At 39.0% G+C, this 131,196-nt stretch overlaps 6 protein-coding genes across 29 annotated transcripts; 4 read left to right on the forward strand and 2 right to left on the reverse strand.

The window, feature by feature from the left end:
* Positions 1–12,816: 12,816 nt before the first annotated feature.
* taf7 (TAF7 RNA polymerase II, TATA box binding protein (TBP)-associated factor) lies at positions 12,817–23,251 on the reverse strand. Its single transcript, XM_023266878.3, has 12 exons — positions 23,050–23,251; positions 21,162–21,238; positions 20,992–21,070; positions 20,299–20,432; positions 19,926–20,046; positions 19,725–19,783; positions 19,200–19,272; positions 18,409–18,522; positions 16,939–17,133; positions 14,242–14,354; positions 13,601–13,660; positions 12,817–13,215 (listed from the first exon to the last, which is right to left on the reverse strand). The coding sequence occupies exons 1-12, from the start codon at positions 23,066–23,068 to the stop codon at positions 13,171–13,173; spliced, it is 1,089 nt and encodes a 362-aa protein (XP_023122646.1). The 5' UTR covers positions 23,069–23,251; the 3' UTR covers positions 12,817–13,170.
* Positions 23,252–24,044: 793 nt separating this feature from the next.
* slc9a6a (solute carrier family 9 member A6a) lies at positions 24,045–38,425 on the forward strand. Its single transcript, XM_055016702.1, has 16 exons — positions 24,045–24,480; positions 26,476–26,675; positions 27,794–27,871; positions 28,119–28,195; positions 28,280–28,392; positions 29,027–29,132; positions 30,859–31,005; positions 31,510–31,610; positions 31,877–31,965; positions 32,539–32,652; positions 32,925–33,036; positions 33,256–33,409; positions 33,826–33,856; positions 33,946–34,031; positions 34,422–34,527; positions 34,790–38,425. Exons 1-16 carry the CDS (start codon positions 24,189–24,191, stop codon positions 35,060–35,062), a joined length of 2,079 nt encoding a protein of 692 aa, XP_054872677.1. The 5' UTR covers positions 24,045–24,188; the 3' UTR covers positions 35,063–38,425.
* A 2,394-nt stretch (positions 38,426–40,819) lies between these two features.
* On the forward strand, positions 40,820–59,648 carry fhl1a (four and a half LIM domains 1a). 2 transcript variants are annotated; one of them, XM_023266866.3, is made up of 6 exons: positions 40,820–40,978; positions 52,684–52,865; positions 54,457–54,634; positions 57,508–57,677; positions 57,847–58,033; positions 58,866–59,648. In XM_023266866.3, exons 2-6 carry the CDS (start codon positions 52,710–52,712, stop codon positions 59,018–59,020), a joined length of 846 nt encoding a protein of 281 aa, XP_023122634.2. In that variant the 5' UTR covers positions 40,820–40,978; positions 52,684–52,709; the 3' UTR covers positions 59,021–59,648. The 2 variants fall into 2 exon arrangements, with proteins under 2 accessions (XP_023122634.2, XP_023122633.2); XM_023266865.3 differs by lacking the exon at positions 40,820–40,978 and adding an exon at positions 49,411–49,567.
* A 44-nt stretch (positions 59,649–59,692) lies between these two features.
* On the reverse strand, positions 59,693–91,169 carry map7d3 (MAP7 domain containing 3). 18 transcript variants are annotated; one of them, XM_035946647.2, is made up of 20 exons: positions 91,046–91,169; positions 80,028–80,129; positions 79,610–79,690; positions 78,204–78,367; positions 77,815–77,926; positions 77,145–77,228; positions 75,561–75,668; positions 74,685–74,786; positions 74,181–74,279; positions 72,246–72,371; positions 70,155–70,294; positions 67,870–68,000; positions 67,525–67,745; positions 65,871–65,994; positions 64,931–65,216; positions 64,541–64,594; positions 64,374–64,440; positions 63,997–64,162; positions 62,739–63,031; positions 59,693–62,653 (listed from the first exon to the last, which is right to left on the reverse strand). In XM_035946647.2, exons 4-20 carry the CDS (start codon positions 78,345–78,347, stop codon positions 62,646–62,648), a joined length of 2,265 nt encoding a protein of 754 aa, XP_035802540.2. In that variant the 5' UTR covers positions 78,348–78,367; positions 79,610–79,690; positions 80,028–80,129; positions 91,046–91,169; the 3' UTR covers positions 59,693–62,645. The 18 variants fall into 18 exon arrangements, with proteins under 18 accessions (XP_035802540.2, XP_023122619.2, XP_023122617.2 ...); XM_023266851.3 differs by lacking the exon at positions 91,046–91,169 and adding an exon at positions 89,090–89,240 and having other exon boundaries at positions 70,155–70,270; XM_023266849.3 differs by lacking the exon at positions 91,046–91,169 and adding an exon at positions 89,090–89,240.
* Positions 91,170–97,734: 6,565 nt separating this feature from the next.
* Positions 97,735–112,933, forward strand: adgrg4a (adhesion G protein-coupled receptor G4a). Of its 5 annotated transcripts, none has more exons than XM_035946643.2 (29): positions 97,735–97,887; positions 97,990–98,097; positions 98,340–98,966; positions 99,304–99,401; positions 99,483–99,541; positions 100,098–100,152; positions 100,418–100,455; positions 101,655–101,803; positions 102,918–102,977; positions 103,094–103,171; positions 103,820–103,905; positions 103,990–104,060; positions 104,161–104,188; positions 104,381–104,403; positions 104,553–104,695; positions 104,795–104,924; positions 105,730–105,836; positions 105,930–106,146; positions 106,260–106,425; positions 106,790–106,942; positions 107,805–107,942; positions 108,031–108,076; positions 108,260–108,363; positions 108,998–109,119; positions 109,667–109,935; positions 110,545–110,650; positions 110,814–111,094; positions 111,357–111,458; positions 111,587–112,933. In XM_035946643.2, the coding sequence occupies exons 2-29, from the start codon at positions 98,022–98,024 to the stop codon at positions 111,691–111,693; spliced, it is 3,639 nt and encodes a 1,212-aa protein (XP_035802536.2). In that variant the 5' UTR covers positions 97,735–97,887; positions 97,990–98,021; the 3' UTR covers positions 111,694–112,933. The 5 variants fall into 5 exon arrangements, with proteins under 5 accessions (XP_035802536.2, XP_035802538.2, XP_035802537.2 ...); XM_035946645.2 differs by having other exon boundaries at positions 98,343–98,966; XM_035946644.2 differs by having other exon boundaries at positions 97,777–97,887; positions 97,993–98,097.
* A 220-nt stretch (positions 112,934–113,153) lies between these two features.
* Positions 113,154–116,370, forward strand: vgll1 (vestigial like family member 1). Of its 2 annotated transcripts, none has more exons than XM_023266882.3 (4): positions 113,154–113,361; positions 114,396–114,598; positions 114,695–115,111; positions 115,696–116,370. In XM_023266882.3, the coding sequence occupies exons 2-3, from the start codon at positions 114,409–114,411 to the stop codon at positions 115,105–115,107; spliced, it is 603 nt and encodes a 200-aa protein (XP_023122650.1). In that variant the 5' UTR covers positions 113,154–113,361; positions 114,396–114,408; the 3' UTR covers positions 115,108–115,111; positions 115,696–116,370. The 2 variants fall into 2 exon arrangements, with proteins under 2 accessions (XP_023122650.1, XP_023122651.1); XM_023266883.3 differs by having other exon boundaries at positions 113,155–113,361; positions 114,695–115,057.
* The last annotated feature ends 14,826 nt before the right edge of the window (positions 116,371–131,196 follow it).

Genomic DNA, 131,196 nt, shown 5'->3' on the forward strand with positions numbered 1-131,196 from the left:
TTTCTTTCCCAATGTTTAATTTTTCCATTAAATCTTTAAGGTTTTTCATTTTAAATGTTTTACCACCTTTTAATGTTTAATTTTTTTTTAAATGCTTCATTGTATTTTCTGTTTAATTCCTACTTAAAGTTTTATTGTCTTTAAGATTTAATTTTCTAAACATTTAATTTTTTAATTAAATATTTCGTCTTTTTAAAGGTTTAATCTAATTAAATGTTTTGTATTTTTTTAAATGTTTAATATTCTTGTTTAATTGTACTTTTAAATGTTTAATTATCTAAAATATTTCTTCTTTAATATTTAGTATTTTTGTTTTAAAAAAAATTGTTTAATTTCATAATTACATGTTTTGCATCATCTTTTTAATTATCTAATTAAATATTTTGTCTGTTTAATATAATTTAATTGTATTTAATGTTTAATTTTCTTTTTAAAAGTTTTATTGTATTAAATGTTTTGTTCCTTTGATTTAATTGCTTTTTGTTAATGTAGATTATTTCTTTAATCTTTTTTCTGTCAAGAGTTTAACCCCAACCTTAAAAATGAAACAAACCCTTAAATCACAAAAAAAATACTTTTGTTGTCACAATCATGAGTTAGTCAATTATTCAGTTTATCAATCCAACTTTATTTGTTTAGCACCTTTCATGCACATGACAAAACTAAACAAGCAAAGAAAAAAAACTATGCTAAAACTATGATTAAAACTCAGAAACATATTTAAAAAAAAGATTTAACATGGTAATAAAATGTGTTGTGTCCAGGGGATGGAGGGAGTTTATTGACGTCTTCTTGGGCTCACATGGGAAATCATTTAAAATATAAACTTGATATTCAGTCTAAGGAAACTGGAAACTGTAGAGCGACAGAAGAACCAACAATATCTCCTGTTTTCTCCTTTAAGGAGTTGACTCTTCTTGTGCTTTCAGACCAAAGAACGACAAACTCTTCACAACCTGCTCAAACTCTTGGTACAGGACCTCACCACACAGGTCAAGAAGGTTTCTGTCTCATTTCTACTCTGAAGCTCACCTTCTGCTCAAACTGCTGACAAATGTTTCTGCTGCTCTAAAGTCTGGTCTCCAGAACTTCCTAAAAACTCCCAAAGTCTCTTCTGCTGCAGGTTGCTTTGTAGAACTGTTACAGAAAACCTCACTAAACCACATGGAGGGGCCTCAAGATAGTCGTCCAAATGAAACTGTACAAAAACCAAACTAGCACAACCCAAACGCTAAAGTCTCCTGCAGCCTACCAGAGAACCTCTGAGAACAGAGAATCAGGACAGCAACTCTTACCTTCTGGACAACCAACGTTGGTTCTCAAACAAGAATACAGAATGTGTCTGACCAAAAACCTCTAAAGACTCACTACAGCCAAGACAAAGACACAACTCAGCTGCAGCAAATCCACTAATCACTACACACATTAGCACCATGTGCTAACTGTGGCTAAAGAACCACCTTTACCAAGACAACTATCCAGTACAAAGCCCTAAAACACACCAAGAAACACATTAAAGATGATTTTACTGCTGGAAGCTGCAAGCCAACGCCTAAAGAACAAACTAAAACAATGAAGCCAAACCCGGTTCAGTGGTGAAGAGCAGAGGAAATGTTTGACTGCAGCTAAATAAAGCAGGAAGACACTGAGCTGCTCAGGTGTTCCTGATAACACCAAGCAGCCACCTGGACAGCCAATAGGAACACAGCTTCCTGGAAGTCCAGAGGGCTGGGTTAGTGAAGGAAATTTAATTTACAGTTGAAGCAGAAAGTTAACAAAGAAAGTTGAAAACCACCTTCTGATACCTGAAATCTCTGAGTTTTCACATAAAGAACACCTGAACATGTCAAACTGGCTCCATAGTAGAACCATCATTGTAAAAACGTCACAGTATGGTGTGTTGCTCCAAAAACATTAGGACCCGGCTGTCTAGGGTCGCCGAGGAGCAACACAAAAACAGGACAAACGTTGGTTTCCAGGGGGTTAGGAGGATATTTATTTGAAAGAGTAAGTTTACAACAACACAACACGTGAGCAGAAAAATCACAAAGTCTGTCTTTAGTTCAGCTGAAAATATTAGTTTTTGTCTTTTTTATTGACCAAACTTTTCAGGAAGTAGATGAAGAATAATTAAAGTTCTCATGTAGAAGTCCAACTTATTTTGGATCCTTGTGGAGAGTTTAATCTTAGAGTTTGTAAAGCTGTTGAGTTTTTAGAGCCACATGGATTGTTTTGACATTTAATAACCAAGTCCTGAAATAAAATTACAGTTGTGGATTTCTGTCATTTAGTCTGGACTAAACAAATAACAGCAGCATAAATCTCAAACGTCATTATGAGGAGTCTGGATTGAGGTTTCTCACTTGATAATGATCAAAACATGAAATTTAGGTTGGTTTAAAGGAATATTCCACCTTAAATATTTGAATGTTGACCTAAAAGGTTGGTTTCAGGAAGTATTCCACCTACAAGGTCCTCAAACATCCACCTTAAAGGAACATTCCACCAAAAATCCTTGGACATGCACCTAAAATGTTGCTTTCACCGAGTATTCCATCCAAAATCCTCAAAGAGACCTGGGGGGCTGGTTAAAAGTAATATTCCACCTAAAACTTCAAATATAGACTCCAAAGGGTGGTTTAGAAAAAATCCTTCAATGTAGACCAAAAAAGTTAGTATGGAGGAATATTCCACCTGAAATGTAGACCTGAGAAGTTGGTTTGGAAGAATATACCATCCTAAACATCCTTAAATGTAGACTAAAAGACGGTATGGAAGAAAATTCCACCGAAAATCCTCCAATGTAGACCTAAAAGGTGAGTTTAATGGTATATTCCACCTAAAATTCACTGCTGTAGACCTTGGAGGTTGGTCTGATGGTATATTCCACCCAACATCCTTGAACATAAACTGAAAAAGTTCGTTCAAAGGAATATTCCACCTAAAATCCTTCAATGTAGACCAAAACAATCTTTGTGTAAAGGAGTATTCCACCTTAAATGTAGACCTAAAGGATGGTTTGGAGTAATATTCTACTCTAAAATCTTCCAATGTAGACCTAAAAGGTTGATCTGATGGTATATTCTACCCAACAGCCTGGAACATTTACCTAAAAGGTTGGTTTAATGGTATATTCACAGAAGAACCCTTGAACATTGGGCTTAATGGTATATTCCACCCAAAATACATGTACACATACCAATAAGTCAGTGTAAAGGAAATGTAGACCTTAAAGGATTGTTTTAAGGAATATTAAAATGATTATTTTCATTATTTAATAATCTGTTATCAGTCAGAACCCTGACAAACTTATTTTCATCAGTTTTTTAGTGGAAGTCACAAATAAAGGAGCTCTTGGTTTTTCCCGGCGTTACTGAGTCCAAAGCTGCTGTTTCAACACAGACACGTTCACATCCACAAACCTCTCAGCACTCAAACACCCACAGACAGGAGGCCAGCTGGGCTGAGGCTCGGCGGCGTCCTCAGACCCACGAGTCGGGGAGTCGCTGAACTTGTTGGTCCGGTTTGAAGGCCTCCGTGTGGTCCAGTAGAAGTCCACGTAGTCAGTGTTGGCTTTGAACCGCAGCGACTGGCCTCCATCAGGTGGACCGGCTCGTCCTCGTAGGGCTCCTCCTGTAGCCTTGAGGGAACCACAGGAAGATTCAGTAGCTGTTGGAGTTCTTCCTGTCAGGCTCGTCGTGGTAGAACAGCTCTGGAGTATCTTGTACTTGTCTTATCTGCAAAAATCTAACAGCCTAAACTGTTAACAGCGGTGTAAAGGAGCAAACACTCAGGCATAGATTAGGATTCAAACTAGATTTATTTTAGAAAACCAATCAGCTTAGAGGCATTTGTTCACACATGTGGCTGAATAGGAGGCCGTCCAATCAGGTTCGAGGTCTTCACTCTGTAGGTTGTTTGTTGGGTGAGACTCTTGGACCTCCATCAGCTGACGTGGATGTTTGATGGTCTTCTTCTCTAGTGCCAGATGATTCATCCATGAATTCAGCAGCTACAGACTGAAATGAAGCTCATGCTTCCGTTATTGAATTCCTGTTCCAGATCAAATGTTCAGAGCTCACCTTGAATGCAGCCGTCTGCTGTCTGATAGTTTTTCTCATTGTAGTCTTCAATAAAGTCTTTTTCCTCATGTCAGGATGTGGTGAGACTCTTTCTCAGTCTCTGCAGACGTCCCTCATTGTGCATCTCCAGAGAAGAAACAGAAAAACTGCTCACTGCTTCAGCATCACAAACGCTCTCCAGCATTGAGAGTGTTTTAGGAATTCATTCATTGTGTTGTGAACTTTGAAGGAGCAGAAACTTTACAGCTGCCAAAGATATGAGCTCCAATTCTGGATGTTTTAGGAAATGAAGTTCATCAAATGAACACTTGATTTTTGCTGATAACTCTCATTAAATTACTGAAGAAATCTAACATAAAAACCTGTAAACTCTCAGGCAGCTTTTGTTAAAGTTTGTCTATAATTCTATCATCATGTTCTGGAACCAGGACTCTGCAGAAGTTCCTTCAAACAGATACTTGTGTGTTTCTGTTTAAGGCCTCAGGTTTGAACGTACAGCAGAGGATTAGAAAGGAGTGATTTGAATATTTAAATCAGTCCAGTAAATGTTTGGCGTGAAAATGATTAAAATTTTGATTTAGATAGATTTGTGTCAAACAATATTGTCGAGTCTCACTTAAATATATCCAAATGAGTTCAGTGTATTTATATTTTATAGAATATTTGATTTCTTAATCTAAATACTGTAGGGTCTGACCCTAAACATTATAATAATGATGTCAATTTAAATAATATTTTAGTGCAGAGTCATAAACTTTAATCAGCTAAACTTACATAATAAATATCACTGTACAATCTTAACCTGAACATTCATATTATTGAGGTAAATTTACATAAATCATGATATTCTAGAGTCTTAACTGGAATATTTCTAACATTAATCTTTTTGTATTGTGCTGATAAACAACAATAACCTGACTTTCAGATAATATTTGTTGTCTGTGATTGTGAGACTAAATTCCTCCACATTCTGGAACTGGACTGCATTTCCCAAAATGGAAACATGGACAGAATTTAACACTCATGTATCCATGGCGACGCTAACGTTTCTGTTTCTTACCAAAGTTCACAACACAAGTAAAGATTTTAATGTAAAACTTCAGGGATGACTGCTGACCATAAGTATTCTAATCAATACTTCATGATCAATACCAGGACAGATGTTACAACTCCAGCTGTTACATTAATTCAATTCAATTCAATTCAATTATCTGCCTGCTGGCCGGGCGGGTTGAGAGGGACAGAAGAGGTAGAGAGGTAGAGGGATAGAGATAGAGGGTTACAGGTAGAGGGTTACAGTTGGTGGGAGAACAACCACACATCTGAAGTATCCAGCATCCAGCTCTGGGACCAGGGACGCTCGGAGAAAGGACACAGAAAGAAACAGAGTGAATGTAATGCAATAATGGTATATATAGTAAATACATAGGTAGTTAGAGAAGGGCTCAGTGCATCAAGAGAGGTTCCCCAGCAGTCTAGGCCTATAGCAGCATAACTAGGGGCAGACTAAAGGGACGTCAAGAGGGGAAGTCAGTTGTGCAAAAGAAAACACCAGCCCAGCCCGTCAGGGTCACCCAGTCAGCCCTAACTATAAGCTTTGTCAAAAAGAAAGGTTTTAAGCCTGGTCTTAAAAATAGAGAGGGTGTCCGCCTCCCGAACCCAAACTGGGAGCTGGTTCCACAGGAGAGGCGCCTGATAACTGAAGGCTCTGCCTCCCATTCTACTTTTAGAGATTCTAGGAACAACAAGTAAGCCTGCAGTCTGAGAGCGAAGAGTTCTGCTAGGATAACATGGTACTATCAGGTCTTTAAGATATGATGGAGATTGGTTGTTAAGAGCTTTATATGTCAGAAGAAGGATTTTGAATTCTATTCTAGATTTAACAGGGAGCCAATGAAGAGAAACCAATATAGGAGAAATATGATCTCTCTTGCTAACTCCCGTCAGTACTCTGGCTGCAGCGTTTTGGATCAGCTGTAGATGTTTCAGAGAGCTATTGGGACAACCTGATAATAAGGAATTACAGTAGTCAAGCCTAGAAGTAACAAATGCATGGACTAGTTTTTCTGCATCACTCTGAGACAGGATGTTCCTGATTTTCACAATATTTCTCAGGTGGAAAAAGGAAGTCCTACAGATTTGTTTTATGTGAGTTAAAGGACATGTCCTGGTCAAAGATAACACCGAGGTTCCTCACAGTAGTACTGGAGGCCAATGTAATGCCATCCAGAGTAACTATATGCTTTGAAAGCAATTCTCTAAGATGTTTGGGGCCATTAGACTGCAGTTATTCACAGAGAAATTAAAACATCACATTCCTCATAAAAACTAGATGGGACTTTTATTAAATAAAGTGTTGGTGAATAAACAGTGTAAAAAGTGCAAAGCAGCTCCATTAAATCAGGAGATGTGAGACTTCCACAGCATGGATCACCATCTGCTGTGTTGATTCATAGCTGAATGTCAGAATGAACTGAGCTAGAAAAGCTGCTTTGAGCTGCAACATTACGGTCTGACAATCCAACACCATCACAGTTTTCATCTGGTTGTTTTGCTTCAACATGCTGTGAAGTTCAGTTTTTACCTGAATCAATACAGAGATTCTATTTCCAACCAAGACTGGAATAAAAATTAGAACGTTATGAGGTTATTAATGCAACTAAATCCTTTCAGATGGAAGGATTTACTTCTAAGTTCTAATTCAAGTTTCAGTTGGAGCACATTGCATTCACAAAGAAAAACAGCGATACCTTCATAGCAACATTTAATAAACCTAAAGCTTCCCTGTTGGCACATTGGTGCCAACAGTGGTTATTTTTAGATACCTCAGACTGATACACTTTGCTGGTTTGCAGATAATTTCATGTACAATGACAATAAAGATCTTCTATTATAACATATTTTGCTAAAACAAGAACTGAAAACCTTCTCAACCATCTCTCAGGCTGCAAAATTCCAACTTCGACCAAGAATTATCTGATGTAGTTATTATTATAATCTTTACTGAACCAGCCCTGGAATTAATAAAAATCTGTATATGGATATGATTTTCTCTGATGGGACCACTAAAACTGCATACAATAAAGTAAATCTCTTCTGCACTGCACACATACTACACTTTTGTATAACTCTGGATGTCAGAGTAAAGCAGACAGATCCACCGATCAGCCACAACATTCTGACCACTGACAGCTGAAGAGAACAACATCCATCATCTTGTTCTAATGCAACGTTCTGCTGGGAAACCTTGACATTCATGTGGATGTTTGACATGTACCACCACCTAAACACTGCAGGACAAACAACCCCCTAGTCTCCATGGCAACAGCAGTCCTTGATGCCAGCTGTCACCCTCAGCAGGACAAATTAAAACTGCTCAGAAGTGGTCCGAGGAACACGACAGAGCTAAGCTGTTCACCTGGGTTCCACACTCCCCACATCCACATCTGATGGAGCATCTGTGGGATGGTCCAGGATCAGCCTGGTCTAGGTAGGACCCACCCTGCAACCCACAGGATCCACAGAATCCACAGGATCCCCAGAGGTTCTGATGAACCACTGGGTCAGAGGAGTTTTAGCAGCATAAAGGGACCAACACAGTATTAGTCAGGTGGTCAGAATGTTAGACTGTTATATTGTCATGCTGATTATATGATCAGTAAATGCTACCATCAATTATAACGTCCACATTGATCAGGAAAAAAAACAACTATCAGTTCATTCAGAAACTGTGGGGTTAAACCTAAAAACACAGACCTCAACAGCAGTTTGTTTCAAAGCAGAACACCAGCTGGTTTTCATTAAAGAAGCTTTCAGAGCAACAATTAAATGACAGTTTTGTTCTCATTAATTTCAGAGTCAGCCAAAATAATGTACACACATCAGGAAAAGAAAAAGTTTTATAAATATTTCATTTGTATAAGTACTTCTATACATATAGATTCCTCTTTCTAAGTTTGATCAAATCACGATAACTCTGTGTCCTGTTGTACGATGTTTTCCCAACAGATGGCGCTACCCTCATGAATGGAGCATCGACAAGTGACGTCTGCAACACAACAGAAATGTCTGGAAGCCAGTGGCCACCACTTTGAGCACCTCTTGTAATTGTAGAGGCCAAAGATAACTTTTATTAATCTTGTGATGTCTGAATAAATTTGGTACTGAAATATTTATGCAAGTTTTTCTTTTCCTGATGTCTGTAAACATTATTTTGGCTGACTCTGTATAATGGGTTTCTGACAGGTCACCAGGCAACATCTTTTTATAATAATGACAAACATACCTGCATTCTACAGGAGTGATTTTCCTCATGTGCAGGTAAAGATGTGTGAGGAGCTTAGAGATGACAGGAGCAGGAGTCATCCTCACTAATTCAGCTTCCACCTAGAAACAGAAAGACCACAAACAAACACACTGATATACTCTCAAACGTTCAACCTCAGCCTCAAAATATCTGTTTAGGAAGTGTTGTGTTTCTAAATTCTGCTGAAAGCATTGACAGACATTCTCTTACAAGGTTGTGTAAAAAGCAGTCTGTCCTCTGAGCTACTGAGAAATCTTCCTGAACAAAGTTTCTACGTGTAAATCAGCTCAACAAAAACTAAAGCCTCAGTCACAGATAACAGGTATCGCAAATTATAAACAACTTTCTTTGTTAACTTAGACTTTCTGCTGCAACCTCACATAAAAAGGGGAGTTTAACTCGTCAGGTGACTGAAAATGAACGGCTTGTGCAGTTCTAGATCCAAAAGTAGGATGTTTCAACTCATGTTTTACTACAAATACATGCAATAATAAATAAACACAATGGCTGGTTTTTAGTTTATTCACTATTAATGTCATTTTATATACTGGATTGAACTTCAGCAGTGGAAGAGAGAAGGAATTTAATGAAATTATGGAGATTCAGAGAGGTAATGTTGTGTTATGTTAAGCTGGTTTAATTCAAACCAGCTGAATGTTAAACTTCAGTGCAGCTGAACGGGTTTCAGTTAACCTTAAAGTAAAATAACTTTTTTAAAAGCTAAAATACACAGCAGAGAAATACAGGTTGAGAAGGTCATTTTAATAATGACGGACAGCTGCTGCAGCAACTAACACAGGTGTTCAGAGGTAAGTTAGCCACCTGTGTTAATTAGCCCGCTAGCTAACTTAGCCGCTTAGCTAGCTAACGCGTCCGGACCAACTGCTCAAACACGACAAAACACAACTCTTCACAAGTCGCTGACTTAACGTACAACAAAACAACGCTACTGGTTAGAAGTATTTATCTTCTTACCGTGTTTTACTCCAAAAACAAGATCAACAGCAGCCAAAGACGCTACCAGACGTGCCGACCATAGATATACATTGACTAGATACGCTAGCGCTGTCTTCTATATTATCTATGGTCTGACCAATCGCTACTTTCTGGCTCGCCGTCAGTCTGACCAATCACTGCTCTCTGGCTCTCAGTCAGTCTGACCAATCACTGCTCTCTGGCTCCGCCCTCTGAGAATCTTGTTGTCGTTTGGCTCCACGCTTGCTGACGACCACTTCCGGTCTCAGAGAATGAAAAAACGGACCTTTTTTCGTTTCTGTCTCTTACTGATTTTCCTTTCTTGGTATTCTAAATATAAAACGAAAATCAAAGCATTTAAAAAAAAAATCGTATATCCCTTTTTGATCATGAAAAGGAAAAACGCCTTGTATTTCAATTTTAATTTTTGTATTTTAAAACGAAAATCAAATAACCACTCGTTTTTTGTTTTTCAATACCCGTTTCAGAACGGAAAATCCAATTACCAGCTCCGTACACGGACCGTACACGGACCCGTTTCACATGACCTGCGGGCTGTGTTTATACAGAGCCCAAACGACATGACAAGAAAGACTGAGAGGGAAAAAAACATAATTGATTCATTATATAATGCAGCAGGGTTCAAAAAGGCTATACAGAAGAGCAAATTGTCAGTATGTTCTCAGAAGATACATTCAGCATGGCGAAATATCTTTCTAGAGCTGATGTATTGAGTAGTGTGAGAAACACCTCGATTGTGAAAGTTGTAAAGCATGTGGAGCCTCCATTTTTTCCAGTATTGGTAAAACCTGTGGCCGCTGTTCGAAAAATGTTAGAAATGTTGATTCCAGGGTTTTCTTTTCGGTTTCTGTAAAATAAATGTTGAAATTCAACTTTCATTTTTATGATTTATGGCATTATAAATTTGTTACACTGTACAAAAGATGGTAATGACCATCTCTATTTTGAGTCATGGTTGTGCTATTTCCATAGAGATGGAGGACTTAATATTTCAGTAAACAATGAACCAATGGTAAATAAAAATGTGACAGAAGCAAAAGATGCATACAAACTGCTTGAGGTTCAGAGGGTTAAGGCCATAAGAGACTGCTATCATGGAAAAAACATATAATTTTGTAACTTTAATACAGGGAGATGAGATGAAACTAGTGTCAGGAGAGGGACTTAAAACAACAGATTATCAAAAAAACTGCTGTTTTTTTTAATGAAAGACTCAAGTAGAGTTTATGAATTTGATGGAGAAAGTAATTACACAAATATTGTTGCCATCAAAGTACGACTGGACAACAAATGTCAATGAAATAGGCTGCCTGAAAAAAGGACTTTTACTTGAAACTTATAGTATGATTAATATGTAAAATCCTGGTGGTAACAGACTAAATACAAATGTGGTCAAAAATATTGATACTTCAGTAAGAAACCACATATATATTTTCTGTTGTTTAGCACAGGTACATTGCCATTTATTCCTGATGTATTCTTTTTAAATTAACAAATAAAAATGGCATTGAGCATTATTCTTATACTTTGCAGCACATCCTTTTCAGGCAATCACTGCAATCATACAACTTTGGTAAACTCTCTACATCTTAAATGAGAGTTAAATAGCAACATCCCCCTTCAGCCAACTGTTCTCATGTTAGATAGGTCCCTGATCCCAACTGACAGTTTCAGCTCTTTCCATAGATTTCAGCTGGATTAAGATCAAGACTTACAGCAGCCATTTCAGAATGGTCCAGTGTTTTCTCCTTCTCCCTCCTCGGGAGCACTTAGATGTATGTTTTGGCTCATTATTCCTTTGGAGGAGCCATGAAATGCCACTGAGACAGAGCTCTCTGACACTGAGCAGTATGCTTCACTCCCGAGTGCTTTGATAATCTTCTCATTTCATTGTGCCCCGTTCAGATTCGAGGCAGTTTGTACTAGACACAGAAAATAACACAGCTAAGTCTCATCCATGTTTCACAGCGGGGATCGTGTCTTTTCTGCGAGAGGCTCAATTTTTTTTTTTGCCTCTGTAAACCTAGAGCTGATGTGACTCACCAAAAAGCTCGAAATATTATTTCATTTGTCAGAAGGACATTCTCTGAGAAGGACTGTGACTTGTTAGCTTGGCAGATTTTCTTGTTTCTTTCAGAAGTGGGGTCATCATGGGTCTTCTTCCGTGGACCCACTTTCATTCAGAAAGCAAACAGACGCTGCTCTGCTTTCACACTGGAGGTCGACTTGTATGTATTTTCAAGTTTTACTTAGTTCTTTTTCCACCTTTTGAACTATCCTCCTGTTCAACCCGGGGTCAGTTTTCCTCTTGTGGCCACATCTAGGAAGGCTTTCTACAGATCTTAAACTTTCTAGTAATATCGGAAAGTATGGTCCCAGAAACATAAAACTGCCTGGAGATGGTCTTTTAACCTTTACCTTCAACAACTTTTTTGTTCATCTCTTCCGATTGACCGTATCAGTGTAGTGCACACAAAAAGCACAGCAAATACTTTTCTCCATTTTCTCCATATGTCAGGAAGACTGAAGACAACAGTCACAATTCACTTCCCAATTCTGTCCAGGCTATTTCAAATAATCGAAGTTGTAAAAATGAGAATTCATCTCTCTACTCAGCTTTTATGTTATATTCTATGGCAGACAAACTCATGCATGTATGCATGACAACTTTTCACATTAAACGTTCCATTAATATACTCCATTATCACTGAGAGATCCCTTTCTTGTCTAAGTGTAATGTTGCCATATCGACTTTTTTTTGCCTGAAGATGTCAATACAACTAGAAAGCACAATTTAGACTTGTGAGGGTGTAATTTGTCCTCCCATGGTTCTGATCAGTGGCTCCCAACCTTTTTCATCTGACGCACCCCCATAGACATGTCAGATGGACTCAAGAGCCCCTTCATCAACACCTCTCATGATCAAACAGGCTCAGTTTAACTCATTTTAAATTGGATTGTATTTAACTCTGAATTATATAAAAGTGGATATTTTAGTTCAACCAGTCCAACTGTCAATGTTTCGGTCAGCAGGGTCCGAGCTACTCAGTCAATAGTTTAATCTGTATATTGAGCGCTTATCTATTACCTCCAGCTTTCAGTTGTTTGAGCAACAATGTCAATTGGATTTCAACCATGTTTTCACTCTTGCACCATTACTTATTGATTGCAATCATTTATGCATTAGTTTGGGCTTCTTTTTCTACTGCTTTTCTATTTCTTATAGTGAACTGCTCAAACATGTTCTACTCAATTCTTTAATGAAACTGTAATTTCAGGTTTTTAAAGTTTAGCTAATCACTTCACACACTGGTTATTAAGAAAAAGCTCCCTAGGGTCCTTTTACGAGTGGTTGAGAATCACTGGTTTACATTCACTAAGTTTAGAGGACAGTACATTAAATACAGCAACAAAGACACAAACGCAATTAGATGAGTGTCAATCTCTTTGACAGTTCTGTAATTTCGTTTTCATACAAGTAACAAAATACTAAAACAAAAAAAAGTGAGCTACAGTAAAAGTTGGCTGAGATTTAGGTTTACCATGAAGAAGTAAAACAGACAGAAGCCAATCAGATAGTTCAATCACACAGTAACTAATAATACCTTCTGTCAACTTAATAAAAAATATGAACTGTAGTTACTGAAGGAAGGTGTGTGCACTGCTGTAGGTGAAATACATAAAAATGGCACAGAAGTTCTCTAATTAAGACTCCCTCCTCCCTGGATGAAGGCTGTTCTTCTGGTGATGAGTGGCTCAAGATGACCTGAGACTGCCCCCTGGTGGTCACTTCTCTATCAGTGAGTCCAGCTGCTCCTGCAGGGAGGCCAGCTGTTGGAGCAGAAAATAGAAGGCGTGATTGATGCCCAACAGCCCCAGGGTGTAATTGGAGGGTAAGTGGATGATGATTAACATGTCTATTCACATTAATTTGCTGCCTTCATTTGTCAATACAAACAACGACCCAAGACAGTGGGTGGCCACTATGCCATAACTGCAAAAGGGACTGCTGACAAATTAAATTTCACTTGATTCGATTTGAACTATTTGAGCTATTAGGCATGAAAACTGTTGGGTTTAAATAGAATAGAAGGCTCAAAGCCGTCTGCAACACTGCGTTTGACATTCATACAAAGTAAGTTCATGCAAAGTGCTGAAAGCTGCAGAAAGCTCACAGCGAGCAGTGATTCCTGACTTTTACGAAAAAGGCTCTTACCTGCTCCATCTCTCGCTCCTCCTGCTGAATAATCTCGTCCAGCAAGGCTTGGAAGCGGTTCTGTGAGAGGAAAGAGACAAACAAGATTTGTTCGAGTCGACATGCTGAGGCTCATTAAATTGTGATGGCTTTAAATGTGTGTCTGCCTGGGCTTCTCGTGTCACTATCTCCCCTCTGACAGAAAGGCCACTTGGAATGCCAGCCAGAGACAGCTGACCTTTTCCTTGCGACTGTGATAATAACGACTAGAGATGGGGCTTTGACGGTCCCAAAACACCGGGCAATGAGTGCTCTAAATGGCAACGTAAAAAGGGCCATGTCTGCTCATGTTTCACTTCTTGCACAATCTCCTCTAAAGAGTTCTGTGCAAAAGAATGAAAGTTCGTGCCATTTTTGGTCCACAGCAAAGCTTACACAGTAAATGGCTGGCGGGACAGATAGTAATATTTAAGGTTTATATATATATTGGCCTCCAACAGTGAGTGTAATCAGCTGTTTTTTCACATCAACGTTGAAAGAATTCATGCTGCAAGAAGGCTTTTGCCTCCAAGCTCATCTGCATCTTCTTGTTTATGTTTCTGTACATGCAGACCTAGTTTCTGAATGACAGTGTGAAAAGAGTGTGTGTGCTCATTGCTTACTTTGAGGGCCTGGTTTTCCACTTTCATGATGAGCTCCTCCTGCTGTTTCTTTCGGGCACGGGTTTCCTGAAGCTTTGCCTTAATGTTGCTGATCTGCACCTGATACTCCGTAACTGTGGGAAACAGCAGGAGGTTCATGTGTTACGGAAGGCATAAACACACCCCGCAAACATTTCTGTCAATTATGTTTCTGCTTTCTTGTGCAGTGAAGACTGAACAGAAAGAATGGGAGAGATGATAATGTGACATCATTTGAGAGCAGCGCTACTTGTAAAAAGTAGGGGTCGACCAATTATCTGCTCGGCCAGTTTGAGAATCCAATATTCAGCAGTGTAACTTTTATATTACCTCAATACCAATACAATAAATTGATTTTAAAAATCCCTATTTTGTCTCTGATGCAGTCACCTCTCTCTAACTGTAGTCACCTACAGTTATAGAGACCTACATCTTAAGCAATGTCCCACCCACAGCATAATCCAATTGGCTACACATTAAGAGTATTAGCATATCAACAGTGAAGGATAAATACTGAAAAGCTTTCTCTTATGTTAACAAATTTCAAGCATTACAAAGCCATTTCACTTTTTATGTTCAAGTTTATTTTATTAGGAATTTGGACACCATGGTTTTAATTTTTGCAGCAAATGTACACCACTTCCAAATATTGGTTCTCGGTCTCCCTGATTACTAATAATTGGTATCGGCCCTAAAATTAACCATCAGTTGACCCCTAGTATAAAGCTATGAGGACACATTAGGAACCATATCTTGCTAAACCACAACAATGCCTCAATTTAATTTTGATAAATTGCAGTTAATGGAAACAATCGGTCCGTTTACAAAGACGTGCCAGCATGACCAAGCTCTAAAAGACACAAATGAATCAGTCTGCTCTGGACTCCACACAGAGTTCTCATTAAATTCAGCCCAAGTGGTAGTATCTCACAACAACCTATGGGTCCACCACTATCAACTACCCATTCACTGCTCCCTCCTACTGGCTCTCAATTCTTTTATATAGCCGTTGTAATATGCAAAATCAAGCGGGGAGGAGTCCCTGCCGACTCATTTATTACAGCTTTGCACAGCTGCCAGAGACATGCACAGCCTGACTCCAACTTATTGCAAAAGGCTCTGCTGGGATGCTGCAGTGGAGCTGACCAGTCGTGTTGCTGACTGACAGCTCTATGTATGCAGATAAGGAGGCATTGTGCTGTCAGACTGGACAGCTGTCTGAGATGCACGCTGAGCCACAACACCTGTCAGACTGGTTAGTTGAGGAGCAGAGTCGAGAGCTGCCAATGTGTGCAGCTCTGTGGGCGAGAGCTCAGCATGTGTATTTATGGGAAAGCAGGGCTATTTGCTTGAGTGTGTGTGATGTCTGACCTAGAAAACTCAGCTCTGATTATAAGTCCAGACACCTGGCTGAGGTTATTTTGGCCCCTGCTTTGACAAGTATCTGAGGGCAGTTGGATTTAATTTGACATCAGACTGCAAGTTTTTGACCCCTAAGAATCAAAAATTAACCCATCTTGATATTTTTTGGTTTTTTTAGAGGATCCCTATTAGCAGAAAGTCGTAACGGTCAGCTTATCTTCCTGGAGTCTGACTGTTGGTATACAGTGTAAGTCGGCAATGAGAATCAGCATTCACTGTGAGGTGTAAATTGCAAGCACAGCATGAAAGATTGCATAATTCTTATGCGGCACTTAATTCATCCATATATTCATCCGTATACACACACACACACACACTTAAACACATGGCTTTAAGAAGAGCTGATGCTCAATTATGGCTGCATCCACACTAATGCGTTTCAAGGTAAAGTGCATAATGTCTGTTGTATTTACTTCTTGCGTCTATACTACTCCTGCGTTTTTGGATCCCTAAAACAGTCACTTTTGCAAATGCTGCTGACCGTTGATTAGTTTGAAAACTCCAGGGTCAGGTTCTAGCCTGGATGTGTAAAAACTGAGACTTAAAGAATCTACAACCCAGGCAACCATATTTTCTTTCCAAACTGTCAATAGATGTTGTTTTGTGATTCATTGCGCTTTTATCACCTGACCTTTCCTATAGATAAGTTAAGGTAATGTCTGGTCTTACTTTTTGCTACTGCTGTTGTTTCGCTGTAGTGTTTATTGCAATGAAGCATCCAACCTCCTGCTTCATGTTTATACAGACATCTGCATACCCAGTGTACGTGAATGGTCCTTAGACATGTGACTGTTGTATGCACAAAGCTTATTTCTGAAACTGTGCTAAAATGCTTGTCTGGATTGAGATCGTTTTCATTTTAAAACATTTTAAAAATAAAAACGCACTAATGCCGAAGTAGCCTTGAAGTAGGTGTATATAAACATGCACCTCCCATACAGGGACTTACATTTATAACTCCTATAATCATCTATTTAGGTGAGCATATTCCATTAAAATGTTTATCCTCTAAACTGCAAAAATCTGGTAAGAAATGTAAACTGTGTTTTTGACATCAAATCAGGCATAATGTCATTTGGCTTGCAAATGGCAAATTAGTTTCATTAGGATTAATGCGGTGATTACTTTTTCAAGTAATCAATTCACTGTTTATTTTCTGCATAATGAAAAACAATTGTCAAGAACGGCATTTAATTATTAATTAAAACCTGGAAATTTAGTTTCTGGATGTGTATAGAAAAGCTGATCTCCTCTCACCTATCTGGTTGTTTCGGTCACTTTCATGCTGTGTGGAATCAGACTCGTTGAGTTTGTCTTGGAGCTGTCGGACCAGATCATCCTCTGTATCCATGATATTCAGGTCCTCGTCCTCGTGCCGGTCTCCTTCGTCCTCCTCATCCTCACTGGAGCTGCTGATGTCGTTGAAGATCTCCCTCAGTTCATCACGCTGGGCTGGCCATGCAGAAAGCACATTAGTGTTATTAACATGGACGCAAAGATGGAAATGGTGAAGATTTAGAGCACTTGCTTGGGTTCATTCTAGGTCAGTGAGGATGCAGTCTACCGACAAACTGAATATTTTAGAGCTGTGGTCTGACAGGACTTAAACCAGGAAGGATTAAACAACCACGAAGCTGTTCTCGTATATGAAAAATAAATCTCTGCTCAACTCTCGACAGTACAGTAGAAGTTGGAAAAGCACAAAGGAACTCTGGATTGTTGCACCACAGGGCCTACTAAGCGTTTTTTGAAGTCCCTTATTCATGAACTAGTATATTTACATATAAAATAACCTGCTGGCTAATATTAGCTAACTGCAATCTGTGTATTTGTCAGTCAATAGGTGACGAGTAATTGTTACAGAATTTAATAAAAAAGACCACCACAGGACTTAAAACTAAAATTTTACACTGATTGTACTGGCATGTCTTACTTTTTCATGAAGAGACATCAGTTTACCATGTAGGTACACCCAAAATTTCTCTCCGTGGTGCCTTTCGACACAGACTATTATGTTGTAAGCGTAACCTTTTTTGTTAGCTCTCATACACATTTGTATTTTCTTAATATATTATGTAACATAAATTAAGGTGCAGATAAGTGTTTTCTACTTTTAAATTATTCTTTGTCATAAGAATGATCTCAGACATAAAGTTTGAATGAGGCAGCTCTTCTGTGGCTACATAATAAATGCAATGCATAATGTCGACTGTTTCATCACATCTCAGGGTTTTCCACAAATTGAGAATTAGTCGTGGTGGTGGGTGGCACAGCTTAACTAATGCACATGGAAAGATTCATGCAGCTTAGAGGGGGACCATGTCAGCCAGGTTGTTTCCTGAAGATAATGTCCCACAAACATCTCACAAGCTGATTATCAGCAGATGCTACAATGTACTGATCTTGCCTAAAAGTCTCACATGCATCATTTGAGGCAACAAGTTGGCTGAGCACAGATAAGCCTCTAGTCTCCACTCAGCTATTATAGTGCAGCAACAGGTGTGCAACCAAAAATTGGTCTGAAAAGAGTAAAAGGTGTTCTACTGTAAGTGATTTTACCTATATGGGCTGGAAACTAAAAGATGCACACAAACAGACATGCTAATTGTCAGGTGCACCAGCTTGACCAATGAGACTTTTTAGTCACATTTTGCAGATTTGTGGTTGCGCTCTATAGCACTGCACCCCATCTTATTTCCCATGATTTACTAAAAAAGTTGTATTTACCAGAGGAGCCATGGCCCATCTTGTGTCCCGAGGTGCCAGGTGAGGAGTCCAGGTTGGTCAGAGAACCGTGTTGATCTGCTTCCTTAGACTCATCCTCTGCTATAATTTCCCATCCTGAACAACATAGGTTAAGGCTGGCACACTCTCTGTAGATTCAATTCACCCTTCAAAGGCCCAAAACTCAAAGACTCGTGCTCCTATAAAAAACTTTTCTTTGAAGTAGACTTTGAAGGTAAAATCCAGATGATACTCCACGGGAGTCTTAGTATTCATTAGCGCGTCATGTATATGTCTGCTGCGGTATACAAGCATAAAAACTATAATTAGAATCCAGTTTCACTGTGACCAACTAAGCAATGATAATGAACAGTCCATCTCAATTAACACACAGCAAGCAGCCACTCAAAGAACGCCTGCTGTGCTCTTATTCTGTCAGGAAGGTCTAGAGTTTCATTAGAGCACTAATAGCTTCTTTGCACAGTGGATCTCTCTCACAAGGGCAATAGAAATAGTCAAGAGCGTTGAGTCAAGCGGGAGTCAGGACACCTAGTTGGGCTTTGGATCAACCTATTTTGATTGTGTGAATGTTGTTATATTTCTTTAAAAAGACAATAGTACAAACTACTGAATGCATCTTGAAAACTAAAGTAATGGCTACAGGTTAGATTTCACATTACAAAGTTAAATCTGCACTACATTGCCACTGTTATGCTTGGTTATGTACAATGACACTGGTTTTGTGGATTTTCAAAATGGATGTGCAGACTATTGGTAGGTCTCTAAAAGGATACGAACACTGACAGCATCAGCGTCTGTGCTCAGCAATCTCTTCACTTCCTTTTCCACATCAGGAGATTCAATGTACTGCAAGAGAGAGAGAGAGAGATCGGGTTACTTGTAGTGTTAGCAGTCTCTCTCTCACCCACACACACAAAGGTACCAGCTGGCTGCCTGCCAGGAAGCACATTAGCGATTAAAAACAGAAGGGGCCAAATCAATATGGCTCGGCTCGGCACCTTCAGGAAGATTTATTCAGAAGACAAAGTAGAAGTGTAGTGCTCAAGCTCACTCGCTTTCACTCTGATCAAAGCTATAGTGAAATTGCTTTTTTGCATGCCTTCAGGGCAAACCAAGATGGAAAAGCTTTATTTATATGTAAATCTTAGTTTTCACTTTTACCACAGTTCCTGTTTTATGAAATGTAAATGTCTTGTTGGAAGATAGCCGAGGAATAAGACAGATCATCAAACAGGGTGCTAAAGAGACGTCAGGAAAATGGGAGGGGAGCACTGGGGGGAGAATGAAAATGTCAAAACCTTCTTTTTCGCAGTCTTCCGAAATCTTCTCTTGCGTGTATTCTTCAGAGGGCAGGTGACTAAAGACCAAAACAGCAGGATTAGTAAGGTTAAAATGGGTCAATCAGGCTTGGAGGGCAAACTGTGCTCTCCGAATGATGGGTCAAGTTTTCGGCATAAACAGCACTTAAAGCTGTTGTGTGTAGACGTTTATTTACTTACTGCCATGATTCCAAACAAATTTCTTGTCCTTGTCTTTGTCCTTCTTTTTGCTCTTGGGGTCGGTGCCAGTTGGCTCCTCCAAAGGAGGATAAAGGTCTCCATCTAGTGTACATACCAGCATCTAATCCATGGATGCAAAAAATGGATTATAAATAACATATGCTTTACAGTCTCTACAATGTTGCACTGCTGCATCATAAGTAACAAAAGGACAGATAATTTTTTTATGAAAATGTTAAAAATGTAAAATATTCTCCTATTTTACAATTAGTATCCTAAAGTACCTTCTTATTGCGGCAGGGTTGCTCTAGCTGCCAAAATCAGCAATCAGAATTCTAGCCAATGAAGATCACTGATTACTGCAGTGGTTTACCTGGCAGACATCAGCAGTCTTGTAAAATGTCTTCTTGTCCACTGTTTTGAGAGATTCAATCATACAAGGCAGATCCACCAGCTTGCAGGCCAAAGGGACACGGTCCACTCTCACTATGCCATGACGACCGTCGGCTACAAATAAGAGCAACAAAGAGGGACAAAATAATGATTATTAAGGGATGAGATTCTAGTAACCACTGCCATTAGGACACAGAAGGAACATTTCAATTTGAAAAGGGGAATACCAATACCATTTTCAAATATGCATAAAATAAGGTGCAAAAGATTTGGTCGTAAATACAATGAGTCTTCAAATACGCAGTCATGTTGATAGTCGTATTTAGTAATATGTCGCAACAAAACAAAAAAAATAGAATAAAAAAATGCAATTTCCCACTAGCTAAATATTCACAGTTAAAAGAATGTCAGAGTTTATGAGTTGAAAAAGATAAGTAGTTATGTGTAGCTATTAATGCATCCTTAGTTGCAAAGTCTAACAACTAAAAATGTGCTTTTTACTTTAGAAATATATGCAGTCCCAATATTAGAAATTCTGGACTTCATGTTAAATACACAACCAGACAGAGTACTTTAGAACAATGTATGGGACATAATAAATTAGTGCTTGAACAGTGAGGTCACGCAGGTCACACTCGACACCAGTGCTGCGAATACTGATAGAGCAACTTACGGTGCAACTCGATGGTGAGTCTGTCTTTCATGTTCATACTGCTAGACTGCGCAATCCTTCTCACTGTTGAGGCGTACTCCTGTAAAAGAGAAAATAATTTAATCCACATCATTTTCAGCTAATGGTCAAATTGAATTTCACTGAAATAATCAAATGCAACAGAGTCTCACCGAAGGAAGCCTCAGGATAAACTGGCTCTCCAACTCATAAGGAGCATCCTCCTTACTCTTAGAGCCGACTTTCCCAACTAGAATTAAAACAAATTGCCATAAACAATCATATAAAATATTTTAGTTGTTTTCTCCACATTTATGAAATTACAATGTACACAGCCCACTAAGAACAGATTGTGACGTTTGACTTAGGCAGCTGTACAGCTCAGTCTATCTTGAGTCTGCCATCTATTAAAGACGATATGCTTTTTGGCCTATTCCTTAACGGAAGTGATATCTTATGTAATATCATATTTATACACTAAAACCACGGTACATTATATATATATATATATATATATATATATATATATATATACACACACACACACACACACACTATCAATTAAAAGTTTGTACACAAATACTCATTTAATGTTTTTTCTTTATTTTCATGACTATTTACATCGTAGATTCTCACTGAAGGCATCAAAACTATGAATGAATACATATAGAATTATGTAGTAAACAAAAACGTGTGAAATAAATTGAAACATGTTTTATATTTTAGATTCTTCAAAATAGCCACCCTTTGCTTTGATTGCTACTTTGCACACTCTTGGCATTCTCTCGATGAGCTTCATGAGGTAATCACCTGAAATGGTTTTCACTTCACTGGTGTGCCTTGTCAAGGTTAATTTGCGGAATTTCTTGCCTTCTTAATGGGGATGGGACCATCAGTTGTGTTATGTGAAAGTCAGGTTGGTACACAGTTGACAGCCCTATTTGACAACTGTTAGAATCCATATTATGGAAAGAACCAATCGGCTAAGTAAAGAAAAACGACAGTCCATCATTGCTTAAAGAACTGAAAGTCAGTCAGTCCGGAAAACTGCAAAAACTTTGAATGTATCCCCAACTGCAGTCGCAAAAATCATCAAATGCTACGACAAAACTGATTCACCTGAGGACCACCCCAGGATAGGAAGATGAAGAGTCACCTCTGCTGCTGAGGATAAGTTTATCTGAGTCACCAGCCTCAGAAATCTCGAGTGAACAGCACCTCAGATTAGAGCCATTTTACATGTGACTACCTTATGAAGCTCATCGAGAGAATGCCAAGAGTGGGCAAAGCGGTAATCAAAGCAAAAGGAGGTTTGTAGTTTGAAGAATCTAAAATATGAAACATGTCTTGACTTATTTCACACTTTGTTTACTACATAATTCCATATGTGTCCATTCATAGTTTTGATGCCTTTAGTGAGAATCTACAATGTAAATTGTAGTATTATTGTTATCATTATATCATATATCAATCGATTTTATAACTTTCAATGCTCATCGCAGTTTTATTTAGTGTTTTACACATTTTTACCTAGTTCTACAGTGTATTTACATTTTTTTGGTTTCTGTTCAGCTGTAGTACTGTAAATCTAGTTCTCTAGATACAGTCTCTTCTATATACAATATCTATTCCATTTTCTTGGTATGTATTAAGTCTGTTGCACTGCTGAAATACAAAACAGCGTAAAGTATTATGTGGTATAGAATAAAGTGCCCAGACTAAACATTTTTCCCAGTGAGTCACCCAATTTAAGACAGCAAAACATTATCAGACATCTCTCATTAGTATGAAATCTATTATTAATTCAAGAAATCACTAGCTAGCTCAGGCTCAGGTTGATATGCATTAGTATGACTGAATAAATGACCACTATGCATTGATGACAGATGTGTAAGAGTGTGAACAGTAGCAGCTAAGTAAGTGTGCTGTGAACTAGTGAAATATTATTTAGTAATATATAATAAAGGTAGCGGCAACAAGGTAAATAAACATCGCAAGGTGTGCTAACATAGCTATCGTTAGCATAGCATGCTATATTATTGGTGGAGGGTTTAAACGTACCTTTCAGTTTAGATGTCATGTCCGCTGTTGTAATTTCAACCCTGCATCTGCATAAATGTATTTAAGTGACAAAAATAACAGTCACGGGAGCAGAAGTAAACTAGACCTTTCTGATTAAAAACCGGCAACGCTCAGCTGGACAAAGCTCACACTGTAACGACCGAAACGAAAATGCGATGGCGACTGTGTGGACTCTTGATACGTTCAAGTTCTCCTCGTAAATTTTGCCTTCAGCACTCTTCAGCACCCTAGACAAAAACGATTGTTTGTCTGACAATTAAATTACAATCAACACATGTGTATTATGAACTAAAAAGAACACTAATATATGTGCGAAGCTTTTTTGAATTCTAGCTTGACTAATAAGGAATTAACGCTGGTTTATATGAAATTGACAGACTCGGAAGTAACAATTTCCCAGACATTTAAACGTCACAGTTGTTCAATCTGTTTGTCTGTACCGCGAGATTTACTACATTGACGAGTTTTAGGGGGAAAAAATTGAAAAATGACAGTAAAATCACCAAACATGTTTAACTTATAGTCATCTGCTTTTTAATATGCAGACTGTATCTTTTGTTAGTGAAACAAAGGTAAGAAGAGAAAACAAAACGATAACGAAGGGAAAAAAACAGGGGAAATTAAATGTACTAATAAATCAGTTAAATTATCAATTTAACTGCAACATTGTTTAAGAGCCACGTTTTCAATACAGCAGTTTAAAAAATAAAAACAGATGCGTGACTGTTCGTCTCCATTCGGGTTCAGAGCGATGAAAACCATCGATTTCAAAATAAGAGTCCACGGTTATAATTTAGCATCATCACTTATGTAAATACTGTGTAATAAACGATCAAATCTATATATTTATTCATTGAAACGTAATATCAATTACATACATCATGTTATACTAATATTTATGTGCTAGGTTCTATTTTAACTATCAACTCATTGCTGTGGTGCTTTTACGGCGAAAGCAAGGTTTTACACTTTCTGGAAAGATTACTTTTCAGTTCCGGGCCGGAGTTGGTTTCTCTGTCGTCTTTCTGCTGTCCACTCCCCTCAGTTTGAGAATATTGGCACAAAGTTTGTTTTTTATCTCCGGCGACGTCGCAGAGTTTGAGCGCCGAAAAGCCGAAATGGTGTTGAAAGTGACTGTCAACGGCTGGAGGGCGGCGAGGACTCTGTGGCTGCTACTGCTGGTGAGCCTGTCTGTGTGCATCAGTGTCTGCCGAGCAACTTCATCCCGGGAGGAGGACAGTGCCATGGAGAACATCGTTACAGAGAAGAAGGCTGAGGAGAGCCACCGGCAGGACAGCGCAGACCTGCTCATCTTCATCATGCTCCTCACCCTCACCATCCTCACCATCTGGCTGTTCAAACACCGGCGCTTCAGGTTCCTGCACGAAACCGGGCTGGCGATGATTTATGGTGAGATGCTCCGGCGTGACCGAGAGACGTCAGCAGATCCATTGCTACCATCCTGTGCCGCTGATTAGATTTTCAATGATCTGGCTTCACATTTCCAGCCCTGACGTAACTCACCGGGCTGTTTTTAATACACGTAGGCAGCCAGCAAGTCCAGGTTGGTGTTGTGAGGTAACAGGCTGAGGTAAACGCCTCCTCTGTGCCCTGGAAATACCACCTTGCAGCTAAATACTGTTGGCTGCAGGTGAGGAATAGAGCGACATGAAAATGCCAGCTCAACATTTCACTTCCCTGCACTCTGGTGTGGTAAAGGCCAAAGATTAATGTGGCTGAGAATGAAGAAATTTAGATCTGGCGGACACCAACACCACCTCTTTCTGCACCTAACAGGCAGAATATCTGTAGGTCTTGAAAAGTCTAAGTTTTTCACCTTGTTAATATGTCCATTTGGTATACGTTAAAAGACATGGAATGAGCGGTTAGTGCCATGACTGATCGTTCCCACCTTGAAGCTGCAGTGTACCAATTATCACGATAATTAACGGGACCGAATATCCGGAGCCCAGAAACTGCTATTCGGGCCAGCCCTACCTGCTGCGCGTCCATCGTTCAGCACTCATGAGTCAAGTAACATAAAGCATGTCGCAAACCCGCGTGAGAATCAAAGAACGTAAAGCAGCGTCATGTCGCAAAAACCACAAGACGGAGTTTCTTTGCGAAAAATCTCTTTTTTGTTCTTCTTTATTTTCACTTATATAAACTTAGAGTATGCATAGTGACAAGAAAACACTAATACAATCGTCGCAGGCTATTTAATGATATATTTGCTGTAATAATTGATCAAATTAGGTTAGAAACGATAGAAGAGAAATGGCACGATAGACACTTTTCTGTCGTTCTCACGATATGTATCGTCATATCGCCCAGCACTACACAAAAGGCTGTCAGGGTTTTTGTGTATGGCGTTTTAAACCACTAAAGCACTGTCACTACTAGTAACTACAGTACAGATAGATCTTCACCTCATAATGAGCAAATGTGAGATTTAGGAACAGTTTTATTGAGCTTGAATTGCTTTAATTTTTTTTTTTTTTTTTTTTTTTTATTGGTTTACCCATCCAGCACTTTTCTGTCACTTTTTCTGGATTTAGATCACTGGGTGTTTATTTGATGAATCCTGCAGAAACCCCCCCCCCCCCCCCAAAAAAAAAAGCATTTGCTAGTGCTGTTGTTGGCTCTTGTTTCCAACTTTTAGCTGGAATTAAATGGCAGCATTCCTGGAGAGTAGTCAGTATTCTTCCCAGTCTTCTAATAGATGACAAGGTGGCCACGCCTGAGTAAAATCATGTTGCATTTTCTATCTACAGTGACTAGTTTCAGTAATTGCACACCCAGACGTGTCCCCTCCAGGGTCAAGGTACTGAGTGTGCTGGCTTGGTGTAGACGACGACATACATAGTGTTAGCTTTTCCTGCCTGATAAGTCAGAATGTCTGTTTTAAAGATATAGTGGCATTTACTTACATGTAATCATTGTTTAATCCTCTGTAGGCAGGAGTCTATCCCAGCTGACTTAGGGTGAAGGCAGGGGACACCCTGGACAGCTCGCCAATCTATCACAGGGCTACACATAGAGACAAACAAGTACACTCACATTCACACCTACGGAAAATTTAGAATCACCAATTAACCTCAGCATGTTGTTGGACTGTGGGAGGAAGTCGGAGAACCCGGAGAAAACCTACACATGCACAGGGAGAACATGCAAACTCCAGGGATAAAGATCCCAGGTCCAGGCCGGTACACCAACCGGGCATCTTCTTGTGCAAGGCAACAGTGCTAACCCCCGAGCCACTGTGCAGCCCGAGTCTAAACATGTATTTGTAATTTTTCATAGCGAAAGCTGAGCTGATGATGTGAGGCTTTGCGATGATAGGATTTGTACTTTGTCTTATTGTCTCATTTTTTTTCTCCTTTCTGTTTTTGGCTTCTTTCCCAGGCCTGATTGTTGGTGTGATCTTGCGTTACGGCATTCACGTTCCTCGGGATATTAGCAACGTCACAATGAGCTGCCATGTTAACGCCAGCCCCGCCACCCTGCTGGTCAACGTCAGCGGCAAATTCTACGAGTACACTTTAAAAGGGGAGATCAGTGCCAATGAGGTGAATGACGTGCAGGATAATGAGATGCTGCGCAAGGTAAAGGCCATCGTTTTATTGTTTGAAATTTAATATCTGATCACAATGAGTAGTATTAATTTCTGTTGATGAATGAATTTCTACAGGCATTGTTGCTTCTGCTGTTCATGTTGCAACTTAAAGTACTGACATGAAACAATCAGTTGATTAAATGATTAGGCAATCAATATTAAATTCATCAGCAATCAGTTGTTTGAAATGTGAAATCATACCAACTGGTCAAATGTGAGAACCCTGCTGCTCGAGCAAAACAAGAAATTTATACTTAATGTGGCGTCTGAGAAATTATATTACACACTTTTCACTTCATGTGAGTTTATGAACAAGATCATTTGTTAGTTTGTGAAGAAAATCATTGTCATTAAATTCATAATAATAATAATAATAATAATAATAATAATAATAATAATAATAATAATAATAATAGTCTTTTCTGAATGAATTACATATATTATTTGATACTGTGTTTTTCATTTTCACATTAGAAAGCAACTATATTTGTAGAGGTGCAGAATCAAGGTATGCAATGTAAAGACTATTAAAGAACTTCTGCAAAATTGGTTCAAAATAATAAGAAAGGCCTATTACCTCTAGTAAAAAACAGGTCAGGAGGCCACTCTAAGACATAAGAGACTCTATAATGGTGCCTGTTGCACAGTGATTCTGTGTGGAGAATCCTTTGTTGCCTTTCAAATTCCCAGCTGAATAGCTTTTTTGAAATCCAAACCACAACACAAGGAGGAAGTAAACTAGCTGCAACATAGGTAGGCTGCATTTTGATTGTTCCCCACTGAACACGAAATGAATCTAACCTAATTTATCACAGATTCAAACCAAACACAGACAAATGTTTATCTTGTTTCACTTCTAAAAATGGTGTTAGCCTCAATGTGTTTGGTTCTGCCTGTGCATAGAAGCGGCCCCTTTTTTAACACGTTCTTCTTGTTGATAGTCCTGGAAGCTGCCTCATGATGTCCCAGATGTGTCACTCTTGACAAATTAATGTATCTATTAATGCAGCAGCTGAGTAATATCCATGAAAACAATTTAGTCTTTTTTTTTTTTTTTTTAAATATTTCTTCCCTAATTCCTTAACTCGTGTTTTTTTCTTGCTCCAGGTGACCTTTGACCCTGAAGTGTTCTTCAATATTCTCCTACCACCGATCATCTTTCATGCTGGCTACAGCTTGAAGAGGGTACAGTACTATTTCAGGCACTCTCTGTTGTTCCATTAAAAACTACACTCTCTATCATTATAAAGTGAAAACTTGTAACACGTTTGACCGATGATGAATTTAGGTTCTCTTTTAAATATAAAATGTTAATGTCCACGTCTCATCTATTGAGTCATCAGTAGTTGTACGTATTTAATAAAGATGAAGGATTTAGATTATAGTAAATGTGCAGATGATTGTTAATCTGTTCAAGTGTTTTGTGTTACAGAGACATTTTTTCCGTAACATGGGATCCATCCTGGCTTATGCCTTTCTGGGGACAGTTATTTCCTGTTTCATTATTGGGTAAGAAGTTTAATTTGACATAAAGCATCTCTACATTTCGGTCAGTGTCGTTTCTAACAAAACCTCCTGCTGTTTCTCCGTCAGGTTGCTGATGTACGGCTGTGTGATGCTGATGAAGCAGATGGGCCAGCTGGGTGGAGACTTCTTCTTCACCGACTGTCTGTTCTTTGGAGCCATCGTCTCTGCCACTGACCCTGGTATTTATGCCTAACCTCAGACTTGAGACTTTCCTTGCTTATGGGCTGCATTAATTCTAAACCAGTTTCACTTTTATCTCTTGACCTGCTCAAAAGTTGTACATGTTCGGCTTAACAAAACACAGAGACAGTGTATCATAAAACTAAAGTATGTTGTATACATCATACTCAGTATAACTGTCTATTGTGGTTGCACTATATTGAAAGGATGCTATTTTTTCCAAGTAAAACTGCAATGGAGAAGTGATCCATATCTGGTAAACGGTGAAAAAGTGTGGTAAAGTGGGGGGGTTGGATGACTATACAGAAAGTGCAAATACAATTACATAAATGCACACTAATTTGCTTAAAATTTCCTACAGTTTCGAATTCCAGCATTGGAATTTTATTAACATCTATCAGTATAAGGCTTCTGTTATTTTTACCTGGATATTGTAACAGATTTTGCAATAAAGTAAAATCTTTTCTTTTCTCTTAACTGCCAAAATAATGCTCTTGAATCCAGTGTAGTAAAGAATTGGAACACAGCTCTTGACCCCTACTTAGATCTCTATGTGGCATGTATGATTGTTTGATTGATTTCTAATATGAAGGAAGAAAAGGGGAACTGAGAGCGTTTCTCTTTGTTTCACAGTGACAGTCCTGGCTATCTTTAACGAGCTGCAGGTGGACGTGGATCTGTACGCGTTACTGTTTGGAGAGAGCGTGCTCAACGATGCCGTGGCCGTGGTTTTGTCCTCGTAAGTCATCTGTCTTCACGCAGTCAAAATCACACCATTGATCTGCATCTATCTTCAACGGTGCATGAAGCTGTAGAGTCACAGGTTTATATGAGAGACAGTGTGCGTTGTTTGTCGATTGAACCCTTAACTAACCTAATATCAGCTTCACATGAACGCCTTGCTGAGCTTGAAGTGGAAGCTAATGCTCAGTTTTCTTCTCCTCTCCATGAAACTGCTCTAACGTCCACAGAATTGTGCATTATAATAGCAGGCAGAGTGGAGGCTCCGGGCCCTGCAGAGAGACTCTGACCAGCCCATTGAACGGGTGCACTAAGTAGAGCATGGCATTGTGTGCTTTTGTGGTGCCTTGGGACAAACATGACAAATCACCGGCCATTTGTTTATAGACGTTGCGTTATTCAACCAGAGACGCAGAACATTGCATTATTTATTCATTTAATTCAGCTTTCTTTCTTTTTTTTTAGTTAACTGTCTTTGATATTGTGAGTCAGCTAAGAACACATTCCTATTAACTGTAAAGTCACTGTGTGAACCGAGGAGAAGGCACAGTGCCAGGAATGCTTATGAACAAAATGCCTGGTGATTTGTTCTGTGAGTGTGGGGGGCTTTGAATGGAGAAGGTGAACAAATCTGATTTCGGAGTCATACTTGGCTCAAATAGCATCTGAATTTCCTGTTTAGAAATAGTGGTTGCCAACTTTCATCACACTTAATCACAAAACCACCCTAGGAAAGCATTTTGAAGACAATTTTTAGGATTGCGCTCTCTTACTCACCCTGCTAAATTTTAAATAATCTTCTTATCACAGACTCCAGTTAATAACTAGAAACTAAATTAGTCTCCGAAGTTATTTGGTCCAAGTTTGCTGAGAGTAACGAGCTGTTGTTTTAAGTATGAATTTATGGGGATAGTTCAGTGTTGATACTCGACTACCAGGTGACACAAACTTGATGTTTAGTCACAGTTTTCAGATTTTTTTGTGAAAAAGTGAAACAGTTAACTAATTTGTTATACTGCTGCCTTTAGCTCACTGAAAACAACATTTTCATCACGGGTAATGTTTTCTGTCCATATTATAAGCAGGTTTGAACTTTTATTCAACTTCATTCAGTCTTTGTTGAACACAAAGTCCCTCTGCTAGTATGGAAAGCAGTTGTGGTTTGCTTTGTTTATCTATTATTCCACCCCTGTGCAGGATTCATGGGAACATAAAACAATAAATTTTGACCTCTGTGAAAATGTACCTGCATATACACATTTTAAAGAATACAGTACATGCATGTCCTTGTTTTCACACGGCAAGATGATTTCAGTAGACTTATAGTCAAGCCGCTTGGTTTCAGGTTGAGTATTAATACTGAACTATCCAAATAAAGTCTGACGCTCTTTTTGTTCCTTTATCACTTCCCATCAACAGTTTACATAAGGTACAGATTTTGCTGTGAAACTCTCTCTGTGCCTAACAGACCTACTGTAGTGGAAGAATATACAGTTATGGGCAGAAATGTTTGCCTGATATGACGACTTTTAACAGTACATGTTAGTCAGTTGCATCATATACAGATTAACACTATTTCCTTAATGCAGGTTTTAACTTTTATATATAATACACTGTGTAATTGCATAAAATTACTTTCAACATTATTTTTCTTGATGTGTAACATGATTTACACTCTCTTTACATATTGCACAAATACTTAAATGTTTGGATTTTGTTTTCAGATCTATTGTAGCGTACCAGCCACAAGGAGACAACAGCCACACCTTTGAGGTTATGGCGATGCTGAAATCTTTTGGGATTTTTCTTGGAGTTTTCAGTGGCTCCTTTGCTCTGGGAGTAGCCACCGGAGTCGTCACCGCTCTCATATCCTTTGTGCTATTTTATTCTATTTATTTATATATATATATATATATATATATATATATATATATATATATATATATATATATATATATATATATATATATATATATATATATATATATATATATATATATATATATACCACTGTTACTGTTTAATAACTTGGTTTGTGTAAAATGCCACAATTATCTTGACTAATTTAATTAAAAGTGAGTGACACAACCTTGTTTTTAAAACGGTGTAGGAAAAATAAAGATAAGAATTAGTAGATAAGGGAACGACAGCATTTCGACAGTTGCTTCATTAGAAGCTGTCAATCAGTGTAAGACTTCACACTGAAACAAATGGAATTATCTCCACTGAGTGGCATATTTTTTATTATATTCACTTACTTGAAAAAAAAATGATATACTGTGATTGAATCATTTGTTTAGGTTTAATGTGAATTTCTTTAACAGTATCTCAGTTTCTTATTAAATTCCTTGACTGTTCGCTCGTCTATACGTGACTAAGTTCACCAAACTGAGGGATTTCCAGCTGCTGGAGACAGCTCTGTTCTTCCTCATGTCATGGAGCACATTCCTGCTGGCTGAGGCTTGTGGCTTCACGGGTAACACACGTCTACACATTCAAAATAATACTGTTATGCTGTCATTTCATTTATTACTAAGCTATTGAAAAAGGTATGGTTTTATTTAAGTCGAAAATTTTGATTGGGTTTTCTAGCAATAGCACAGGTGAATGGTTCCGATGAGATGAAATAAAATGTTTCCATGAGCATCAGAAAAGCATCACTATATTGCTAATGCATCATGTCATACTGACTGGTGTTTACTGATCTTCTGTCTGTCCCCGTCCCTCTCATCTGTGCTACAGGTGTGGTGGCGGTGCTGTTCTGTGGAATCACTCAGGCTCACTACACCTTCAACAACTTGTCTCCTGAGTCCCAGGACAGAACCAAGCAGGTCAGACCTGGACTAGAACCGCACCACTGCTCATTCTGTTACCTTTGCAATATGTTTCAAATTTAGTCATGTCTGTGCCTTTATTTTAAACATAGAAATGAAGGTTTGAAACACATCCACAATTAAAAAAGGTTGCAAAACTAATAAATTGTCTGTCAGTTTGCTATAATACAGTTTATAAATGGGTTTGTTGGCAGAGCACAGGATGTTAGCATTTATTGTCAGCTTTGTTCTGTGCTGTTGTCATACAGTCACAATAAAAGGTCCCTGCAGTGCTCTCTTCATCACGGTGCTTCACAAGAAAACAATTACATCTGAAAGCAGGGGGGAAACTAAAAGTGATTAATAGAAAAACAAACGGGGCACAAGGGCATTATAAATGAAAACACAATTCTAAGCTTCTGTCAAATATGAAACAATGTAATTGCATTTATATGCGACTTAAAGTTTAGATTTTTAGCATTTTGTTGCGGTCAGTGCCACGCAAGCCATTTAGTCTAAACTGTGTTACTTCGTAAATGTAATTTTCTGCTCTCATCTAAAGCAGTTAATGTTGTTTCTCTTGTCTTGCAGCTGTTTGAGCTGCTAAATTTCCTGGCAGAGAACTTCATCTTCTCCTACATGGGTCTGACCCTGTTCACCTTCCAGAACCACGTCTTCAATCCGATGTTCATCATTGGAGCATTTGTATCTTTTGAACAGAAGCCTATCTGGTGCATAAAAGCCTGTTCACCCTCTGTTTTATCACAAAAGTGGCTATTTACACTTGCAGTCTGGTATCATTGTCGGAAAATGGAGCGACGCCACTAATTTCTACACTGAAAAAAGATCCCACAGTAGTAGAACTAATCACCAACATGCAAATGGTTTTTGATTCGTGGGGCAGTAAATGAGCTTAGCACAGTGTGAGGAGGCTTCGCTTTTTGTTTTGTTGTTCTCCTTAACCTCTTACCACACAGATTGCGGTGTTCCTGGGAAGAGCTGCTAATATCTACCCTCTCTCATTTCTTCTGAATCTGGGACGACGCAACAAGATCAGATCCAACTTCCAGCACATGATGATGTTTGCAGGTTAGTGCTGATCATCATCTACTATCTGTGCTGCTGACATAAAATGCTGGGTCAAGAGCAAAACAATTCAAGGAAATAACCCTTTTGTGGCCTGTGTTCATCTGGAGCATTTTATTTTGCAGCCCGGTGTGAATAGATTAAAAGCAACACAAGTCTATAAACCGAGATCACAGCATTTGTCTCATCTGGATTCAACATCCTCTGTGCTGTGCTTTTCAGGCCTGCGAGGCGCCATGACTTTTGCCCTCTCCATCAGGGACACTGCCACGTACGCCCGTCAGATGATGTTTTCCACCACTCTGCTCGTGGTGTTCTTCACAGTTTGGATTTGTGGAGGTGGCACCACACAGATGCTGTCCTGCCAGCGCATACGGTACCTCCCTCCTTCTCCTGTCAAATCCGCTCACGAGTCAAACTGAATTAGCAGTTAGCAGCAGTTTTGTTTTAATTCTGATGGGCTTTGACACATTAGAGGAGTTTAGGTAAGATCAGGTGGACAGTTTTTTGAATTTTTTTCAGATTCTTGTCTCTGACTGTCTAGACTTTATTATCCTCACATTTTCTTCCTTTGGTTATGTTGTCAGGTTTAAATTTTCTGAATTACTGAACATAACCTTTGGTCCTGCCTTAGTTTACGCTTAAGGCTTTTTTGTATGCAGCATTCCTGTTTTGTCATGTCACCTTGCACCACAGGATCTTGTAAAACACAATAAACATGTTTCACAGCTCCGTTCTGCTCTGACAGCTTGTAACTGCAGCTGATTTGCATACGTTTGATTCTTTCAACAGTGTGGGAGTGGACTCTGATCAAGACAACTCTGTAAGTGTGGCGTTAGAATAATGTAATTGATAGCAATGAGGATGAAAATATGCCTAAATGACATTCATAATCTGTCTGTCTGTTTCCAGATGAGTATCGCTGAAGGCTCAGAGAGAAGAAGCACCAAACAAGAAAGTGCCTGGCTTTTCAGGATTTGGTACAACTTCGACCACAAGTATCCTTTCCTGAGAAATGATTAGTTTTCATCAGTGTCCTAAACATCCATATTTTTTACTTTTTATATGCTTGCACTACTAGTCAAAACAAACATGTTCCAGTTCAATGGTGGCTACTTTAGTTCACATTTCCAGGCAGCAGAGGGAGCCCCGCTTAAAGACTTGACAGCAAATTATCTCTTCTGTTGACTCTGTACTATGAAGGTCATTCAGTTTTTTGCATTTTAAGTTATTTACCCAATTAAATCACTTTCATTTTGATCATTTTCCCCTGTCTGCTTAGTGTTCATTAAGGATTCATCACACTGTCCTGGGGCCTTTTTTGTTTGTTGCATCTAATAGCAGTTTATTTTCTGTGTAATATGACCTTGACTGGAGCCCCCCTTCAGCTACCTGAAGCCCATCCTGACTCACAGCGGCCCCCCTCTCACAGCCACGCTGCCTCCCTGCTGTGGCCCCCTCGCCCGGTTCCTCACCAGCCCTCAGGCCTATGAGGTCAGACACTGCTTCATACGGGAGCTATTTCCAACTGAACTGTGTTTGTCTCTTATCGAGTACAAACAGATGGAAAAAAATTGTTTTTTTGAATGATGAAGTGCAGAAGTTGGGTTTTATACTCAACATTTTACGTCATTGGCCAACTGTTCAACTGTATGGGGTAGAAAATGGATTTAATTAGTGGTTATGGAGTATTAAAGTCACATCCTTTGCTTTTTCTCTGCTTTGTGTGAAAATGACATCCTTCCTCCTCCCACAGAATGAGTGCCAGCTGAAGGATGACGACTCCGACCTCATCCTGACAGACGGCGACATCAACCTGACCTACGGCGACATTACAGTCAGTACAGACGCCAGCGGTGCCCACACGAGCAGCGGCCCGGCCTTCGCTGGCGCTGCCACCTCGGATGACTTGGACAGAGAGTTAGCGTATGGAGATCACGAGCTGGTGATGAGGGGTACGCGCCTGGTGCTGCCCATGGATGACTCAGAGCCGCCCTTCCCAGACCCCCGCCACGGCTTAAGGATGTGAAAATAGCCTCAGACCCCAACAGCCGTCCAACTGACCCGAGCCATTGAGCAAAAGACCAGTACCTGACTCTCCTTCTTTCACTCATCTGCATTCTTTTTCTCTTTTGTTCTTGCACTTGGCCTCATTCTACTTGGCTTTTTGTTCCTCGTGTGTTTTCTCATTGTTACATTTGATCACTTCCTCTATAGGCAAATCACTATCTCTACCTCATTCTCTTTCTGCTCATCTCCACTCCTTTCTGCCATTACTGTAATATAGTCGTATTTATTTTCAGGTTTTTTTTTTTTTTTTGGTATTCAACTGAAAGTCAATTTTTCTCAGTTTTTAGCTTAAATTTGTGTGTCGGTCACCTTACTGTAGCATTGCACAGAGGTCTAGCAGCATGTGTTAGTGTGTAAATGCAACCACTAGCTAATTTGTCGATGTACAGTATATACCAAGAGTACTATAACTTTGATATGCATGCTGAGGATGCTTGTTGTTTTCTTTGTATGGGAGGTTGAGGGCTTTTGTGTTTTGGGTCTGACCTTGAATGTTGCTGCCTTCTCTCTGTGCATCAGAGGCAAAGCTGACCCAGTGGACAACTTCACTGTATATTTGGTTACAATCAAGTGCCTGGGAATTGTAGTTTTAAGCATGACCAGCCCAGTACTGGATCAGCTCTGGGAAGCAGAGCCGATCCACAATGGACAGTCATTCAGTTTTCATTTGTAAAAAAGAAAAAAAAAATTATACTAAAAACAAAACAGACACCTCTGTCCATAAGGTAGCAATATACTCAGTGGGCTGTCAGTGTGTGCTATTCGCTTGTACATAGTGTGTAACAATGTGATGCCACTGATGCAGTGTAGCCTGGCAGTGAAAGTTGTGGATCTCTCCCAATGACCTTTGACTGTGACATAGAGAGAGAGACTTTACACCTTATTTTAGAAGCTGATGTCGCTCACAGCAGAACGAAGGGCTGTTGTTTTGAAAACGAGATCCAAGAGAGTTAAACTGAGAAAGCTTAGTGCCATTTCTGTCCTGCATTTTGACATTTTGTGAAAACTGAATGCAGAGGACCTTAAAGTGTTTTGTATTCTTTTTGCAACAGAGCTTAAGTACTTAAAGCTGAATCACATTTTTCATATCCATTTAGCTGACATTTTCTATTACAGTTGTTGCATTGATGAACATGAATCATATTTTTCTCATTAAATTAACCTGAAAAACACATATAGGTATGTGAATCTGGCACTAAAAGTACTTAGGATGATGTTATTGGTAAGCACACAAGTGATTTTGTAAGTAGAATTTAGGAAAATCAGAACTGATTGTTGCTGTATCTGGTTTTAGTAGTCCTGCAACCAGTGACTATTTTCATTATTCATTAATCTACAAGTAATTTCATGATTATTTGATTAGTCGTTTTGTCTATGAAATGTCAGAACAGTAGTGAACAAACCCATCACAATCTAGCAGACTTTAATCTGACATTTTTGGTGTCTTGTTGTATCTGATCAACAGCTTAAAACTGAAAAATATTCATTTTACAATCTGAGAAGCTGAAGAGTTTTATGCACTTTGTTAAAAAAAATGACATAAATGATTAATCTGTTCTCAGAATTCTTGCAGATTAACTTTTGACTAAGTGATTAAATGATGCAGCCTTAGATTTTATACAATGGGTACTATAAAACCATTTGTAAGACAAGCCCACCTGATGATTATTCTAATGAATCAATCCCCAATATGAACAGATATTTACACTGGTACTGTGGTAGTTTGTCATTATGAGAACTGTCAGAGTAGAACAACAATAGCTGTTTATATGCTGGATGTTGTTTTTCTTTGCTGTACACACAAGGGTTTGATGGTTGAACAGGAGTTTTGTAGCATTAAGGTGCATAAAGTCATGAAAATACAATTAAATACATACTATTAAAGAGTACTCCTGCCTGGATGTGTTAGCAGTGTACTCTGCAGAGGTTATTTTGGTACGTGTACCAGCGGAACGGATGGTTTTGTAGCAGCTGTTAATGTGGGTTTAACAGGAAGCGTTGATAGGATGTCACCGTGGCAACACTGTGTTGACGTAGACAGAAGCCAGAAAACATTTGGTGACTTAGCTGAACACAACGGTTTTGTGTTTTGGCCTCTTGGTGACCCAAAGAAAAATAAAACTGGGTGTGTGCAGAGTGGATAGGAGAGACTGATGATGATGGTTAAAGAATAGCATGAAGATTGGAGGAGAGAGAGATGGACAATGGAGGATAGCTAGGCCTGTGTTTGTATGAGTGTTTGTATGTTGGGGATGATGCAGAGGTGGAAGGAAGATGTCGCTTTTCCTTCCGCAGTTATCTTCTGCTGTGCAGGAGCTTCTAATTTAAATGCTTTTTTAGTCAGACATTCCTCTCGCCGCCACATGATCTTTAATATGATGTATTGTTTCCACAATTTTATATAGATTTTTGTTTATCGGGTGTTTTTTGTTTCTTTTTTGAGGAAGGGAAGTAATGAAGTAAAGAAAAAAGCTGAATAATTTGCACTCATCTTTTGAGAATGTTGTGATATTGTATTGTTTTGCTATGTGCTTGTTTTATCTAACAGTTGATTTTATATTATTTTGCTTATGTTTCGGAAGGTTGTGGGGAAATAAAAAGATTCCTGGCAGTTCAGTGAAATGTAAAGTTAAGTTGGTTCGTATTACTTCGTATTGAAATATTTCTCTTTGCGGTGGCAGTCGAGCTGGTTAAAAATCCTTTCATACCATTGCTCCATCTTATGACTTGACCATTCAGGTACTTTGTATGTATGTTTGCATCAAGTCACTGTATTTGAGGAGGTTGCCATGATGTCTACAGAGCATGAATTATTCACTCCACTGATGGTGGACCCCTTGGAGGAGAAAAAAAAAAGTTTATTATATACAAGCAGAAGTGTGTGTCACTGTTCTTTAACTGACACATTAAAAAATGTGAAATCTGCAAAAGATAAAATAGGTTTTGGTGTTTGCCCACTGCTCTGCCAGTACATGTTTCTGTCCCTGTTCTCTGAATGGTGACTTGTGATAAGCTTTGATCATTGGAGATGTTGTCTGAAGTAGCTGACCAAAGAGGCCTGCTGTGCTCTGTGCTTTCAGACCGTCCTCTCTATCTTTATACTGCAAACTCTCTGTCTGAATGTGTGTATGTGTGTGTGTTAATGCCTGCAAATGTACATGGATGTATGTGCTTGTGTGTGCGTGTATACGAGAGAGAGACATCGTGTCGTCTCTTTTCCTCTGTGTTGCAGGTACTGACTGTTTACATCTGTGTAAATATACTCTCACCTGTTCATGTGCGTGCAACAGACAATAAACAGAAGCCTGTGCTTTTGATTAAAGCCCTCGCTGTAATGGCCTCCTCATTTACCTCGTTTGCTTTTTTGTTGCATGTCTGTCTTGTAGCCGTTGAGCTCCAGAGATCATCCCAGCCACAAGACACATGAAGCAAGATTAGTGCCAGAGGTGATTTCATTTGAGGTGCATAAATCTGAGAAGGGATTTTCTTATAATGCTAAGAATAGGTTTCTAATCTTAATAGCTATGAAAGTATGGCAGGCAAGCTTTAAATGTTCAAATATTTTACAGTGTAGCTTCAGGCTGGGACTGCCTGACCCTGGACAGGAGTAGATTTAACAGTCAAAATAAAAAATGATGTAATTCATGTTCCCAAGCGAGGGGTTGGGGTTATTACAAGACAAGTAAACACGAAAGGAATTATGCAAAAATATACAGTGCTTCTGGCACACGAAAGTGTTTTTACCAGACTTTTCTCTTTGTTTTTTTATCTTTTGTGGAACATTCCCTTATGCCGCTAAATGGTTCATTTAATTTGTTAGTTTATTTAACAGGAACGAGGTTCATAGATCAACAGAAAAAGTTCTGTTAATGAGCCAGTGTTAGCCCTAAAGGCGAACTGTTGTCTAATCTCCCTGACCAGTTCATTAAACAGCAACCTAAATTTGGAATAAATGTATGAAAGTAAAGAATACAAAGTTATTTAAAATAAACACTCTTGCTAAACTTTTCACAACTTTTAGACACATGCAGGCTGTTACTGGGAGTTCGAGGGAGACACTGTTTCATTTTAGGGAGCCTAATGTAAATGTAAAATTTTAAAATGTCTATATTATTGTTTGTTTTCCTCTTTGACTCATTTTCTGTGAATAACAGTATGTATCAAAGTTTTCCTGTCCTAAATTAAATCTGAGGCAGACTAAATGGGCAAAATTTTCTATTCGGACATTAGATTTAAAGCTTTCAAGCCTGTGTGCCATGAAAATTATTGATTTTTGCTTATTCAGAAAACTGCTTTTAAAAAATCTGAATAAGAGATTCGATCAGTTGCTCATAATATAGTTGCAGTCATCTCATGTAACCCATGATGTACACTGATGCACTTTCATGTGCCAAAAGGAAGGTGGTGTGAATGTGAAATCTGCAGCTCTGCCCCACCGAGACTGATGGCATTTATTGCTCCCGGGCACGAATTGTGCCAAATATCAGGTAACATGTTCCTAATATGGGCACAACTCCCTCCAGTCAGCTCAAGAATGTCTGTATAGTGGAGTTGGAGTCTGGGGAGGAAATGGTAATTTTAAAGGGCCACTTAGCTCCAGCTGGGGTAGAGCTCTGTGTCTCCAACAACAAAACTGTCAAACAACTAAACTCATTCAACACAAGAACTGACATTTTTGACTTTTCATGACAGATTCCTCAGTAATTCGTTCTCCAAGTCATGTCTTATTGTCAAAACTCATGCTAAACTGTATAGTCTCTCACTGTAGTGGATTATTTTTCTCACAATTTTGTTCTGTGCACCCTCTGTAATGTTTTATTTGATGTATTTATTTCAGCTTTTAAAGTGGACGTGTTCAAGACTTCTGGTTTGCTTAGTGAAATGAGGCTGTAATAAAGTGATTACCTGCCTTTACATTGTCCAGAAGGACCTGCACAGAACAAACACGACTCTCATCAACACTGATCTAATGTCACAACAGTTATGATGTTTGTGAATTATACCAACAGAGCAGCTCTGTGTTTACAGCGATGCGATGGGCTTCAAAGTGGCTAAGAGAAGAACTTGTATGTGAAAATGGAGCTGTGCGAACAAGGCTGTACTTTTGCCTGATGTCTGAGTAACCCTCACAGTTTGAAACACAACAGAAGAACCTTAAAAACCTCCCTTCGTGTCTTCGTTCTGACTGTACAGACAAATGCATCATCGCACAAGGCTCGGAGCTAGATGTTTATCTCAGTGGACGGATGCACTTTGGTTGTAGTTCAAACAATGATGCAATTAAGTCTCCTAATTTACAATCTGGAACACCTTTTGAGAATTTAAACATCAATTTGTAATGAATTAGCCTTTAGGGTTGAGCTTGCAGCCTGCATGTATTTACTCCTGGTGAAGAATGAGTCATCTTGATGTAATTCCTCTATTCATTACCAAAGAAGGAGACGAGTGAGGCCAGTACAGACGCAGGACAAAAGTGTGTTATCTTATCTTATCATGCCAGTTTATCTGCAGAAATGCTGAAAGAATAAAAGTGAGTGGAGATCCCTGTACAGCAGACCTGCCTGTGGCACAAACTGCTAAGTGTTCAGTCTCAGTGCTTGCTGATGCAGAAAAGTTAGGACTTTATTCTCCTCATGATTCCCTTTGCCTCGAGTGCAGGGCCAGTGAGAACTTCTCTAAGAGAGCTTGTAAATTCCTGGTTGAGGTCATTGTTTATGAGAGCTTACAGAGGTTTGGCTTATGTCCTGCACTTTTTTTTCCTCCTCCTTGTCTTTTAAAAGCTGCGTCGCCTGCGCGCATTTTTACCTCTCAGCCAAACCAACCGGACGCGCTGCTGGTGCGGAGTGAAAGACGTTCATCTGTCCCCTCTGCAGAGGTGAGTCCAAGCCACAGCCGTGTTTAACCCGGATTATCTGCAGCTGCTCGGTTCATTTTAGAAGATATAAAACGACAGAAGAGATTTATCACCGGCGCGAAGTTCGGTCCGTTTAAGAGAAGTTACGTAGTGCGTAAATGCGCCTCGTTTCTTGTTTGTTTACGCATGGGCATTTCCGACGTAATATGGGTAAATTACACAGAGGGCATAGGGATGAAAATGTTCAAAACACGTACCTCATTTCTTTGGATTCACCAAACTAGTTTGGACACGTTGGCTTGAGCGCGCAACAGGTGATGCGCCGCGTGTGGCGCAAAATCCTACATCTCCAAATTTCAACTCCACATGTTTATGTTTTGGGGATTTTTGAAGCAATGTCTTATTTTTTCAAAGTAAGAGTTTGTCCGTGAGTGTTTTTATTTTCAGGGATCATTCATTTGTTCAGTCTAAAGTGAACCACCGATGTTTATCGACTGAATTTTGGGGAGCTTCGGGGGGAATCAATATAAAGGATTTTTTTTTATTTTTTTAATAAACATTTTTTTTTATCTGACATATCTGTCTTGTTGATATATTAAATATTGGAGATAGGCATCATTAAAATTCAGTATATCATGTAACCAGGTGCCTTATAATGTGAAGTTTTGTTGACCTTTCATCAGGGAGGTGTTTAATTAACTCATTGGTTACTTTAGAGGTGATATTTAAGAGGGTTGTGGTATTGACATGTGCTTTAGTTAATATTTTAACCTCTCCTCCCTCATACATAATGCCTGCACATAGCCCAGTCAATATAATGTCCTCCAGGTTGCTCTTTATCTTGTACATCACATGGTGTGTTCTGGTATTAATGTGCTGCAGAGATGCTTTTTGTCTGGATAATGAACAATAGAGCCCAAAGCTACCATGCATGGCTTTAAACTGTAAAAACATACATCTCCTCCCTCCTGGTTTGAACAGCTGCCAAACCAAATGCATGATGTCATTAGAGACCTGAAGATTGCGGCTCTTTCTCTGGCACACTGGACCTCCACTATGACTTCACCATCCTACAAAACCCATAAAAAATTTCGCCCAGTACTATATTAACCGGCTTTCAACTTCAAAAGACCGTTTTTTTTTCTTTAAGTAATTTATAAATCACTTTAAAGAGTATAATATGGGCCTCATGTATAAAACTTTTTACTTTAAAAATTGAATGTAACATCAGCATAAAAGCAGTGAACAAATCCAACAGCACAGTTACAGATTATGCATTCATAAAGCCTGGTATGTGGTGTATAATTTATATCACCCTTCAATGGGAGCTGTTGTATGTCAGCGCCTGTGAGGTCGCCTCTCTGTTAGATGGCCAGTGGGACATCTACTTTAAGATCTCCTTGCACTGTAAAGGAGAAGCTCTGCAATCTCGTTATACGTTGTATAATGACAATAAAGAATATTCTATTCTATTCTACTCTATTCTATCTGCCACACTGAGGCGACTGGGGGCTCTGGTGCAGAGGCATGCGTTTGTTGGAAAGACAGTTTCATCATTTCTTTTATCATTGCAAAAGGAGCACAGAGGATTAGAGAGAGAGATGGTGTGTCCCGGGTCTTGATGACCAAGCTGATGAAACACATGAAACAGCGCTCGCACCAGCCCAGTGCAAGACTCCTAAATAGGCAATGCTGCTTTTTTGTGTATCTGTGAGGGCTGAGCGCGCTGAGTGGAGGCAATATCCTCTCTGTGGATGCACTGCTCTTCACAAAAAAACCTAAGCTGAACTGCACATGATTACGTTATGAATAAAAGAGAAGGAAGAAAGAAATGAGCAAAGAGTGAGAGCCACCGTTAAAGGGAATGAGAGAGATGGAGATGTGTGGATGCTTAATGTGAGATATTTAATAAGAGAAGTCAGTGTGTTCATGGTTGTGTGCAGAGGAGGAAGAAGTAATCAGATACTTTAGTTCACCCAGAAAACACCAGTGAAAATGTGCTCTGTTGCACATAATAATCTTGCATTGTGTTACGCTGTCATGTAAAATGACTCCATTCAGAGTCGGATGGATTATTATCACAGAAACAATAAGCATTTTACTGCTGTAGCTGTTTGAGGTGGGGCTAATTTGAACTCCTTTATATAACTGGTCATGTTTTCTATATAAAACTATGTAGAAATACAGTTTAAAAAAAAAAAACAGTATTCTGTTCCATGTCCAAACTGCCCAACCTCAGTCTAACATGGAGCCAATAATGGCTATGAAGACATGAGTTATGCAACCCAGACTTGATCATTTAAGCACCATTTTTGGGGGATAAAGGCAGCAAAATAAAAAAAAAAAGATGCCTTCCTGCCTTTTCACTGTTTTTATGTACAAACAGGCCTCACTTTGACTCCCTGGCGCTTTTATGATGGTTGCTGCGTATCATTATTGAACTATTGAATCAAGCTCACAGCTGGATTTCTTTTTCTTTGTAAAGTCTGGCATCGCACGTCAGCAGAATGGACTGGCTTTTTCTGTGCTTAGAGGCTTGAGTCATGTGAATCCAATGAGAGCTACAGTGAAGGCTTTATCTCAACGTCCTTGTGTGTGAATATGTGTGTGTTAGTAACACTCCTATCCAAGCCATTTCCATCCAGCAGGAGTGTGACTGTGTTGATAGAGCTGCCCTCGTGGCCTTTTGTCCACACATATTTGACCTCGGCGTGTCTGGCTCTCACAGCCGCATCCGACCTTATGTCTGTGTTGTAGTTCACCTTCTGTGTGTGAACAAATGCCTTGTCGCTGTGTTTGTCTCTGTGTGCATGGTGAGTCACTGTTCCCCTGACAGAGATAGCGTGGCTCACTCTGTCACTGCTCTGTCTGCCCACTAACCCGATTTGGAGGCTGACAGAGACACATGGACGTCCGGGGCACAAGGTCATGTTGAGACAGAAGCTCTCAGACGCATAGACGAGGCGTTTGTTGCCGTTGGTAACAGCATAAAGAGGGAGGCTGTTTGTTCCAGTCACCCTGAGCGATTTGATCTCACTTATTCAGGAAGTACAGGCCAGATTTCCTGTTTCTCAGTGCAGCCAGACCTCAAATCTACCACTCAGAGTGGTGATAGGTGATGGGAAAACACCCAAGAGACCTACAAATTCCTGTTATGTTATGATAGGATGAGTTTCAAAAGTAGACACCTAATGTGATAGGGCGTGTTGCCCTTTGTTTCCATCGGGGGAAAGGACAACTTTAAAGTCTTTTTACATATTTATCTCAAAATGTAAACATGGCAAACCAGTTGCAATGCCAGCTATGGATTTTGTCCAGGATTGTGTTATTTGGAAAAAAGCATATTTATAGTTTTGTTTGTTGTTCTACATGATCAGGAGATATTTATGTCCTCTAAAAAAAAAGTGGGGCTTTGCAGATGGCAGGTGGGGAGGTGGGTGCTGCATTCCAGCTTCATTGTGTATCAGGACAGCAGTCGCAGGGGAGAGTTAACACGGTCCCTGCAGATGAGACTGTTTACATGCAGTACACAGCCTGAAAAATGTCAGAAAAATGAAAACAGGAAGACACAATAAACAAACATGTCCTGCCTCTGAAATCGGTAGCCCGACAAATGTGTGATAAATATGCTGTGAAATAAGGTTTGTTTTACACGTTGTGTCAAGAAATGAAATGAAAAGTTTCCATTACCGAGTTTTGTTTTTCATTTCATGATTCCAGCAGTGGACTTTCAGTGGTGTTTATATGAAAATGTGAAAGCCAAACTATGCTTTTTTTTCTTTCTTATTTTTTCTTAGAATGTTTAATGCAGCATGAGAAAATCTGAGTCTGGCAAAGGCAGCACAGTGACACATTTCCATATTCTGATATTTAGTATGTGTGATATTTACACTACCAGTCTAATATGTGTCACCTCACATTTCCCCAGTAAACACCTCACTATCAGTACCCTCACTATTTATCGTCGACCATATGGCTGTAGACCTATGTTGTATACTGTGCACACGATGTTTTTATTGTTTCAGACTCATGAGCCGGTAATTTTACCTCTTCAAAATCATTGATGATTTGAATGCAAATTATAGTATTAGCTTTGCTAGTTTAAATGGCTTAGAACTGTCAACAATGAGATTGCAAAATTATATGCTGTATGTTGCATTATGCACTGTTCACTTCTTTGTTGAAAGATTTTACTCATGTAATACTGGACCTATGTTATACTAGTAGGATGCATTTTTTCATAATTATCCTCATCTTCATTTTTTGGTTTTCCTCCACCATCATCATCATCATTATTCCATTTGTCAACTGCTGGACTATAAAACAATAAAACGGCAATCTTTATTTCACCCCACGCTAAGGCTACAAATGATGAGAAAACGCAACATGGTGAAGATAAAGACATTAAAACTAGGAGAGAAGAGATGAAGTTGAATGTTTAGTGTGTGGTCAGAGCTTAAAATATGTGCAACAAGAACAACTCAAGCATCCGTATGTGAATGAACGGAGGAAGAGGAGATTTGTGATGTAGCACGTACTGTGGAGAGTTTTGTAGGCTGGAAGTCGTGGCGCCTCCTGCACATTAATTAGTCTTCGTGGGTTTAGAGTAATTGGGTGACAGATTATAAAGGGGACAGACGTAATGTTGTGTTCTGTGGTAATGGACCAAATCAAATTTGTAATTACAACCAGATGCCCTTTAAACAACTAAGCACAAACAAACACACACACACACACACACACACACACACACACACACACACACACACACACACACACACACACACACACACACACACACACACACACACACACACACACACACACACACACACACACCATCTCACTCTTTGATTTGTTTTGTTTCTAATGTATGAGGAAGGTTATTTAATATTGTTAAGGAAGAAGTCTTTCCTTTTCAAATGGAACGTTTCATGGTTTCTAACAATCAGTAAAGATCTGTGGATTTGTCATGAGTTTCTTTTTCTAAGGGGGTTTCTGGAGGCCCAGAGTGTCCTCCCATTCACAGTGTGGCTCTATATTTCTGTTTTTGAACTGACTTTGAAAGCCTGAACACATCAGAGTGAAGTGCCAACTGTGGTTGTTTTTGATCATTAATTGGTAGTTGGCAGTAGTACAAATAGTAACATTTAACTGAATTTATAGCAGCTGTAATCATTATTTTTGTCATATTAATAGAGCGAATGACTGGACTCGCCATCTTTGCTGCTTGTTTCATTGTTTTGTTTTTTCTGCTCCGACTGCTCCTATAGCATCATTTTGGGCTGCAGCAGGCAGCTATTTTTGGCAAAGTAGTTTTAAAAAAAAAAACAGTTAGCTGGTTAACATAGTGGAGTATTTAGTGGCTTAAGAGCCTTGGTATGGCCAAGAACAAGGTCCTGTACTATGAAGAAAGATCAGCATACCCAGGATATCTTTTAAAGAACCTGACTTTACCAAGACTTACAAGTGGTCACACGAAGTTGGTCATCAACTCAGTAAGTCAACCTAATGTTTCTAAACCTACATTACATCATATTAAAGAGGTGATGTGGTCAGCAGATGTCCAATCACAAGCATGATGAGCTCACCACATGTTTCTCAGATGAAGAACAAACTATAATCCCGAACAAATATGAGCAAAAAGCCAAAGCCTGGGAGAAAAAATGCCAACAACCCTTACTGTGTAAACACATAAGTTAACGTGCCTATTACTATCACCAATAAAGTACAAGTAGATCTGACTGCAATTACAGTTGTGTATCCATTACATGTGCCTTTCTTTCAGCTTCAACCCTGCGGATGTTAAACAGTTGTGGGAGCAAGTAAGAAATCAATATGAAAACATAATTCAAACAGTGCATTGGCAGATCTTATTAAAGCAAAAGTTTTTAATGCCTAAATCAGGCTCCATTTCAGGATTTTATTGCAATATTAAGTTCTCTATAAGAATCAAATGGCTTTGAGATGGCCTACAGTCACAAGAAAAAAACTAAAGCAAGGAACAATGGATATCCTTTTATGAAAATGATTATCTCTAACATCTACACTTGCTAGGGAAAGAAAAGCATTAAGACATTCTCTAAAAACTCTTACATACTTTTGAAAACCAAAAGGGCCATAAAAGATCACTTCTTAAATGTGTATCTTAAATAAACAAAACAGTGTTAAATGTGGTATCCAGATTTTTTTTGTTTGCTTTTTTCTTACTATCGACTGTTAAAAATGGTTTGACAAGTGCAGCTTTATTCATCAACTTATAGAGACAAAGAGAGCAACACTTTATATGGTCAGTGAATGAAAGCAGCTTTATATGGCTTTCGATGTGAACAAAGACATAACAAGGAAGTGTTATTTTAACTTGGAAGGAGAGTTAGAGGGACTGGAGCATGAGTGGAGCTGAGATGGTCAAATTTGTGTGGGCCATGGACAGTCCTGTGATGTTACCCAATTTAAAACTTAATTCAACTTAAACAGGTGAGTTATATAATATTTCACCACCAGTACAGTTGATTTAAACTCTGAAATTAGCAATAGAGGCAAAAAGTCTCTTTTGTTCAAGGCTGCAGTCATGTTTATTTCTGATATAAAGTTCGACGTTTTAACATTGGAGTTGATCGGGATTGACTCAGTTTCTGAACCAGCCTCAAGTGGCCAATTACTGAACTGCATTCGTTAGCATTTATACATTGGTTTTATTTTTCTGCCCTGGAGGTTGCTGCTTGGATGTGCACATGTAAGAAATGAGCCTCATTGTAACCCAGAAGACCCACAGTTAAACCTGAGGTTTCCGCGTCCAAATGCTGCTTCGCTAACAGGCCTCAGAGCAAACAAGAGTTGACTTATCAAGCCAGTTGGCCAAATACCCGACTACAAATGAATGATAATGTTGCTCCACAACTCTAGACATGTACTGCTAACTATATCACTGTAAAAGATGATGATCTGTCAGTGTTGTGACTACAACTTGTTTCTGCTGCTTCTGAGTGGTTAGAAAAACTGGTAATGCACTTTTAGTTACAGATTTTGTATAATTTCTGGGCCTTTTAGAAATTCCCTTTTAAAGAAAAATTCTGGAAAATTGATTAGCCTTCAAGAACTTTGCCGCATATTTGCAACAAAGTCATATTTACAAATACAAATGAGGTTTGTGGCAAATAGCTCTGGTTAATTTTTGGTAATGTCATTGCAAATTTGCAGTAAATTAGCTTTACTGCAAATCTACCAGACAGTTTCCACAGAGTTAGCTTGAAGTCCCCAACATGTTTGCTATAAATCTAGTTTGCATATGAATGTATAATCTGACTGCAAATTTGCAACAACATTGCAGAGAATTAACTAAAACTGTCGTCCAGAAACCATTATTGTCAGAAATGATGTCAATGACAAACATTAACTGACATGTTTTCTACAAATGGTCAGTTTAATATCAGCAGGTCAGTAGAAGTTTGGCTGGCAAACCACCGGAGAACATGTTTGTTAATAGTGACTAACTTCCCAGTATTGCCAGAATGCTGCAAGAAGTTTGCAGTTAATGGCCAACATCAGGAAACCTGCAAATCTGCTTTGTTTTCAAAAGTGTTAAGTTAGTTCCTAATATGACTTGTAAACTGTTATTTTTAGGAGTATGCCCTATACAGTATTTAACTATATACAGCTGAACTTTGGAAGAAACATGTAAACACTTCCACTGGGCAAAGCAACATATTATTTTCACCTTATATTTTGATGGTAGCAACCTTAAATTGAACTATTTCTGTTGCTAATCTGAGCAGAGTTTTGCTGTTAGATGACGGAACAGAGTGTTTGTCTTTGATGAGAGGATTCATGATGTCTTTGTGCTTTTGTATCTGGAATGTGTTGTGTGTTTCCTGTGGATTTAAATGAAATACGCTCTCTTGAACTAAGAATCACCAAGATAACAGAGAAAATAATTCAATTCCGGCAGCATTTTTTTTCTCTCCTTCAAAAAGGTCTCTTTTGACTCACTAGTTTTTCAGCGTCTCGGAGAGTCTGACGTACAGTCGTTCATATACGGTAACTATGTAAACACACAGTCATGAGGATATATGAAGAGCACCTTATATAAGACGCCACCCCACACTGTCTCTCCTCAGCTCAGTCAATAATATCCATTGGGTCCTCTGGTGAGTCATCCCTGTGAGTTATCAGATTAGGTGATCCAACATGCCATCTGTATATGCTCTGAACAATCTTAACAGAACATTTAATGTCGTTGCAGGGGGAGTATCTGTGATCCCTCGTGGCCATCACTCAGAACATTCAGACTGTGTTTTCTTTTTTTTAACTACTGATGTTACTGCAGTGGAATCCAATCGGTATCACCTAATCTATCCTCCCTGCATCATGTTCTCTCTCATCTGCTCTGTTCTCTAATGCATACCCAAAAAAGGGCAGGAGGGGTGAAGGATTTGGATGTGGGGTCGGGGGTGTGCGTGGGTCACACAGGGGTATATACAGGCCCCCGTAATTTACAGAGGCGTATGGTCTCTGGGTTCTGTGGATGCTACCGACCCTGCGCCGTCTTTCTTTTATCCTTCCTCTTTTCTGCCTGATTGGAAGCAAACATGACTTTCTACAGACACTCAGGTAAAATTTAAAGCTGTTTACAGCACTGGATGGTAAATAACTCCTTGGATGTATTCATTTTTTTTTGGAATCAGGTGCAAAGTGTAAAAGCCTGCATATGATTTGGCCTACTTTCAAAATTTCAGCTTTGGGAGCTAAGAAAAAAAGGCCCGTTATCAGCGTAGCGGCAATGCGTTTTCATATAATCCAGTGGATTTTGAATGGTTTATTTAGCTTGAGGAGTAGGGATTTTTTTCCTATCCATAAAAGAACTGTTAATCCTTCAGTTTGTCTGTTTAAAAAAAATCACCAAATTTGAGAGTACATGTTTTTCACCAGCAGCTAAGGTCCACTTAAGTTTTCTGAGAATTTGTTGATGTGTAACTCATTCAAAGAACCTTCTGTGCAAAATTAAATGTGGCAGTCTTTCAACGTACAATATGAATATCCAAAATCATCCCTTGCTGGCAGAGTGGTATCTCAAATTATACTCCATCATTCTGTGTCGTAGTGAAGCTTCAATACAGATCATTTCTTTTTCATTTAGATGAAAACCACACTGTTATTCCTCACATTAGACTCTCTGTAATGAGGATTTAAAAGGATTTTTTTATTTTAGGGTTAAAAAGGTCATTAACAACCTAATCATATGCTCATGGGTTGTCTTAACTATTGTTAACCATTCCTGCAAAATTAATGGATGCGATGCTTTAATGTTGAAGTCTCAGCTCTTAAATTATTGCATCTTTTGACTAGGTAGAACTATTTCAGCATTGAATGAAGTCCACTGTAGTGTCTTGTATGCTCTGTTTCTACTGTATTAGGTACACCCAGCTGAAACAAATGCAGTTAAGATTAGTATATTCTATGGTATCATCATTTTGAAGGATGTAGTTTGGGGTGCTGGTGAACTGTATGGCATTTTACAGAGAGGTTATTTATCCTGCCCTCACTGGTATTAATGGGTAGACATAATAATAGAAACACCAGTTAGTATAATGCAATACAGTTCAACAGTTCCAGTTGTATGAAACTATATTAATTGGCAAATGAGAATACTATACTGACACATTTTCCAACTACTCAATGACATTTTATCAGATGACTTTCTGATGAACATTTTAACATAGAAGGCCTTAAAGTTTAAATTACCTTTTAAGTCATGCTAAGGATGATAACATCTGAAGTTTTTTTAAAACTGTGTACTACTTTAATTTAGTTTTTTGCTGAGGTCAAATGAATTAAATTGAACTAATGTTTTGTAATTGTGCCCTCATCTTGCTCATCTTGTAGTATCTGTGGTCTCATTTATAGAGCTCTCTTTCAATTGTAAATCCTTGCCGCGTGTTGACAGCTGTACGGACAGTCTGTTCCAGAGTGGGAGTGCACTTTTTGAAATTGTTGTCATAATGCATTTATTTCTCAGGATTATATGGAGAAGGCCTAATTTCAAGAGTGTCATTGTCCAAAACACAGACAGAGAACAGAGAGGTTTAATAATGTAGCTACTGATTTTCCTGACATGCTGTCAGGCTGACCTTAATTCCACTCTGTCCTGTCTTTGACTCATCTCTCAAACTGGTCTCGCTGTGACCTTTCTGTCTAAAGAAGGCTCCTCCCCAAAGGGACCACAGTGGTATGCTCCTCTTCCTCCACAGCTGAGTGTCGGTACATACCATGCCTGCTTGACAGGGGGCAGCTGTCACACTGCAACAAAGGATTAAAGGACTGGACATGTTTGAGATGGAGCCACAATAGCTGCCTAGTCCCGGTAGTCACCACTCTGCATCCCTACTTTTATCCCCTCTGGAAGGTCAATGCACTTCAAATTGAGAGTCCAAGTTTAAAATAGATCTGTGAGCCAACCAGGCTTAGTAATAAGTACCGTGTGTGATTTGACAACATTGACCCTTTGGATTGGGTAGGTTTTCCCTGTTCCACTGCATGTAGGGGAGAATAGGTGGAGTTGGGTGTGTCAGTGTTCAGCCTTCAGTCTGGTCTTTATCCACGAAGCACAGGTGCAGATAGCTCCCCGGCTCCAAGCCCTCTCCCATCCACCCATCCACCCATCCATGCACACACACAGCAGGGGCACATACCACGCTCCGGGAGGCTCATCTCATTCACATAGCTCTTTACCACATCCCACTTAAATAGCTCCCAGTCCCATTTCATAAATATGTTCCTTGTTCCTATGGTTACTGGGACATAAATGCCATTCCTCCCATTGTTTCTCCCGTTGCTCCTGATGTACCGGCTGCATTAAAATGATATCTCTTGCACCGAATAAATCAATTCTGCTAAAGTTCACACACTGTCCAGCTGTCCTTGCTGGAGACAGAGAAGCTTTAAAGTGATGAAGATAAAGCTTAATATGTCCACGCTCCACCCTACGCACAGTTATTCTGAGAAACTGCTCCCTGTGGACGTCGCCTGTGATGGGAAGGCAAGAACGTTGATGAATGATGAAGCGGGGCAACTCAGTTTACATTGTTTACAGGAACAGCTAATAAAATGACCTGGGCAAAATGCAGACAAAAGAGCAAGTGTGGGCCAGGCTCCGGGGAGGCTGATTCAAGGTGGGGGGTGAGAGGAATGAGTCGAACGGTCTAAAAATATGACCTAAGCTTTCCAGGGAGAGCTTGATAAAAAGTCTGCACACAGACATCTGGGGGCTGCTTTCTTGCCTCACTCACACTTCTCTCATCAGTTTGGTATGCTGCTGGTCGAGCTCTATCTCACAGTTTCTTAATGGGAAAACAGAAAAGCGGAACTCCCTCATTGTAGGCTTAATCCAATTTCTGCATGTTTTAAAGCTTAGAGATCAGACGTAAAGTACTGTCTCAAGCATCATTGCACTGCTCACCGAACTCCACTTCTGCTCTTTGTTCCTCATTTCTTTTGTTGTTTTTATCTGAGCTGCAACCATGTGGTGCTTCAAGTGCAATATAATTAAAATCCATTTGTAATCGCTGAATGGGACCTTCCAGCTTTGGCCTGCATTGTTCAGTGAGCCTTGGCTGCATTAGAAAAGGCAACACTGTCCCCATCTGGCGTTTAAAGGAAACATCCTGCTATAGAGGGAGATCAGAAGCTGTGCGTGCTCAATGACACTCTCTCCTCTTGTTGTTTCACAGGTCCCAGGAGTTATCTAACCTCCACCATGACCGACCGCTTCGACTGCTACTACTGCCGTGACAATCTGCACGGGAAGAAGTATGTGAAGAAGGATGACAAGCACGTGTGCACCAAGTGCTTCGATAAGCTCTGTGCCAATACCTGTGCAGAGTGCAGACGTCCCATTGGTGCTGACGCCAAGGTGACAGTTCAGTTACTTTTAAATTTAGCACTTTTAATCCGGACATAAATTAATATATTCTACATATTTAATATACTTAGGTAGTCCAAAAACCACCTTGCAAGGTAACATCCAATTTTTATTGCTTGTTTTTAAGTCTTTTCACTGATTCTTGTTACATCAATCCATTGAACCTCAAAGTGGGCATGAAAGATGTTTTCCTTTTCTTTTTGTATCAGTGACACAATTTATCAGAGCACGAAAAAAGAGAGAGAGATAGAGAGAAAACTGCAAAATTTTCAACTTTCTGATGGTCCATAAACATATCTTGTGTGATGTAAGGTTTCATCACAAAATTCACCAAATATAACCTTAAAATTTCGATGTTTCATCAAAAGCATATTATTTTACGTGTCATTTAAGATTTAAGCAAAAATAAGCCATTTCCTCAAACAACATTCTGCAAAAACTCAGCACAACTTTGAGCCATTAGTGATTCTGCTGTGACCAACACTCACATGACAACAATGTGAGCGTTGGACTTTCACACTGAATTGCAGGCAGTGTTTACACAGAGCAGATAGGAGGCAAGTATGTAAATATTAAAATAATTCTAGCATGTAGAGCGATCATTTCTTCCGGTATTGGTAACACCTGTGGCAACTTGGAAAATGCTTTTTATTCTGATTCCAAGTATTTTTAAAATTTTGTAAAACAAGTAATGACAGAAATTCAACTTTTGTCTTAGTTCTTTTTTTCAAGATTTATGGAATTACATTTTTTCATACTGCACAGAAGACATTTTTGAGTTCTCGCTACTTCTAGCCATAGTTGTGCTGTTTTCATAGCGGTGCTGGACTTTTTATTGCACTGAAAAATGAGCCCACAGTGAGCCTAAATGTGGGGGATAAAAAGCACTCAGAGTCTGTATGCAGTTTTGAGGGTTGAACAATACATGCATTGGCATTATTTTTCTGTTCATTTAATGAATTGAATTAGAAAATTAGGAGATTTATGATTTGCTCACAGGCCCCTTTCATCGCAAACATGTTTACTGAACATCATGGACCATGAATGGAATTCAGCTATAGTTAGGTTGAATATTTACAGCTATGCTTTCCTTTCTTACTTTTAAAAGGCCTTGTTATTTTGAATTTAAATATATACTATACATGTTATTGTTTTAATATTTACAGATAATACGAGATAAAGTAAATACTTACAATAACTTATGTTCAGTGCACTCAGTGTCTCTTTGCTTTAATGTCTGTCATTCAGCACAGACCTCGGCTTCCAGGTTACTCTCACCACTCAGTCACAGACAGTTTAATGTGAGAACACATGTGTCATTACAACTAATGGGGCTTAAATACATTATAATGCATTTTCGCTATCTAAGCCCCCCAACTCCTTCACGGCTCACCACATCTCAGTTCACTTCATCTCCACTCTAATGCTTGCCACATGGGTTTGTTCTGTATTCTGGCCCCGAGCCTCAGCCCACATGATGAGTAAACAAACTCCGCTTTAATGAGGTCAGCATGAGGACTTATTGAGGGCACCTCTGCTCACCCTGCGCCTGCTTTTTTTTGTTTTGTTTGGTTTTGCTCAGGAGCTGCACCATAAGAACCGCTACTGGCATGAGGACTGTTTCCGCTGTGCCAAGTGCTACAAGCCGCTGGCCAGCGAGCCGTTCAGCGCTCGCGATGATGGCAAGATAATGTGTGGCAAGTGTGGCTCCCGGGAGGATGGAAACCGGTGCCAGGGCTGCTATAAGGTGGTCATGCCAGGTGAGTTTGCTATTGTACTTTTTATTTTTAAAGCCCCTTTCAACCTTTTTCCTACTTTGGTTTCTTGTTGTGGGGGAGGTGGTTCTACAAAAGTGAACATGTTTCTGCAATGAAAATTTAAAAAAACACAATAAAACATTAAAAATATTTCTTTAGATTATAAAGGTGCAACCACAAAATATGTTGTCTTGGATTTTTAAAGTTGCATGAATAAACAGAACATTAAGCATTAAGACATATGCAAAATATATCGTATCTATAAAAAGTATTCATCCCCATTGGAGGAAACTGACAATAATTTACAACAAACTGATTTCTACAATATTTCAGCAAAAATTAAAACAGAAATGAGGTGATTGCGTAAGTATTCGGCCCCCTGAAATCAGTGTTTTGTAGATAAACCTCTGGTCACAATTACAGCATTGAGCCTGTGTGCACAGATCTCAATCAGCCTTGCACATCTGGACCCTGCAATTTTACCCCACTCTACTTTTAAAAAAAAAAACAACAAACTGTCAGGTTGTACAGGGATTGTGAATGACCAGCACTTTTCAAGTTCAGCCACAAATTCTCCCTGGATTGATTTCTTGGCTCTGACTCCAGAACGTTCTCCTTGTCGTCTTTAAATATTTTCTGGGTAGCTCTGATTGTATGCTTCAAGTCATTGTCTTGCTGGAAAACAAATCTTCCCCCAACTGGCAGTTGTCTTGCAGACTGCATCAGGTTGTCCTCCTGAATTTTCCTGTGCTTAGTTAGATCCATTTCCCGTCTATATTTACAAGCCCTTAAAGGCCTGCTGCTGAGAAGCATCCCTGCATTATGATGCTGCCACCACCATGCTTTACAATGGGGATTAACAAATCTTTTGTAAAATTGTGGTTCTCTTACATCAGGGGTCACCAACCTTTTTGAATCTGAGAGCAACTTCAAGGGTACTGAGTAGTACGAAGGGCACCTTGTTTGATACAAACTCCCTCAATAGCAAACTTGCACCATCATCTTTAAACAATAATAATAATAATAATGAAAATAATATGTAAAAAGACTGTCTGATCACATTTATGTTAATTATTCCTTACAATAATTATTCACGACGATTTCCACAACAATGACGGTAGGAAACACACACACACACACACACACACACACACACACACATATATATATATGGAAATCTGTTCCAATATTTAAAAGTCAGAGGTATCCCATCTCTGAAACTTTTGTAAATATCTTTCTTGGCAGTTTTGTATGAATCAGCATATTTGCAGTATTTTGTTCCAAATCACACCAGTTAGATTTCTGTGCAAATTATCACTTCTAACATTTTTAGGAAATCATTAATTGTCATCAAATCATGCTTCATTTGTGCAAACCACTACCTCTGTAACATTTTTTGAACAATTCATGAACTCTGTCTCATGTTTGTACAAATTATCAGTTATCTAAGAAAAAAATCAACTCTTTCACATTTTGAAATGAATCCTGTCATATTAGTACTAATCACCAGCATTTTTCACCAACATTGCAACATTTTTAACAGATCATAATAACAAATCATTACATGTTTTCAACTAATTATTTTTCACATTTTTGTGTAATGGCACGGTGTTTTGAATGACAACGTATGTTACCTCTTTCTCTGTCTGTAAATGTGTGTTAGTGGGAAGCCTGGCATTGCAGAGCTTATCATGTCTTACCTTGACCTTGCAGCTCACAGTTCAGATGGTTCAGTTTCCCAGTGATGTCCGTTAAAAATGCAAGGTCAAGAATCCACTCAGTGTCCTCAGGCAGCAAGGTGTCTTCCCCTTTGGATTGCATCAACTCTTTGATTTCGGTGACAGTGACAAAAAACGCTGCAAAACTGTCCCCCTGCTGATCCATGGGGTTTCTGTGTGTAGTAACAGGTCACCATGTTCAGCTGATAGCTCCTCCAGCAGCACCTTCAATGTCCTGGTTGTTTGGCTTTGGAGCCATTTATGATCTTCATGACAGGAGTCATCACATGATCAAATCCGGCCACTTTTGTACATACATATGTCCTGCTGGTGAATGATGCAGTGGTAATGTAGGAATGTTGGGAAGTCTGGATCCCCTCTGCATCGTACAATGAAGCCTGCATGGCGACCCGTCATGGAGGAGCCCCGTCTGTCGTCAGTGAAACAAGCTTTTCTAATGGTACATTTTTCTCCAGGAAGAAACTTTTCGTCGCGTAGCAGATGTCAAAGCTGCCTTTAAGTCCCGGGCTTTTTCTGTCCGTAGTGTGCATCCAGTCTATGTGCTACCAGGTGGCTAGTTAGCATGGAAGCTTTGTGGCGGCTAACGTAGCGTCTCTCCACATTGTGCAATAGTCGCCCAGCAAATAGGACACATACATTTATCTTTCACTGTCGTGAAAAAGAACTCTTCCTCCCAGTCATTGTGAAAATATTGTTTTCTCTTTCACGTCTCTGTCATATTTTGGGGGTAAAAACCACATCTAGCTTCCCAAAGTGTCTGCGTCCGGACGCTTCAGCAGAGTGACGTGGTGGTTTGACATGCGCAGTGAACTTTGACTCGACAAGATCGAAGTTAATTTACACCGAAGACATTTTTTTATTTTTTTTTAATTATCATAAATATTGTAATTTGAAATCTGCATTAATGTAAGTATTTTTGATTTAAAAAGAACAGCAACTATAATTTTTTATAAGGAATTTCATGGTGACTATTGTTATTTTTAGAACATGTGTTGCGCAACTCACATGGTCTCTGCGGGCAACCAGGCGCCCGCGGGCACCGTGTTGGCTACCCCTGTCTTACATAAAAATAAATAAAAAAGGGAAAACCCTACATTAGCTATGAGGAAAATAAAACTTTATCTTATTGTGTTTTAGGATCCCAGAATGTGGAGTACAAGAACAAGGTGTGGCATGAGGAATGCTTCACTTGCTTTGAGTGCAAGCAGCCAATCCGCACACAGAGTTTCCTGACCAAGGGTGATGACATCTACTGTGCTCCCTGCCATGAAAAGAAGTTTGCCAAGAAATGCTTCCACTGCAAGCAGGTAAAAGCACAGATTACGTCATTGTTTGCTACTTCTTTGCTTGCCTGAAAAGCACTTGTGTTATCTATACAACATAAAACAGTGGTGCAGACGGTTCACTTTGCTCCATTTCAGCAGATTGAATGTTACGTTTGACATGATGATCAAAGGATCTCTCTGCCCCTTTAAGCCCATCACCTCTGGAGGGATCAGCTACCAGGACCAGCCCTGGCACTCTGAGTGTTTTGTGTGCCAAACCTGCCGTAAGCCTCTGGCAGGAGCTCGCTTCACTTCGCACGAGAACAACGTTTACTGCGTTGACTGCTACAAGACTGATGTGGCCAAGAAGTGCCACGGCTGCAAGAACCCAATCACAGGTTGGGGCAGCATCGACATTAAACTAATGTATTTGTTTGCTTTCTTTGTCTGGATGCTTCCTCCGCAATTATAATGAAGATAGTCGTGGACCATAATGCAATGTGGTCACTGTGTTGGAAAAACTGTGTGACATATTAAGAGACAGTTTCAGTGTGTTACAACGGAGAAAGTGGATCTTTTGGCAATAATCTCAGTAATAGTATTAGTAAGTAATAGCAAATGACAACTATTTACAATTGAAAAAGGGCACTGAATTGGTAATCACCACTTAATTATTGCCAATTAGCAATAATCAGCATAGCCCACCCTTTTTTTTTTCAAAGATTGCCCAAAGTAGGGCAGCTGAGCATACAAAACCGAAATTTGTCTTCAGGCAAGCATACAATGTGAGGGGCATAAAGTTTCCAATAATGCATGCCTAATGAATTAATAATTACTTAGGTTTAAATGGAGATTTTCTTTCAAGAAAATCCCCATCTTCTGTAGAATTACCTGGTTATTAAAAAAAAGAAATCTTGTTTAATTAAATGTTGTTGGGTAAAACATTATTTTAGTCATTAAACGTATAGATTTCAGGTAGTTCACAGCATCACAGGAGCATCATCACACTACAATTCAAACTTGTTTAAACAGGCCCATAAAGGCTTAAAAACAGCATAAATTTGAGATATAGGATACTACTTTTAAAATAATTGAATACCGGCCACTGATTAATGCTAAACTAAATGGCAGAGAAGTTTCAAAGAGTAGTTTAGATATTAGTGATGTAAAGCAGTCATTACCTGTTTTGTGCTGCTGCTGACAGATGTACTCCTGTCTCCGTCTTTGCAGGGTTCGGCCATGGCACCAACGTGGTGAACTACGAGGGATACTCCTGGCATGAGTATTGCTTCAACTGCAAGAGATGCTCCCTCTCACTGGCCAACAAGCGCTTCGTCATCAATGGAGATCATATCTACTGCCCCGACTGTGCTAAGAAGCTGTAAACTGCATAATCAGCTGTGCTGAGGATCATTGTTTAAAGCGGAATTACACCAAAACTGACTTTTAGGAACTATGAAAAAAAAGAAGAAATCTACTTGGATTTTGGGGCATTGATACTAAAGCTCAAAATGATAAAATCTAATTCTAAATTAGAATAAAAAAGCCAACAGTCAATTTTGGTGAAACTTCTCTTTGCAAGACTGACAGACTCGAGGTTACTTCAACTAAACATGCACTAGCTTTCATTTATCTACATATATGTTACTGCAGCTTGTTTTAAGTGTCAAGAGCTGATACTAACATGGCAGCAGAATTTCTTTTGTGGGATTTTGATGTGCACTATTACTCTAATCTTATCCAGGATTCTGTGCAGCCTTATGACACAGTCTTTTCAGTGCCTTACTGGAATCTTTCTGAGAATGCTTTTTACATGCCTGCTGCTGCTCATACATACCAGCTTTGATTAATAATCTGTTACATCTCTGAGTGTTTGAATGGGTTATGAGAATTTCAGAAATGTTTACAGTGAATTGAAAATACAAATTGAGATTAAGGCTGAAATATAAACTGCTCATGTATTCAAAACTTTGAGTGAAGTTCATGAAAACAAGAATAAAAGGAAGAGATGAAGCCTGCTTTTCTTTGGAGAAAGAAATTGCATCACGACAAAGGAATATTTTGCAAGACTTTATTGTTTTAACAGTCTGTATCATCTCAGTACACTTTAGATATATTTACAGTACAAATTTTACTTGTGGACAGGGCGTTGTTAGTAAATCTTCCAGAGAAATATTCATATTCACAAAGTTGCCCTGGCTGGGTAGACTGATTGTCGAGGCCGAGGTAAGGACAAGCTGTCTTAGTTGACTGTGATACAATAAAAATACTAAATCTCAATCTAAGGCACCGTTCTACCCTATCATTATAGACAACGCTGAGGACTAAGAGCCGTCAGCTCTGTACTTAAGCCCTCAAAGATGCAGCAGGACCTGGAATAGGTACAATATCTGTTCAAGCAGCAACTACAATGCCCCCCCACCCAAACAGGTGCTACTCATGAGTGGAAAGTGGAGTAGGAGAGATTTGGGAGGAAGTTTGAGTTTAGGCAAGTTATGGGTTATGAATGAGACTCCTAAAACATCTGAGTGAGAACAAATCACAGATCCACACACCAATTACTGTTTTCTTCCAGAAATATCACACACAGCTCTGTCAATGGTATGCAGAGTAAAGCTACTCCTCAGTAGCCATTCCTTAAACATTGCAAGCAATTTGTGACAGTGCAAAGAGTCTCATGTTTCCTAGATGAATAATGTATGAAAGCTAAAAGCAAGCAGCTCTGAGAGACATGGTAAATAATGCAGGACGGTTTATGGAGTCTGTTACATTCTTTGAGCTTATTAATCAAAGCTAGGATCTGAAAGCCCAGAGTCTTTATATACAGAGAGATTTTAGTTAGCCAGCAGAGAACAAGGCAAGAATCAAGGTCCCCAAACCTCGTGCTTGGACTATTCAAGCAAAGGGAATTTCAAGATTTCAATACAGTTCATGAGATATCAGGAACAGACAGAAAACAACATCGAAAACAAGTCTGAGCAATGTCATGCTGTGTTTGGTAGACGTGCCCTCCTCATACTACAGAAGAAAGGTTGAAACCTGAGCTGATATGCCTACCATAGCTATTCAACAACATCCCCACATCCTTCGACATAATATTAAACGCATTTTGATGACATTAGAAGCACTGGCAGCCGCAACTCACATCATGTGTCAAACATAAACTACACTTTCGTCATCCAAACGTCAACTTGTTTGGTCTTCGTGAGGAGATATTAGGATTTAGGGCTCACGGATATCAGGCTGAAAGCTTAATTAACACACAAACAAAGCTGCACACACCATATCTCAGGAAACATGTAGGAGGTCCCGACTTGGCCCCTTGTTTTACAGAGCTCGTATGAGTGTTCAATGTAAATTTTGTAAATTTTCCAGGCAGCCCGAACCCAACCTGACGACTCCGGGCACCAGTCAAACTGAAACTTCACTAATAGTCACAGACACAGAGACTTCAATTATCCACATCCTGTGCCACCCCGTCCTACACATGGCTTCATTTGCCTAATACTGATTATATACACAATACAATAACACTTAAATATATGTAGAAATGTATTTTCATATATAAACAATGAGCCAAATTTTATACTATAAAAAAATAGTTGAAATGAGTTTTGTCTGATGTAGCAGCTAGTGTGATGGGGATTTTAAAAGAAGAAGCGGAATCAGTGACAAAGCCACACTGGCAGAAGAATGGTCGACAAAGTGGGAATTGTAGCTCCTGTAAAGCTAAAATCAGGTCTCTGAAAATTTGATTTTCTGGTTTCAGCAAAGGTGAATTTATGACAGAAAAGTTAGACATTCAAGTTCAGTTCAGTAACACACTGTCTTAAGAAGCTATAAATGAAACCAATGGATTTTGCCTGTAGTCTGAGTCAATATGTTCCAGGTTCAGGTTATTCAAACTGTTGTGTGGTACAGATGCAGTGGACACTAAAACCGGATTCAACTCAGCTGTCATGTAAATCACAATTGTGTTAGTAAACATAAATTCTATGTACATATGTAAAAAAACAACAAAAACCTAAATTGACCACGTGCCCCAAATACCCCAACACACTGCTGAAACTCCAGAGAACAGTTTTGTCATGAATCTCAACACTTTTCACCTGTAATGTAACAGTTGCGCTACTGAAGCCCTCTAGTGGCCCAAGAAGAAAACGCAACACAAGGTGAGAAATTTTGGGACACCATCATGAAAAAAAGGGACTGAAAGGGACAAAGGTCTATGAAGTGAAGTGAAGTGAAGTGAAGTGAAGCAGGAAGCCACTCACTTGATGGGAGATTGCTAAACTGTGTGTGTATGAGCTGCAGCACAAACATTTTTAGTATATTCGCACTTAAAAATCCATATTTGGGAAAAAATGGTAAGGCCATATTGCTGGATGCTGCAAAAAGCAGCCGGTCAAGTAAATTTAGATGAATCACATGCAATCCTAGGATGTTATCCCGACCCAAACCCCGACACAACAGAATGTTTCTTCCATTAAATCACGATATAATTCACACAGCCTAATGGTGCATGTGTCCTGGAATATTCTCATACAAGAGAAAAAAAAAAGACTAAACATATGATAACAATAATTACAATAACAAAGAAGCCAAAATTAATAAATTACAACAACGCACCCCTGACGAAGACGAAACTCTTAAAAAACATCATCAAAATTGGACACAACATTGAAAAACTTTTTAGAGAAGAACTAAACACAAGAGGAAGAGGAAAGAGACCTGAAACAAGCATGCTGAAGGAAGATATGAAATTTCCCTGAAGCATAACATATTTTTAAATATATAATTTAATATATTTGTTTCCTCATCATGTAGGGTGCAAATGTAGCACTTAGGGTGTCTTTCCACTTCACCTTGTGCTCCTTCCTCTGGAATAGGAGGAGGAGATGGAGGAGGAAGCTGTTTGGAACTGATAGAGGAACTTTTTTTTAAGCAGCTCAGCTGGACATCAACTTTAGGAGTGCAACAGTAAGAGGCTTCTCAATGATGGCTGCAGCATCAAATCTCTACGGAAACACAAGAAATAAGAGTTACAGTTTATCGTGAAGGCACACATTGTCAGTATCTGAGTAAGTGTAACTGACTCCTCACCTGACAAGGCTTCTATGGGTTGATTAGAGGAATGCAGAGTGTTGATGGGGGCTCCCTTGTCTTCGAAGGCTACCCTGGTCCCATCTGAGCTCTCATCACAGTTGATCAAGACCTGGTTACAGTCATCTGTCTCGATGAGGGGTCGGGTCTTGGAGTGGACGTTGAGGTCGATGAGTTCCTCAAAGCTCCACTGGTTGGACTTACCATTGATGCCTGAGACCAGCCCCACCTTGGTGGATTCCTGCTCATTCAGGAACTCAGAGCCCTCAACAAGGCGGTTCTTTGGGACCGGACTAGAGAAAGGGAAGAGAGAGTCAGTGTGGGAAGGTTATAAATGTGATTGGGGAAGTGAAAAGACAAATTTCTCACAGCACAAGCCAACTTTGTTACAGAGTGAGAGCTGGAGAAACATGTGCATGATTACAGAAAGAAGTCTAGTCCAATAAGGGATACGATAGATGTTCCTCTGTATATTTCAACCAACCACTCCAACACAAAGATCCAACCCGATAATGTGTTAATTCTCTGCAGAACTCAGCTCCAACAGCAACCACTCCAAATTACTAATAGCCTTAAAAACGGTCATAAACATGTAGTTCCATTTTTTGAAATCTACTTTTGGGTATTAGGACAAGTAATGACTAAACTCCATCTTATCATTAACACCTTGGTTCCATATTATTCCAATGGAGTACTTTGCTTTCAGACTGCAAGCTTCCTTGTGGTTCATACAGTTTCCAACAGCAGAATGGAAGGCAGGACCTTCACCTATCCAGAGGTCTCTCCCATTAAAATGAAGTTTTTTTTTCTTCTTGTCTCCAAAACATTTACTAAAAGGGAGCCATTAGGATTTGTTGGGTTTTTTGCTATGATATAATACTGTATGTTGAGCTTAATATGTAAAGTTTCCTGAGATGATTGATACTGTTACTGTTATAAAAATAAAACTGAAATAAATTGCATAGTAGAGTTAGCATTTTACACAAATAAAACATGCTATGTGAAACCACTGGTGCTTTTCTTCAGCAATAACATGCCACAGCTGGTATGTGGGATTTTACATGCAAACCAGTAGCGGTGGCTGTTTTGACATGGCTCAAAACAAAATCTCCTCTGATCTACAGGAGTTATGGAGGCGTCACATTCTTTATTAAACCCAGAAAATTTCACCCCCATATAATCTTTATTCCTTATAATACGGTCAAAGCACCACCAAGAAGTTCCTGTGTGAGCTTCATTATCTTCTCCATAGTCATACCTTCCTGCCTGAGTCTCTTCTGTGCTTGTGCCGTTGTTATTCTCCTTATCGTCTGTTTCTGACTTTCCGTTCACACTGCCCAGGGGCTCTTCTCGTGGAGCAGGCTCACCACAGGACAGATCATACTCATCTTTCTCAGCTTCCATGGCAAGATCATCCGTGTGGGCTACAGCAACCATGGAAAGATTTTGTGAAATTTACACAAACAAGCCATTTATGTGAAGCATATGTAAGCAAAGTGAGAACGACAAACCCCCACTTCCAGTGACAAAAAACAAACTCAAAAATGCACAGGTATGCATGCATGTGTCATAAAAATGTAACTGCACTCTGATATCTCAAGGGTGTTTTCAAAGTAAAAGCTAAGAAAAACTTACTTTTGGTTTCACAGTTTATCTCATCCACTCCATCTTCATTCTCCTGTGAGGATTTATCATCATCTCTCTACACAGGAGACATGATCAAGATATTAACCAACACGTAGCGAAGAAGAGTTTCTCCACGTACACTTGGAGACATATGTGCTGAACGGATGTGAACTCACCTTTAAGTCATTTTGGTCCCCTTTTCTAGTTCTCTTCATTATTTCTTCAATTCTCTGAAATAAAAAGTGAAGACAACATTTTAATAACCGATTTCTTTGATTTGGGTTTACATTAGACATTGATTTAAAATAACTGTGATCCCACTATAGTCAGGATCCTTGTGAAGAAGACACTGATCTCAAAAGAAAATTCTGGCTAAATAAAGGTTAAAAGACAAATAAATAAACAGTGAACATAGATGATGAAAATCCCAGTTGAGTTTTCTGTAGCTGATTGTAACCGACTTGTTAAAAACAACCTCAGATTCTTTACAGACACTATTTAATCTGGAAATAGCAGATAAAACAAGACCAAAATAAAGGGAAGGTTTGCTCCTTTATCCATGCTACCTTCTTCCTTTCCATTCGTTCTTGTTGGTTCTGCTGCATAATGCGATCTCTCTCCTGGCGGACTCTCTCTGCCTCCTCTAGGGCCTTTGCTTCAGCTTCCTCTCGTTCCTTCTGGAGCTCGGCCTGTTTTAGTGCTTCCTCTTCTGCTAGTTTCACCCGTTCCTCCTCTGCTAGTCGAGCTTCTTCTTCTTCTTTAATTTTTCTCTCCTCTGCAAGCTTCTTTTCCTCCTCAAGGCGTTTCACTCGAGCCTCCTCTGCTAAACGCTTCTCTTCTTCTTTCCTCAGCCTGATTAAATCAAGAAACAGCAGCTCTTGGCTTAAAACATACTGAAGTAAGTACAGGCCATTTCAACAGTGAATGGTGTAAATATTTTCAGCTTGAATATCTCATAAGCTAAAACAAAAATCACAACCAGTGAAGTTTTATGGGGTCCAAAATAGTGAGCTTTGTCTGTTGTTCATATATACACTACTGTTCAAAAGTTTGAGGTCACTTAGAAATGTCCTTATATTTGAAAGAAAAGCATTTTTTTCAACGAAGATAACACTAAATTAATGAGAAATTATGTCTAGACATTGTTAATGTGGTAAATGATTATTCTAGCTGGAAATAGATGATTTTTAATCGAATATCTACATAGGAGTACAGAGGAACATTTCCAGCAACCATCACTCCTGTGTTCTAATGCTACACTGTGTTAGCTAATTGTGTTGATCAGAAAACCCTTGTGCAGTTATGTTAGCACATGAATAAAAGTATCAGTTTTCATGGAAAACATGACATTGCCTGGGTGACTCCAAACTTTTGAACTGTAGTGTAGGTGCGATTAGGGTCGACTTAAAAGCAGCAAATTAAACAGCGTTGCCAATGGTGCTTTACTGTTATCATATCTGACGGCAAAACAATTAGAGATTCACTCAACAGTTCCAACAACTTTACCTCTCCTCTTCCTCCCTCTGTATCCTAAGCTGCTCCTCTTTCTCCTTCTGCTCCCGCATCAGTCTGCGGTTTTCCGCCAGGATCTTTGCTGCCTCAGCGGCCGAGTTGGTGCCAGACTTCGAGTCTGAGAGGTGGCAAGACAAACATAGAAGATAATTTTAGCACTTTCTGTCACCATGACAGCCATTTCTCCTTGTAGTGCTGACCTGATGGCACAGCATCTGGGCCTTCATAGGACACTCGAGGTTGACAGATGACTCGGGGAGGAGAGCTCTTGATTGCTGGAGGAGGCCAGCCATGGCAGAGTAAGACAGAAGCAGAAAAGACAAGAATCTGGTCTGATACAGTGTTGTGTAACTTTCACATGATCACCTCTGCGTTCTTTGAGAAAACTCTCTATGGGAATTCACATACTGTACAGTACACAGGGGTTAGGGAATATGATAATGCTACATTAAGGTGAAATAAATGTCTATCATCAGAGATTTTGCAATTCCATTTACATGATATTTAGAATTTTATGTTTACTCATTTTAAAGTTTCAATAATTCTGAGTATTTTAGGTTATGTTATTGCAATGTTGCAAATCTCTGAGCACAAGTATTAAATGGACACATTGTTATTTTTAACTGTGCATCTATTGAGGAGTATTTAACCTTTTTGTACACTCCAAAACAAGTCTGTCTATCTAAACAGATCTAAACTGTGCCATGTTCAGCAATTTTGTTTTTACACCTTCCTAAAGCACAATGAAAAACAGTCTTTGCCTAGATCCATGTAGTCTTAAACTGTTACTAAAGCTATTACCTTGCAGAGCATGATTCTCTCCAGGAGGTGGCAGAAGCAGCAAATCCAGATTTCAACAGGATGTGACTCCAGCTGGGACTTAATAGGTCTCCTGCTCTAGTGAGATTTATTGCAGCCCAAGCTGCTGCCACGTCAGTTTGCAACATGCACACAAACCCAATTCTGCTTATGTTCTATCTATTAAGACAAATAATAACACTCTATTATCCTCAAATCAAACTGACTGTTGCATTATACCAGAATCACAGGCAAATTTACCAATTCATTAATTTTGATTTTAATAATTTATTAATCTCAAACCTTCCCTATGTAATTTCTTTTTGGATCCAAGAACTCTTGTCAATTTATTTCCCTTTTTCCACTTCTGTTTTCATTCTCTAACTTTGTGCAACTGGAACAGGAGTCTGGACTACATGGAGAACAGCTAGCAAGAAGCCTTTGTGTGGAAACAATCTCTTACTTGCAAAAGATTAAGGAATACCCAATTATTTATGGGTAATTCCCTGGACTAGGACATGCTTCAGCAAAATACCAGAGAACAAAGAACTGACTTTAATTTTTTGTGGGTATTTAAGTAGGTTTGGTCCTACAATGCAGAAAGCATAAGTCCTGTTTTAGTCAAGATGAAAAAGATTTGTTTGTTCTTTTGTTCTGCTGGGTCACTTCAATCGCTAAAACTGAATTTCTGTTTGGATGCATCAGTGCCTGCATTCAGGCAAACATCCTGGTTGCCAGAATGACAGTGTCTGCAAATACTGGCATGATTGTTCACTGTCAATGGGTGCTGAATCAAAATATATGATGCATTTTACTTTGGGCTGTATTTTTATTAATGTTAACTACTTACCATCTTTGTCTTTGGTCTTGCTGGCATCAGAGGACTGTGGAGCCACAACCTGAACAGGACATAGATCCTTGGATTTAGAGTCCCTCTTTCGCAAGGTTGGGGGCCCTGTTGGAGTGAGTGATGGCTTCTGGATGGGTGAGGGCTTGCTTGATGTAGGCTGGGGAGATGGGGGACGTTGTTTCATTGCGCCTGGGGAAGGTGGGCGCATCTTAGGACTTTGCCTATCAGAAGAAAACGTGTGTTGTGTTCATTTTTGATTCATAATCAAATTAAAATGAAAGGTTGCAACCAACCAGTCCAACAACTTAAATTGAGATAATGACTAAAACTGTGTAGGAGTCCTACTTGGATGCTGCTGGGGAAGGTGTCCTCTTTGGACCTGAATTTGGGGCTGGGGATGGTGAGCGGTTGCGTCCCAGGGTAGCGGATGGAGAGGCAGGACGTTGCCCCCCAGGGGAAGATGAATGCTTGTCCTTCTGTAGTTTCACACAAAAAGACAGAATTGGAGCAGGCCATCATGAAATTCTGTGAACTAGGATTGTTTCAAGAACACAAGGCTAATTCCCACAAATTCTTCTGCCTAGCACAACATAATAATGGAAATGGAAATATCATTACATTATAAACAAAGCAGTTACAAATCATGAAATTAGATTGGACTGACAGCAAAAAACAGAGAATATTACAACCTCTTGGTCTGTCAGTGGTTTCCAAACTTTTTGACTTGTCACTCTTTAACATGAAGCAAGAAAATTATGTAAACTAGCAAATATTAAAATTTACCATGGAAGTCCTTATGTTCTTAAGTTAAACTCTTTAAATCTGCCTCTGCCTCATATAGTCTCACTGCCACATGATAGTGACACAATGCTCAGGTGTTAATTACTCTATTCTTAATGCCCATGGGCTGTGTTTATTACTGTAAACATGATGACAGAGGGCACAGCACATACATGTGACTCTCAGACAGACACAAATATGCAGTGCTGTACACCCCAAGGCATTTTTACTGAATACAAAATAACCAAAATTTGCTACAATGCTTTTTTCTGTATCCACGATGAAATTGCTCTTATAAGAAACTCCTTCGCCTTTAGTTATCATCCTCTTTGAGAGAGCAGGAAAGACTATGGGAGACGATAAACAGGCAAGCTCCAGTTTTATAACCTGGTAGAAATTAATTTCCTTTTCATGTACCACTGAAGCAAGAACAGTATGTAGACACAGCATGGCTGTATAAAGAAGAGAACTGATTGCAAAGACACATAAGCAGCTATAAACCTTTACATTGTGAACATACACTCCTCACAGTATCCCTTCACAAGCTTCCAAAACTTGGACATGGATTCTTGTGCAAAAAATAGAAAATGTATCTTTAAATAATTCGTACTGTCTTCTGAAACTGATTCTGATCATTTGTTTAAAAAGAAAACATCTCATTAGTTTAAGCTAACATATAATACAGGCAGGCAGAATTTAACCCAAATGTCAAGCAAAAGGTTGAGTGCCAAGCATGAGGCTGTGAATTTCAATTATCGTCACACCAGGGTGTACATGTGGAGAAGAAGAGACAATGAAATGGTGAGAAAAGTCAAAGGCTTTTTACATTAGGCCCCAGGGTCTGGGAGGGGTCTACTCTGCATGGCCTGATCTGTCCATAATCAGGCCACTGTGGATCCCTTTGTCTAATGCTAATGCTACGACAATGAAGCCCTTCACGACCACAGAAGAGGAGGAGAGGCAGGTTATGAGAGAGTGCCAGGCACTACAGGCCACCAAGTGAGAACACTGAGATAGATTAAGATGAGTCACAGTATGATAAAATTCTACCATTTTTATGAACAAGATTAAATTATGAGTGACCAGCACTGGCCAAAGAACAGCTGGAGGAACAACATTTCCCTATGATTAGCATCCAGCAGAAATACTTTGACAGGCAAATGTAGGCGGATGCATGCATATAAATCAGACTCATTGATGTCATTTCAGTGTAGGAAAGCACCTGCTGTCACTCCTGAAACACCAGTGCGCCTTTAAGTCTCTCCTGGTTTCTAGGCAGCTTCTGGAATAATAATCCCTCTCTTCCAGTACCACCAAAAAATATTTATGTGTCATCAAATAAAAAGTCTATTCGTATTTCCAAAATCCTACAACTGCTGGCAATTCAAAGCAAAAGGTGGCTTCTCAAATAGTAATTTGTACTGTATAGTCTTATCCAAAGTATATATTTAGTGTTTTTCTGGTCCTTTCAAAAAGCTATCAGAAAATAAACATTTAAGTATTTTTCCAAAAACACAATAGTTTCTGCTACTCAAGAAATTCTCATGGTTCTACACATGTAATAAACTGCATGTATCAATTGTTATTCTGTAGTTTGAATACAGATAAGATCAGAGATGTCATATAAATCCCTGCATCCAGGTTACTCCATCAGTATATGTTAACTGCTTGACTCACTCACTGTAAACTAATTCAAATTTCTCCTTGTATTGTAAATGAATAAATAAAACTCTTCACCTGGGACAGAGTTTTTTAAACATTACCCATTTCACTGGGTAAATGTCTGGTTCAAAGAATTCTCTTTGTAGGCCAGTGGTGTTAGTAACATTAACGTCAAAAAGTATCCTCACCAGCGAAGGGTCGAGGGCTCCATCAGCCGACACAGATGTGGTCATGCCGCTCTTCTGTCGGTCAATGCTGCGGCTGCGCACGGGTCCACGCGGTGGGTGCAGGGGACTGGCTGAGGCTGAGCGAGGACACAGGTGACACTCTGGTAAAGGACACAGTCATCGCGGGACCAGGGGAGCACAACCAATGGGAGGAGTGATAAGCGACCATGTTGGGCAGCAAAGCAGCAAAGAGCAAAAGGAAAGAATAATAAAGAGAATTGGGGGAAAGACAGAGGCACAGTTAAAGAGGCGAAAAAGAGAAGGAGGGAGGGCAGTTGATGGTTGATAGAAATGTAGGAGAGTGTTTTTGTGAGGGGAGAAGAGCACAAAAAAAAGCAATTTGTTAGATAGAGCACTTTATGCAGGCAATAGCTTGATTTCTGAAGCTTCGAATGGGTTGGAAATTACTGGAGACATGATGAGCAGAGAGCAACGGTCTCACAAAAAACCCAAACACTCCACAGGTGCCAAAGCTTCTGGACACAACATGAACAAATCGGAACACCAAGCACCACAGCAGAGCAAAAACTAGATAAAACCTACCACCAACACAGTAAAACAAACACCGACACTGCACACACATCACACAGATTTATTAGTACACTAAACACACAGTGAATGTTGATAGTGTAACTGTACGGTAACTACAAAATGAGTGTAATATGCAGTTCAAATAATTTCCGCAATCTCACTGTGACTGTTCCAGATCAGACAGAAAAGGTAGCATTTGCTGTGGTTTCAGGGCAGCTCGATTTCAACCCTCTAAAAAGCAGCAACAACCTAAAAGACTGATTTTACTTCAGAAGAATTCTAAACCTGCAATGGATGAAAAGCACTTTCTTTAGCATCCAGTCTACGTAAGAGGAAATGGTGTTCTCCACTGGCTTGCTGTGTCAGATTGAGGGATTAGCTATCATAATCCCAAGACCTGAAGAACTCTCCCTGCCACAGCCTAGTCACAAATGTGTTCTGTATTTCATTTTGTCTGCATACTAAGCAGCACTGGTGACTATGAAATGTGCACTGTTAGGAGCTACCACTGCTGCTGCTAATGTGGATGAGTCATGTTTCAACCGGGACTATACTTAGCAGAAGATCTATAGCCACTAATGGGTTTGTAATGGCCAGTCAATAAACACCACAACCTAAAACCAACAGCAGGAGTGCAGTTGCAGCTTTGAAGTGAGTCAGTGTTTTACAGTATGGTACTTTCTGTCCTTAAAAACATACAGTCAACAAGAAAAAAAAACAGTATTCATCTGTGCGTGTGACACATTACAGGTTGTCTCCAGGCTAGGCCTATGTATATCCTAAACTGCTGTTCTATGTACTGTAGATCATCCCCATCACAGTGCTACACATAAAGAACCCGTTCACATAAAATCTAAGACATACAAGTCATTCAGTGGGACATAAAACTCCACCTAGATGGCTTTACAGCATATTTTATTACATAATGGTGGTGAGAAAAAAGATTTGTGTGACTTTAAGTGTGTATGAAGTCCCCTGCACTGTGGTCTCACTACCACAACACATGGAATAGCACAACAGTCTCATTCTGACGTAACAAGAACCAATAGGTAAGCAGCTTAGAGTAAATCTCCCAGCATGGACCCTGAGGCTCCTCAGATGCAGGGAAATGCTACTGGCCATGTCCGCCCTGCACGGCTCAGCTCAGCACACAACAGCTAATTGTGTCAGATCTGAGAGCGCATGTGAGCTGGACCTGTGTGTGTGTCAATATTTACTGAGTGACTATATTCTCTCACATGAGCGTACTTTGCTGCCAGTTATTACTGTACATACGTAAACAGCTGATCACTACAATAGTGGCTTTTACACAAAGAGCTGCAGACAGACTTCGGTAATTCCACCACCACGGGGCCACCATTCACTTTTCAAAAGCATGAGTCTGCGGCAGGGTACTGGGATGAGAAGCGATACTGGGAGTGACTGGGTGGACTTTCTACTGACAAAATGGCAGTTCAACATGGATGACCAGGATGTGGGCTTAGCCATCCTTCCGGTCAGGGTCTCCCAAGAGGAGGTTACCTGGAGCATCTGTTCCTTCAGCGGACAGGGCGGCGGCACTCTTGCTCCTAGCTAGTGAGGCCTGGGTGGGGGTGAGCAGGCGATTAAGGACCCCTTCATCCACAGTACTGGCCGGTGCCCTGCGAGCTACACGGCCGAAAAATCACCGAAAAACAGCAGAAAAGAACAAAAAGGCCAAGAGGGAAAGAGATGATAAGAATGGGGAATGAAGGGAAAAGAAGGGTCACCATGTGATTTAACAGGGAAAAATTAACATATAGAATCAAAGTTTATGTCTCCATAATCTTACATGGGTTCTTTGTTAACTGTCTTTATCCTTTTAACTTTCAGTGATACTCAGTGAAACAAGGATAGTCAATAAAAGACAGTAAGTAAAGGACACCATGGAAAAGTACTGAGACAGATCAAAGACCGATTGTTAACTGAATATCAGTTAAAACATAAGTCAAAGTAGACAATAAGGTCAAATCAATGGTTCCTTGAGGCAGAGGAAGGTGTGCTGATGGGAAAAACAAACCATTAATGAACTTCAAAGACAGCAGAGGAATACTACTGGGGAGGAAGATGTGAAGTGAAACAGATCAAAGTGTAAGTAATAGGGTGAGTGACTGTGACCATGCAAGAGTTCTTTAGCTTCGGCTGTGCAATGTTTTAAATGGTTGAGATTTTAAAAAGTGCCACATTGAAACCATCCAAGTAAGAAGGCTGACTACAGCCCTTCTAGTAATACATTAGCCAGTACTGAGCAAGTCAGCATGTTACAAAAGCACTTATGGCGGACCTTGAATTCACAGCAGAAGCTAAGAGCCCTTGGTTCCATGAAATGGAAGAATTGAAAATTCCCCATTTAGGCTGTTCTTGCTACCTAAGCTACAAAGGAGTGGTTGACTGGTTGATGATGCCACATGTCCCTAAATGCTAGCTCTTTAAAAGGAGACTGCAGATTCTCACTTCCTTTTGTAACCCCTCGCTGAGAGGACATCTGTTGTTGACAGACTTGATTTTTGTTATCTGTTGAGTGCCAGCCCAGGGAGCATGGCAGCATGGTTTGCTGTTGTAAACCCAGGTAAATATCTCTGTTATTAGTCTGTGATAAGGTTAAACTTCAGTATGAATGTGGGCAATTGTGTAGTACTTATGCTCAAGTTAACCACAGTGAACAAACATGTGTACAGAACATGGACATCTTTACAATTTCACCAGGACAAAGAGGCAGATACGCCTAAAAGACAAACAAAAGCATCGGTGGTTAATGGAAATACAGACTGCAGTGACTTGCTTTGGTCATTTCTGTGCTCTGGTGCTGCTATGATGGGATGGCACTGACACACACCACACTGAAGCACAAGCAACTTAAATCCAGCTCTGACGTCCTCTTGGAGGGAGAAAGACAATAAACACTTTGTGACAACACAACAATACACTGTGTTAGTACAAACAAGCCACACAACAAAATCATTTCTGTGTTGACACTTAAAAAGAAAACAATTAATGGTTAAAAAAAATCAGTTGTGCGCAGTGAGAAACATGGCTCAGTACAGGATCTGGTAGACTGAGACAGCAAACAGGTTGAAAAAGTGATGAAACAAGCAGTGCACCCCGTAAATCACAGACGAACTGTGGCAAAATTAGCATCTGCCTAGGGGGTAATCGAGCAGTCAGTGAGAGAGACTTTTGGAGTGAAGGAAAACATAGTTAGAAAGACAGCATATGCAGTAAAAAAAAGAACCCATCAGTTAAAAAACCCTTGAGCTCCATGAGGCTGAATTGCGATAAATGAGACTTTTAACCCCCAAAGCGCCTAGCAGCAGATATTACTGTTAAAGACTTAAAAGACGTGGATTTAGAATGAAAAGCCATTAACATCAGCGCCACATGCTTGTTATTCAGAGATGAAGGCCTGAGCAGTGCATGCTGATTGTTCATGCTAGCCACCTTGATCATCCGTTGTCCCCTTATCAGGTCTGGCAGGGGTCTGTGGTCTGCCCACACTTACTCGCGTGAGGGAGGTACTTCTCTTCTTCATAGAACGGCCTACAGACATGAAAGTGGAGTTATAGCCAAGCAGGCACTGGAGGGAGTCAATGAGGAAACCCCAGAGAAAGTTCACAAGTCATGTGCGCTTCATTTGGCTTTATGAGAGTCATCAGATTAGGGCTGACAGCAGCTGATTTCCCAGTGTAAGAGATAATGGCTAAATACACAGACAAGACTTTCAACTGCCACATCGGACCTTCCCTGACCTAATTTCTCTTAAACGGTTTCCTATTTTAGTGTAGATCTTAACAGCATTCTGACCAAATAACAAGCAGCATGCTAGCTTGTTATGTGGCTGACATAGCAGTCAAAGGGTTAAATTTATAATGTAGAGGTTTGACAAATTGTGTATTATATGTCATCTTTGTTACGAGAGTAGGATGGAGAGGGAATCTTTGGCACCTGTCTGTTCCACCTGAAGCTTTTTGCCGTCTTCCTTACTGGACTGAGCAGCATTGCCATTGCTAGGCAACCGGTTACAAGATGAACTCCTTGGCTTAACACCTGAGAGACAATGATGAAACACCCAGTGGTGAAATTACATAACACTATCTTGTATATGGTACAAAAGTCTCTCAGAATTTTTGGAATATAACAAATTGAAAAGCACAGAGAAAAATTTGTGTCAAAGATGGAATATGGCACTGGCAGCCCACAGAAGCTATGAAGAGATATTATTCACCTGACTACTGATTATTTTCTGCAGAAATCAATACCGTTTCTTTGATTTTTCTGTTCACAGTTTTTATGCTTTCCTTGTAAAACTTAACAGGCTCAAGAATACTGTGAGAGAAGAGTGATTGCCTTCTAGATCACTATGAAGTAAGATGAAAGCATCACCATGTGGTGCTTGGGACCCTTGTAAAATTATGAAGAATTAATTCTGTGCTTCGAAGAGACCTATAGTGAACATATGCAACCAATTACAGAGGTTTCTGGACCAGAGACAGATGCTTAAGCATTTTTACCAATCTCTCTCTGTGCACCAGTGAGCCTGTGTGTTAAACCCTGGATATGAAAAAGAGCAGGGGTCAGAGTTCACTTTAGTCCTAGGGTTCATAGAAAACGTGGTTTTGTTCCAGATCATCTAGAGGTAGTCACCTGGAAAAACTCATGTATGAATAATCACAAAAAATCATTCACATAGCTGATAAAACGGCTGTCTGGAATATATGATGTTGCTTAAGATGCAGCACTGGATTGTAGGGTGGGTGGGGGAGTAAGGAGAGAAGGAACAAACAAGGCATGGAGGGGAGGGAGGGAAGAGCGGAGACTTACTTTTGTCAGGTGACTTGATGAGAGTGGCAGAGGAGGAGGATAGGCGTTTGCTGATGCCAGCCTCAGATGGCTGTTTCAGGTTCATGATGGATGTGGAGCGCTTGTCCACTAAGAGGGAGGAGGAAAGACAGACAAGGGAGGCGGGGTTTACATTGAACGATAGCCAAAGGGGGAGGGAATTTGGGTGCATACAAAGGAGTACAGGGTTCTGCAAGACTGTAATCCCTCAGGCAAACGTTAGTAGGTTCTTTATGAAGTGCTTTATAAATACACCGAAAATAGAGTGCAGAGAAACTATACTGTTTTAAGTGATACGAATTTCTCGTTAACCCACTGATGTAATGTACTTTTAATGCAATGTAATGAAGTGTACATGTTTCCATGACAATATATACCATAACATAGGCACTGTGGTTAGTAAACAACAGATGCTTATGTTTAACCACTCCAAAGAGAAGAGGATCAACAATGTTACATTGTCCATGCCAGATACATTGATCCTTTGTTTAATACCGTTCCAATGGGCTTTCATGCAATTTGTGGCCACGAAGTGTATGACAGTAGGGCTGGGCAATATCACCTACAATCGCTGTCCCAATTAATTGTCATATTTACATCAGTTTAAACTTTTACATTTTGTCAATACACTTGGGCTTAAAATATTCCTTGATGTGGACAATTGTAATTATAAGCACTGTATTGCTTTACAGTGACCAGTAAGAATATTTTTCTTCTTTAACATCTTTTGTTATTTCAGGAAATTAATAATTACATAACTAAAACTAAATGTATATAGACTAGTGTCAGCAAACACTGTGTCATGGGCTGCTGTGTCTATAAGTTGTTACATTTTCTGGGACATGCACTCAGAATATTCTGTGACAAGGTTGTGTCAAGATGCTGAAACAAATTGATGGTGTTTCTCATCACAGTTAACTTTTTCTTGCATTGAATATGGCTTTATTTTGTGTTTAATGAAGCCACAGTGTGGCCTCAGGACTAACATAGCTCGTTTTCATCTGTAACAGTTCTTCCTCGTCTGTACCTTTTGTTGTTCCTTTATCAAACATTAGGGAGATTTTGACTGTCCTCACAGGATGTCGGTGCATGTGTTGCATTAACAAAAATTGCTAGCACACCCTAACTATTAACTGCTTGTTAATAAAGTAAGCTTTCATTCTTTATTGGAGTTATAGACAAAAAAAACACCTGCAGAGCATTATGGATATGCTGACTGCCTGTGTAAAAGAATTAATTTATTACGCATATCAATATGAGTAAAACTGGGTCGAATTGGAAGTTCTAACATCGATTTATTTTATTATTTCGCCCAGCCCTACTTCTCAGTGCAAGTGAGTGAAAACCTATAGCTTCACTTATAGCCAATAACCAACCCCAAAGCACTTTCAGAACAAAAGCCTCATACAAAATTGTTAGTGAAAAACTGCCAGTTAGAATGCAGGTGGGAATGATGGGATGGGAAGTGTTGGTGGAGGGGATAGTAGGTAACCCAGGTATCTAGACTGCCAGTGCCAGTTCATGCTGTGTTGCTACATTTGTGAGCAAATGTTCAACAAACAAAACCTTGTCGATTCCTCGGTGGCTTTTCTGGCGAGGCAGAGGAGATAACTATAGTTACTGGAGATGAGGCACTGGCATCAGAATCTCCTGTGGGAAAACACAGCTCTCAGAGAGGAGCAACAAAACACAAGATGAGGAAATCTTTCGTACAAGGAAAGAGAGATGAGGGTGAAAGCTGGCTGACAGCCATCAGCTTTTGCCTGACACTCACTGCCTAAAGTACTAAATACACTGGCTAGCTAGATTTTGTGATGACATGCAGTAAACTGACAATGTATTTCTGAAAAACAAATATATTTAGAATACGCATTTCTTGGTGAGTGTATTTTGTACCAGTTTAAGAGCCTGTTTACAGGTAAGAGTGTTGTGATTTGACTATCATAACTGATTACCGACACCTCAAAACATCTTATCTGGCATTATGATCAGGTGTTGGCAAAAAAAAAAAAAAAGTTCAAAATGCTTTCATGCACATTGTGGCTGGGTTTCATTCCAACTGTGGTGACACAAGATCACATTGTGGACCACTTTCATGACTTGTTCTAAAGAGGTGAGGACCTCTCTGTGTATCCTTACTGGCTCTTCAATGTGATGTGGCAAAGGGACGGTGAAAGTCAAATTAAACAGAAAACGCAGAAAGGCAAGGATGAACTATGGTTAATAAAGAGTCTACCTGTTCGTCCCTCTGAGTCTGGGGACAGGCCTCCCCAAGACCATCTTTTCTGTCTCTGCTCCACCCGCTGACTACGCTCCAATGTCCGCCTCATCACTGCCTCGTAGTGCTCCTGCATTATAACAAAGACAGAGGAACAGAAAAATGCAAGTCATTTACAGCAGAGCAACATTTGCCTTTTAAACAGAAACAGACGGGGTAAGAGCTGTGCAGAGGATAGTTGTCATAACAGTGTGTGGACAATTGTGCTGTTATACCCTTTTCAAAAATATGTGTGAAACAGTGAAATGTACACCTGTGTTTCTATGTTAATTTAATTAATTTATTCACAAGCATCAGCTGAGTAAAAACTGTTCAGAAGACTCTGCCACCACCCGTGTTGCAGCTACCTTTTCTTCTTCCTGTTTCTGCTTCCTCTTCTCCTCCACGGCCAGTCGCTTCTGCTCCTCCTTCCTTCGCTGTTCCTCAACTTTTTTCTGACGTTCCTCCATCTGACGCTCCACTTGCAGCTTGGCCTTGCGCTCCCGCTCCATGATCTGAGACTCTCGCAAAGCTGACCACATGTACAGTATGTGCACACATGGACAGAGAGTGCATGCAGGAAAACAGTCACTTATTAGTATGTTATCTTATTTGTGTGGATTAATCACTTCATTAAGAGCGTACAAAGTAAAGTAAGGACTCATTATATTCTTCACTGAGTAACCCTCTGAACCTCAAAACCTGCCAGTGGGTCTGAAAGTTATTTTTATATCACCAGAATTATACCATTTATCATTCTAAGAAACTATAACAAGAAAAATCATTGGAATTTAAACTTTTGCTTCTTTTTTTTTTTTAACTAATCATGCATGACTGTGTGTTTTGTCATGAAATAAAAAACAAATCTAAGCCTAAAATGGAAATGTTTAATGAAATTCTCTTTACCTACATGTGTCATTTAAATATTTGCCAAAAATAACAATTTGCAGTAACCAGACTGTGCAAAAAAAAAAATAAATTCAGTGCTCCTCTGTGCAAACAGGAAGTCATTACCCGACTCAGCTGCAATTAACAGTCACGTGACATAAAAATGTAGGGACTTTTTCACTGAAGTGGGCTGCGTTGTGCATATAGCAAGTAGGAGCCAGATACAAGTACGGGAACAAAATAAAAATGTAACTAAAAAAAACATCTATAGTATATAGGGCCACCTAAAAGGGACCTACAGTGAAGAAAATTGTAACAGGAGCAAAAAGCATCCAGAATCTGATTGGGGTTCAAAGTGTTTATCATTTATTTTCTTGATTAGCTGATTAATTGCTTGGAATACATAATGTCACAAAACTGCGAAAATGTTCTTTATAATTTATACATCCTAAGGCAACTAGGGCTGGCCCGAATAGCAGTTTCTGGGCTCCGGATATTCGGGCCCTATTAATGATGAATATCTGAATATTCGGTCTGCTCCGTAGCGTCCGACGGACGGACGGAATATTCATTACGGTCCCTAAGGTCACAGGCGGTGAGCTAAAATCTCAAAATTAATATCCGGATACCACCGTCGGGACCGAATATTCGGATATTCGGGTCCAGCCCTAAAGGTAACATCTTCATCTGTTCTTGTTTTAGCCTGAAAATCAAAATATTTTCAATTTACTGACAAATGAAAACATCTTAAAAGAAGCTGGAACTACCAAATGTTTAGTATTTTTACTTAAACAACAGGTACAAATTAATTTGATCATTGACAATTCACTGTAGCCCTGCTTTGGCTCCAATATTTTTTCCACAAGAACTGGGATCACTTTCTTACCCTGTTGTTTATCTGCCTCCTCTCTCCTCTCTTTTGCCACTCGCAGTCGATCGTCTATTCTAAGTGAGGCACCGTCAATGACTGCAAACATACATGTGTACAAAGTATGTGGTTAAAAGGTAAAACGTGCAGTAAAACATATACAGAAAGCTTGAGGGTAGATTACAATGCAGTATAGTGTTACAAAGGCTTTGGGGCAGGGCAGATGTGTGCATGTGACTGTCATTAAAGAGCTTTGTCACCTGTTACAGTAATAACATGATGACTAAGGTTAACCTGCAGTAAGCCACACTGAGAGGATGGTGGAAGTGGATTGTGTTGCATCTAATGGTTCAGATTGTGGAAGACAATATTGCAGTGACAGGGCTGCATCTGTGAGAACCAATCTGTTTCTGTGTCAGGGTGTGGTGTCATTTACCTGGCCTACACCCCTGAGGTTTAGCTGGTGGGTTGGTTGCAGGTCCTGGACTGTTCCCTGCCAAGCTGCGCCGCTCCTCGGCTTGGGCCTGTGCAGCTGCAGCTGTATGTAAAACACAGAGAGAGTGACAGTTTACACACAGACAACTACAATCACATGATGTCATGTCTGGCAAAGCAGGTATATCAACTAATATCTGAAAAACAGAACTGCTTTTGGTACTCCAAACCTCTGAAGTTTAAATCAGCAGTTTTTTCTCTGTGCTTTGTTTGCTTTCCATAGGAATGCTAGTTCTAGAGCGATCCAACGGATCTTAAGCTACATAACAATCCAGCTATTCAGCCATCAGACATAACGCCCCACTCATGCTCAACCCTGTAGCCAGACATACACTGCTTTCTGTGACAAGCTGGGATGGATGGGCTGCTGTGACAAACATATCACCCCTGTGAGCTTCCCATTATAGAGTAATATCCCCAGGGGTGCACAACATTTTAGATGCAACTTTCCATAAAACATAAAAATAAACAGCACAGGACATTTTTTAAATGCACACACACACAGCTCATCATGTCCTACAACAGATTATTAAGCAGCTACAAATAAAAGGCAGGGATGACGACTATGTTTCTAAGGTAGCCAATAAACTCTTCCATTCGACCACCACAGGGTCAATAGCACTTTTTTTTTTTTAACAAACTATTCACATGAAAATCATGACTACGAGATACAAGGTCAGGAAGGAAGGAAACAGTGAGGACATGATCAGGCTTTATGAGCCCTAGCATCAGTCTTTTCTCTGGTTTCTTTCCTTTCTGTTGGCACGTATTCAGCATTACGGAACTGCTGACAAAGAGAAAAGCGATAGTCAGTCCTGTGATACTCACAGTATTGATCAACACTTCTAAATGTGTTCTGAAAGTCTCTCACTCTTTCCATTGCTAACATAAAATCCTACTGTTGTCACACAGACAGAAAAAAAAATCACACACTAATGCATATGTTACACTGTCTTTTTAAACAACTGCCTCTACACATTTTAGTTCATTTATGGCATGACAATCATATACATTTTAAATCACCACCAACTAATATGGTAACATTTAGACAGGTCTGGCAAAGTTTTAAGAGTGAATTCCTTAAATCCCATGCATTCACTTCAGAGGAAGGTTCAGAGTTTAAAAAAAATATGATATGCTGTAGAGAAGATGTAATACGTGCAATGTGCAGCAACTACTTCAAAGCAGGAAAAGACACTGGCATGTTTCTTTATCCGCTGAAAATGTGAAAAATACCAACCAATGGAACTATGATAACACATTAGTGTGGAAAAACAAAGACTAGATTTGTTCAGTGACGTAAAAACACTGTGACCTGTCTGGTATACTGTCACAGCAAAGTCAGATCAATGTTCACCAACGGTACTTAGAATCATACAACTTTTCTCGCATCAAGCAGAGAAAAGAATTAAAAGGCTCCATTTTCATTGACTTACTATAGCATGGCTATGGTACTGTGTGCAGAGTCATGATCATATGCACCCCCGCAAATAGGGGATAAACATAAATGCCTTCGGTCCAGCTTGGAAGCAAGACCATATCAAGACCATCTCTACCACTAGTTGCACTAAAACTGTTGTTGGCTAAACATATGCTAAGCTCAACATGTACCACCGACTGGACCTTCAGTTTTAAAGGTCTTAGTAGTGTAATCGTTCTTAGTACTTCAGAAGCTTCTGTGCAAGCAGAAGGCTCCAGTATTTCTGTAGGTTTGTTTTACTCTATGTAAAGACCAATTCATGTTGTTCCTGTAATATTGTTCCATCTCTAACTGAAATTGATAATGTTCTGCTAATGTAAACTAAATAATTTCTGCTGACTTCACGTAACTCACTGGAAAATAGCAAAAAAAAAGTACAAAAGTGCAGCCTTATTTGTCACCAAGCTAAGATATCAAAGCAGCCACAGTAAATCTGAATGGTTACATAAAGGCACTTAATGGACACAATCAAAGTAAGCAACACCTTTTACTGTGTTGTTGCTGTACCTAAAATCAATCATGCTGTACCCAATATAATCATTGATCATGAGGTGTGTTCAAATACTCCTACTACCGTACATACATAGAAAGTCAGAGAAAGATTTTGAATTCCTCAATACATAGTATGAAAAATGCAGTATGTCAAAAATATCAGGATGTCCTACTACATCCGGTCGCAATTTGCAGTATGCAAGCCAGCATGCTTTTCTGGCCATTCTGACCCACAATGCTGTGCATTGAGAGTACACACACAGATGACATTTCCTTTTGCACTACACACTGCAAAGGATATGTAGGCAAGATGGTCAAAGCTTATAGTGCAATATTATGATGAAGTACTATGTCGCAATTGCATGCATACTGTATGTAATGGTATGTACTTTGTAAGGGCATGTGTTGGATGTAAAGTAAAAAGAATAACTATATGCGATATGGAACTCGGCCGTGGTTTCTCAGTACAACGTGGCGTGCATTTCCCATCTTTATGGAAATCAGCTCCACAATCAACTACATTACTCTCTGTTGAGCAGAGAGGACGACAGGACCTTTAAACATAAAGTCAAATCGTGTGCTATGTTCACTCAGCTGTTTGTACCCCTGAACCAAAGAGAAAGTATGAGTGCACAAAAGAAGAAATAAGAAACTTAAGAGAGCATCTAGGTAGAGATTTTGACAAAACAATCCTCCTGAGGGAGCTTTAACAAACCAGATATGACTGAGCAGGAGATGGACATAGCAAAGAGGCCTGACAAGCTAAGAAGTCATGCAGTGATTATCTGTGTTATACAGCAGTGTCAATGCTCTCCAGTCAAAGAAGCTTATGAAGGGTCAAAGTCTGCAGCTAATTCTCAGTAGAAGTGTGGAGGTCACTTCACTTTTGCCCCAAGACTTCTTTCTTCAGTTCCACTGGTGAGCAAGCTTACATTCAGTAAATGATAAAAGATCTGACCGCATTTTTGGTAAATGGACGCTAATGATGACTCATTCATCGTTTATTAATGCTGCGCCATTAGTTGGTATATATTTGGGAATCACACAATACTGCAAAGAATACAAAGAGATCAAAGCCAACAATAAAACTCGAATAAGCTCATAGCTCACATGGTTTGCTCTGTTTTTATTGAGCATACTTTGGTGTGTGTATTCGGTGTATCACACTGAATGCTTGCACACAATATACAGTAGGTTAGCGTATGGATTTTGGGAGACTGGTGAATTTGCTATTAACCTATTGACAACACATTCTCCTTTACTCAAGGGAATTGACAGGAAAAACAGATGGAGCACACAGTGTAACAGGGTAACTGTTGCTAAGTGATACACAGAGCAGTAAAGTGCTTCTAAATCATGCTTAGGCCTGTATCAAGGAAGATATGGACTCAGAAATGAGATGATTCATAGCTAAATAAAGAGAACAAAGCAGTAACAGTTTGAAGGCTTACTCATTAGGATATGTGTCAGCTTACAAGCAACAGTGACATCACATGTACAACTCGCAGTCTTCTTAACATAATCACCTTGTGGATGAAATGATGATGATTTTGCAAACTGCTGTAGATGTAGATTTATAAAAAGGGCTACTCAAGCATATTACCTTGCATAAAATAATGTACACAGTTCAGTTGAGAAGTGAAATATGACATTTAAATGATATCATTTTCATCATTACAGGCCAGAGTTAATAGGAGAGCAACAAATAATCGACCTTGTCAACAAAAATCAATGAGCCTATTAGTTGCCAAAATAATCATCCCGAGGCGGCCTTAACAAACCAGACATCACAGTGAGTAGGAGATAGACACAGCACAGAGACCTGACATGAATGCATTATCTCTTACTGGAGGAAAGTGTCATTACCTGATGTTACTACATAAAAGCACAGACGACCTTCTCACATTCTGGGCACATACAGTCCAAGTTCACAGCTGATCTCAGCACAGGAGAACAAGAGGGAAAATGATAAACTAAAAATATAACCATAGCTTTTGATAGTAGTAGTTGTAATCCCCAATGGCCTACCAGGCCCAAGCATAAATGGAAAAGCCTTTTAAACTGCAATTACATTAGGACCTAGGAGGTTAGAAACAGATATCATGGTTGGAAAGCTCACCAGCAACCTCCTACATTCACAGATCCACTGAGTCAACAAGGTAAGCTCAGCCTTGTACCCTATCCTCAGGAAGATACCACAGAAACTACAAGAGCAATCATTCTGTTGCTGCCCGCAAGAGCCCCTCCAGCTCCCCTACATGGGCTACGTTCATGTTCTGGTCCCAGCCACCAGGTTTATCAACTTTTCAATATAATATAATGTTAGTTAAACTGAAGTGTTGTACCAATGACTCACATCAACAAAAATATACGATAATTTCAGAAGTATACAATATTTGTCAGAAATAATCCAAAGCTAAATTTAAAACCTCTAGCTTAATATAAACATCCATCCATCCATCCATTATCTATACACCGCTTAATCCTCACTAGGGTCGCGGGGGGGGCTGGAGCCTATCCCAGCTGACTCGGGCGAAGGCAGGGGACACCCTAGACAGGTCGCCAGTCTGTCGCAGGGCTACATATATAGACAAACAAGCACTCACACATTCACACCTACGGGCAATTTAGAATGATCAATTAACCTCAGCATATTTTTGGACTGTGGGAGGAAGCCGGAGTACCCGGAGAAAACCCACGCATGCACAGGGAGAACATGTAAACTCCATGCAGAAAGATCCCGGGAAAGCCGGGACGCGAACCAGGGACCTTCTTGCTGCAAGGCGAAAGTGCTAACCACTACGCCAGTGTGCAGCCCTTTAATATAAACATCTGAGAGCCAAATAAATATAATCTAAATAGTCGATTATTTGTTTCAATAAACAATTGATGGTTTAACAATGAAAATTTCCTTAAGAAGGACGCAAAAGCAGAAAGGAAATCAAAGAGGTTGAGTAGGTAGCCACACAATGCAAACTACTTATGAATAAAATTGTAAACTGTAATTTCTACTTTAGTAAGTGTTTCTGTGGCAAACATTGGAGCTATGAAGATTTTATTGAATATCACAACCACGGTAGTTCTGTAGTGATGAGAAAGAAGCAAAATATATGCAAAACACAGCCAAGTCAGAAACAGCATCTGGGAATAAAATGCACATAGTCTCCACTGATACACTCATGGGTTGATTAAAGTGCTTCGATGAGATGGGGAAAGAGATACTGTTTTCCCAACAGAGCTCAAGAGAGCCAGGTGTTCTCAGAAATAAAAGGAGCCAATCACAGGAGCCGTCTCTCATCACTCCATCACTATGGAGATTTGCACACATTAGCATACATCATCGCTGCTGCATCAACAAACTCGGCTAAATCTTAAAAGACACAGGAGGGACAAAACCACTGCTAATTAACCTGGTAGATAATCAGTTATAAATTTTGAGTTCAAGTCTGAAGCAGGTAATATTCCAATTCCACTCAGTCCAGGGACTTGCATGTGACTTTGATTATTACATTGTGTTCACCAAAAAAGCCATCATATAGTTTAATGTAATGCAAGTTATCCTGTGATTAATCAATATGGTGAATCTGTAACAAACCCAATCTATAAAAATGTGCACAGCTACTGTGATATTAGCTTCAACAGACTTGAACAGTCTCAGATGGCAAGAGATGCTCAAAAAACACTGAAAAAACATTCTGAGCAGAGCACATACACTTATTGATCGGATGTGGTTCAGCCCTCAGGCTGCTGGGTTATTACGGCAGCAGTAAAGACCACCAGGGGGGCTGGTGATGACCCAGCTCTGCAGGCCAGACAAAACGCTAACAGGAAACAGGCCAGTCTGCATTACATCACAACAGCTCCAGTCAAAAGGTAGTTTTCTAAGTAACAAGCAAGATCGTTAGACATATTTCTGGCAGCCTGTGTCACAAACACTGTTGATATAGTGGACACAATCTGAGGGAAAAGCAGGAGTTAGATCAGTGGGTCAGGTCTCATTTCTGGCAGTCCTGCCAACTGCAGCTTTTATTGTGCCCTGCAGCATGGTACAACTAAGTGGCTCACAGGAAATGTCTGTACTGCTAAATATAAGGGTGAACGATCGGGTAGTAAAATTACAAAGGGACTTTTAACTCCAACTAAACACCATCAGAGATGATACACTAACAAAACAACTCCAACTACCACTAACTTCCTTTTCTTTGGATAATTGTATCAAAAACCTGTGAAATTATTTTGGGTAATACTGGTTTGAAATAAACTCATTAACAATTGATCCTCCATAGATAACACTGCAGATGCATGCTCACAAACGTGCACACACATGCACGCACAAACACACTAAATCTTCTAAGGGATTATTTAGACCTGTTCATGCAAAGGTAAGCTTTGGCTATTTGCAGTACTAGCAGGATAATGATAACACATCCCAGTTTCCAAGGGAGTCTCCACCTCCAGATGGACCAATTTCTCTTACTGAGATGAGCATTAACAGGATTTAATCATTTCCAAATCCATTAGCATTTATGATTATGACTCTATGGGGGTTTTCCCGGCTCAGAATTGGCCTTTGGTGGGGCGACTACACGACAGAAAGCATGAGAATGTATTTAACAGAAATCTATGCATTTTTGTTTATTTCTGACCATTTCATGAACAATGTCCCCTATTATCAAACTCTAATGAACAAAACTAGTCATAAAGTTGAATTTCTATTCCCATTTATAAATAATCTGGAATTTGTAGTTACATTCTAGTAAACAAACTAAAATTAAACTGTATTTGCCTATTTCATCTATAATTGTTTGGTTTCTTGGTCCTACAAAATCAAAACAAGTTAGAGCCAAATGTGTAGAAGCAACATCCTGTTTCAACAATTTGTGACAAATACATGTACTGTTACATCTTTTGCACACCACATTTGCACATCTGATTAATGTTTTTGTCTTTAGCCTAAGTACCATATTAAATCAAACTTTTCCACTGTGCCTAACAGACAGAAATTGACTGTCTAGAGAGACAGACTATCAAAAATTGGACAATTTATAACTAAATCTAAATGGGACTTAATCCGTAAACTATACCATATCTCCACAAAAATCTGGCAAGGGAACTGCGTATGTGCATACAGAAAATGTTAACCAGAATATGTTACATACACATACAAACTGATGCCTTATAAAGAAAACTATTCTGATTCCAGTCTGATGTTAGGCATAGTCTAAACAAATTAACATGTTTTGCTATTCAAATCTTTGGTTTGTGTGTATGTGTGCATACGCTTACACGCCCTTCTGTCATTGTAAAAGATAAAATCAAAACAGGGCTGGAACACTTGGAGTAGAAGAGCAACATCGAAGAAACTATGCGCTGAAGTGGAGGCCGGTTGATTTCCTCCTTTGGTTAAATCCAACCAGCTCAGAAATACTTCTCATGCTTTTAATTCTGCAGCAGCATTTGCTGAGCCAGGATTCGGATAACCTTGCAGTGTGACATGCAGTAGTGTGATCTCCCTTCATAATAGCAGGGTACGCTTTCTCCTTCCTCACATTCTTGTGGAAATGACCATGCACATGAGCTAGATTCCTAACATTATTTTATTATTGTCAGTCCTCCACTCTGACTGAAGCAAACTTTAGCTCAGGACATCATTTAATTCCTCACAAATCCAGGAATCCAAGGCATACCTTTAAACTTGGTGAATATTTTCAGAAAGCCACAGAATTGGGTTCCAGATTGAAAAAAAAAAACCTGACTGGAAAAGTTAAGGGAAACAGGAAGAAGATCAGCACTAAATATGGTCCAGTAGTTGCCAGGAGTAAAACATGCCTACACCCAAAGTGGTATGCAGAAAACTCCCTCACCCTAAAACACTAAAAAACAGCCCAACTGCTGCTCCAGCCATAACAAACCATGCATTCATAGGCGCAGATGCAAGCACAGTAAACATCCATGTCTAAGTCTGGATGGGGCCAGCTGACACTTGGATGAAAAGCACTGATAGAGACTGCTGCTTCGGTTGGCCTACATAGTTATATTTCCAAATATCTAACGTGCCTTTCGCTTAATGAAACAGTTTGTGACAAAGGGCTGCTGATCCAACCAAAACTCTGCTATCAATGCATCCAGGCATTTCAAGAAAAGCAACTATACGGCTTTACTCGCCTATCAGTGCGTTATGCTTGACAGAGTCTGACACTCCAGCTTTATCTGAAATTCAGGTCAGACATTGTTATAGTTGCCCTCCCTGGAGAGTGGAGGGGGTTATGCCATATGTCAACAAATAAGCAAAACCAATGTCAACCAGTGGATATAGGAGAGGGAAGATCAATTCACATTAGATAAGAGCAGGAAACTACGAAACTGCTGATGTACTGTGAAGCAGCTGATCTGTGGTTTAGAAAACAAGTTGTCTGCAGGTTCCTAGTGAGGGCATCACCTCAGATCTCTGTAAATACAAAAGACATGAGCAGAGAAGCTGGACTCTTCCTGATACACATAGCAGATGGTCACTTTTGACAAGAGTAAAGGTAAACGTTAACTATACCACAGAAGTTTGTAGGTTAGAAAGCAGCTAGCTAGCTTAGTTTACCAAGCATTTAAAGTATGTGTTAATATGCGGTAAAGCCAAGCTAAAGCAGAGCTAGGCGTGCTAGGCGACAAGTCGTGATATGTCAACCGGCTCCCGGGCTACAAATGCAACTTCAGCTAACTGCGAGGAGTTCGCTCTCAGTAAATTCAACCGGCTTCCCCCTCAAAAATACCAACATAACTATCACCTAGATTTGGCTAACCCAATCCAACGTGTAACTTTTCATGCGGGAGCAAGTTGCGAATTGTTCCGCGTCCATTGTGAGCAGATAACCGGACAGCGAGCTAATGTTACTAGCTAGAAAAGCTGGCCGCGTTACAACCGACGACCCGGTAAACGGCGGCAGTTGCTTTGCAAACACTGGCAACTACATTTAAAAAAAAACACACACACACGAGTGGGTCAACTAAGCAGCCACGACTGCCGCAGGTTTTCTTACCCATTTGGGCTCGCAAGCCTTTGAGAGTCGTAGCACCCTCCGCCATTTCTCTGAAGTTTTCCTTCTGTTTTTTCTACAGCAGGAGCGCGTAACACATCGCTGCCGGCAGGACTCGGACACCGCGGGGACGTGGACGTCAAAGAGCGGCTGACGGAGAGGACGTCTCACTCTGACCAGTTTACACGAACCAAGCGTGTTGTAATGAAACAACCATTGCAGTGAACTCTGCTAACTACAGATCAAATGTTACAAGACAAATATGTTGTAAATCCAAGAAATTTTATGCAATTAAAAGTGAAAATTTATTACTGTGCAGGAATGCTCAAATTATTCACCTAAGAATGTGCAAATTTACATAGCATACGGTGTGCACAACTTCAAATGTGCAAAGAATAATAATCCCATTTTATAAGCTGTGTGATAACATTACATTCATAGTGCTACTATGTGTGAAATTAACATTTAGAGATGGTCGGCTGCAGAATTCCAACAACAAAAGCTGTTTTTGTCCTTTTTAAAAACAGGTCCATACAGTGTGAGTGCAGTATATTTATTACTTTAGTGATAGTTCAACTTATCTACAACCACTAATTTGTTTTGATATTTTGCTTCCATCACATTGCATCTTTCAGTCTAGTGTAAAGAAAACATTCAAAATACACATTTAGGTGTTTATTTCACCACACTTTATCTATTCACATCTGTGGAATTCAATTATAACACATATCTTTGAAGGCCACACTCTTAAAATGAGTTTTTACTCCATTTTAAACTTTTCATTTTTGTTACTATGTATATTCTGAAGGTTTTTACATATAAGTTTGTTCATGATTCGATCATAGCTTGATTAATGGGATATTAAATTAATAAAAGCACTATTAGTTTATCTCTATATATGTTAAATGTATTCTGAGACTGTTTCATCTGCTCATATATACATTTAGTAAAAATTCCAGTATGTTTTTTTTGCACACACTGTATATTGTTTTACATTTATTGATTTTCCACATTTCTGCACACTGTATCTTTTCTGAGTTGTATGTTTCATATTGCAAATAATATAAATATAATATAAATATAAATTTAAATAAAGGTTGAATCAATAAATGGATTGTCTTATATGTGAAGTGATAAAGAGAGACATTCAAATCCCCTGTGTAAAATACTTTAATATGTCAAGAACATGAAACAAACATTTTACAGTTGGCTTTTTTCAGCATCTAGGTTTCTGCTCTGGAAATTAAAGCAAATTAGGGCATTTTTTAGATACATTATGTCTCATTTGCACTTTTGAACATCAAATTTTAGACAACTTAGAATGCTAAATAATGTCTTATTGTAAATAATCATCAGTTTCATGGTGATATCTTTTTTCTTTTAAAGATATATTTTCATCAAAAACAAGGGTCTCCCCCCAGGAAAGAAAAACAGTTTGACTGTGGAAAAGAATTGCTGCATTGACATAAGTTTTTGACATTTGGTTTTTTTTTAAATTTTCTTTTAGGAGCTTAAGTAGTTAAGATGAGAGCAGAGAACGCAGCATTTTTGACCCTTCTAATTTGTTTGTGTGACATTAATTAGTGAGGCATCTTTTATTAATAGACGATCGAGGTGGGCGGCTGGAGGCGAGAGAAATACATGTGACATTTACTATTACAGCAAACAGCTCCACCCCGTGCTAATACGGTGTTACTGCACCCTAATAAAAATGAAGCTCATCCTCAAGAGATGCTGAAAACACAACAGAGCCTTCAAATAAAACCACCGCAATGCTTGAATGAAACAAGAAGGTTCAACTAAGGAAAGAAATTTTAATGAATACAATGAACTGAAATCGGTTTCTTAGATTCTGGGAGATTTCAGAATTTAAAAAAAGTAAATTTGACTGAGAATTCGTTCATCACAGGCTCCTCAAATGGATTTAACAAGCATTAATGGAAAAAGTTGAAGCCTTACCAGATTTAATATGCTGAAGAATGTGCAGAGCTAGAGATCAAGGAAAGTGGTTCAGCTGGCAAACGTCTCCCAACGAGAGAATAACACATTTTCTCAGGACTCTGGCTTGTTTCTCTAACCGTGAACACTGCAGTCTCTGTCCTGGTGTCTCTCACATGCTTTAGCCAGAGGGCCGCTCATCTATTTTACATGGTAAACAGGAAATAGCACCGCATGCAGGCTTCAGTTTCAATGACCTGGATATTGTATTATTTAACACTCAAAGACAAATAATGAGTGTTTTTACTGTGCACTGACACATGACATAATCTATTAAAAAATCCGTATGTATTAGGATATGGAGAATTCTTCATGCTATGTGCAACAATGGGTGAAAAATTGCAAAAAGTCAGTCATTTTTTATTCATTATTGATATCACATTTCACTGAAATCTAGTTACTCCTGTAAAAACAATGTCTCTGGGTCCCACCAGCAAGTATTAGGTTCGTTCATTGATCAGGTGAAGGTGTCACAATACAACGTGGGTCAGAAATACTGTATAACAGTTGAAGCCATGGCAACACCCGGCTGGGGTCTAAGTGGTCACTTGTTCACCACTGCTCTGTGTATCCGAGCAACGACTTCATGATTAGGCAGGAGCGCTGCAGCCTGGGCCAGCTGGGGCAGCAGCGTGTAGGTGGAGGTGCGCAGGTACTGGAAAAGCTCCTGGAAGCCTTGGAGATGGGCAATAACCTGAGGTGGTACCCCCAAGGATCGCCCCAGCCTCCTCAAAATGTCGACGTTGCCAGCAGAGTCGAGCAGCAGAGACAAGTCCTGGACTGAGTCGTAGTCGAGCATCTCAATACTCTGACCTGGAGGAGTAAAAGTACAATCGCGTATGTACACACAGAAAAATCAGTGGTGGAAGAATATTATTCAGATCCTTTGCTTAAGTAAAGGTACAAATACAACAATGTAACAGTGCAGGGCAAGTAAATGTACATTAAAATGTTACTTAATTTAAAGTACATAAGTATAAGCAGCAAAATGTCATTAAAGTATTAATGTAAAAGTACTCATTTTGTCCCTCTGAATAATATAACAATATATATGGCATCATTGGGTTATTAATAGTGAAGCATCAGTATGTCAGCAGCAGGTTACTGCTGTAGCTGCTGCATACGGAGCTAGTTTGAACTATTTTAAATATAATTTTATATTCAGGAACTGTAAATAAATCTGATGAAGAGGACAAAGGAAAAAACAAAGCTGTGATATTCATATTTCTTTTCGGCTTTTGTACTTTTTTCTCTAGTCTTTGATGTTCTGTGAGATGGATCATTTGATTGTTTATTCAGATGAAACCATGTGAGACATTCACACTGAAAAATTACTATTTGGTGGAACCGTCAACAACTCAGACATCTGAAATGTGAACTACACACTGCTTTGTGTAAGATGTCAGAAGCTGGTCTAGTGTTTAACTATGTGTTGTATGTTAACAAATTGTTATTTCATTCGTTGTGAAAAATCCTAATCACAAAAGTAAGTAAGGCTGTCAACTAAATGTAGAAAATCTACTATTTCCCTCTGAAACGGAATGGAGTGGAAGACTTAGTATAAAGTAACATTAATGCACCTGCAGAATACCAGTACCTCAATGTTAACAGGCGCTGTGGTTGGTGGAAAACATACCTTGAGCAATCTCCCATATTGTCTGCAGTTTTTGCTCCATCTGATGACACAACAGAAGTGACAGAAATAAGAAATAATAACTACAGATTCTCACATCATTCTAACAGGAGCAAAGTAAATTCATATGTTAAACATTTTAGTCTTCTAATTTATCAAATTAATATAAAAAGGCATCAGTGACAATCAATTACATAGTTTATAAAGTAAGAAATAAATATTTCCCAGTTACAGATCAAATCAGATCAGTTTCATATTATTGTAGATTTGATCAGCAAATTTATTGTCAGGCTTAAAAACTTTAAAAAACAAATAATTAAATGTGAAAATATGAGGAAAATATCTGTAAAATATACAATATGATCAAAATATATTTTGGTAGCGATAAATATATTATCATAGTAATTTTACTGTCACATATTGTCACAATTAAAAAAATGTTATTTGTGAAAATACAGGCTTTTTTTGTTGTCCAGTCTTTACTGTGCATTTGGAACATGTTTCTTTGAGAAAGACAATGCCCCCCTTAAAGCCACTAACACAGTAAGATCTGTGAATTATCAAGGACTTTCTCCTGGAAAAGAAGATTACTAGCATGATTTTCAAAAGTAAAATTTCAAGCTTTGTTAATCACATCTAAATCCATTTGTTTCAGTCTGACTGGGATGATGACATTAGTGATGGCGAAATCAAAATGATCTTCTCATTCTTAATACCTCTTTGTGTATTCTAAGAAGACACATTATTGTGTATACAGTATGTACCTGATTTGGGTAATTTCATGCTTTACAATCCTACAGCCTTAATAAGTTATGTGCTTTAATATATAACATTAAAAAAATCACAAAAATATGACATTTTTTATTCTTTGTGCAAGCTCTTCCACACATACTTTGATACATGAACTTCCAGGCTGATGTTTGAATAAACTGGTAAGCTATGAGTGTAAGTAATATCTTGACACTTTTGAAAAACAGATAAACATCTGTGGCTGAGTTGTGAACGAGGTGCCACTGATTTTACCTCCTCTGTGGTGAACTTTTGCTGTTTCTCCTGTGTGATGTTTTCTTTGTTCTGACTGGAGGGCTTGATGTTGGTGGTGACATTAATTACAATAGAAGTAGGATGAAATTCATTGTCATGGCTCAGCGAGTTCAGGCCTCTGGAGAGGGAGATAATTAACTGTGTAAATAATTGCATAGACATAAGAAGAGTGTGGAAGTGATGATGCAGCTGCTCCCTGAAGAAGTGTTCACTGAATACCTCGAAGGATCTTCAGCTGAAACCATCTGTGAGGGACCTTCTAGTGGTGTTGTTTGTCTCTCTGTGTGGCTGTACAGAGGTGTGTACTGCAGGTTGGCTGCAGACAACAGGCCTTTAGGCTGCGGACAACACTCAGGAACTGGTTCTGAACATTACAATAGGTGTATACGATCCCAAATTAGTCAGTCCAACAAAATACAGAGGAGGATATATAGTAGAAACACCAACCATTATCCTACTCACTGAATCTCTCAGCAGTCAGAAGGAAAACCCAAAGCAACAGAGCTAAGGCGAAAATCAACGTCGCTGTGGCTGAACCGATCAGCACCACTGAAAAGGTTTCTTTTTTTACTCCTTGAATAAACAGAAAGTGAGTCAAGTCAAATTGAACACAAGATTTTAAAAAAAGTTTCTGATGAACATCTAGAGTTACTCACTCTTCTCTTTGGGTTCTTTGAGATTTCCTTCAGGCAAAGTGACTTCACTCTCTGTCAGGGAAATACAAGTTTTCCCTTATAACATGTCTGATATCTCACCAGTCAATAAAACTATGTATAAAAGCTTTTTACCACTGTACTGCCGTGCAATCGATAGTTCATTTCCAGATCTTACGTGTTTTAGAGCTTTGAGGTGTCAACAGCAAACACTCTTTATGGACTGTGGCATGACTGTAACAAGGTAAACAGAGCAGCTCCGCTTCGCCGGTCATGCTCCTGAGTTCATAATACCTGCAAACACAACCACACAAGATTAACACAAAATTGACTGCAACCGGTGTTTATGCTGACATTAATGGTATAACTGACCCTGGGAGGCAGCGGCCACACAGGGCGTTGGTGGTGGGTGAACACGCTGCCTCCTCCAGGCGGTTCAGCAACCTGCACTGGGTGCATCTTCTGCAAGGAGCCACGCCTGTTTCTGTGCTGAATTTTCCTTCTTCACACAGAATACAGACGCCTTCCCCACCGTCTCCAAAGCCACAGTCCTGAGAATGACACACATATAGACTTAGACCCATGCAGCACAACCAGGAAGCAAACAATAGCTGTGGTATAGCTACTTATTTATGTTGTGTTGTACCTCTGAGAGCTGTTCTCCAGCCACACATACAGGGCAGGTGACACATGTGCCATTAGAGTGCAAGAACTCTGTCTGATCACAGCTTGGCTCAGATTTCACCCATGAAATCTGAAGAAATACAAGTTCAATATGATCAGAGGAGAAAAAAGAAGTATTCATTATTTTACAAAAGCAACAGAACATAGCACACTAGTAAAAGTCTTGTATTAAAAATCCTCTTAAGGTAAAATAACAGAGGCATTGTCTGCAGAACATGCTTAAAATGTCAAAGTCAAACTTTTTTAAATGCTGTCTTTGAGGTTATTTCATTAGATATTGTAATATTGTACAATACAGTTCATTATAGTTTTTCATTCAAATCAAAAAATCAACAAAGTCCCGTTGCTGGATGTATCAAAGAACTGCTGCACTAGCATTAGGAAAAAATACTTTAAAAAAATACAGGAAAAAAGTTTGTATGTATAGTAAACGGGTTTCAATAATTTCACAACACTGGCAGCTTTCACTGCTTGTTTTTCAAATAAATAAGATTTAACATGTAATATTAAGAAGCAGATTTTGTGCACTGAACAATACATCACATCATGCATCTGAAATATGGCAGTATAACGTGTCAAATTGGGTAAATGCAACAAAGTTAAGAGTGTAGTTTATCCTTGTCCTCGTATTACTTTTTCAACATTCAAGAGGTTGTTATATATATTGTTATAGTTAGAGACTAGACAGCTACACTGTACAATGAAATTCTTATTTTGCTGATCTTCAAATGACACAATGTACAAAAGTGTATAAAAACCAAAGCAGTTACTAAATAAATAAGCAGACTTAAACTGACAGCAGCAGTGATCATAAAGTGCAGTAGTAGCTTGCATGAAGTAACTATTGCTGATAAAGTGAAATACAGTAGTATAAAGTGATTACAGTAGTATAAAGTGCATACTGCTGTGAGGTAATCAGTTGTACAATATATGGGTGCATAGAGTTCAGTGAAATAGTTCAGTTCAGTGCAAGTGTGTAAGAAAGTCATTAACAACTTTAATGATGCCTTTAAGTAAGTCCAGGACTTGAGTAACTGTATTTAGTTACTTTCCGACCCTAAAGTACAGATTATCTGGAAATAGTACAGGAGGAGACGTGCAAAGTTTTAGAAATCTTATTAAAAGTCAGACCTACCATGAGCAGAGCAGCATGGAGACAAACCACCACTGGCAAAATGTCCATTGGCCTTCTCAGGTGAATGTTATCCACCTTCCTTGTTACACAAAACTGCAGCCCAAAAGAAGTGTATAGCCACATGCAAGCAATAATAAACTCAGCAAACTCATAAACTCTGAAAAAAATTCTTGTATTGCTACTGATGCCAAAGAAACTACAACTTCTGAGATATAAGCCCAGCATGAAAAAAACAATAAAATCTTACTTGGCAAGTTTCAAATGATCAATATATTTCAGTTCTCTCACAGACTAACCATTGATCTACAGCTTCTATGAGTGAGAGTGATGTGGTTTGCCACTAAAAGTTTGTTCCAGACTCAGCAGAGGTAGGCGACGGTGGGAAAGATCTTTGGGAATCCCCCCCAATCTACATCACTGATGACGCAGGAGAGGTTCCCAACCAGTCTACCAGCCATGGACCAGTGAATAGGAGTCCTCCACCTGGGCTTCACCTCACGTCACACCTTGTCGTCTCATATTCCCTCTGGGGAACCCATTTGTTTTGACTCTGGCTTCTCAGAAAAGGAAGGAAGGAATTAAAACGCATGAATGAGACCCTTGTTAACAAACCTCCTTCAGACAAAGAGACTTTGTTTGTGTGAATGCGTTTGCAGAATGGAACAAAATCTTCAATAACACCACCACTACTAATATGCTGAGGAGAAATACATGTTTTGAATTATAAAAGGTCCATAAACTTAGTTGGACAAAATAATAGAACCGGAATAAACTGTTTGTCCACTTGGTGGTAGCATAGAGCTAAAAAACTGATTGACCTTCAGGTCCATCTTTGTTCAAATCTTTTTATTACCGCTATGTCAGGATATTATGAATTACTATTGACATACATTGGATATTTAAATTGATTAGACTTAAAGGATGGATGCACTATGGACCTTCAGATCTGTACATGTGGGAATAAGACAGGCGGCATCATGGTATGTCTCGCAGAAAAAACAATTAGATTTGTTTGAGCAGTTATCACTCAAGGACAATTTTAAAGCACAAGACCCAGACAAGATTATTACTTTGACTCATGTAGCCTGACATGCAGAAAACCTGCAATCACACAATCATGTTGTCTCAGATTAAATATATTTAACTTATTTCAGTTAGAATCAGCATCTGTAGGAATAATTGAAACTTATGCAGATGTTTTACGCTTCTATGACCAATCATGCCCCTTTTCTGCTTTGGGCTATTATCAATATTCATTAGAGCATTTTAGCATTTCACAGAAGCATCCATCGTCATGTAGGAGGAAGTTTAAAAAGGAAGCTTATATTAAAGAGGAAGCTTATATAACAGTCCTCAATACAAAGTTTGGTATATGTTGAGTCAATACATGACAAACCAAAACCAGGTGAGCTCATACTGAACACTAAGAGCTGAAACAGTTATGGGAGAACATTGGTTTTAACTTTTGCAAAGGTTTCATGAAGAAGTCACAGGTTTGGCACTATCGTGTTTGTGTTTATTGCAGGTGATTAATGAGTAACTCGGAGGAACTAAAGGAAGAGGGTGTGGAGGTCCTTATACAGTAATAAAGTGACGCTAGCCAGCAGTCTTATGCTTCACTGTCAGATCTGAACATTTCAAGGAACAAATCATGGTAAGTTTTAGTTCTATGCTGTGTTTGGTCTCATAAATATAGTGCGATCTTTTTGATGTTGTTTTATCAAGGTGAATGTAAAATCTTGTTGTTGCCCTTCAGCAGATGACCACTTGACTGACCTGTTTGCTGACATGAAGTCCATCAGAAGCCCGTCTATGCTGACCATCTGTTTGTGTGCACTGATTTCACTGTGTCCTCTGGGTTCAAGTAAATGATTCCAACTTCACTTAAAAAAGTAGCTACAAAACATCCTATACTTGTAAATATGGAAACTGTTAATAGTACCCGAACATTGCTTTCTTTTGTGGGACAGCTGAGGTGTGAACAAATCATTGTGTTGATGGTTTACTTTATGTCTGTTAGACTCTCTTTTTTAAGTGCAATCTCATATTTCTTTCATCTTTATGGTTAATAAACTGTATCTTGAATCTTCTCTGTTCTTCTTTCAGCAGCATCTGTCAGTACCAGTCTGTGGGGTAAGAAGTTAAAGTTTTTGACCCATCAGAATTTGTGGCAGCTCCGACCAGGCGTTGTGGTGCCAGCCCTGAGGGAGCTGACTGTATGCATGCTTTTATGCCGCAACCGTGAAACAGCCTGGACAGGTTTTGCCTACAAAGCTCCAGGAAATAGTGACATAGAGCTGGGACTTGCGGGTACAAATACACATCTGACAGTGTGGCTGTTTAGAAAAGAATGGCGCTTTCAAAAGAAGCTGAAAGCAAATGTATGGTACTCTGTCTGTCTCACGTGGTCGAGCCGAACCCAGCTGCTGAAGGTCTACGTGAATGAAACCTTTCTGGATGAGGCACATCTAAATCCCGACCCACCCGGGCACCTGGCCCCAAGCGGCACTCTAAGTCTCGGGGCGTCTCATTTTCTGCAAGTAAATGGTGAAGTGAAGCCAGAGAGCGCCACTAACCTGGTTGGTGAGATCGGTCTGTTCAGGATGTGGGCCAGAGAGTGGAACGCTGAGGAGCTGAGGAGTCTGGGCTGTGCAGACGGAGATGTGCTGAGCTGGGATCTGAAGCATTTCAAACAGGGCCGTCCTTCCCAGTCTGACAACAATCTGCACTGTGGTAAATACAGCATGGATTCTTTTTATTGCATTTCATGGACATCCAATTTGAGGTCTTGAGATTAAAAAAAAAAAACCAAAAAACAAAAAACGACACAATTACTTCCAGAGGTTCCTCACCTATGCACATAACAAGATAGTTTGCTGTAGGTGAGAGTTGAATGAGTGGGCACATAATAGACCTTCCAGTGTTCAGTGACAACAGTTTAAGGTCAAAGGAAAGATAAACAGCACATTCCTGAGTTTAGTAGCTGGACTGGTCTAACATTTTTCTTGGAAATATTACAGTAAAAATTTCATAGCAATTATTTTCCTTCTGTGTTGTTCTTGCTTTTCAGCATGGTCACACTACAAAATCAAAATGTGGACAGTGGTAACCGGCTCAAATGTGTCTGGACAATGCTCAGTCCCACTGGAGGAAATCATGAGAAACTGGGTATGAAGAATTTACCTGAATACAAACAGTTTAAATCTGCCTGTCAAATTTTCATTGATAATTTTTCTCATCATTGTTTAGTTGGAGAGCATTTTACCTCAAAGCATTTCTGTCCAGAGCATCAATGTGTCCTCTCCAAGGTAAAACAGCTGTTTTTGTGTTTTTTCTTCAGAAAACATTCCTCTTAGCTGCAGTAGTGGTAATCAAATCTTTACTTGAGTAAAACTAACAACACTGCAACTTAAAAATTCTTATGTGTTAAGCATGTGTTAAATAGGACAAAATTTAAAAATTGGTCCCTGTGAGTATTGTCATTAATATTACTGATGCTTTAATGTCTAAATAAGATTCTCCTGTTGCAATTTGTCAAAATTTAAACTCTCTGACATAATGCAGAATAATTTCATACATATCACTCATTTGTAGAACTAGTGACTCACACTGTCATAAAATATGCTCGAGTGAAAACTACAATGTTTCCTTCTGAGGTGTGGTCAGGAAGGGAAACAAAACAACATGGACGTATCTCAAATTAATGTTTAAGTGTAGTACTTGAGTAAATATACACTGTAGTAGTCACTTTCCATCAGTGCCAGGTGGTTAGTATATGATAGAAGTAATTGGTGCACTATAATTCTAATCACTAACCACAACAGCAATCCTGTCTGTAATTTCTGTTATCTGTGTTCCCTACAGCCAGGCCTGCCATGTAGTTGATAATTCTGCTGCTCAACATACGCAACAACCTCAGGTACGCAACTGTTTGGAGTCTTCGGTTTGATTTTCCATGGAAAGAAGCAATAGTATCCTCAGAGATGTGCTGATTAGAGAATCAGTGACAGGCTTTTAGAGACTGTCACGGTGCTATTTTCCAAGGAAATTAATGCCATATAAGAGCCCTGAAAAAAGCACTGAAAGTAGGTGTGAATTATATTAAGTGCAATCAGCTGTAAGTAAGCAAGCAAGTAAAATCATACAACCTTTTGATGAAGACGTGAACAAATCTGTGTTTTCAGGAACTAGGAGCGTTATCAGACTCTACCTGTGAGCAGTGGTAAGATGATTTCAGAGCCTACTGAATAAAGAGATTAATAATTGCACTATACACTGTAAAACAAATCTGAAAAAGATAATTAGGCAGAGATTGTAAAATTAATGTCAACAATCCTACTTTAATTAACATGCAGAAACAATAAATCTGCGGAAATTTTGCAGAGAAACGCTGTTATATAACAGTATTTTTAAAAAAAATACCTTCAAAAAACCAACAGACCTAAAAGTTCTATGTTACAGATTTCAATGTTGCATATTTGCCTAAATTATTACATTAAAGTATTAAAATTGTTTAACAGTCTTATTTTGGAAGACAAACAAAGTTAAAACCAAAAATGGTCTTTCCCTGCCCTACGATCCAGTTTCTGGGCTGCAACATAAAGTGGAGACTGACACTAGCGTTCACCCAAATATGAGTTTTATTGAATATCTAGGAGACAAAGTGCAAAGATATCAGCAGCCATGAGAGCTCTATAGTGAGCTCCAGGAGCAAGAGCATGGTGACAGTACAATACTACTCAGTGCCTTTTATCCAGACCTTCTAATGTGTTGACAATCAATCAATAAATGAAGGGCATCCAGACTCGGTGCAGCGCATCTTTGTCCTTTTAAATAAATGAAAATCTGCACATTATGTTAGATCTAATCAAAAAAGTCCCCCTAATTTGTATCCAGGACAACAGAGCTTGAATGTAAAAGCATACATAAAAATAACATGAATAAGATTTAGCTTAAAACTGTGAGGAAAAAAAATTACGCTCAATCGTCAACAATTTTTGTTGATATAATTAAAATAATAATAATAATGATAGCTGGGCATCAAACTTTAGATAAAGAGCTACATATTTAGGATAATTACAGATAATTTTTGTCATTCTTTTGTTAATGTTAATGTTATTTTAGAAAGCAGAACACTATGTATGCATAATGTGGTAAGTTTTTGATTAAAACAGAGAAAAAAATTAAGTGACTGCATAATATTTGAAATAACTGTGACTGGATTGTTAATTAAGACAATGCTAGCAATTCTACAGACTTTTCCATACAATAAAAAAACCCAAAAGAAAACTACCTTAAAATTCTGGAGTGATTTACGTAAATATAGGATTATTTTTTTCAGTGTATGGGGGCTGCATGCTACAAGCCAGTTATCAAACAAACCAGTTCACATTAAAACATATTCTTGTGGTTTACCTGCAGTTTCAGCTGTGAAGTCTATATAAAAGTGGATCCTGCTGCGAATGTGGAAGTGATTCAGGAAAACATGATGGATTTACTGACTTCGCCCTTCTTTTGGAACTTCCTCAACCTGACAATTGACTCTGATACCATCAGCATACTTCCTGTGGGTGAGTTGTATTTTATTGCAGTAGTTAATCAGTCAAAGAATAACCAAACACAATTATAACTGCTGTTATTATCTATTAAAAAAAAACAAAAAACACTACCAGTCTAAAGTTTGGACACACCTTCTCATTCAGTGCTTTTATTTATTTTTTACTACTTTCTACATTGTAGATACATACTGAAGACATCAAAACTGTGAAGCAAGATATATGGAATTATGTAGCAATAAAAACAACTGTGAAATAACTCTAAATATGTTTCATATTTTAGATTCCTCAAAGTTGCCACCCCTTGCTTTGATGACAGCTTTGCAAACCCTTAGCATTCTCTCAATGAGCTTCATGAGGTAGTCACCTGAAATGGTTTTCACTTCACAGGTGTGCCTTGACAAGGTTCATTTATGGAACTTCTTGCCTTTAAGTCATTTAAGTCACCAGCCTCAGAAATGGCAAGTTAACAGCACCTCAGATTAGAGCCCAGATAAATGCCACACAGAGTTGGCTATTATGAAGAATTTTAAATATAAAACATGTTTTGACTTATTTCATACTTTTTCTGTTTACTACATAACTCCATATGTGTTCATTCATAATTTTGATGCCTTCAGTGAGAATCTACAATGTAATTAGTGATGAAAATAACTAAAAAACATTAAATGAGGAGGCATGTCCAAATTTTTGACAAGTACGACTTTTTTTAAAATCTGAATTTCAATGCATAATTGTATTTGTTCAGCTATTGTGTTTTAATGGCTTGAAGCTGTGATTGAATTTAACTGGAAATGTTTACTTCACACATGAACATCGACAATGCGATTGCATTATCTTGCACTTTCACTTAGACTGTTAAGTGGTTGCAGTAAAAGGATGTGGCATAAATACATTAATGAAAACAGTGGGAAAAAAATCTATCTCACACCTGCAGAAGCACATTAGGACCAGAGAGCATGTTCTAAAAATACCCAACAGAAGATGAGTAACTATTCATTACACGAGAACTGAGAGTCCCATAATTTGATTTTAATCAGACATGATGCTATTTTTACTTCAGCCTTTTCTTTGGATTTTTCTTCCTTAAGAGCAGATAATTAATGCTTTCTTTTTGCTGTTCTTTAAGCAAAATTCTTTGCAGGGACAGAGCTTCCTCCAACTGTAGAAACTGCTTTATCTATACCAGGTGTGTATTCCAGTGAAAATAACACATGAATAGTAAACTAAATTTGTTTTCTAATCAGGTGCAGCAAAGCTCTATCTGGAAGCTTTGTTGGGAAATGATTTGCATTTTATTTACAGGTCTAACTCAAAGTTTGCAAACGCGATTGGCTAACATCTCAACGACCGGAGAGCCTTTCGAAATCAATGACACTGCAGGTCAGTTCATTTGCATTCTCTTTACTCTTGTTGCGTCTTTGGTTCAGTTCAGATTTGCAATGTTCCACAGATGGAATTTCTTTCAGCGGCAAGGCAACATGAAAACCTTCCAGATAAACAATAAAACATTACATTAAAAGTCCTGTAAAAATACCATCTGATAAAGCATAGGAAAAACAGCAACAATTAGGGAGAACACAACTTTACACATTTTCACACATTTGAATTTCTGTTCGGAGTATAAGTGAATAGGATCAGATGATAATGGATCTATAAAAGAACACCGTTAGTTTCCTATCGATATTAAAAACAAGCTCTTAGCTGCCCTTTCTTGTACATTTGAGTTCCACTTCCATCAACATCTTTCATTTTTGAAACGATCATGATGGTGAATCACTGACCATATGTGAGAACTTACCTCAAGTTCTGCCAATTTAATAACGTGTCCGTCCTTGTATCGACTTCTTCTGTTGGTGTAGAGAGTACAGCGTAATCCCGGTGTCTCCTGTGGAGGACAAACACTGCTTAGATCTTTTTAAAATTATTATTCCTCTAAATGTTAGACTTCTTTGATACAGATTTTTTCTTTGAGCAAATGTTGTAATCTAAAGGAGCCCTGCTGTGTTATCTGCCTTCTCACCCCTGCAGTCTCACCAGATACGTTTGTTAGCGTACATTTGACCTTAAATGTGACTGGCAGCCTTAAAGACCCACAGGATGTTGTTGAGGGATGGGTAAGAGACTCACACAACTTCACTTGAAAGCTGTCTGTACAAAAATACTTCAGTTTATACTAAATTGTTCTTTTCTGGCAAAAGGTGAACAAACAGCTCGAAGTAGCTGACAGAAGAGATGTACTGAATTTCTTCGTGAAAAAGATTGTTGGCTGGTGAGTGGTGCTAAAAGAAGTTATTTCTGTTAAAATGATATTTTGTTTTTGGTATCTATCATATAACAGCTCTGGATGGTTTATCTTCAATATTTTATAGGAACCTGCACCATTATACTGGTTTGATGGTGAGTCTGCATTTCATTTCATGACTATTCAGATCAACAGGTGGAAATCTATATACTGTTTTTTAATTTTTTTTTACCAGTTTTGTTTAAATGAGTTGTAAACTAGAAAAATATTGAATACACTGCAACAGCTGATATGTTCAATCCAATTATACACAAACTCTAACGTCTCTGATTTCCTTCTTTTTTTAGACTTCCCGTGGCAAAGAAAAACAGTAAGTGACTATAAATATAGAAAGATAAAAATTATGCAGCAATCTGTCAACTGCAACTGAATTTGATTTGTATTTAATTACGTAGTGACTTCACTGTTGTTATTCGAACTAGTGTTGCTGTAACTGCTAATTGCATATTTCATCAACAGGTACAGATGCCGCTTCCATCTTCAGGCATTCGAAAATAAGAATGTAGATGACATTAAACAGTTCATTAATGATTCCTTGACGCCAGCATACAAAAATGGCTCCATTACTATTCAAACAACGAAAATGGAAATCACACACATACGTAAGCTATATTTGTCAACACAAATAAAAGAGAAGAATATACTGTGGAAGAAGACTGGCAATGTAGAGCATATCTTTGTTTTTTTTTTTTTTTTTTCAGAGCCACAAAACTGCTTACAAGAAACTCTGTCAACAATCTATGGAGAATACATGTGGCCTGATGCATTTCCACAGCAAACCCTGGACATGCGATGTGCCAAACCATCCGAGGCAAAAGCCTACAGACTTTGGTAAGACAATACCAGCTCACTTTATCTCAGTAGATTTAGTATTTCACCATAAACAGTAAAACTTTAACTGCCAGATTTTAAGATTATGACTGAAACACATGTCAAAAAGGACACTTCTTAATAACCGAGCTTATCATGCTGTACAAAGACATTTTAAATAGATTTTTTTGTCTGGTGTATTCCATGATATCTTTCGTGCCATATATAACTGTGACAACGTATATTCAGGTGTTTATTCACCTCAGCCTGAGTGTGAAATACTTATCTATAGAATAAAATATAAGAAGAGAAAAAGCCATTCTTAGTACATTGTTATTTTAACTTAAACAGATCCTAGTCATCTTTGTGAGAACAGTCTGTTTCCATAGAGACAGCTCAGCAAGACAAGAAAAATCCCTCAGTTACAATATCCTGTTCCAACTAATCCTCCCACGCCACTCACAAGCGCTGACCCCACACATGTAACTCCAGTGGATCGGTGCCAGCAAGCAGCTCCTGCAAAAATCAATTTCCTATAAGGGACTTATTTGAGCAATGATGAGCTTCATCGTTTTGTGCACCCACTCTGCCAGAACTGATATAAATATCACTCATGCAGCAGAGTAAATATGGATAGTAAAATTTATGGTCTCTTAGTGGCACACTGGATAGACGCTTATTAATATAATCACCAGCAGCGATTAGGTTGTTTGTTTTTATCTCCCTTTGTCAGCTGATCTTATTAGCTGAAAACCAAAGAGATACAGTCTACTGATATTAATATTGTCTTCTGCTTTGATTATAATTGATTCTCTTCTGTATTCAGTAAGTTAGACATTGAAACTGATGATACCAGCTGGGCTCGTGCTGATATGAGTAACTGCATCAAACTGATGTCAATACCAGACCTTGACAACATCACTGTGACTACTGGTAAGAGGATCACTCCTACATGTATTGTGGTTATTTCCAATTCCCTCAAAGCAAAGTGTGCCAAAAGTTAAAGCAAGCACAAATGATTTCCAGATAACGCGGCTGAGGTGGTGGGCATGATTCAGGACCTTGTAGATGTCCAGCTAGAGAGCAATGACGAGCTCTCACCCTCCGAGCTGGACTCAGTCGTGGAGAAGCTCATTGAAGTGGTTCATATGTGCACCATCAACCCTGCTGTTGGAGCCAACATTGTCAGTATTGTTGCCCGTATCCTGCATTCCAAAACTAACGTTGCTGCAGTGGCAAACATGTAAGGAGAAAAGGGAAGGGCTACCTGACTTTCACACAGAAATGTATATTCCTCCTAAATCCTGCCTTTTCTAATTTCATTTCCTTCTGTTTGTCTTTCGTGCTTGGCAAAAGTGTACTTAGTCTGACAGAAAGGATAGGGGACACCATGGATTTCCAAGGTGAATCTGCAAGTTTCACAGCGCCCTCACTGGCCCTTTCCTTGGTCAACGTAGATCCGGATAATTTCAGAGGCCTCACCTTCAGTGTGTCCTCTGCTTCAGACACAACTAACCCAGAGGTGAGATGTTGCAAATGCTACAATATGCAATAAAAGCAGCACCAAAGTTAATTTATGGGGTGTTTTTGTGAACTGCAGAAATGAAATATTATCCGCTAAACAATATTCATGTTTATTACACTCAAAAAATGCTTCCACCTGACTACTTTGAAGTAATCTAATTTGCATCAACGCCCCATAGCAACTAGAAATACAGGAAACACTGTTAATAAACAAACATTAATGCCTGAAGCAGTTGTGACAAATTAAGCTTTAACAAGAACTACTAGTCTGAAGTGTTATTTTTAGACAGCTGATGAGGAAAAAAAAAAACCTCTGTAACTAATCTGTAGCAGCACAATTCACTGTTAATGTTCTCTCTCAGATTTTTGTTGACCAGGGCTTTGTGAGCGGACCACTCCCCGAGACAAATGGCACTATCTCTTTGCCCTCTGCACTCCATGACTTTTTCCACCCTGGAGCAGGAAATGCAACTCGTATTCAGTTTCAGTTTTACGGCAACAATGAACTTTTTCAGGTACTTTCTTTTGCATCTTCTTCTGTTGTTATGTATGATATTGTCTCTTTTGGGTTTGTTTGTTTTTTGCCTTCTTTTTTAAAAGAAATTAAAATTTTACATTTATTATGTAGGCCACACAGTGTTTATTGTTGTGACATTTAAAGAAAAAGTTCAACATTTGGGGTAAGATTCTTATTTAAATGAAATTTTAAAAATTACATTAGTTTCATATCTGAAGGACAAATATAAGGAGACAGCTAGCTTAGCATAGCATAAAGACTGGAAACAGGTGCAAACAGCTAGCCTGACTCTGTCCAAAGGTAAGAAAATCCACCTTATGGCACCTCTAAAGCTAATAATTATATTTGATGTGTTTATTTCATGTTTAAAAAATCATAAAAAGTAAGTGAAAGAACAATCTGTGGTTTTACAGGGCTGTTATGTAGAGTGACTTAATAAGGATGCCAGGCACTCATTTTTACACAACTAATTTTTACAGATTGAACAAACAAGAAAAAATTCTATTACCTTTGGACAGAGTCAGCGTAAATGTTTTTCTGTTTGCAGTTTACATGCTACAGTACGCTTACTGGAGTCTATAGGCTGGAGTTTAATATTTATCTTAAGACACAAGCATAAGTTACTTAATACGACTCTACACAAAGGGGCGTAAACATATTTCCAAAAACAACCCCAAAACAAATGGTATTTCTTTTAATATAACATTTAAACAATACCATTTTCCACCATTTAATGAATACATATTGAGTCACTTACAGCAAGTATGACACATCTGTCAACTATTCTCTCTATTTACTATTTTTCCTAGTCCCACATGCTAACGTGACAACCTTTATTTTTCATTATTATTTTTTAACAGGACCCTGATACATGCAATTCAACACAAAACCGCTCGATATTAAACTCCTGTATAATATCTGCCAGCATCAATAACAGCTATGCCTTCAACCTGAAGGAACGAGTTGTGGTAACTCTCAGACATCATCAGCCCAAACAGGTGAGAAATAAATGTTTTTCAGTTTGCCTGTTACAAGGATGCATTCATATGTGACTCTAACACTTCCATCACTTCCCCATATTTACAGAGAGAGGACAAAGTGCAATGTATGTTTTGGGACTTTAAGAAGAATGGTGAGTTGGTCATTATTTATTCTATTTTATAAGTGTACAGTTGGATTTACTGTACAGAGCCTCTTTGTACTTTTTAGGAAGCAGTGAGACCAATAAAGGCTCCTGACACACAGGAAGCTGTGTGTCTGTTGATAAGAGGCTTTAATAAAAAGCTGCGTGTCGCTTTGTGTGTTTGTGCGTCAGGTGGCCAGGGTGGTTGGAACAACAACGGCTGTGAAACCCAGAGTATTTCTTCTTATCAGACCAGCTGTCTCTGTGATCACCTCACACATTTCGCTGTCCTCCTGGTGAGTCATCGGTCTGCTTTTTATAAATCCAACTGGGGAACAACCTCCCACATGCACCAACATACTGTGTGCAATCTGGTCGGCCGATGACTTCTTGCATGCTTTTCTGACGATGATGCAAGGTGCTGATGTTAAATCTACCAAGTGTGAATATTTTATGTCATTATAATATTATAATTTTTTGAAAGTATAATAGGATAAGCTTTAACTTGTTGTGCTGCTGCTTGTCAGTGTCTAATTTGATACCGCTACATAGTGGCACCAAAGTTGGAAATGTTAGAATAATGGCTTTTAATCATCAACTAGGTGGATGACTCATATGGATGGCTCCAACCTGCCTCACCCATAACTATGCATAAATTCAAGGCTTAAAATAGCTTAAATTATCAAGTTATATTTTAAAAAATCACCCTCTGCACAGTTATCATGGATAGGAAAGTACTTATAGAGATCAAATCTGTTTACTGTACCAGGATGTAAAAATGTTTATCTCTACTAAAAAATTGGGCATTTTTACATGTAGGTCTATGTAATGACTCACTTTTGATCCAGCCTCAAGTGGTCATTTAAGGAACTGCAGTTTTCAGCACCAGAGGTTTAAATCTAAATTTTGTGCTTGTATATTGTGTTTCAGGATGTTTCCAGAACCCCCATAAGTCCAGCTGATAGTTACATTCTGACAGTGATCTCGTATCTTGGTTGTGGTATATCCTCCATCTTCCTAGGCATCACTCTACTCACTTATCTTGTTTTTGAGTAAGTCACTCCTACTGAAACCAAAAATACAACAACTTCTCACACTGTCATATGGTTTATACTGGAATGACCGTTTTACTGCGATAACCAGCTATGACCATGAAGAGGCTGGAGGTTCATACTGTACTGACGACGTCGCTTCATAGCAGCTTGTTATATTTATTCATTGATGGAATCATATGATTTTTTTTCCTTGACTGTCTGTTATGACTAGAAAATTTTCAATATATGTATGTTTTACAATAAAACTAAGTTCAATGTTAAGTAATTAATTCTTGATCATTAAAAATAGTCACCAAACAATCCCAACCAGAGTGTTCAACTAGAGCTGAATTCTTAAAATCTTAATGATACAGTTGAATGCTCTAAAACAGAGATAATAAGAATACTTTGAGCAGAAATTGTTTGGTCATCACAGTGCTAAATGTTTTAATTGCATTTAAGCGTTTTGTAATAAAACAATAGGATAAAATTTTTAACATTTAAACTTTGCCTTTGTGTCCCTGAGTTTAACTTTATGGTTGTCTGCCACTCGTGTACACTGCAGGAAGCTGCGTAGGGACTACCCATCTAAGATACTCATCAACCTGTCAGCTGCTCTGCTGGGGTTGAACTTGATTTTCCTACTCAATGCTTGGCTCTCATCCTTCTCCAATTATGGTCTGTGCATTGCCACGGCTGCAACACTCCACTATTTCCTGCTGGCCTCCTTCACCTGGATGGGCCTGGAGGCTGTGCACATGTACATCGCTTTGGTCAAGGTCTTCAACACCTATATTCCCTCATACATCCTCAAGTTCTGTGCTGTAGGATGGGGTAAGAGAACTTTTTGTACTTCTTACTGTAGATGCAAAGTTCCACCGTGGGGTTGGGTTCAGAGATGGATTTTGATTGGCTCAGGTTTGGAAGTTGGAGATGGAGTTACTCTTTATTTTAAGGATCTTGATCTATGTTCAGGATGGAGGGGAAAGGAGGCAGTGGGAGCAAGACTTACTTGCCCACACATACACAGTTATTTTTTAAAATGCAACTTTTTCTACACTTTTAGGCCTTTTTGTCCAAATGCACTCATAGTTTTAGGTCACTGGAATTGGACCTTTTAGAAAACACCTTTCAAGGTACACATTTTTGGATTTTTTTGGTTTGTGAGATCACTCTGTGCAATAGCGGACACGGCCAAAATGGTGCTGGTGCTGACTTGGCTGGAGGACTTTTTAAATGGTAGCACATAAATGTACAGTTACTCACCTACAGGACTAAAGGATGGAGGTGTCAACATCAGTCCATACTATAAGAGATTTTATGGAGGGGCTTTAAAGTTACAATTTCCTGTGTGTGGATTAGGCTTAATTATGCTACTAAAATGAATATCAGCAACCAAAAGGTGCACAAACGTACAAATTTGCATGTTGCATGTTCTCACAGGTGTTCCTTTGGTGATAGTTGGCCTGGTGCTGGTCATAAATAAAGATGCTTACGGCAGCGCTGCGTCTGAAGAATCGACAGTGGGTCTTCAGACCACTGACTCATTGTAAGTACTGTGGCACAGAGCTAAAATTAAAAATGTTAATCAACCATCTAATGGTTAGTTTGTGGAGATGTGGGCAAAGTATAATGGAGCTGGCGTGTGTTGTTTGCTGTGTGTATTGATTACTGGGAAATATATCTCTATGACCAATCCTCTCCCTCTACAGCTGCTGGGTGCAGGATGACGTCTTCTACTACGCGACAGTGGTGACATTTGTTCTTTTGATCGTGTTGTGCAACCTGTTCATGTTCGTGGTGGTTCTGATCCAGATCAGACGCATGAGAGCCAATAAGCCGTCAGCCAACAGCCGTAACGCTCTGCAGGACCTGAGGGCAGTTGCTGGTCTCACTGTGCTGTTGGGCCTGACGTGGTCAATGGGCTTTTTTTCATTTGGCCCGGGCAAAGTGGTCCTGATGTACCTGTTCACAATCTTCAACACTTTTCATGGTAAATATGAGCTCATCATAACATTTGTCATTTTCCTCCATTGCATTTTAACTGTTTATTTCCTTGATTTAAAAGTGATTCCAAAGTTAATGTCTCTCTCATTTCTTGAGAATCTGCACAAACGGTTCAAAAACTGTACTTTTGAGACAGTTTTTGAAATGAAAGTGATATCAAGCAAACTAAAAAACAATGTCTCTATCACCAATAAGTGACAGACTTACAGAGGAGCGTGTCTGCTATCTTTTGTTTGCTTTTGTCCCAGGGTTCTTTGTTTTTCTGTTCCACTGTTTGATGAAGGAAAATGTGAGGAAACAGTGGAGGATCCACTTGTGCTGCGGCCGTTTCAGACTCAGTGATTACTCAGGTACCTGGGAAAAAACACTGCTTGTTGACGTATGACCCATTGAAGTATAATAATAAGATGATTCATAGGAAATTGCTTTCAAGGTGGATGATCAGTTGTTTTGTGTTTTTCTTGTCTGCTGTGATCAGACTGGAGCCGCTCGATGACAGTGGGGGGTCGCAGCAAAAAGAGCAATCTCGTTAACTCAGAGTCAGTAGCCTCTGACAACACCTCCAACTCACCAGTGTCTGAGTGACTCCTCCACACCATCAGCATCGAAGAACCACCACTAGGGGGCATGAGTGAGCCTCTGGACTGTTTGTCTTCAAGGTTTATTCTTCAGTTCCAAACACTGAGAGCTGTGAGGTTGAAAGATGAACAGGAAAGGATCAAGTAAACAACAGTTTCAGGGACATGACAATGCTGCAGCTTGCATTAAAACAAGCTTAGAAAGTTCACTTTAAAGTAAAGAACTGTGTTCTGAAAAGTTCACAGTTTATACAAGCAGCATCTGTTAAAAGCCTACAGTTCACCTTCAGGTTTCATTGCTGCTTTCACTGCATCAATACTTAGCAAAAGGATATTTTGTGTTAGTGAAACAAAAGTGAAGTAATGAGTAAACATAGTGTTGGGCTCATATCAGATCACAGTTTTAAGCAGTTTCTATTTAAATATCATTGGAATGTCATGGAAAAAAATATTTCTGTAATTTAAAACTGCTTTCAAGTTCAGTAGATGAGAAATTATGCTTGTGAACATTTTCTGAAACTTGAGAATCTTTCTGTTCAGCAGCTCTTATTTTCCAGTCTGCTTTTTTCCTTAGACTTTAAAATATCACTGCTTAAGCTGTTTTTAAATTTAAATTAATAATAAAACCATTTCATAATAAAATGCAACTTTTTCTGAAGAATTTTGTTTGATTGGGTATTATATAGTGTATATATAGTTTGTCCTTGATTGCCTTGAGATTACAAGTAAAATTTAAGGCAAGAGTTAAAATCCTGGCATTGTTCTCTTGTGTGTGCGACCACTTTAACCAACCAAGATAAATAAAACTTTGTGCATATATAACATCTGGACCGACTAGGATCTCTCTGGAAACTCAAACTACATAATTGTTGAAATTCAGGGAATATTTTCTCCCAGTGGCATCAACTGAAACATCATCACTTGCTAACAAACTGCAGTTTTTAGTTTCTGCATTTACATTAAGCCACACTCATTGTCTCCTTCAATTCTGATTCATTATTTTAGAAATTTCAAAGCAAAAATCCCCACTGAAAATGACATTCTTATGAATTATTTTGTTTTAAGTCAGTCAAAAAGTCAGCCAAAGACACTGCACTCCTGTACAATGCAAATGTGATGTGTTATTTTTACAGTGCAGTAGGTAATAAACAAGCAAAGATGTACTTGTAGAATCAAACACTGACCTGATGAAGTTCATAAACGTGCCCGGTATACATATTAATTTTTCAATAAATGGTTTCTTTTTCTGTGCTGTGTGATATGTTAACAGGTAACACTGTCATTATAACATCAGTGATGTATAAAAACAATCTAAGGCTTCACTGAAATCACTTCAGAGCTGCTGTTCAACTGTGTGTTACTTTTGGAAAGGGTGACTGAGGAATGTTTTGATAAGCTGTCAGTCAGGTTTTAGAGAAACCCGCCGGATAACATTCTGTTCATAGCTGTCTGTGTTCACACACCCTAACAAACTAACACACTGGGTAACGCTCAGAGTGAAATGTTTTGTCTGTAGAAGAAAGAAAGATGTTGGCTATTCGAAGCTAATCGATGATTCTGATGAAGCCAAGTGAATTTTTCTCCAACCGTTCGGGCAGCTTCTCATTTTCGCTTTGATCAACCAGTCAGTGCAAGGTTGCACTTCCTGGTCTCCTTTGGTCAATCAGCAGGTCAGGTAAGAGAAGCAAGTTACCTAAAATGTAGGAGAGAGTGCTTTGATTCTTCTATTACCATATTTTTCTGTCCTCACAGCAGGAAAGATTTGAATATTTACATTTCACTCCTTTCTGTAGTTTTAACTACCAGCCACTGGACCGATTTGTATTTTCCAAAACTGGACACATTAATATGCATTTCACACCCCTGAATTTAATTCAAAATATATTTCTTGTGAAATGTTTTTCTTTTCTTCTTCTTCTTTTTTTTTTTTAAACCCAAAATCCTCTTCTGGCAAATTTGAAACTGAATTCTTACAGGCATTTCTCAGACTTAGTGTCATTTTTTGCTGGAGAATTATGCACCCTCCTCTGGTTTTCAAGCAATGTGAATAAAAAATGGTAATACAAGCTGAAAAATTATGAATTATTATTAGAAAATTAACCTAAATTAAAGCTGCGCTTCGCTTTATTCTTGCAATAATTGTACATTTAATTGAACCTAGGATCAGCCGGCTTCAAAAAAATACGTCTATGATGTGAGTCAGAGATAAGAAGCAACGAACATTTTCATTCTACTGACTTTGATTTCTTTTCAAAGATGGGTTTAAAAAAATACATTTTGATCACTTTCATGTTGGCATTTTGGCATTAAAAAAGTAGGTTTGACCAGGTCAGAAATAAATACATCCTTCAGTGCAAAGTATGTAAAGTACCGGACTGTAAAAGTAAAAAAACAAACAACCAAAGAAACAACAAAAAAAGCAACCTTAAAAATAACACTCACAAAACTCTGGTTTTAGGGAAGGAGTAAATCTAAATGTTTTTACCACTATAAAAAGACAAACTGACTTTTAATTTTATTTCTTTTTTCTAAATCTTTAAATTCAGACTTTTACATTGTGGTTAGAATGGTCCTTTGTGTTATTTTATATACAGTAAAACTGATAAATCTTAGATGTAGAATAATACAACTCCGTAATTAATGAATAACTGCTTCCATTAAGATCCTGCTAATGAGCATTTTTGAACGATCCTGCACTATATGTTCCAGTCACAGCTGACCCATGGAGGAAAGACCAGACAGTCCAAGAGCTGTTAAGGTGGAGGAGCTTTCGCAGTGTGTCATCCTGACTTACTTCAAGGGGGACATCAACAGCATGGTGGATGCTCACTTCAGCCGAGCTCTCAACAAAACCTGCAAGTCCAAGGCACCTGCAGCAAAAGTAAAGAAAATACGCAAAACTATTAAGCTGGGTAAGCTCATCAAATCAGCGCTGTAAGAGCTCAACAAAACACAATAATCGATCTCGTTCATCCCCACTGCATGGCTTCTTCTTTGTTTTCCCACAGAGCCCACCATCGGCTCCTGTCAGGGCAGTGCAGCTGAGTCCTACAGAGAGTCGCAGGCCCCCCCAGCACCTGGACACCTCCTCAGCTTCAGCTCCGCAGACAACACCCCCGGCTCCTGGCACTCCTTCACTGCCAGGACAGGGGAGGGTCCGGGGCTGCCCTCCATCACATACTCCTTGTCTCCAGAGGGGCTCAGTCTTACCGGACAGCAATATGCCACGTCCCTGCTCAACCTGCTGCACAGTGACCGGGGGGAGATGGGGCCCAGCATGGCCTCCAGCTCCAAGCCGGAACTGCTGCCCAGCTGGACGATGCCTCCAGGGTTCAGAGAGTCTGTGGACCCGGCTGTGGGCTTTGAACCTGGTAATCTGCAGCTGCAATACAACATCTTTAGGAAAACTTCAAACCTGTAAAATGGTACTAACTGCATGTCAAATGGAGAAACTGTTTAAAATCCGGCTCACAAAATCATTAGTGTTTAGAAAGAAATATATCAAGAAGCTCCTATTCAGTCAATTTAAAAATAAATATGAAATAATACTCAGTTCATTAGATACTCGGTTCATTAGATGCTGTGCTGATGAAAACAAACCTGTGTCAGTTGATGCAAATGTCAATATCTGTGTACATATGTTTATATGTTTATTGATATTCACAGACAGTTGTTATAATCAAAATGCATTCCTAGAAATAGCAGTGTGTTTCAAATATCAAGTAAAAGTGTGTCTTCAGATTCAATTTTAATCATTAATTGAGTAAATGGTCAGTATGCAGATGCAGGAGATCATCATTTTTGCCATTATGTTGCCGTTTATGCTGATTATGTGTTAGTTCCTGACTTCCTCCCTTGTTTCTTAACTACTCTGGAACTTGGTACATCTCATTCTGAGATATTCCACTGCGTGAAAAAGGACACAAATTTATTAGAGCTTAATTTTAATCAGAAAACTTGGTTATGTGCTTTCATTAGAGCTACTTTGTGTTTGTCTCCTCTTTGTCAGGACGGCATCTGGACAAGAAGGACTTGTACTGGTACTGAGGAGAAAAGGACGCGAGCAGCAGACATCAGCTTTAACGTCACCATGTACCTGTGGCTCTGTAAAACCTCCCGCCTTACTGTTCAGTCCAGTGGCCTTTCTTTTTTTAGCCATCAAACAGGATCCTGAGTGTCATCTGACAACGCAGTTGGAAGAAACAGCAGAGCTACTACTCCCTGCCCCGCTCTCTCTTTTCCTCAGTAAAAATGATCTCAGTACCTCAGCATGTACTAACTTGAACAACCTTTCTAAACAGAAACACTCTCTGACAAACCGGTTCCTCCACTCTGTCTTTCCTCTTGTAGATGTCAGGGCACAGTGTGTGTTATTGCTCCCTCTGCGGTGGAGTTGGATGAAGGGCATTTTCTTGTGCCTTTATCAGGCAATTATCTTAAACTTGTAAATAGGCCAGTATTAGGTGTGAACACTGTGAGCCTTTTGTGTGTATAAATACTGTTGTTATTGGTTATTACTCTGTTTACAGTTCACCAGGAGAGGTGTTAGCTGTGAGGACATTTTGTGCATACGAACAAAAACAATGAAGGATAGTGATGTTATGTTAATGACTTGTTTTCTGTCATGTACTGTAAATAAGTGAATCATATACATACTTAAATAAATATATGAGCAGATATAAAAGTCTCAAATATTACTTTATATTTAAGTAGTTTTATATTCATTATTAATATCTAAAATGCCTTTAAAATAAAAAATAAAATTAAATGAAAAAGCACACCATGCAAAATATACTATATTTCACTCATTACAATTAAAACTTTAGTAAGGACACACAGCTCCTGGGCAAAGTTCCCTCTAGTTTTTCATGAGTCTGAGCAAACACACAAACTCCCTGAGCGTCCCTTGGACCACTGTGAGCAACATCAGACGTGTGCACTGTGGTCACACCAGCATCACATCCATTCAAGTTACATGGTTCATTAAAAGAATCAAATTACAGCATTTACATTTCTGTTAAAACACTTTGTCAACAGGAGCCAGTTGAAGGCTGCAGTGATTTTAGTGACACTACAATGTATAAGAGTGAAGTTATTGAATATTTGTGTCTCTCTTTACTGTTGCAGTGGTTTTGCAAATTGCAGACGGACCCTGTTCACTCCATAGACACCAATGTTATTCCTGTAGCTTGAAAGACAGCTACTTTTGATAAAACTGGGCTTGTAGCACATTGTCTGCCTTGCAACAATGGGAAAGAGGCACCGTTTATGTTTTGACAACCTATATGTAATGAGTTATTGATGCTGGAAGTCTGAATCTGTGAATATCTTTCCAACTTTACTGAACTTGGGCCCACTACCACCTAAGGAGTGACATATTTAATTTTGAAAAAAGCATTTAGCCATACTTAAAGCTTTAAGTGCTTTATTAACACGGAACTAAAAATTTTGTATTGTTTTATTATCACAGGTTCTGTCTGAAAAGAGGCGGCATCATTTTAAACAGTGAAATCAAACTAATAAAATGTAATGACCAACCAGTGAGCAATACTGGATTCTGCAAAAACATACACAACTTTTTAAAAATCTAAATCTTATCTTAACACAGTTAATGTATTAACTTATTTTTGTGTGTATGCATGTATTTATTGATTTATTTAGTACTGTTAACATATCAGAGTTCTGAGTGAATTTTTCTTAAGATAGGCAAAGGCCACTTATTGATTACATATAGGCTATTAAATGTTCATTAAAAACTAAAAAGCATTTTAAAAAAAACTTAGGCATTTATTGAGTCACTAAAATACTGTAGAGTACAGACCACATCAGCATGATTATAAGCATCCTCTGGTAAATTAACAACCAGATACTGATGTCTCTCACCATATGGACTTCAGGAGATGATTAGATGATGATAAACTGTGACCTACTGGTTGGATTCTCTCTGTTCTCATGTTTCTTACATGTTTTTTCCCTGACAGCCGGGTCCTAATGTTTTTTGAGCAACACACCATACTATGATGTTTTTACAATGATGGTTCTACTATGAAACCAGTTTGACATGTTCAGGTGTTCTTTGTGTGAAAACTCAGAGATTTCAGGTATCAGAAGGTGGTTTTCAACTTTCTTTGTTAACTTTCTGCTTCAACTTTAAACTAAATTTCCTTCACTAACCCAGCCCTCTGGACTTCCAGTAAGCTGTGTTCCTATTGGCTGTCCAGGTGGCTGCTTGGTGTTATCAGGAACACCTGAGCAGCTTGCTGTTATCAGGAACACCTGAGCAGCTCAGTGTCCTCCTGCTTTATTTAGCTGCAGACAAACATTTCCTCTGTTTCTCTTCACCACTGAACCGGGTTTGGCTCCATTGTTTTAGTTTGTTTTTTAAGGCGTTGGCTTGCAGCTTCCAGCAGTAAAATCGTCTTTAATGTGTTTCTTGGTGTGTTTTAGGGCTTTGTACTGGATAGTTGTCTTGGTAAATGTGGTTCTTTACCCACATGGTGCTAATGTTTGCAGTGATTAGTGGGTTTGTTGCAGCTGAGTTGTGTCTTTATCTTGGCTGTAGTGAGTCTTTAGAGGTTTTTGGTCAGACACATTCTGTATTCTTGTTTGTGAACCAATGCTGGTTGTTTAGAAGGTAAGAGTTCCTGTCCTGATTCTCTGTTCTCAGAGGTTCTCTGGTAGGCTGCAGGAGACTTTAGCGTTTGGGTTGTGCTAGTTTGGTTTTTGTACGGTTTCATTTGGACGACTATCTTGAGGCTCCTCCATGGGGTTTAGTGAGGTTTTCTGGAACAGTTCTACAAAGCAACCTGCAGCAGAAGAGACTTTGAGAGTTTTTAGGAAGTTCTGGAGAGCAGACTTTAGAGCAGCAGAAACATTTGTCAGCAGTTTGAGCAGGAGAAGGTGAGCTTCAGAGTAGAAATGAGACAGAAACCTTCTTGACCTGTGTGGTGAGGTCCTGTATGAAGAGTTTGAGCAGGTTGTGAAGAGTCTGTAGTTCTTTGGTCTGAAAGCACAATAAGAGTCGACTCATTAAAGGAGAAAACAGGAGATATTGTTGGTTCTTCTGTCGCTCTGCAGTTTCCTTAGACTGAATATCAAGTTTATATTTTGAATGATTTCCCATGTGAGCCCAAGAAGACTTCAATAAAGTCCCTCCATCCCCTGGACACAACATATTTTATTACCATGTTAAATTTTTTTTTTTTTTATGTTTTTGAGTTTTAATCCTAGTTTTAGCAGTTTTTTCTCTTTGCTTGTTTAGTTTTGTCATCTGTGTAAAAGGTGCTAAACAAATAAAGTTGAATTGATAAACTGAATAACTGACTAACTCATGATTGTGACAACAGAAGTATTTTCATTGTGATTTAAGGGTTTATTTCATTTTTAAGGTTGGGGTTAAAATCTTGACAGAAAAAGAAGATTAAAGAAATAAACTACATAACAAAAAGTAATTTAATCAAATGAAAAAAAATTAAAACAAAACTTTTAAAAAGTTTTATTAAAAAGATTTAAGAAATTTAAGATGTAATTTTCTAATTAAACATTTAATTTTTTAATTAAATGTTTTGTCTTTTTAAAGGTTTAATAATCTAATTAAATGTTTTGCATTTTTTTTAAATGTTTAATATTCTTGCTTAATTTTATTTTTTAAATATTTAATTATGGAAAATATTTTATCTGTAATTTTTAATATTTGTATTTTAAAAATTTTGTTTAATTTCATAATGACATGTATTGTATGTTGTTGAATTATCTAATTCAATATTTTGTCTGTTTAATAGAGTTAAACATTAAATACAATTAAATTATATGTACATATACCACCTTTTAATGTTTAGTTTTCTTTTTAAATGCTTCATTGTATTTTCTGTTTAATTCCTATTTGAAGTTTTATTGTCCTTAAGATGTAATTTTCTAATTAAACATTTAATTTTTTAATTAAATGTTTTGTCTTTTTAAGGGTTTAATAATCTGATTAAATGTTTTGCATTTTTAAAAATGTTTAACATTCTTCTTGTTTAATTGTATTTTTTAAATGTTTAATGATGGAAAATACTTTATCTGTAATTTCTAATATTTGTATTTTAAAAATTTTGTTTAATTTCATAACGACATGTATTGTATCGTGTCGAATTATCTCATTCCATATTTTGTCTGTTTAATAGAGTTAAACATTAAATTACATTACATTCTATTAAACAGACAAAATATGGAATGAGATAATTCGACACGATACAATACATGTCGTTATGAAATTAAACAAAATTTTTAAAATACAAATATTAGAAATTACAGATAAAGTATTTTCCATCATTAAACATTTAAAAAATACAATTAAACAAGAAGAATGTTAAACATTTTTAAAAATGCAAAACATTTAATCAGATTATTAAACCCTTAAAAAGACAAAACATGGGCGCACGTATAGCTCAACGGGTTAAGCGGGTGACCCGTGTACAGGAGCTGGTCCCCGACGCAGCGTCCCGGGTTCGATTCCCGCTCGTGGCCCTTTAATTTGCTGCAAGTCTTCCCCCGACTCTTCTCCCCCGTTTCCTGTCTGTCTCTCACTACACCTATCCAACAAAAGGCCAAAAAAGACAAAACATTTAATTAAAAAATTAAATGTTTAATTAGAAAATTATATCTTAAAGACAATAAAAGTTCAAATAGGAATTACACAGAAAATACAATGAAGGATTTAAAAAGAAAATTAAACATTAAAAGGTGGTAAAACATTTAAAAAGAAAAACCTTAAAGATTTAATCGAAACATTAACAGACTGTCTTAAGGTTCAAACTAACAGAGAACTACTCAAGAACTTTTAAGATTTCAGTCCTCAGACTGTGTGAAGGTTCAAACTAACAGAGAAGTACTCAGGAACTTAGAAGATATCAGTCCTTGGACTGTCTGGAAGTTCAATCTAACAGAGAACTACTGTGGGACTTAGAACATTTCAGCCCTCAGACTGTGTGAAAGCTCAGGTCCTGAGGACTCGGGAGGTCTGGAGGGTTTGAAAGTCTTGGAACTGAGGGTTCAACCCTCCAGCACAAAGGCTGAAGTCCAACCTCCTGAGAAAAACGGTCGAGTCGAGACTCAAGTTAAAAAAAACTCGAAAATGGCAAAAAAATAGATGATAAATGCGCAAAAAAAAAATAATAATAAGCATCTGAGTGAGTAGCTCAGGGGGTAAGAAGAAAGACTATCAAGTGGAAGGTAGTAGGTTCAAGACCCACCACTGGCATTTTTCTTTGTCTTTGTCAGGATTTTGATAAAATTTAAGAAGGGTCTGGTTTTGAACCAGCGACCTGCAGCTCTACAGATAAACCCTTAACTCACTGAGCTACAGATCAGAGGAAAAGAAGTAATTTCGTCGTCCCTTTGGCATCGTAGTTAATAAAGTGACCACATGGGTGGAGCCAAGGCGGAGTCTGGGTAGAGAGTAGGTGGGGAGGTGGGTGGCGGCCTCCCCCCTCTACAGACCTGACCGTGAACACTGTCGACACCCACCTCAGGAAGACGCTGCCTAAGATCTCAAGGCTGCTTGGTCGTGGTCTTTCTGGCACGTACTCTTCCAAGATGAGCCGGGAAGTTTAACACTGATGGAATGACACCAGGTCTAAGCCGACAAACTTCCAATTCCTCCTCAACCCATAGTCTCTGGGAAACCTACATGGAGTAAGAAAAGTAGACAGAGAAGTAATTAAGTCTGTACACAACATATTAAAAAGAAATCATGCTAATAAATTAAGTACAAAGAACCGAATTGGCCAATATACTGGAGACCAGAGCTATTTAATTTGATAAGTATAACCTTGTTTAGTAACATTTCAATTATTTGAGAGCAATCCTAAAGAACTGCCTGTAATCCCAATCATAAAATGGGTTTGGAGGAAGATAATAGATGGTAATCTGGATATACATGAGTTAGGCTTTATAACTACTATTGGTAGTACTGGTGGTAGTAATAGCAATCTGACTACTACTAGTAGTAGTGGTAGTACACACTACTGCTGCTGATACTGGCACTGCTACTACAACTTGTAATACTATTACAAATGCTGATACTACTTCTACGACTCTAACAGCTGTTTATACTACTACTGCTGCTTGTACTTTTAGTATTACTACTACTGCTTGTACAACTATACTACAGCTACTATTAATCGTCTGGTATTTGGTTGTCAAGCTGCTAGCTCGCCTTAGTGTTTTGCTAGTGGCTAACTAGTTAGCTCTCATAGACTGGAAGCTCTCAACAAGATTTCATAATGAAAAAAGAGTCAAAAACTATTCTTACCTATGAAAAGTCATTCCAAGTTTCCTTGTCTCAATCGTACGACGCAGTGTGTAATTGTATGCAGCACAGTGAGACGGCATACTTGTTGTTTCCGTTTTCATGCCGTCGACATCAACGGAATGCACTGAAACTTTGTCCCCACTAGCTTAGCCTCGCTGTAGCACACAGCTCAAAGGGGCGTGTCCTATCTACTCATTCATATCTATGAGAACAACGATGGCTGCACATAAGGACGCATGACGTTGATTAGCTGTGTAAATACCATTATATACAGTCTATGGTAAATACGTATGTGAATCGCATCATTGGCTGCAGCAGCCAGTCACCGGTCACTCACTGACTCACACTGAAAAATAGAACAGAATGAATTGTTACGTGTTTATTTTATTTACTATTTAGGTTGGATTTTTTTTTTTGTGCGCAGCGCAGATTTTCTGTGCGCGGAGACCGTGTCAGCAGTGCGCAATTGCGCACGCGCGCAGCTTAGAGGGAACAGTGCTCCAGGGGGTTCATAGAACAATAAAATAATGAAACAAAAAAATAAAAATGTAAGAAAATTTATAAGAAAAGAGAATAAAATTGAACTTTCTGCAATGATCAGGCACTGATGTACAGACAAGAATGTCAGTGGCTTTAATTTTGAGACTTAACACACAGAAGTGCACATATGTGAATAGTTCATCTGCAAAAATAATAAAAGCATTTTTTTAAAAATAAATAAATCAACTGTTTGATTGCACAATAAATAAAAAAAAATGACAGGAAAAGTAAAAACTGTGGATATCTTGTTGAAACAACCCCCCTGACCAACATCAGCAAACGTCTGGTTTGCGCTGGAGCTTCAATGAGCTCAAACTGTCATTGAAAGTGACTGTGAGTCCGTGTAAGCTGACTTTTTTCTAGCAGCGCTGCAGGCGAGAAGTTTACGGGGGGTACAGGAACCTTTAAAAAGAAAAGCCTTCACAGTCAGTGTACACAAGCTAAATTTACCAGCCAATGCATTTGCTTGTGCTTATGACTGGCACCACTGTCTGTAAATATCCTTAACATTTGAAAGGCCACAGGTTATGAAATCAAATAAATATTTTCATCTCATAACATACCTTAAGGGCAGCACCAGGCAGAAAGAAATCAGGAGATGCCAATTTCTGTCTTTATTGCTTCTATCAATTATGATATTACTCCTATTTTGCATTACATTTGATATAAAAATCCATATTGAACTGTGAACAAATAAGAACAGCCCAACATGGACAGAAAATCACCAAATCCTTTGCCTAGATAAGGTAGTTAATGAGGGAACATGCATCCATTTAAACACATGCATGTAGATGCAAAATGAAAATGAGGTAATAAAATACCACCTTGCCAAACTTTATTACTCACATAAATAAAAAAGGGGCTGATATAGAATTTCCCCATTTTACTCGCATAGTCTGATGTATACTACAAAACCAGGATCCTCAGAGAGAATCCAGGAAGCCCTCTATGAAACTGCTTTTCATCTTCATATATACATTCAGAAGCTCAAGAAGAATCAATAAACCACACCGATCAGGCAAAACATTCTGACCACTGACAAGTGAAGTGAATAACATTGATTATCTCTTCATCATGGCACCTGTTAGTGGGTTGGATATATTAGGCAGCAAGTGAACATTTTGTCCTCAAAGTTGGTGTGTTAGAATCAGGAAAAATGGGTAATCGTAAGGATTTCAGTGAGTTTTATAAGGGCCACATTGTGATGGCTTGACAACTGGCTCAGAGCATCTCCAAAACTGCAGCTCTTGTGGGGTGTTCCTGGTCTGCAGTGATCAGAATCTATCAAAGGTGGTCCAAGGAAGGAACAGTGATGAACCAGTGACAGGGTCATAGGCGGCCAAGGCTCACTGGTGCATGTGGGGAGCTAAAGCTGGTCCATGTGATCTGATCCAACAGACGAGCTACTGTTGCTCCGATTGCTGAAGAAGTTAATGCTGGTTCTGACTGAAAGGTGTCAAAATACACAGTGCATTACAGTTTGTTGCATATGGGGCTGCATAGACACAGACCAGTCAGGGTGCCCATGCTGACCTTTGTGCCTTGACAAAAGCACCAACAATGGGCACGTGAGCATCAAAACTAGACCACTGAGCAATGGAAGAAGGTGACCTGGTCTGTGCTGAATCATATTTTCTTTTACATCATATGGATGGCTGGGTGCGTCGCTTACCTGTGGAACACATGGCACCAAGATGCACTATGGGAAGAAGGCAAGCTGGTGGAGGCAACGTGATGCTTTGGCCAATGTTCTGCTGGGAAACCTTGGGTCCTGCCATCCATGTGGATGTTACTTTGACATGTACCAGCATTGTTGCAGATCATGTACAGCCTTTCATGGAAACGGTATTCCCTGATGGCTGTGGCCTCTTTCAGCAGGACAATGCATTGTGCCATAAAGCAAAAATGGTTCAGAAATGGTTTGAGGAGCACAACAACGACTTTGAGGTGTCTGAAGTTGTTTAATTTTGGCCTCCAGATTCCCCAGATCCACTCCAGATCCACTCCAGATTCCCCAATCCAATCGAGCATCTATGGGATGTGCTGGACAAACATGTCCGATCCATGGAGGCCTCACCTTGCAACTTACAGGACTTAAAGGATCTGCTGCAAACATGTCGGTGTCAGATACCGCAGCACACTTTCAAGGGTCTAGTGGAGTCCATGCCTTGAGGGATCAGGGCTGGTTTGGCCACAGAAGGGGGACCAACACAATATCGGGCCGGTGGTCATAATGTTGGCCTGATCAGTGTATATACAGTCTGTACAGAAATGGAAACTAGACCACAGAAATATTCCCTCCACATGGTCGAGTTTGTCATCCACACTCTGAACTGGTTGCAGTACAGATGTAAGTCTGTTGTTATTTTATAGCTGAATAGAGATCTGCTGCTTTATGAAGGCTATGGAGACGACCCATTAGACTTACATTAAAGGGCCACTGAGAATTCAGCGAATCGTCAAATGGACTGTCACTTTCATTTATCAGCAGAAAGTGTCAAGCAGTAATGAGCTTCAAATTAGTCTGTACATACAGCATCTTTTAGGGGATACACGTCACATTTGCTTAGTCTCTCAGCTCTATTCATCTGTTAGCACTAATGTCTTTACATATCCTACTGACCTGTTACATTTATTGGTCCAAGGAAGGGATGGTGCGACAGTTGCCTCATTAGAACTGTGAAAACCACAGTGGGTGTTTTTAAGTAGAAGTTTGGTGTCATTATCGAAGTAGTTACATTCCCACCGTGACCTCGACTCTGTCAACAAAAACTTTACCTGGAGCTTTGAGAGGAAGTTTATTAAAATGAATACAATGAGATCAGTACCTAGTACAGTCTATTTAGGTAGAACGTTGGTTATTTTATTTACATCATTTTGTGATGATGCTTTGGACAAAAACAAACAAACAAATGTGCAACTGGGTGAGGTTGTACAAATGCTGAGAAAGTAAGAGACTAAAAGTGTTTTCGTGCCATCATGCCAACAGTGACAATACAGACATGCTGATGTTGAGCAGGCACAATGTTTCGCACAATATAGTGTTTAACATGTTAAGGTGCAAATTAGCACTAAAGATAAAGTACAACTAAGCCTGATGTGAATATCCTTTCAGGTATTTGCACTTCAACCAAGTATTGGATTAGAGTTGACCTCATGAGTAACAACAGGTTCAGGGACCATCAAAGCTCTTATGATTCAGTCTGAAGGGAACATGAATGACTTCCAAATCTCATGACAATCCATCCAAAATTTATTTCAGTCTGCACCAAAGAAGTGGACCAACAGATCGATGCTGCTGTTGTGATTTTTAAGATACAAATGTAAAGCAACTTTTGTTTTCTTCAAATTATGCACTGAAAAGGAAAATTTAGATCGATCATGGGTAACTTTCCCTGACTTTTTGCATTTACTTAAAGCTCTATTTTCATTTTAGACCATTTCAACAACAAGACCATTTCTGCTGTCGAGTTTCCATTTCTGTACAGACTGTATACATCAGGCATAATGTCATGACCACCTGCCCAATATTGTGTTGGTCTCCCTTCTGCTGCCAAAACAGCCCTGACCCCTCGAGGCATGGACTCCACTAGATCCCTGAAAGTGTGCTGTGGTATATGACACTGACATGTTAGCGGCAGATCCTTTAAGTCCCGTAAGTTGTGAGGTGGGGCCTCCATGGATCGGACATCTGGGGAATTTGGAGGCCAAGTCAACACCTCAAAGTCGTTGTTGTGCTCCTCAAACCATTTCTGAACCATTTTTGCTTTATGGCACAATGCATTGTCCTGCTGAAAGAGGCCACAGCCATCAGGGAATACCGTTTCCATGAAAGGCTGTACATGATCTACAACAATGCTGGTACATGTCAAAGTAACATCCACATGGATAGCAGGACTCAAGGTTTCCCAGCAGAACACTGGCCAAAGCATCACGTTGCCTCCACCAGCTTGCCTTCTTCCCATAGTGCATCCTGGTGCCATGTGTTCCACAGGTAAGCGGCATACAGGGCGTCCACATGATGCAAAAGAAAACATGATTCAACACAGACCAGGTCACCTTCTTCCATTGCTCCATGGTCTAGTTTTGATGCTCACGTGCCCATTGTTGGTGCTTTTGCCAGGGCACAAAGGTCAGCATGGGCACCCTGACTGGTCTGCAGCTATGCAGCCCCATATGCAACAAACTGTGATACACTGTATTCTGACACCTTTCAGTCAGAACCAGCATTAACTTCTTCAGCAATCAGAGCTGTAGTAACAGTAGCTCGTCTGTTGGATCAGATCACATGGACCAGCTTTAGCTCCCCACGTGCACCAGTGAGCCTTGGCCGCCTATGACCCTGTCACCAGTTCACCACTGTTCCTTCCTTGGACCACCTTTGATAGATTCTGATCACTGCAGACCAGGAACACCCCACAAGAGCTGCAGTTTTGGAGATGCTCTGAGCCAGTTGTCAAGCCATCACAATGTGGCCCTTATAAAACTCACTGAAATCCTTACGATTACCCATTTTTCCTGATTCTAACACATCAACTTTGAGGACAAAATGTTCACTTGCTGCCTAATATATCCAACCCACTAACAGGTGCCATGATGAAGAGATAATCAATGTTATTCACTTCACTTGCCAGTGGTCAGAATGTTTTGCCTGATCAGTGTATTTCTGTAATGATGTTGTTATTCATCTGCAGCACATGATAAGTCTTGGAGTCCAATATGTTTAATCTCAGCTCACCAACTGTTTTTTTCTCAGTGTCAGTCAGAAATGACAGCATCTATGTTTCACTGTAGCCATCATTAGTGTTCACAGATGGAGGAGAGTCACCACACGATGACAGCAGATTATTAGTGGTGCTGTGCTAATATTAGCTTCTTCCCATCTGGTGCCATTATACTCATGAATGAGTTATCAAATGGGCTTACTGGCTACTAAAGGGTGTTGGTGGATGAGAGATCATTCAGGTGTCTGTGTTTAGGGACCCAACAGCTCATAATCACTCTGAGGTATTACCCAGTGCCACCGGACTAGGGATGCTGGAAAAAATACATAATAAATGACACATGAAAACATCCAGAAAACCTCTTTTCTCTACTAAAGGCATTACTATAGTTTAATGAGAAATAAATGTCCAAAAAGAAAAACACAGCATTAAGAAAACAGCGTAGAACAATAACCACCTTTTGATGACAGGCTTATGATAGATAATGACAGAACAGAAATAATATCAAAATACCATAAATATATCTTAATTTGTATCAAAAACTGAAAAAAATGTTTATTATAATAAAATTCCTTTGGTGTAGAGATGATAGTGAAGTCACCATAAAATACACAATAAACACTGAGAAAAAATCATTCTAAAACATAAATTAGTCAAAATGTGGTAATTTATTGTTGGTACTGCTGTAATTTTGCTGTCAACAGCAATTTGAAATTTCCTGAAAAGTATGCAGCCACTGTCAAAGTTAAATGAGCTCCCAAAGAAGTCTAACCAGGACCAGAAGCTGCATGCACATGCCTTCTTCTGCAGCTCTGCAGAAGAAGGCATGTGCATGCAGCTTCTTGCATTGTTATGTGGAGTATATGTTGCACAGATTAGTCAAAAGTGATCCCAGTGTGCCAGGAGAGGTGAGGATACTTCATGGCAGCAGAGCAGCTATTGTCGCCACTCTATGTGTACTGGATGTGAATCTCAGGCTAATCTTGCTTCCAAGCCCAACCTGTGCTTCCCTTTGCTTCATATTTCTTGTGACCAGCGAACTACTTGAAATCCTGTCTTGCATGATCTCACCAGGCTTTGCAGTGTAAACTCCAAGTCAGCTGTTATACCAGTTATTTTCCATGTCACCAATCTGTCACTGATTTCCTTATTTATGTCCCACAGAATCAGTATCCCTGCTTGAGTATTCAAAATCAACAGCTTCTGCCTGAACTGACAGCCAGGAGCTTCACTGGTGGAGGTTAGTGTGTAGGGAGGCCTTTAGCTTAACGTGTAACTGCCCCAGAAAATATCTGCATGGAGCAGCTATCATGTTATCAGAACTTCTTTTTCTGGAATCAGCTCTTGGGGGGAAGTTGTGCCAACCCCACAAAAAAGAAAGTAATCACTGGTTTAAATGCTTCCCGCTTCATCTTGTGACTTTTGCTACATACTAGCACCAGCGCTCAGTTTCATGCTGTTCCTTTAACTATATGGGATGTTACCTTTTCAGTAGTCACAATGTTGTTGTGTGCTAACTTGACTAAAAAGTTAAAAGCAAGTTGGATAACTTGCAATGTAAAATGATTGCCTTGATCTTTTAATGCCTCTATTATTCAAAACCATCTAATATAATGTGACTGCGGAACAACAACCAGCATGCACACGATGGAGCCAACTGCCCCGGAGTTCCACCAAAGTCACTATTCATATGGTAATTTGTCATTTGGTGGTGCTGGAAACTTGCACATGGTATTTAACATTCAATGATTATTAAAACACTATATTTAACTATCATAATTAACAAGACTTGTTTTCTCACTGGACCCATTGCACCGATATCATTCTGAGTCATTTTAGACTCAGCTCAGACAGAACACACTTGACAACACAATGACACTGATATAATCTCACTCAGTAGCTGTGCCATAGCTTTCTTTGCAGGTATTATGCTGGTATTTGGGTGACATTATTGAGTTTCCACAGTCTATTATAAATTTATCTCGCCACTCTAACCTTTTCCTTAGTATCAACCAATTTTCTTCTGTTGATTTGCTCTGTCGGTCCAGCCTATTAAAATATTTTTAAAATTTTTTTGTAATAGTTTAAGAGCAAAAAAGTCACAAAGCTGTTTCAGTATTTGTATCACAATTTGCAGAAAGACAGTATATTTTTATTTAAACATAAAATAAAGAAATGAAATTGCTTTATTGTAGAGATTTTGTTACATTTTTTTTTTACAGAAAATGAGTGATAAATATGTGTAATCGTATCTACTAACTTTAAAATTTCTTTTTCACAATCAAACATTCTTTACATTATCGTAATGGTATTTACAAGATTTCCATTTAATAAAGATGCTAAAAGCTCTATAATCTGTTAATGTTTACATCACAAACAAACATAAAGCAAACTGTATTCAAAATGTAACCATGATTGTTGGGTTTCAGTTTAATTTAGAGTTACTTGAGCAACACAGGAAAACTTCTTTCATGTTGGCAACATCTTAGATAATATAAAAGTTTCCAGGGCAAAGAAAATAACATCTGAAGAAAGATTTTGAATAAAAATGCCTAAAATAACATTTTGTAGTAAAAAAAAAAAAGAAATACAATTCTGATTTGTTAGTTATATGTATACATACATATACTTCGATCAGCCTCAACATTGTGAACACAGACAGGTGAAGTCAATAACATCGATCATCTTGTTATAATGCAAAGTTCTGCTGGGGAGCCTTGAGTCCTGACATTCATGTAGATGTCTGACATGTACCACCCGCCTGAACATTGCAGGTCAAGCATCCCCCCAACCCCTTAACCCTCCCATGGCAACAGCAGTCCTGTATGCCAGTTGCCACCCTCAGCAGGATAATGCACCTCAACACACCACAAAAACTGCTCAGGAGTGGTCCAGGGAACACGTCAGAGCTAAGGTGTTCACCTGGGTTCCACATTCCCCAGATTAAAACCTTATTGAGCATCTGTGGGATGTGTCAGGATAAGCCTGACCTAGGTAGGTCCCACCCTGCAACCCACAAGACCCACAGAATTCACTGCCACCAGGACATCCCCAGAGGTCCTGTATCCATGACCCACTGGGTCAGAGGAGTTTTAGCAGCATAAAGGAGACCAACACAATATTAGACAGGTGGTCATAATGGTGTGCCAGGTCTGTGTGTGTGTGTGTGTGTGTGTGTGTGATATTAAGTTGATTATTATCCTAATACAAAGAAATCAGAAATATGATATAGATCTTTTCCCGATTACTGAAACTATGGAGACACTTTGTAAGATGACGCAATTAAAGACACAAATTTTGTAGTTTCCATTGTAAAAATGAATGAGGAAGACTGACGTTACAGCACTGAAACAAAACTCTACAGTCTTCCAATTCAAGAGCCGTACAAAAGGCTATAAAGAGAATGCTTCATCGTTTTTAGCCTTATTACGTTCACATAGAATCAGTGAAAGCCAGAGTCAGGTGGAAAAGAAGCTGCTGTGGACTGGAGGGGCTTCTCGTTAACAGTCTTCCTGCCATCTTTTTTTAAACAGTGTTGAAAGAAGATTGGCAACAGGTGTGAAGAATGAACAGCAGACAATCTGTAGCTCTCCAGGGAGGCAGGCATGGATTCAGCAGCCTTGCATGCTTGAAATCATAATCCCTCATCTTCCCTTGTGTCAGTCATAATCAGGCAGATCTAAGGCCCGTATCTGGGGTAGGAGGGTGCAATAAGGCAATTGGGTCTGACGTGATTACTGCCCATGGAGCTTTCAAAAAGCCAATGATGCTGATTTCTGAGTAAGAGTAGGGGGGCATTAGATGTTCATGGTTGCTACATGTGGGTTTCAGCTGGCACCAGTGACCACAGCAGCTGAGATTTACAGAGATCTCCACTACCGTGGTGACGTCAGGACTTCCATTCATGGCTTCACTGTTTCATTTGTTTGTCTTCAGAGGAGCAACAACGTCT

Source organism: Amphiprion ocellaris, chromosome 13 (genome assembly GCF_022539595.1).
Source record: "Amphiprion ocellaris isolate individual 3 ecotype Okinawa chromosome 13, ASM2253959v1, whole genome shotgun sequence".
NCBI lineage: Eukaryota > Metazoa > Chordata > Actinopteri > Pomacentridae > Amphiprion > Amphiprion ocellaris.

Coding starts and splice junctions, on each gene's coding strand:
- taf7 (XM_023266878.3), bottom strand. Junction 20,433..20,991: donor ACTCACCATCGAGTTGCACC/GTAAGTTGCTCT, acceptor TCTTATTTGTAG/CCGACGGTCGTCATGGCATA. Junction 19,273..19,724: donor GGAAGACTGCGAAAAAGAAG/GTTTTGACATTT, acceptor TCTCTCTTGCAG/TACATTGAATCTCCTGATGT.
- slc9a6a (XM_055016702.1), top strand. CDS start 24,189: ATGGTGTTGAAAGTGACTGTCAACGGCTGGAGGGCGGCGAGGACTCTG. Junction 28,393..29,026: donor CGTCTCTGCCACTGACCCTG/GTATTTATGCCT, acceptor TTTGTTTCACAG/TGACAGTCCTGGCTATCTTT. Junction 34,032..34,421: donor TGGTACAACTTCGACCACAA/GTATCCTTTCCT, acceptor GCCCCCCTTCAG/CTACCTGAAGCCCATCCTGA.
- fhl1a (XM_023266865.3), top strand. CDS start 49,546: ATGACTTTCTACAGACACTCAG. Junction 49,568..52,683: donor GACTTTCTACAGACACTCAG/GTAAAATTTAAA, acceptor GTTGTTTCACAG/GTCCCAGGAGTTATCTAACC. Junction 58,034..58,865: donor CTGCAAGAACCCAATCACAG/GTTGGGGCAGCA, acceptor CCGTCTTTGCAG/GGTTCGGCCATGGCACCAAC.
- map7d3 (XM_023266849.3), bottom strand. CDS start 89,135: ATGGCGGAGGGTGCTACGACTCTCAAAGGCTTGCGAGCCCAAATGG. Junction 77,927..78,203: donor AGAAACAGGAAGAAGAAAAG/GTAGCTGCAACA, acceptor GTTATAATGCAG/GAGCACTACGAGGCAGTGAT. Junction 74,787..75,560: donor CATCAAGTCACCTGACAAAA/GTAAGTCTCCGC, acceptor ATTGTCTCTCAG/GTGTTAAGCCAAGGAGTTCA.
- adgrg4a (XM_035946643.2), top strand. CDS start 98,022: ATGAAGTCCATCAGAAGCCCGTCTATGCTGACCATCTGTTTGTGTGCA. Junction 106,147..106,259: donor GTTGCTGCAGTGGCAAACAT/GTAAGGAGAAAA, acceptor GCTTGGCAAAAG/TGTACTTAGTCTGACAGAAA. Junction 109,936..110,544: donor GTTCTGTGCTGTAGGATGGG/GTAAGAGAACTT, acceptor ATGTTCTCACAG/GTGTTCCTTTGGTGATAGTT.
- vgll1 (XM_023266882.3), top strand. CDS start 114,409: ATGGAGGAAAGACCAGACAGTCCAAGAGCTGTTAAGGTGGAGGAGCTT. Junction 114,599..114,694: donor ACGCAAAACTATTAAGCTGG/GTAAGCTCATCA, acceptor GTTTTCCCACAG/AGCCCACCATCGGCTCCTGT.